The sequence below is a fragment of the Megascapheus bottae genome, chromosome 9, assembly GCF_031878675.1.
Source record: "Megascapheus bottae isolate mThoBot1 chromosome 9, mThoBot2.hap1, whole genome shotgun sequence".
Taxonomy (NCBI): domain Eukaryota; kingdom Metazoa; phylum Chordata; class Mammalia; order Rodentia; family Geomyidae; genus Megascapheus; species Megascapheus bottae.
The window spans coordinates 51,228,342-51,330,007 of NC_143517.1; the positions used below are offsets into that span (position 1 = coordinate 51,228,342).

General features: G+C 37.1%; 1 protein-coding gene and 2 long non-coding RNA genes across 4 annotated transcripts; 1 reads left to right on the top strand and 2 right to left on the bottom strand.

Moving 5' to 3' along the window:
- The first annotated feature begins 42,033 nt into the window (after nt 1–42,033).
- Nucleotides 42,034–64,509, top strand: Slc30a8 (solute carrier family 30 member 8). Its single transcript, XM_090338724.1, has 8 exons — nt 42,034–42,104; nt 47,357–47,550; nt 52,361–52,507; nt 55,473–55,626; nt 58,751–58,901; nt 61,221–61,326; nt 62,906–63,040; nt 64,364–64,509. Exons 1-8 carry the CDS (start codon nt 42,034–42,036, stop codon nt 64,507–64,509), a joined length of 1,104 nt encoding a protein of 367 aa, XP_090194850.1.
- A 9,612-nt stretch (nt 64,510–74,121) lies between these two features.
- LOC150059165 (uncharacterized) lies at nt 74,122–84,148 on the bottom strand. 2 transcript variants are annotated; one of them, XR_016536602.1, is made up of 3 exons: nt 84,050–84,148; nt 83,302–83,384; nt 74,122–74,249 (listed from the first exon to the last, which is right to left on the bottom strand). It is a non-coding gene; the product is annotated as an uncharacterized LOC150059165 (long non-coding RNA). The 2 variants fall into 2 exon arrangements; XR_016536603.1 differs by lacking the exon at nt 74,122–74,249 and adding an exon at nt 80,746–80,961.
- A 582-nt stretch (nt 84,149–84,730) lies between these two features.
- On the bottom strand, nt 84,731–93,213 carry LOC150059166 (uncharacterized). Its single transcript, XR_016536604.1, has 3 exons — nt 93,136–93,213; nt 86,657–86,914; nt 84,731–84,946 (listed from the first exon to the last, which is right to left on the bottom strand). It is a non-coding gene; the product is annotated as an uncharacterized LOC150059166 (long non-coding RNA).
- Between the last annotated feature and the right edge of the window lie 8,453 nt (nt 93,214–101,666).

Below are 101,666 nucleotides of genomic sequence, written 5' to 3' on the forward strand. Positions count from 1 at the left end.
ATGAGTGTGAGGAGATACAATTAAAGATTCTATTAAATAGAAATCATCTATAGCTAGCAAGCTGGTGTCATTATTTACTTCTGTTACATGTATAGACATTTCACATGGGATATTCCTCTTGAGAGTCAGTAATGAGAGATAAGCCCAATAGAAAGTGTATCCCAACATAGGCAAAATGAGTTACAATAGAATTTTCCCAAAAGAGAGTTCAGGGTTAGGTAAGAAAGAGAAAACAGCATGTGATTGGACATTCAATCTGTCCAAGGTCTAGGAAGACATGTTTTTGTCAAATAGGATATAAAAGAGAAAAGCTCTACACTAGGAGAAACAAGAACCGCTTAATAGAGAGTCAGACTTGAAGCTCAAAGATGAGTATAAATTATGAAGAAGATGATGGTCAGGTATAGTATTTAATAATGTGGATACCAATGAACATGAAAATATTCTTGGGACACACATTTTTTTCTGTCTTGGAAGAAATATTTCTTTCTTAGCCTTCATTCTGAGTGACTTAACATCTTTTGTTTCCTAAGTTATCTTCCCTTTTTCTGTTCAGGCAACTGAGCTCAGCCTGTACATTCTCATCCTATCTTCCAAGCTGGTCTCACTTCTTATTAAGTTTTGCATTCTCCCTTGTTATAGACATATTTCATGTGTCTTGCTGTATTTGGTCCTCTCTACCGAATTTCTGTAATTCATAAATCTTCTTGATTAAGGGACTTGTGACATTTTCTACCTCATTATATGCCATAACTTAGCAATTAATGTTTAATGATACTTTTCTACTGTCTCAGTGTCAACTGGACTCTCTTCATCAGGCAAGTTTCTGCTATTCCAGATTATTCATAGGGCAACTCTCTGTTATTTCAGTTACCCAGGTTAGTCCTACCTATCATTAGACATCCCTTTCAAATGACAAAGTCGCAACATTCCAACCATGCATAATTGAGACCCTACTACTTTCTGAGAGCTTCTGCTTTGTAAAATTTTCATCATAACCTCTTGACTCTTGTGAGTACAAAACAAAATAAAACAACAATAGTGACAACTGATGGTGGTGCTAAGTCCTGTCAATGTGCCTAAATATTAAGACACTGTTCATATTCATCAGACTGTATTAGATGTTGACTTTTTTAGAAAAGTTGATCTTGACAATTGTACCAAGTTAAACATATCTGCACATTCTTATTCTTGCTACTCCTTATCACATATTTCACCTTATTGGTCTCTTTCCCATGGAAGGAATTTTTTCCTTGGTTCCAGTGACATCACATTCTTACTTTTCTTACACAAAGATTTCATTTGTTTCTCTATATTTGTATTGGCATTGTGTTTTCTAGGCCCTTTGGTTTTGTAATTAGTCCAGGTCAGCTCTTGCAGTTTTATGGCATTAATATTTATGAAACTGCAATATCTATATATTTTTCAAAGATTTCACAGCTCCCAACTCATGTAAACTGACTAACCACTAGATATCTCTTTCTGGAGTTCCTAAGCATCCGGAAACTGGCCATATTCCAATGGAAAATTCCATTCCCTGTCATTCCAGACTTAATTTTTCTTTTGTGTGATGGTGGGGTTGAGTTTTATGGAAGTAGATGGTGCTGTTATTGACTAATTGCCTGCATCTGAAATCACGTAACTGTCACAATTCACATAATTGTATCTTTAATATCTTTCAAGCATTTCTGTTTCTTTTCATTCCTCTACAGGAGACCATTTTCTTTGATAGTCCAGATTTTGTAAGGCTTAGCTATTGCCTCTACGATAATAGACTAGTCTCTACAATCTAATTCAGCACTGAGGCCAGAGTGAGCTTACTAACATAAGAATCTGACCATCCACTTCCCTTCTTCCTGCTTTCTAGTGGTGCCACATTGTCTATTATGTACAGTGCAGTCACTGTGGTGTGCAATGTAGAATTGCTTCTGCTCTGATTCTTGTTCACTTCTTCAGGCATATCTCTAAACATCTCTCTTCTTACTCTTTTCAGTTGGGCCACACAATGTCTGTAGAATTTCTTGCACAAGTTGAGCTGCCCTTTTCACATTTTTCTTTTGCTTGGAATACTCTTGACAACTCTATAATTTTCACTAGGTTTTGCAATTCTGGGGATTGAATTTAGGGCATTATACAGTCAAGATACGTATTCAAACACGGAGCTATAGTCCTAGGACCTAATAAATTTTATGAGTAAATTTATCCCTCAGTTCACCTAAGAAGTCTGATCCTTATTCATTTACTTCACAAATATTTATTGAAGACCCATTCAGTGCTAGAAGTTTGCCTTGATCAGTCTGGGCTGCTAAGATAAACTACCATACAGTGGTGGCTTATAAAAACAGAACGCTGTTTCTCATCGAAGATGAACAATCCTACGTCAAAGCACAGGCACATCTGGTGTCTGGTAGTATTTTGATGCTGGTTCATGTGGAGCCATCTCCTTGCTGAGGTGGGGGAGGGAGAGTCTCTTTATGTGAACATGGGCCCTGTTCAGGAGGCTCTGCTCTAATGATTGACTCATACTCCATAGTTCCAAATTCTAATGAATTTGGGGAGACAGGCTTGTTTTTTTAAACTTCATCCTTGGGTATCAGTTTCTAAGATGTCTCATCGCACCCATGCTTTGCTCTATCTGCTGGTTACACTGGATTGTATTTGTTCTTTGTATTTGTCAGTCGTGGGGCTTGAACTCTGGGCCTGGCCACTGTCCCTCAGCTCTTCAGCTCAAGGCTACTGTTCTACCACTAACCCATAGTGCCTCTTTCTCATATTTGTTCTTTATCTTAATTTCTCCTCTTTGAGAGAAAAATCAACAGCAACTGATGTCTTACTTGTTTTCTTATAACACGTAGCTCAGTGGTTGATACATAGAATAGGTGATCTGGAAATCTTTTTGGGTTTGATAGAAACAAACCATTTCTTCTGGAATTCTCTTGTTTCCCCTGAATCACAGAAACAAGCAGAATACATTCATGATCTGAAAATATGCCTTTTTTTCCCTTCCTGTGCAATTAGGTTGATAAGTCCTTCTCATTATAGCAGAAGCCCAAGCACCTGCCCCTGGCTCCCAAAAAGTACCTCAAAACCAACTCCCTCACACACAGCAATCTACTTCTAGAATCTGAAGCCAGCTCTTCCCGGTATTTCTTCTTTATGGTCTATGAGTTCAAAAGACTGAAAGCCAAAGCTCTCTTCACACATGTCATTTTATAATTTATCTTGAGAGAGACATGGGCAAAGCTAGCTTCAGGTGCAGAAGGTATAATTGTACAGCATGGTTTTCTGCACAGAATTTTATCAGACTTTTCTGAAGGCTTTTGTTCCAGTTTGCTAAATATCCATGTAGTGCCCAGGAAGAAATGATTTAATGTCACATTTTAGTTTCTGCCTCATCTCCTTAGCTGATTTGGCATTGTAATTGCAAACATATGGTAAAAGTCAATAGATATTTGTTGAATTGAATTACCTTGGTAGTAAAGGAAATGAACTCTGTGGAGTCATACAAAGCCATATTGGTCAGGGGCTTCGTTTATGCTTAATCAATTTAGTACTCTTGGAACCAGAAATGTGACGGATAAACATGAGCCACAGAAATCACCTGTTATACTGTTATCCTCATTCTCTGTCTCTCCTTTTTACCTTTAGTCATGCAGACAAATCTTCTAATGTAATAATGTTAAATTATTTCCATAGGCTATGTGAAAACAATTTACTTGACCTAGACTTTGCTGGTAGACAAAAGCAGACATGACTCACTCAGGGAAAAACAATGAAAGTCCAAGAATTGAGAAAGACAAAGGAATACCACCTTATTGTTTCTTACTCATTTACTTTCCTGTTGAGGGATTATGCTGACAGTGATGACATAAAAGAGTGTGAAAGGCAAGATAATTCAATATTATTATTCTAAGTTTCTTAAGAACACATTTCATCTTATATCCTCAGTGAGTTGAAGGGACAGACAGTTTGTAGAAATGTGACAAGACGTGAAATAAAAACAGTTGTGCTACTATGAGACAGTATTTCAGCTGTTTTTGGTAAGATCAAAATGCTTTCATTCTTATAAAAATAGGTAATTTCATGAACTCCAGGATATGGAAACAAGAGGTTTATCTTTGTGGTTGTTCTTAATGTACTACGTGAAGCTATTTCTTTCCTTTTCCCCTTAAGGTTTATCTCATGTTGCTACTGTATCTGACTTTGGTACCTGGTATACTGTATATACTTTTATTTGTTTAATTTGAAAAAAGGAAGGTAATGGATAAACAAGGTAAGAGGGGTCGGGGAGGGAAAGTGGGAAAAAAACATGAGAAAGGGTAATAATGTTCAAGAAGTAATATGCCTACCACCTTATGAATGCAACTCCACTGTACATCACCCCAACAATAAAATTAAATTAAAAACAAGACAAAATAACAATAGTCTTTTAAAAATATGTGATTTTTAATAATTCTCCTGTAAAGTAAGTATTTTTATATTTACTTGCAAAACTGTCATTTCATGGTTTGAACAATACAATTCATTCTAGTAATTTAAATATTTAATTTTTTTCGTCATTGGGCAAGATCTCTGGACCTTGGTGCTATTTCTAAGCTCTTCAGCTCAAGGCCAGCACTCCATTCTACTTGAGCCATAGCCCCAAGTTTTCTGGTTTTCTGGTGATTTTTGGTGAATCTTATGGACATTTGTGCCTGAGCTGCCTTTGAACCATGATCCTCAGATCTCAGCCTTCTGAGTAGCTAGGATTACAGGCATGAGCCACTGGCACCCAGCTTTAAATGTTTAATTTTTATACTCATTACCTTACTTATGTAACTGTAACCCCTCTGACATCGCTTTGACAAGCAAATCAAATCAAATAAATAGACAAATAAACATAGTAGTAGCAGGAGGAAAAAAAAACCCAAATGGAACAGCAATTTAAAAATATCATGAAAGACAATTCAAGAGTAATGAGACAGGAAAAAAAGTATCTCTGCATCTTCACTTCTTTCATAGACATTTTTTTTTCTCATGGATTTTAATAAGAGGACCCAAATGGTATTTTCTTTTAAAAATATTTTTTATTAACTTTACCTAGTCGTATAAAGGAGTTATTGTTTAACAGAACAGTTTGTGAATGCAGTGCATTGATGATACAATATCACCCTTCCAACATTTTCAGTAAGCCTTGAAAATGATGTATTTGGCCCTGAACTCAGACTGATGATGTGACATATTTACTCACTTGGCAAATATTGACTGAGTATCCATTAGTGCCCAGATCTAGGGAGATAGATTAGACAGAGAAGAAGAGATTCACCTAAAATGTTTTACCTCTAGCCAAAAGTAGAAAATAAAAGGAGAATAAAATAGAAAACAGAAAATAAAAGCAGAGAACAAAAAGCTGTAAATTGCCTCTAAGGTGCCTGCTGTAAACTGGGCAGATTCCTGGCCTTGGCTGCCCCTGGATGGACTAAGGAAAGGCTCCCAGGCCTGATGCTTGAATGACAGAATCTGTGCTGTGACTCTTTGCTCAGAAATAGAATTAGAGACAACTCACCTAGCCAACCAGCATCTTTCGCAGCCTAAGTGGTTTACTTGCTCTTTTTCTGATCTTAATGTTGTTTGCTTTTAGTACTTTCTCGGAGAGATATTATGTTAGATATCACCCATGTTTGATAAAGAAATTAAGTAGTGATATTTTTTTTCATGCCAGTCCTTCCAAATCTGTCTTTACCACAGGCTGACAGGAGTTCAGCCATGGATGCAGTTCTCTTAAAAACGGTGAAACTCTACTTCCTTGAGTTTGATCAATACCCTCCTCTCTTCCTTATCTCACCTTATTGAGCATATGGTAAGATATACAATGGCCAAGGTAGGTCTTTGAACAAAAGTAATTGACGACAACTATTTCACTGACTCTTCTTAGATTGCGGCTTTCCATTCTCTAAACCCACGTCTTCTGCAGCTTATTTGTAAAAAAGTCACAAAAAGCTGAGATGGGACATGAGACTTCAAATACAAGAAATGTGTTCCTATTCTAATTAAATCTCATCTGGACCACAGTTCTTATAAAGTGTTTTCATTTTATTCACTTCAATGGTCTCAGCCTCAAATGACTGTACTAGATGCAGAAATTCATATCAGATTGATTCTTATACTTTTGAGATTTGATCATAGCTATGGGAGTCTGTTTTTCTTTAAATTTATTTTTTATTCTCCTTAAATCATTGCACAAAGGAGTTCCAGTTCAACACATCAGTTTATGAGCACAATAAACCTCGCTGGGAGTTTGGCCTAGTGGTAGAGTGCTTGCTTGCCTAGCATGCACAAAGACCCGGGTTTGATTCCTTGCATACAACAAACATAGAAAAAAGTCAGAAGTGGTGCTGAGGTTCAAGTGGTAGAGCTCTAGCCTTGAGAAAACCCAAGGACAGTGCTCAGCCCCTGAGTTCAAGCTAAGGACTGGCAAAAAAAATTCCAGAAATTACGAGTACAATAAATCTTTATCTCCCCTTTGATCATTCTTCCTTCTAATCATCCTAGCCCAGTTCATCCCTTCAAGTTCCATAGTTCTGTTTCACATGTACATTAAGTATTATGACTATATTTGCCCACTATTCCTCTCTCCATTCATTCTCCCTTTACACCTTCAGCAAGATATGACTGGGAACATTGTGCATTTATCTTCCTCACCCTCTTCAGACAAGACATGTTGCAGCTTCCAGGTATTCATTTTGTTAAACGGTCTGTTAATTGTTTAGGGGGATAACATCATGGAAATCCATTCTTGTGCATACCATACTTTAGTCGGCAAGTGCATAAGGCTATGTGTTGTGATATATGTTTATATTTTAGACACACTTCCATGTATGAGAGAAAAACACATGCTTTATGTCTCTGCGGCAGACTTATTCACTCCAGGCAATTTTCCTGAGGTCCATCTATTTTCCTGATAATCCATTGTAGAGCATGTGGTCTGTTCCCATAGCTTGGGTATGGTGAACAGTATCACAGTGGACATAGATGTACAGGTGTCTTTAACGTAGCCTGACTTAAATATTTAGGATAAATGTCCCAAAATATTGTGACTAGAAATGCCATATAGGAGATGTAAACTCGAGCAACACTGAACTTTCATCTCACTCCAGTTACAATGCTCATCATAAAAAATAGGAATAACGACAACAAAAAAAGCTGGCAAAGATGCTGAGGAAAAGGAACTCTATTACAGTGTGGGAATGTAAATGAGTGCAACCACGACAGGAAGCAATAGGAAGATTCTTCATCAAAAACCAAAAACAGAACTATCCTTTGATCAGTGATAATAGTCTTAGGAACCCAGGTTTTTAAATTTGCTCAGATGTTTATCTTATTACAATAACTTTGATTGACTACAGGAGCTAAAATTTGAGCTGTTATGGTTGAGAAGTTTTGACCCTATCACTATCCCTGTGACTATCATTTGCATAATGTTCTTGTTGCTTTTTGATAAATTCATCACACAACTAATTGTATAATAAATGAAGCATTTGTTGATGTCACACTTCAAGAAAGATGGGAGCATGTTTCTAGAGATAACAAAACTCTAGAGAGGGGGAAGAAACTTACTGAGCCATCTAGTATATTATAAAATGTATTTCAAGGCTTCTCAGAAATCCATGGAGGTCTGGGAAAGGGCTGAACAAATGGACAAGTTGAATTCAGTTCCAAATTTAAACCGTGTCATTTTGTTTTCTCTCAAGAATTCAACAATATTTCATATAAATACATATTTTACTGCCAAAACATATTTGAAGAAAACAACTAGTGTTAGTATTTGTATTTAGAAGATAACACTGAATATGAGAGAAAACAAGTTGATTTCAAGTCCAGACACAACATAGAGTCACATCCCCAATTCAGGCCTCCAAGCTTGCAGTCTAACACACTTAGAGTTCTGTTCTCAAAGTATTCTGCCTCTGACTGTGATCCCATCTCAGGACAAGTAGCCTTGCCTGTGAATTCTTGTCCTGGGAACATCCCAGTTAAGGATTTCTCATTAGGCTCATTTAGGATTAGATACTGGCAAGGAGCACGATTCCGTAAAACACTACGTACATAGAAATTATTATCAGGCACTTCCAGCCCATAAAGGACAGGAAGTATGAGCAGAGTTAAAACTGAGATTCAGCTCAGAAAAAGCACAACACTAACTGGAGAGAGAATATCTGAAGCAGACTCTAAGTGGGTGAGAGAAATCCTGGAAATCTCACTACACGAATTGCCTCAGAATAGCGGGCAGAAAAGTGGGTTTGGTTTTTGCAGTGGTTATCTAGCAACTGAAAATAAACAGACTGTTGGGAGCACGAAGGAAAACATGGAATCACAGCATGTCGAGGAGATTGTTCTGTTCTTTGGTAATATTTTTCTGAGTAAAAGGCTATGCTACTTCGTTAGCTAAGCAGAAGAAGGACAGAGATGAACTGGAGGAAGTTTTAAGCAAGGAAACAGGACAAATAATTGGCTTCTGGGAGGAAAGAGGTGACATTGTATAAAGCTTTTGAGGGACTGTCATAGTAGCTTCCCTTACAATGCTGGAAACTAGAGCCATCAAGCTGGTACTGACATTACTAGGGTACACAAAGGTTTAGCAGAAGATGATTGTGTATTGTTAAGAATATCAGAAGCTACTTTCAGATGGGGAGAAACTTTTAGCAGAGAGAATCCGTTTATCAGCAAATTGAGTCATCCAGCTGGAAATAGGAGTGAATTCAATTTAAAGTTTTAGGTACATCTTTTCTCATAAGCTTTCTGCTATGGAATTAATTCCTTTAGCCAAATCATCCCTTTTTATTTTTTATTTTTATTTTTGCCAGTTCTGGAGCTTGAACTCAGGGCTTGGGTACTGTCCTTGGGCTTTTTCCTCAAGGCTAGTGATTTACCACTTGAGCCAAAACAGCACTTCCAGCTTTTCTATGTGTGTTACCAAGAACTTGAACCCTGGTCTTGGTGCATGCTAGGTAAGCTCTCTACCATTAGGCCAAACTCCCAGCCCCCAAATCATCCTTTTCTCTGGATCAATCTTTGTGCTTTCCAGAGAAGCTCTGTATCTTCCTTTTTTTGTTGTTCCTTTTTGTGGATCATGGGGCTTTGAGCAAAGCCCTCTTCCCATTTTCTAGAGGTTAATTGGAGATAAGAGTCTCAGGTCCTTTTGTGCCAGGCTGACTTTGAATCTTGATCCTCAGATCTCAGCCTCTCCAGTAGCTAGGATTACAGGCATGAGCCACCTTACCCAGTCTCTTGTTTCTTTTATCTAGACTAATCTTTGCCAGACTTCTCTTCTCTTCGAGATCTTCAAATGGCTGGCTTCCTAACATTACTCATATATCATTTTCTCAGCTACAATGTCATCTTCCTTTTTTAGTTATAAGTTTTTTCTTTTAACTGTTTTTATTGTTATTATAAACGTGATCTTCAGTGGAATTAGGTAAAGATCACATTTCTTTTTGGACAATGTCACACCTTCCCTGACTCCCAGGTTTTACCTCTTGGTGCCACTCCCAACCTGTATAGTTTATTTTAAACAGTGTCTACTGAGGATCATTGCTGTTTTGCTGTTCTCCCTAACTCTCCCGACGACAGACACATGAAAAGATAAGGCAAAAAGAAAAGAAAGCAAAAACAATGAAGGAAAAAAACCTCTTGCACACACACACACACACACACACACACACACATACACACACAACTATAAAAAAAGAAAAGAAAAAAACCCCTCTTGTCTCTATTTCTTGGAATTGATTTCAGTATTTTCAATGATCAACGGCACATAGGCATTTCACCTTTGAATTCCTCTCCTCAAAATACCCTCCTTCGGTCTCACTGTGTGTGAATGTCTCGAGTCCTGTATAATTTACCATGTTCAGGTGTATTTGAGATCTAATTCTGCACATGAAAGAAAGCAGGCAAGTCTCTCTGAACTTGGCTTACCTCACTTAACATGATTTGTTCTAGCTCTTTTCATTTCCCTGCAAATGACCTAATATTCTTTCTAATGGCTGTAAAATTCCATTGTGTACAGGTACCACATTTATTTTGGATCAGCTCATCTATTGTAGGGCATCTGGGCTGTTTCCACAACTTGACTACTGTGAATGGTGCAACAATGAGCATGAATGTGCAAGTGTCTTTATGGTATCCTGGCTTATGATGTTTTGGGTAGATATCCAGGAGTGGTATTGCTGGGTTGTAGGGAAGATCTAAGTTTATTTTTCTGAGGATCCTCCATACTGTCATCCAGGCTGGTGTACTAGTTTACTTTTTCACCAGCAGTGAAATAGGGTTTATTTCCCTCACATTCTTGCCAACATTTTCATTGAAACTCATGATGTTGGCCAATGTAACTGGGGTAAAGTAGAAGCTCTGAGTTGTTTTGATTTGCGTTTCCTTTTTCCTTTGTCCTAAAATGAGGTGTTGAATGGGTCAGTAACTTGATGAACACTATCCCAGGTATTGATTCAGACCCAAGCCTTCCAGCTTCAAGGCTGCTTTAAAATTTTTTTTATAATTGTGCTTTATTGATGGGATAATATATAGAGGGATTACAGTTACAATTGTCAGGTAATGGGTGCATTGCATCTCTAACCTTGATAATCCTTCTCGTACTTTGGTCCTCCTTTCCCTCCCCCCTCCCCTTCCCAATCACCTTATTTCCCCCCTTCCCTTCCGTATTTCAAATAAATAAATAAATAAATAAACAAATAAATGTATATACAGTATACCAGGTAACAAAGTCAGACACAGTAACCACATGAGATTAACCATAAGTGGAAAAAAAAGGAATAACTTGGCATAGTACATTAAGAACAACAATCATAAAGATCAACCTCTTGCTTCCATATCCTAGAGTTCATTTCATTTAGTCTCATTCTGTATGACCGTATGTACATAGCTTTTGAGCTATTGTGAGCCTCTGCTAGGAGAATCCAAGATGTGTACTAATTATTACAAATGAGGGAAACCATGGAACCTATGCTCCTTTGGGTCTGGCTTACTTCACTTAAGATGATTTTTTCCAAGTCTTTCCATTTTTTTTTTAACCAGTGGGGTAATGTCATTCTTTTTGATGGCAGCATAAGATTCCATTATGTATAAGTACCACATCTTCTTGGTCCATTCATCTACTGAGGGGCATCTGGGTTGGTTCAGTATCTTAGCTATGGTACATAGTGCTGCAATGAACATCATTATGCTAGTGGATTTAGTATGTCCTTATTTCTGGACATTTGCCAAGTAGTGGAATTGCTGGGTCATAGTACAGCTCTATGTTTAGTCTTTTTTTGTGATTTTTTTTCATTTCTTTATTGTTGGGGTGATATAGAGAGGGGTTACAGATACATTTGTCAGGTAGTGGTATATTTCCTATTAACATTGTTACCCCTTCCCATGGTTTTCTCCCACTTTCCCTCTCCCCACCCCTCCCACTCATCTTGTATTTCCCTTATCTTCCCTTTTACAAATAAATAAATGAATGTATATAAAATATACCAGGTACCACATTCAGATGCAGTATATGTTTAGTCTTTTGAGGAATTGCCATACTGCTTTCCATAGTGGTTGAACAAATTTACACTCCCACCAACAGTATAGTCGCAATCCCTCCAGGCCACGTCCCAGCCAGCATCTGTTGTTATTAGATTTCTTGGTAATGGCCATTCTAACTGTAATGAGGTGAAATCTCAAAGTCATTTTTATTTGCATTTCTTGTATGGCCAGAGATGTGGAGCATTTCTTCATGTGTCTATAGGACATTTTTATTTCCTCTTCAGTGAAGTCTCTAAGTCTTTAGCCCACCTTTTAATGGGATGGTTGTTTTTTTGAGGATTTGTTTTTGAGAGATTCAATTTTTTGAGCTGTAGGTATATTTTAGATATGAGCCTTGTCTGTTCTGTGGCTAGTGAAGATCTTCTCCCACTCTGTGGGCTTCCTATTTACCTTGCTAGCCATGTCCTTTGCCATACAGAAGCTCTGCAGTTGAATGCAGTCCCTATTTGTCCTCAGTGCTGCTTTTTTTTAGTAAGATACAGACATTTCAGTGAAAAAAAATACAATTCAATTGATATCATTAGAGAAAGGAAAGAGCTCCTATCTTTAAGTCTAGGAAACATTAACCAAAAAGAGATTATCAAGACATCATTTTAGTTGTCTTGCAGAAAAAAAATGTTATGACAAAAGAAGATGAAGGTTGGTAGAAAAGACACCAGTTTCTAAAATGTCAGATGGATGGACTTAACCAAAATAATTATCAATAAAGATCTCAGCTGGGTAATTATCATCTCCTCAGTGGAATGACCTATGTTAATCAACGAAAGCACCTATTATATAACTGTTAGAATACTGTCCCATCAAATGAGATAATATTTGTTATTTGTTTTGGAGTTACTTACTAAACTAGATGCTTTTTTTTTTTACTAGATTTCATTTAATCTTGACCACATTTCTGACTGAGGTAAGATGCCATTGTTATATGTCCATTTTGCAGATGGGAAACAGGTTTAGGGAGGTGGAATGACTTCCTAAAGGTGATATAAATTGGACAGTCTAAAGGCACCAGGAAAATATACTCTGCTGTTCTATAGTACATATAGACAGTCATTTTACAAGAATATAAAATAGTATGTATTTACAATTTGTCTACTCTATCTCAAGATAAAATATCCACCCTATAGATATTCATATATTTATCACATACAACATATAATATATAAATAATAAAAATACATATTCATTTATAGTGCATGAATACTATTGTCACTAGTTAATAATAAGAAATTGGATGACATCAGCTGTTGAGAGGTTTCACAGTGAAAAAGACATGCTTTTTTACCCATGTTCTTTAATGTATCCTTTCTTCCTTCATAAAATACTTGGATCATCATTTCTGAGATGGAGGAGGTCAAAGTCTTTTCTTCAGAAAAAGAAGCTACTTTTATATAGCAAGGTCACTGAAGGACACTGCAATGAGCAGATAAATAGATCCTATTCCTATCTCTAGCTTGTTCTACTGGAATAATTTTTTAGAATAAAGCACACAAGCTTTTCAGAAAATGAGCAAGCTCAAAATCCTTTGTGTAGACCAGAGTTGAATCTTAGGTAATGCATCAAGTTCTTCTTTCAGTTAAAAAAAAATCCCATCTCCTTCTCCATCTTCAAATCATTATGTCTATAAGACCACAGGTAAGCTGAGAACATTTATCTGCTGTAGTTCTGTTGTTCCCCCCACCCCACCTCCACCTCCAGTGCTTAAGATTGGGCCAAGCACTCATTCATGATAGGTAATTACTGTTCTATTGAGCTACATTTCTTTTTCTTTTCTTTTTCTGGGTCATGGGGCTTGAACTCTGGGGCTGGGCACTGTCCCTGAGCTCTTCAGCTCAAAGCTACCATCCTACCCTTGAGCCATAGCACTACTTCCCATTTTTTAGTGATTAATTGGAGATAAGAGTCTCTCAGTCTTTAGTGCCTGGGCTGGCTCTGAACTGCTATCCTCAGATCTCATCCTCTTAAATAGCTAGGATTACAGGCATGAGCCACTGTGCCCGGCTTGAGCTACATTTCTATGTTGCAGGGTTTCTTTTTTATTATTTATTTATTTATGCCAATCCTCAGGCTTGAACTCAGGGCCTGGGCAGTGTCCTTGGGCTTTCTCAAAGCACCCTACCATTTGAACTACAGCACCACTTTTGGCTTTTACTGTGTATTTAGTATCTAGGATTCCAACTCAGGGCTTTCTGCAAGTTAGACAAGCACTTTACCACTAGGCCACACTTCCAGCCCCTATGTTGCCATTTTAACATAGAATTTTTTTCTGTTCATTCAGTTTTTGCCCCTAAGATCTTTCATATGTTTGGATAAGGCTTACACAAATTTCAGTGGGGTGACCTTTTTTACTTTATAGCTACTAAACGCATCTACAAAATGCTTTTTATGGCTGTACCTAGGTTAGGGTTTGATTGAATAGCTAGGCTCCATGGGTTGACATGGAAGGTAAGCATTAGAGGTACTTTTCTCTACCTCTTTTCAATTTCTGACTCGTCTCTCGTAAATTGCAGAGTCAACTGTATATTACAGTCCACTTGTAGCTTCATAACTGCACCAAGAAGTTTCCTTTTCATTTGCCATAACCATCATAATTTTTTGAAGTTTTTATTGTGGGCCAGGTCCCCCCACCCCTACCCCACTTGCATTTTAGGTGTTGTGATCAGCCATATCTCATTCAGTCCTCACTCCAGGTTGGTGACATGGCTGGTGATGGTATAACCATGATAATTTTTCAGGTTATTTTTGATTATAGCTCTTGATTAGAATGACATTTGAATTAGCATTATTCACCAGTTTTTTTCTCTCTCATTTATTTCATAAACATTTATAGAATGACATCAGTCACTAAGAATTAGAAAATAGTCTTCATAAGCCACTGTTTTCTTCAGTAACAGAATTGGTTTATAGTTTGTTCTATTTAATATACTATACCATGGCCACACTACACTCTGTAAGTATAGTGATGGTTACTGGGCAAGTGCATGTTTATTTTTTACTTAATTTATTTACTTTTATTTACACTTCAATACATAAGTGAGACTGATCTGTTGGACTAATGAGTTCTGAATTATTAGGTTGCTTTTGCTAAGCTATAGGAATAAAATGAATTCTGGATTACTACTTTAGTAAATGTTAGAGTCCAAAGGAGAGTTCCAAAGGCATATTTATGTAGATGAGAAATCAGAGGTCAACTGTGTCACTGAAGGGCAGAGCTTGTTAGCAGTTGCATTGATTTACTCTCAATTGAGCATTTATTCCTTTAGCCTGTGTGACATCCCCATGTAATTAGACTATTTGATTTTTCCACTTGAAATCCCCAGTCCACTTGGACTACAATTAGCAAATGTTTCATAAATTGAACCATGCATAGTTTCAGCATGATTCCATCTTGCTTGCTGGCACCACGGAAGACTCACTGTTTTCTTTTTAAGAAGTCAGTTGGCTTATGACATACCTATTTCTCGCCAATGATGTTAATGGAATTGTTTTAACCAATCATGTGTGACCCACACATTCTTTAGTGGAGAAGTAAAATCAGTTTATCTGTTTAGCATTTTGTCATAAGTGTTTTGTCTGGAGGAAAGTGTCACTTGGCCCTCAAGATGAAATTTTTGCCATAACAACTTCCTTAATAAATCTCCAGGTGACAGAAGCTGTGTGAACAGAACATCATTAGAGTTTCTTACAGGGCCATTGATCTCCTTCCTTGTCTTATAAACCTTTCCTTGCTCATTTCTACACTCTAAACAGATTTATATTGAAAGTCAACTTTTGCCAGGACACCCGTCCTTGTTGAAATTAGCTTGAGACTACTCTGCACTTTAACAAACACAAGATGCCATTTTGATTTGACATTTAATTTACTATCAGTGTATAAAATACAGACCATGAAATACTGAGAGAAGTTTCTCCTTTGCTCTTTTTAGAGAAAGTAAATTATAAAAGTGAGAGCAATACAGTCGTGGTAGGACTGGAATCTCTGTGTTGCAAAGAGCTTTGAATTTGTGGAGCAGATGGAAAGTGTCTGAGATGCAACCTATCAAATAATATAACTTTAAACATGCTTTGCCAAGAACAGATTTTCTGTCACACTGATCAATTATTGAAGATGAAATTCTTATATGAGCTAGAAATAAAGATTGTTATTTAAGGGAAGGCGATGATACTATCTCTTGGTGCAGAACTTTATTATTTGGGGCCAGCTGTCTAATCCACTATCTCTGATGGACTCAACCATCCAAGTTCCATCATTTCTACGAGGGATGAGTCATCCATCCATCACCATCCGGGAATCAAATTTAGATTGGATATTTGGGCCGTAAGGATAACTCTTCCAAATCTTAGCTGAAAGGCAGCAATAACTAACATTGAAAAAAATGTATGGGATAAAGATAAGCCATTATAAAATCAATTACAGAGCAAGTATAGTAATTTGAGTTTGGGACAATTACTTTTGCTTTGCCCTTAGGAAAAGCCCCATGAGTTATAATACATACAGAAAAATCAACAGACCCAAATAAGTCTCATCACACTTACCACTCAGTTATAAGCCAACTTGCTCTTAAATAAGTTTTAGGGAAATTTTTCTATTTATCAGTTTCACTTTATGCTTGTATAGTGTTTTATTTTGATGAGTAAATAAGGTTTACCCCTTAACTGTGCATATGGCACCAATGGGTAATTAAAACATTTAAAAAATCATCGGTTGTATGAATAAAATACCAGCCATCTCCTGAAAATATTTCATATTTAAAATTTTTATTAGAGTTAATGGGAGTTTCTCCTGCACAGGATTGCCAGATGATAAATTTATAGAAACCAATATGTATTTAAATGAGTAAATTAAAATCAAAGGTCCCTGGATGAAGGAATAAGCATAATGCTGTTTATAGTGATATGTAACAGCACTCATGGCAGGTCTAATGTCTGCAATCAGGCTTTTTCCAGCATAATGGAGGGGAAGCACTTTTTAGAAATGGCTCCAAAGAGTGAATTTTCAGTGCTGCTTTCATAGGGAATGAGCAAAGCCCAAAAGAGATACTTGTGATGCCTAGCCGGAACTGATGAGTAGAAAATGACTCATTCCCTCCCTAAACAAGTTTCAAGAACTCATCCTTATCCCCCCTGCACAAACTAGGAAGCAAGTAATCCAGCCTTCCTCATTCACACAGCTTCTGAGTAACAGACAGAAGCTATCATAAGTTGCTTAGATCCCTGGGTGTTTGATGGATAAACCTTTGACCTTTCTTCCTGATGTTTACTCTACAGGAATATAAATCATTTTCTTGGAATCGAGCCACATAGGATCTATATAATTTGCTAAGAAAACATGATTGGGCAACTCCTGTGTAAATCTTTAGTGTAGGGGCTGTTGGCTAACTACCAAATTCATAAATCTGCATTTCTGGTTTCAGTATGATTTTTATTTGGAAAATTTCTTTCATTTTTATGCAATGGCAGGTTTTGGTCCATGAGGTTGCAGCCCATGGTTCTAATCTTTGTCTGCCTGGAAACACCCAGAAAGGGTGTTTTTACTGATGCTTCCAATAAGAGTTCTAAGGTTGAGTTTGATCCACATTGTGTGGCCACATCTGAACCAAACATGGTATTCATAGGGATTTGATGCAGTGATTATCCGATCTTGTGTCCAGGTCTGTATCTTGAGCCTTAAAAGCAGTCAGTAAAGCCAAGCCAATGAAAACTTCATTAGTATTAGGAAGGAATAATTCTCCAGAAAAGTGTGATATCAGGAAAAAAGGAAATAGGTGAATAGACAATGCGTTATTTTTAGTGGTAATTCACAACAATTTGCAGGTTAGAAATGGAAAAGTTGAGGCTCAGAGAGCGATTAAGTTGCTTAAATAATAGAGAAATAACTATGAACTATGAAACAAAGATTCTTTAACTCTCTAGCTCCTAAGAAAAATCTTCTCTGACATCAACCATACTTCTCAACACGGAGATCAAGAGGAAGTGTCCCAGTATCTTTTAAATCCATCCAGAAAACACAAGGACATGACCAGATTTCATAAACTCCCAAGAGCTCTGAATGGGTTTGGGTTGGAAAGTTGTTTTTTTACTTATGTCTGATCACCTAGCATGCACGAAGCCCTGGGTTCGATTCCTCAGTGCCACATACACAGAAAATGCTGGAAGAATGCTGTGACTCAAGTGGTAGAGCCCTAGTCTTGGGAAAGCCCAAGTACCCAGGCCCTGAGTTCAAGCCCCAGGACTAGCAAAAAAGCAATATTAATTGTAGACAAGTACTTGAAAATGTAGACAAACAACATAAATGTCATGATCATTGATTTCATTTCCCTAACAAACTCTGTACCTGGTTTTTCTATAGCTGTCATGTTACCTTTTAAACATTACCTGACGCTGAGCTCTAGCTGTTCTAAGCCAAAAATGGATGTATTAAAAAATGTTCATGATGGTAAAATATATTTAGCACATCTTGGCTCAAGGTATTTAACAACACCTGTAGCTATTTTTATTATTGTTCTCATCAGTTATTAAGACATAAACCAGACATGAAGAAAAAGGCACTGGCCTTTTGAACTAAGAAGAAACATAATTATCAGAATTCAGACAAAAATGTAAGATCAGACCTGAGAAGTAGCTGTCTTTTAATGCCTGTTTAGCATCTATTTCTTCTTTTACCCCTAGCAAATTTTACCCCAAGTTTCCTTTTGGGGACTACCCTTTCTGAATTGAATTGAACTGAATTCTTGGTGCTATGCTTTTAGTAGGGCTCTGCCTTCCAACCCAACAGGGTAAGCAAGCAGACCTGGCAACTGAGATCCTTTTAATTCTACAGATATTGTGAGTGGTTTATATCTGAGTGGTTTAGCTTTGAGCAAGTGGAATAAGCTAATCTAGTTAGAACTAAGTTGGGAGTTTTCTTTTAGCAAGGTACTAGTAAATGAGGCATTATCTTTTCATTGGCTGCCTAACTACCACAGGGCAAGTATGTGGAGCTGGAGGCCATTTTTTCCCAGTCCAAAGCAAGAAACAACCTGATGGTGAAGTGGACCTGAGGAACAGACCCAGTTCCATGGTTTGAGATTGCTGTGAAGAAAACCAACTCTGTTCCAGATTGAATTATTCTTTTCTCCTCTTTATAACTCAAGAATCTGATTCTCAGTCTCCAACAACAACTTTTAACATAAGGAAATGTCAACTGATGCTTCTAGTGTAATTCAGGTGAATTAGGGAGCTGCAAACAGCAGTCAAACAGCAGCTTATGGGCTATAGTCCCTCATCTACTCCTGTACGATTTCTTCTTTCCAAACCCAACTTCCTGAAATGTATAATTGGCACTAGGCGTTTGCAAATCCTCCTGATGGATTAATTTTTAATGCTGAGTAATTTTATGTTTTTCTGAGACAGATTCAAAATGCTGGATTAAGGGTTCTTTATACTGTGAATCTTGTGTGATAGGATTCTTGGAAAATTGATTAATGTGGATTGTATTGTTCCATTTCATCAACTGTTCAGCAAGTTCAGCTATATTCATCCTTGCATGCTCTCGTGTGTGTGTGTGTGAGTGTGTATGTGTGTGTGTGTGTTGCTGGGGGGTGGGGTTTACACCTGCTAGGCAGGTGTTCTAAAACTGAGCTGCTTCCATAGCCTGCTAAAGAGACTGTTATTAGATGACTCAACTCAAGTATTAAATAAAGTTGTGCAGATAGGGGAAGTAGTGTGCATGAAAAGGCACTTGAATCTTAGCCCAGTATCAAGGTCGGGTCTGGGAAGTAGGAAACATGGACTTTAATAATACAAGAATCTGGGGACAGTGTAGCTTTATTTCCCAGGAAAAAAGTGCTAAAAATCGGTTTACTTTATTAACCCTTGGCAGACAGTATTGAGTTTATGCCTCCAAAATAGAAAAGGTATTGGGACAAAAAGTTATAGTTTCATGAACAGGACCATGAACACTTCATGGGTGTAAATCGTGTAGGGAACCAACACAGAGTGAATTCTGGGGTTTGCCACAAGGACTCTCCTTACTGCACAATGTCTCTGTTTCTTTGAGACAGTCTTCCACTGTGTAGCTCAGGCTGACTTCCAACTCACGATCTTCCTTCCTCTGTCTCCCAAGCACTGGGATTACAGATGTGAACGACCACACCCACGACAGTCCTTTGTTTTTCTCATTGAGGATGCTCATGTACAGTTCTGCATAGTCAGTGCTTTCTTTGTTTCATTGATCATGGAGGAATTCATTAATTCCCTGCTTATTTCCTGAGTGTTACATTGTTTTGCTCAGGGTTACCAATACAAAAGTGGGTCAAGCATGGCTGGTCTTTCATTAAGTCAACACATACTTTTTTTGAGCACCTATTACATGCTGAACAGTGGGGATGGAAAGGTGGATTAGTCATGGTCCCTGCCCTCTGCAGACTCGTTACTCAAATTGTGTTCAGAGGTCCAGAGGCATCAGCATCAACCAGCATTTGTTAGACAAACACAGACCTGCAGCTCCATCCCAGACAAGGCAGGAGCAGCATTTGCATATTAACAACATCCCCAGGCAATTTGTATGCACATGGAAGTTTGAGCACGCCAGCTTCAAGAAGACTCATAGCACACTGTAGTTTTGTGGAAAGGAATGAACTAGTGGTTTTGAAGCTTGGCCGCTTCTGTTTGGATGCTTGGATGGAATTGAAAAAAGTCACTTATCTATGTCATGACTCAATCTTATTTTCAAAATAGAGATAACAATATCTGCTCTTCCTCTTTCATGGACTATTTTGACGATCAGATGAGAAAAGAGTTGTAAAATTGTGAGTGCCATCCAAAAGCATCACATTGCGATGGTAATATTTCAGATTTGGAGCATCTCCCTCATATCAGGTCTGGCTGTATTACTCAGGGAATGGGATTTGATTCTGACTTAAATACTTGCCTGCATTTTGCTTCTTCGTTAAGAAATATTTATCTCTACCATTCAGAGATATGCAGAACTGGCTTGCGAAGGTGCCAGTGCTCCTTAACTGTAAGTTTATAGAAATGATTGTGGCAGAAACTCTGTATATATTCAACTCAATGTAGTAAAACATATCTTACCCCAGGCGGGAAAAGTATTGAATATGGTAAGCTCGGTTCCTGCTCTGGTGCAGTGCTTAGGATGGTGGATGGAATACACAAAACTGTAATTCATGGTACAGAAATGGGGCACTGCATCACAATAGATGAAGGTGTGGATAGATGTGTTACACTGAAAATTTGTAAACCAAGGACGTGATGGATTTCATTAGACTACTTTTCTTAAAGTCACTGCTTCTTTAGCAAATTCACAATGTAGTTGTGTCATGAGGTTCCCGCTATTAATGGAGAAAACTGTCCTGAAACCACCAGGAACTGATGTCCTAGGCTGCAGGTAGGAGCACACCCTCAGAACAACCCTGAACACTGAGGATTTATACATTCCACTTGGGAGCACCAGCTCTTATTCAATCCGTGATCTACGAAGTTTGCTCTTTGACGAATCGACATAAATTTTAATGTATTTCTACAGTCAGATTAATCATTGGATGGAACGAAATGAAGATTCTTATGAGAAAAATAATGTTCATATTCATCTCATAGGCACTAGAGTGTATCTATCGTACGTCGCCCTTTCTTTCCCTTCACCCCCTCCCAAGTTGTAAAGTTCATTTCCAGCATTGTCTTGTGATTATTGCTTTTACACTGGTTCAGCCCCCTTCCTTTCTGGTGCTCTAAATTATTCAAATAACTCAGAGTTTTTAAACACGACAGGACCATACCTTGTGGTGAAGCAACACTTTGTGATGAGAGGAAGCAGAACAATCCATCTGCGGGATGGGAAGCAGTGGGGGTAATCAACCCCTGGAATAAAGCCTCTCATCCCAGGAGAAACTGATCACCCTCAGCTTTAAATCCCTTACCATCCTATTATACAGTATTTTGTTTTTAAGTGAAAACTAATTGGCTTTTTAGTGAGCCAGAGGCTCCTGGTTTCCTACTTTGCATTCAGCAGAATCTTAGCTATGTGAGAGCTAGACACAGGAGGCCAGAGGAGCAGGTGGGAGATGACAGAAGTTACCCTGCTGGGGTGTGCTTCTTCAGCCATTGAGGCTTTCATAGCTGCATGGAAATGGCCCCACCAACTCCTGGGATGGCAGTTATCGAGGCAAGGATGACTTGGCTATGAGAACAAGGAGGTCAGAATTATACTTGAGGCTCTTCAAGATAATCACCTTCTTTATTTTTCCACATGGAGAATCAGCAAGAGACACTGTTCTACTTAGCATGCTAGGAGACAAAATTATAACTAGCTAAAGGATAGCTTTGCCAACTACAGTCTCAGCCTTTCTTTTTTTTTTACATGAAAATTAGAATGAGAATTATTTTCTCACAGTATACCTCGTAAGAGAGGTAACCTGGTTATCTTCTATGTCGTTCTTCTTGCCATCATTAAAATTCTCTTCTCAGATAACCATTCCAATAAAATCGGAGGTTAGTTTACACTGATGTATTTCTAACAGAGAGTGACTTACGATTTTAATTCCTCCAAGTACATGAACTTTAATAGGGGCAATGCTTTCACTGTTAAAAAATATTTGAACTTGGGTGACTCCCAGACAAGTCAGGGTTATAGGAGGCCAGCGGTCAATGTCCTTTCCTAGAACTCTGAAGCTACCCCCCGCCCATCGTCTCCATTTATATTGTGCTGCACACAAGCTTGTTTCAAACACGGTTTCCTCTCCAAGGTGTGGCATGTAGACTCTTACAAATGCATGCTGTGACGCTAGAAATGCTTGAGAACCAAAATGTAACAACAAGTCTTTAGTAACTACCAGAGGTTTTTACCTTTGAAGAAGGGATTCTCTGGAAGTGTTCCTCATTCATGTGAAGTAGAATGCCTTTTTCTTTTATCACTTTTATTTTATTTATGATTTTTTTGACTAGCACGATGATGGTAACATCATAATGGGTGCCTGCATTGCTTTCAGTGTGCCAGCCTGTGTGCTGAGGATTTTCATGGTATTCACTTAATCTTTGCAATAGGACTGGTCAGTAGTACCTCTTTTGCCATCTCTGCTCATTTCATAGGCAACACAAAGGAGACATTGATGCAAAACACACACTTGTAATATGTGGATGTTAGAGCCTCTAGATGTGTGACATTGCCTTAATAAAAGCTTCAAGTATTGTTTCAGGTCTCATGGGATGTGATTTATTAACCACTAAACTCATTTTGAAGAGTGTGCCAAGGGCATTTACTGTTGGGGAGGAAGATGTTGTATCAAGAAAATGCATTGTTTTTTTTTTTTTTAAAGAAAATTTATTCTTGTTAGAGTCTGTTGTGAAGCTATGGAAGGTTTTCAAATTTTAATTATTAAACAGTGAAATAGAATTTGAAATGAATTCCCTTGGATTTAATTTATATTAAAAGTCATTTGTTGTTTTATGTACAGATGTCAGGAAAAACTTGAAGGAAGCCCTCATGGTCCTGGCTTCAGAGATACAGGCCTGTCTTCACCTCAGCAGGGACTCAGTAGTATATCAAGGATTAGCGTTATGAAATCCTTGGGGAAGCATGAAAAGATCAGAGGTAAAAGGCCTTTCAGAATAAGTTATATAATTTCTCTGGTAACATTACAAGTTAATGGAACAGCAAGGTGATCTATCTTTCCTTTTTCTTTCATGGTATTTGCAAAGATAACCAAGAATTCATTTGCTAGAAGTCAACAACACTTATTTAATTGCTCTTATCATAACTTCTTTGTGGTACAAGAGCTTTGAAATGGGGGCTTTCTGTTGGCTATGCAGGTATTCTATCACTTATATCACATGCCCTGCCCTTTTTGATTTATTTATTTTTCAAGGTTTTACACATTCTTCCCTTGGCCTTCCTCAGATGGTGACCCCCTTCCCTGTGACAACTGCATAGCTGGGAGTACAGGGACTGGAGACGTGAAACACTATGCCAGCCTTTACCCTAACTGCTCACAGATATTACATGACTGTAAATTTAATTTGAATATTTTTAGGTGATTTTTTTCCAGTTCAGATGCTTTACCTTTATTCTCTCACTCTTTAAAAAAAAAGAACAGCAGAAAAACCAAAAAAACAAAACAAAACAAAAAAACCCAAAATAGCCATAGCAAAAAGCTAGAAAACAGCAGTTGCTCATAGATAAAATAAATGGTATTGTCCATCTGTCATCATTGATCTTTTAAAACTGTATGTTGTCGTTCTAATTTCTCCTTCACTTTTGACATACAGCTCAAAACAACTTCTCACAGACAAGTTATATGGTTATTTCAAATACTGTCTACAAACTCTATGAAAAGACTAGATTAAATTGAAAGTACAGAAGGCTTAAACTCTTAAAAAATAATGGCTGCTTTTGTGGTTCATCATGAGCTCTACCACTTAGTCCACTTTTAAGCGAACTAATCAAAATTAGAATCTCCTAAAATCAATAGCTCACTTTTCAACCATAGAGTATTCTTAATACTCTGTGATAAGTATACGTCATACTTATAGAATTTGAAAGTCTAGAGCAGATTAACACTGGTTTGCTGAAATGTTTTACAGCAAGATGCTTTTATTTTTAATTATTTTTTTAACCTAGGATCTTACTTTATAGCCCAGGTTGGCCTGTAATTTCACTTTGTAATTTAAGCTAACTTTAAACTATAATCTTCCCATCTCTACTTCCCATTTGCTGGAATTACAGATGTACACTGCCAAACCTGAATTTACTTTTAGGTTTTGCAAAATATGTTTAAAATATCAGCCATTCTTTCTATAAATATTTCTTAATATTTAATTTCTTTTCTTAGCATACTTCCTTTTCTGAAATTATAATCATTTTCTCTAGATTATACAATCTAGCTCGTTCATCTGGTGTTTTCATTACCTGAGGGACAGTTTGTAACATCTCTGGATCACTGTCAGCTATTTTTAAAATGATGCTGAATTCATAGGAAAACTAATAGTGTAAAGGATCCAGTAATAATGGAATTCACTTAAGGTCAGGGTTTGGAATAAGGACAATGATTCTGACCCTCGGAGACCACTATGATGTCCACAGGATTAAGATTTGGTGGTAGTCAATCACAGCAGCCCCTTTCCATTTGGCTCCAAAGGCCAAGAATAAAGAAAATCTAAGTTGAGTAAAAATTTAATTTCAAATTTTTTTTAATACTGATACCGGAGCAATTCAGTGCCTGGAAATTTAGGTAGAAGTTTAGTTAGTTAGTTAGAGGCTAAGAGAATCTTGACTGCGATGCTGATAAAGGTTGAGGTCAGCATCTGGGGCTGGTCTCTACTCACCATCTGAACACAGCTATTTTCACCAAGTGAGTCACCCACTTGATGGTGGGGAGATTTGAAAGCAGCTCTGGGCCAGAATTCCATGGAAAGTTAGCTCATATATCCTGTTTCCATCTTTGTAATTTAGGCTGAGTTTCTAAAGAGGAAAGGAAAGGAAATGCATGGCCAATTCCAGGGTTTGGCTGCTGTGATATCCCTCTCCTTTGCTTCATCAACTTCAGTCAAGAGGATACTCATGGGAATGAGAATATATATCCATATATATGTATATATATAATATTTTACCATTTTTCTTTGACCATCTATTCAGCTATTGTTCCTTTGTTTCGCAACAACCATTTCCCTGTTGTATCACATTCTGTATAGCATGGAATGTCTCACTGTCAAAAATTCCTCAGGAGCTCTAGAGATTTGGGAGGTGGTAGAAACTCTGCAACTGAGGGGAGACAGTGCTATACTTCGTCCAAAAGTACAGTACTTTTAATAAATGGATTCTGTAATTTATCAGCATATAAAATTGACATAAAAAACTATTTGTAGTTCTACATAGTGACAGTGAGTTATCTGAGAAGGAATTAAGAAAACAATCCTATTTGTGACAGCATTAAAATACTTAGGAAAAGACATAATGATGGAGAGGTAGTATCATTCATTTAAAACCATAAATCACTGAAGAAAGAAAGACAAAAAATAAATAAATGGAAAGGCATTTTATGGGTAAGCAATTCAGTATTGTTCAGCTGTTCAATGATTCAAAACCATCTTCAGATTCAATGTATTCCCTTATTAAAATTCCAATGCCATTCTTTATAGAAATAGAATGTCAAATAATCCTAAAACTTGTCTGGATATACAGAGAACATCAAATAACTTAAACAATATCAAGAAGGCCGAACAAAAATTGGAGACATCAGGCTTTTTGTGTTTTAAGACCTATTTTGCCATTATTGCAATAAAAACAGTGTAGAACTTGCATAAAAACAGATGCATAGACCAATGAAACACATTATAGATACCATAAATAAAGCCATGCATAAATAGTCAACAAAGTTTTGAAAGAATGCTAAGAGTGCAAGATGGGAAAAGGATAGACTCTTCAGCAAGTGGTGATGAGAAAGCTTGGTTACCCATTCAGTACAGTGAAGTAGCACTTTTACCTTGCATCTTGCCTCAACTCCAACTCAAAATGGGTGAAAAATTAAGCGTAAGACCTAAAGGTGTATCACAACTAGAACATATAAGAGAAATCTTTATAGTATGGGTATCAACAATGATTTCTCAAAATACAATATTAAAATACAATGAACACATAAATAGATAAATGAAACTAGATCAAATCAAAAAGTTTTTGCACTGTACAGAAAAAAACTCAATACAACTTATAGGATAGGAGAAAATATTTGAACATCACATGTTTGACAAGGGTTTATTATCCAGCACATGTTGGGAACTCCTACAACTCAAGAAAACTTGGTTGAAAAAAGGCAATGGATTTAAATGGGCTGTTCTTCAAAAAAGACATTTAAACAGTTGGACGATAGAGACTGGCAATATCGTTGATCAGGGCAATGCAAACCAAACCACAAGGTTATCCTACAACAACACTCCCCAAATAACAGTTATTGGAATTGTTGCGGGAATCGAAACCTTTGTGGGAAACAAATACTGTATGATCTAGCAGTCCCATTACTAGGTATTTATAAAAACAAATCGGAATGAAGAGCTCAGAGATAATTCGCATTATTATGTTCTCTACAGCATATTCACAACAGCAAAGATGTGAGAACAACCCAAATTTCTATCAATGCATAAATGGATAGGGAATAATATAGCATATGCATGAAAAGAAAATGCTCTCTACTATTAAAAGAAGGAAATCCTATGTAGTCTGGGCTATCATAACAAGCACCACAAATGGGGTAGCTATGTACAATAGAAATTTATGTCTTGATTTGTTCAGTCAAGTGTGTTAATAGGTCCCATACTACACTTGAGTTCTCAGTAATCTGGAGACTCATTGTAGACTAAGGCTCTATTCTGACAAACAAGAAGTAGGAATAGAGCCTTGTGTCCTTTATGTTCTTGTTGATAACACTACTCTTCCCTTGGAGATATTTCTTTCATGAGTTTAGTCTCTATTCTACTCTATGAATCTCCATTGCTGTTTAGAAATCCCTGAGTAAATTGTTCCTCTCTGTGATGATGGAGCTTCCCAGGGTTTTTGACATGGAACTGAGCATTCTTGCACACTAACAGGATACACTCCAGAGGAGAGAGACCTGCTGGATTAAATCAGCAGTTCAGCGTAGTGCTGAGCAGATTGCTCAGTGTGGAGTAAGCATAAAGCAAATATGTCGAATAAATTAATGGGAAGTGTCTCCATTTTCTGTCTCACCTCAGCAGTTAGACCTTGAAACAGCCTTCATCCCCCTTGCCATTCATTCCTTGTTACTCAGAAATTAACCATCCTTTTGTGGGCCTAAGTTTAAATTCATGAAAACAGAATGTGTCGACATTTAGACTTTCTCATTTATTCAGATGACACAAAGACTAAAGGTCGATTCCCTTACTAGATGAGCTCATGTTTGAAAAATGTGACCCTGTTGATTTTATGCAATGCATAAACAGACATTAGAATGAGACTAATGGATGATATTTGCATAAACAGGTTATCAATATTAAAATAACATGATGGAACCTTTAAAGGTAGCATTAATTAGGAACCTGAACTAATTTCATTTTCAGCCATTAATAACCTGGGAACATGACCATTCTTGTTGAGATACTTAGATCAAAGTTTATCAGCTACCTTTTGTGTGCAGAATAATATGGTAATTTCATAATGCACAGCAAAATTTTGTTTTGAAAGTTATACTTAATTTAAAGGAATCATATATTTTGTCATTTGAATAGCTATTTGTTATATAACTCACATGCTACAAAGTTCACTTGTTTTAAATATAAAATTTAATTACTTTTAGTAAGTTCACAGAATTGTGGTTTAGTGGGTTCACTAAATTATGTTTTTAGAACACAATGATGCCATTCTTAATGTGACTCACAAGATAGCTGCTTACTTTAATTTTTCAGTTTGTTAATGAGTCATAAGAAGGACACTGAGGATAATAGGAAATATATTTATATGTATTGTCTAGACACGTAATAATGATACATATATATATAAGTCTTTTACAATGAGAATACTACATTAGCTAGAAAAGGCAAAATTATGCCACAAAAAATAAGCCACAATTCTGAGATGCTTATTGCAAAGTAGATTCGTTCACCTCCTGCTCAAGTCAGCTGAGAGGCTTTGATGATACACTGATGCCATCTAGGCGCCAAGATAAAGCAGGCTCAACTTCTATACACGGATCAAGGTTGTCACAGCAGGATGAAATCAGTGCTGCAGGATCTCAAATTGGAATTTAAATACTTTGACCAGAAAGTAATTTATTTGGCACTGAATCTCAACCCACTAGGCAGAATTAGAAACATGGCCACATCTAGCTTCCAATTTCAAGAGGGTAGAAAAAGACATCAGAAATCAGTGAATAGTAGTAAAGATTATTGCATATATGACATCTCTTCAGTAAAAATGAATAAAACCTGAAATTTAGGGACCAGAATTCTAGCATGAGAATTCCTTTTCAGTAAGAGAATTCTTTTCATTGAGCATAAACAGGAAAACAGAAGATTATCAGTGAATATCCTGGGTGTCTAAGTTCAAGAATTTGGTAGGATTGTACAAGGAAGAAGAAGAAAGATATTTTAATAATCTGGATGAAGAGTTAGAAGTTGGCCAAGATGGCAGGGCTGAAACAAGACATGGAAAGCCTGAAACACAGTGATAGAATGAAGTCCCTTTTCAGAATGGTGATGTCTGGTTCCATTCCACATGGCTGCAGTTGAACTATCCTTGTTCTGATCTCCCAGAAAGTTGACTGCATTCATCAGTGCACCACATACCCAGACTTCTTCTGTGGAGAAATGAAAATGCACGTCTGTCCTGCTTTAAAACATCGCTGAATGAAGGCAGCTGGCACTGAAGCACTCTATTGCCTTGAAGAGCAACAGCCCTTGTGAAGTGGGAGACGGCCCTGGGATTTCCACTGACTACAGAAGTCAGGGGTAAAGATGCATAAACAAGATGTAGCCACTATTTTAACCATTTTGTTCTTTTAAAAAAAGTATTCTTTTTTATTGTAAAGGTGATTACATAAGCCAAGAAATGAGTACAGTTTTTGTTGAGCTTTGTTACCTCCCCCACTTCCTTTTCCCCTGCTATCCCTCCCCCTGACTGCCCTTACCCCCTCTTCTCCTCCTACCCCCATGGTGTAAAGTCCACTTCCAACATAGTGTCTTGTGGCGCGGTTGCACAGGTTCACTGTTTACCTCTGTTTCACAGTTTCTGTGATGCCTCTTCCCATCCTCAGATCAGATAAACATATATACAATACAAAGGGAACAAAATAAAAAAACAGCGATGGCAGAGGGTAAACCAAAGGAAAAATGAAAAATGAAAGAGAAAAGAAAAAATTGCACACAGTACACTAAGTAAAAAAAAGCTTGGGTTTCACTATTTTGTAGTTCATTTTCATTAACATCGTTTTATAAGGTCATATGAACATAGCTATTGAGCTGTTGTGATCCTCTTCTAGGACTATCGTAGACATATACTAATGATTACATATGAGGGAAACCAGGCACTCTATGTTTCATTGGGACTGGCTTACAGAAAACAACTACTCCATTACTAAATGGTCTAAAGATTTAAAGAAAAACTTCTCTAAAGAGGAAACAAGAATGGTCAATAGACACATGAAGAAATATTCAACACCTCTGGCCATAAAAGAAATGCAAATCAAAACAACATTGAGATTTCACCTCACCCTAGTTACAATGGCAATGATCAAAAAAGTAATAATAACAGATGCTGGTTTGGCTGTGGCCCAAAGAGACTGTTACTACACTGTTGGTGGGAGTGTAAACTTGTTCAAGTGTTCTGGAAAGCAGAATGGAGGTTCCTCAAAAGATTAAACACAGAGCTCCCCCAAGATCCAGCAATTCCACTCCTGAGCATTTACCCAAATGCCCACAGATAAGCTCACAGTAAAGCTACCTGCACAATTATGTTCACTGCAGCATATTTTTGCCATAGCTAAGATATGGAGCCAATCCAGATGGTCCTCAATAGATGAATGGATCAAGAAGATGTGATACACACACACACACACACACACACACACACACACGCACACACACACACACAGAGTAATTTTTTGCCATCAGAAAGAATGACATCACACCAATTGTAAGGAAATGGAAAGATTTAGAAAACAACCATATTAAGTGAAGTAAGTTTATTATTTTATACTGTCTATTCTTCCTTCTGTATCTCACAGGAAGAAATGCCAGTTCAGATTTGTGTAGTTCTAATACAACATGCCAAGCCACCCAGAATGTGTGCCACCACCATTCATTCCTATTTCATGTGAGTCTCAGACATCATAGGCATTTTAATTTCTTTTCAGCTCAAAAATTACTAACAAATATTGCTTGGAATAGTGGGGGCTACTTGAAGAACTTGTGCTATTGGCAGGATGGAACTGTGGTGAATAATGTTACTTTATTAGCACCTGCTCTCTAATCTTGGAAAATCAATGTGACTAGGGTATGTGGAAATAAAAAGCTTCCTACTTCAGGGTGGTTTCTATGTTAGGTGGTTGTGCTCTTTACTAATCTCGGCTGTAGTTATAAGGAAGATAAAACAGAAAAATAAATATTTGTGCAACGACTGAGAAAAGCCAATTGGTTTTGTACCAATGAGAAATAATGTAGAACTTCCTATGTTTTATAATAAATCAACTCTTTCCATATGTATTTTAAAATTAATGTTTACTGTGCAAATGTACTCAGGAGAAGTTTAAGTAGCACAGAAATAAAGTATATCATGTTAGCTTTAGTAAGTGAAATAAGACAGTAAAATCTGAATTCTAAGAATAAAAAGTAATGAAAATAGGATATGTGTGTAATAATTTACTTGGTAAATGACAGGATTATCTTTTTGTACTTCTGAAATGCATCAGCTCCTATGATCTTTTCTTATCTGTCTTTTCCCACTTCAAAGAAGCATAGAAATAAAAGGTTTCAGTTAGCAGGGCAATTCAAGTTTAATATTCCTGACAAGTCCAAATATTATTATTATTTTTTAAAGACAGGAAAGTCTAATATAACACAGATTTTTCTTCATGTTATTAACAATTACATCTGAAACGTATTTTGTAATTTTTTTAATCCTGTATTAGATTAAACATAATTGCCTCTATAGTAAGAGGTCTTAATTTGATTGTTCTTTATTTGTTGAGCAGTTGATCAGCTTAGTAAATGAAATGCACTTCCTATAAATGATTTTATTTTGTAGTAGTCCTAAAGAAATTGTGATTAGAGAAAAATCTAATCTTATTCATTTTATAGACAAGAACACAGACTTAGATTTTGAAAACCCAGATGGTGATATCCAAGTCTTTCTGACAGTGGAAGTTTTTCTTTGAATCCCCACATAATAGATGGCTTTTTTTTTTACCTAGTCTGTTCCAACAGTCATCATCCATCCATTTATCCATCCATTCATTTATTGATTTCTAAAAGAAAATTAGTTCACTTGGGATATTCTGGATAGATGAAGAATTTGGGGGTACAACAGTATAAAAATAAGCTAATTCTCCTACCTACCAAGAGCTTGCATTCTTGCAGGCTCAGATGACAAGGGAAACAAACATGTAAACAAACACTACTAAAGAGGATAAGAGACAGTGATAAGAGCTGAAAGAAATAAAGTGCATTGTGAAGTAGGAAAGTTGGGAGGCAATTGAGGTCATTCTACTTCCTTCTTAAAAAGGAGCTGGGAATCTGGGAGGAGGTGATGTCTGAAAGGATGCAAGATCAGCATTCATGTGTAATGCTAGGGAGAAGAGAAGGCCTTATTGCAGGGCTGTTTAGCAGGGCCATTTGTAGACAACTGCAATTTACTGTTTTACAAACAAGGGAACCAGCTCAATGAAATTGTGTATAATGACTACCACAACATGCATATGTTGCAGCATAAGTATGCTATAGTATATATGTTGTAGGATTAGCTTTATTTATTTATTTATTTATTTATTTATTTATATTTAGGAAGGGAGATCCCACGAGGCTTATGGATATAGGTTAGTGTTACAGCATTCAGAGATCTGGGTTTGATTCTCAACATTGAAAAAGAAAAATGAAAGGAACTTAGGCTCAATGGTTTCCCTCATTTGTCATAATCAGTAGAAACCTTGGGCTCTCCTAGCAGAGATTTGCAATAGAGCAAAACCTTGATACATAAGACCATATAGTATGATGCTAAATGAAAGGACCTCCAGGATATTGAAACAAAAGCCATATAATGAACGATTGTTGTCCTTAATGTACTATGTTATCTCTCATCTCTTTTGCTGTCCCTTGGTTATCTCATATTGTTACAGTATCTCACTTTGTTATCTGATATATTAGATATATTTGTATTTGGTTATTTGAAATTGTATAGGGAAGGGGGAAAAACAAGATGGGGGGATGGGGAGGGAGGGTAATGGGGACCAAGACATGTGAAAGGGTATCAATGTATGTGAATTAATGCACCTTCTATCTGACAAATATCATGTATCCCTTTTATTAATTACAATAAAAATATTTTAAAAAAAGAAAAAGAAAAAAGACAACAAAGAGACTCCACTGGACAGGATGCTCAGGTTTTTGTTTGCTTGCTTGTTTACCAGTCCTGAGGCTTGAACTCGGTCTAAGCAATGTCCTTGGGCTTTCTCAAGGCTAGAGCTATACCAGTTGAGCCACAGTATTACTTCCAGCTTTTTCTGTATATGTGGTACTGAGGAATTTAACCCCAGTCTTTGGGCATGCTGGGCAAGCACTCTACTGCTAGGCCACACTCCCTGTCCATCTTCAGGTTTTTATTGAGTAAACGGAGGCCATTGTTATATCTGCAGGTGGTCATCCCAGCTAAGTACTCTTAACATCTAATTATTGTATGCACCACATTTATTCTTGACACCTAGAAGAAAGTAATCTCCAGTAGAAGTTCTTTGGGGAAAATGATAGGCAAATCACACTTCCAATTAGTCTTTTTCACATTAGCTAATGTCTTACTTAAATTACTTTTTTTTGGTTGCCTTCCCATTTCCTCTCATCTGCTGAATAATAAGTTGCTGAGTGTTTGTAAACATGGAGCTGAAGAGTAATAACTGGAGCACTTCAAGTAAACGAGGTCTGCAACGCAGAGCAGCAGGAGAATTTTGCCCTCAGGGTGTTGGAAGACATATTATGTCTTGTGTGCTATCATTACTCCCACAATTAGATTAAGACAGGAAAGATTCACCTTCTTGCGACATTTCTCTGCATGATAGAAAAATATTTGCATGCAGGCAACCATGTGAATGTTGCCATGACTGTAACTTTAGGTTTTAGAAAGTGAGATTGGATTGTTATTTATTTGTGTCATGATGCTTCAGTAGCAGGGATTCCAGTTCAACATGTCCATCTTTGAGTAAGTACAAAATCACCCCTTTTATTTTTCTTTCACACCTCTCTCCACCCCACCCACTCACCCCATTTTCCTAGTTCCATTTTCACATATGCACATTGAATATTATGACATCACTTTCTTGCCATTTCTCTCCTCATTGGCTTATCTCTCTCACCTTCACCAACTCCTTTACACCTGACGCTTCAAGTTTCTACTTCCTGCTATTAAATTTGTTAGAATCTGTTAGTTGTTCAAAGGAGTTACACCATTGGATATACTTCTGCATGTAGTATGCTTTTGTGTGTATGTAGTTATGCATATATGTGTATATATTAGATATCTATACTTATAAATTAGATCTACACCACATAGTGGAGAAACCATGCATTTTTGTCTCACTTTGACTGACTTATTGAAATTGAGATTTTTTTAAGTCAAGGAAACCTCCAATTACAATGTGTGATAATTGTTTAATCATTGACAAAGTTAGGTCTAATAACTCAAAGGGATGAAAATAGGAGTTTCTAAAGGCAACTGAGCTGGTGTTAGTAAATATTTTTCATCACTCTTTATTGAGGTTTTGTGAATGGCTACCATAAACTTTAAGGATATAATGTTCACTGTACTCTGGCAAGTTTTCTACTGTGTGGTGGTTATTGGATAATCACCCATTACTAAATGTACTGCTTTGCAAGGGTAATTTTCTTAGGGAACTCCTCAGAGAGCACATGCCATCACTGTCTAACTTGCTGCAGCTTAGTGTGAGTGTGGAGCTGTACATAGAGGAATTTCCCAAGACTTGGGAGGGAAGAGAGGTCTAGGGATGGAGTGGTTATTTGGGGTTAGCAGTGAGCTCATTTCTTTCTTCTTTTTCTTTGCCCAGTAAAATGAAACTCTGGTGAATTTGAGACTGTTCAATCTGCCGGTACTGGGAACATGATGGGAAATGACTCACAGGGGTACTAGAGCATCAGCCACAACATTGAATTGTCCTGGTCCAGAAGGCAAAGAACAGATCTGGAATGTCCCACATAACAGTTCCCGGAAAGCAAACAGCTTCATTATTGATGAAGCTGTAGCTGTAACCAGCTAAAAGTTTCACAAAAATCTGACACATCTTGTTTTTAAATATGTGTACCTTTCCATAAATATGCAAAGAAATCTACGAAGGTACTAGAGTATCTTTTAAAAATTGATTATTCCCTGGCTCTTAGCCTATCATCTTAAGTAAGAGGAATATTTAGGTTCTTTGTCTGCCTTTTCCATTTTTTTTCCAGTCCTGGGGCTTGAACTAAGGGCTTGAGCACTATCGTTGGGCTTTCTCAAGGCTAGAGCTCTACCAATTGAGCCACAGCACCACTTGTGGCTTTTTCTATGTATGTGGTACCAAGGAATGGAATCCAGGTCTTCATGCATGCTAGGCAAGCACTCTACCACTAGGCCAAACTCCCAGCCTCTGCCTTTTCCATTTTTAATATACTTTTCTGAGTCTGTTGTTTTTTGAAAAAAACAAAAGTTAAATTTTTTCTTTATCTGACAAGTTTACTTGTCAGTAAATTACTCATCCTTCTCTAATGTGAATAATTAATACAACTACATACAACTAAAACTGTTTTGTTCAGTTTGAATAGGCAGAAGATTGTTTTTACTGACAAGACTCTTCATAGGTGTCTATTGGCATTCATTTACTTTTTTCTAGATAGGAATCTGGAGCAGACATAAATGTACTTATATTCATTTATACACTGAAAATCAGAACTAGAAACTAACCCTTGGGTTTGCCAACTATTTTCAAAGCAAAAACACGTTCACTTCTTGAAAGTATGATTGGATTGGACTTAAGTATCAAATATATGAGTCCCAGGAATTATTCTAAGAGATTAATAAACCACTGGGTAGGAATTAGGTAATTATACTAATTCAAAAACAAGTTTGAATTGGTAGCTAATGATCCCACGACTTAGAGTAAACTGATCTAAAGCTTTTAAGCTGACCAGTCAGCTGAACAAAGTATGCATTTGGAAGATAGTGACTCCATTGTGCTCAGACATTAGGAGTGCGAGTGTACTCTGATGTTTATTCAAAGGACTGATCTGGATAGAAAGAAGTGAATATTATAAACTAAGTTGAAATGAATGATTCTTTCCCTGCTGGCAGCAACGTTCATAGCAATGGTGATTCTAAGAAGAGAGATTAGTATCCATTGGGGTACCCATAGAACTGATTTTGGTTTCTATTTCTTGCAATAGAAAAAGTCCAAGTGGCTTGTAACCACTTATGCTTTCTTGAAAAACTGGTTGTGACTAAATCTCATTCTAATAAACAGTGTCACCAAATATTCCTATGGTTTTTAAATTGATTTTCAGTGCAGAAATTGTAAAATAGCAAGAGCTGACAGTCAGTGGCTCATGCCTGTAATTGTTGCTTCTCAGGTGGTTGAGACCTGAGGATTACTGTTCAGAGTCAGCCTGGGTAGGAAAGTCTGTAAGACACTTATCTCCAATTAAACACCAAACATCCAGAAGTAGAACTGTGGCTAAAGTTGTAGAAAGCTAGCCTTGAGCAAAAAGCTTAGGGACAGTACCCAAGTCCTGTGTTAAAAACCCAGAAACAGGTACCACACACGAAAACAATGTCATTTTGCCATAAATAAGGTTTTGTAATACTTTAATATGAAATTCTGATCCTCTAAATGATGAACTATCATGTTTTTGATAAAGATTCTGAATAGTCTTATTTTAGATTATTCAGGGCTAAAAGGAGTATTTGAGACTTGTACAAAGAATCTGCTGCTATATGGAACATTTTTAATCAGACTTTGTATATGTTTGTTATAATTAAATAAACATTTTATCCTTTTCCAGAGTTATCTGTCTACAAATAAATGGAAGCTTTTGTCTTTTGCTCTACTACCCAATAGCTGGTGATTGAATAGAGAGTTTACTGTTATAGAAGGTGAGAAGATGCATTACTTGGCTGTGATGGTAACAGATTCAAAGATATCATCTTCTGATGGTGGTGGCACAGTTTGCTGCAACTGGATTAGCAGCATTTTTTAAAAATATGGAATCACTGGCAGCAAACTCACTAATACCCAAAGAAGAGACGAATTAGCTGTAATGCTTTGTGGTTGTGCACCCAAGCAGAAAAGACAGCTTCTGTTCCTTGTTGTATTTTGGATCCTAGGTGAAAAGAAATGGCTCAGTCTTTCTGGGAAAAGCTCCAAAGAGGCTTTTGTGTTGTCCTCAGGACTGTCTCTTGAGAGACAGGCTTGTCAGCCAGGAGTCAAATGAATCCAGGCTTCAAGATTCAGGAGACAAGATGAGCTGTGAGTTGTTCTCTTGGCACTCAGAGGAGGCTCTCAGTGAAAAATCCCTTGCCTTATGACAAATTATGAGCTTTGAAAGTCTTTCACTGAAGGAAAGCAGGGTAATCATACAAGTTAAATAGTGCATACCAGATGTAGGCAAGAGGGTTCTATTACTATTTATTTTTTAAAATTCAGAAACTGAGAATTTCAGTTTTCAGTGACTCTTATGTGTGCTTACTGAACAAGAAGCTGAATATTAGAAGGTACATATTTGTGTAACCTTTTTGTCTAATGCCTTAAAACTATGGCTGATGTCTGAGGTCTTTACAGTCTCTCTTGTTTGTCTATATAAGATTATGAAGCCAGAAGACAATGGACCATTGATTTGAAGTTTGTAAGACATAATCAGCCATATTTTTACTATAGGGTGATTTTAAGGGTTTATTAATTCAAATTTTTACGGAGCTCGGAAAAGAAAGTGTGATGGATGAGCCTAATTGATAAAATATGCACTTTATAAATATACCAACCAACTAGGCTCCTTTTGAAACACAGCTACTTCATTCTTGTATTATTTACTTGCATCTATGAGAATTAATAAAATATTTCCTCTATTCTTTTAATATCCAAATTTTATCAACTCTCCTTTCTTGATAAATACAAACCACTTTTGCTTGAATATTTTTATAGTTCAGTCTCTAAAAATAAAAATAGTAAAAGGAAAAAGTAATATGATTTAATTTATAAAGAAGAAATGAAATCAGATGGCTTTCAATCTATTTTCAGTCGTGCATGAAATATAGGAAATGGTTTCTGTTTTACATTAAGATGAAAATATCATAATGCAGTCTAAAAATACAACCCAACTAAAATTTCAATGTCTTTCTTGTCATGTTTTGGGATAGAACTTTTGAAAAACTTACACTGTAATAATAAACCATAGAAACTACTTTGCTAAGGCAATGCTGCATAACTTGGAAATAGTGACATTGTTATTGTCAGTGTAGGAATACCCAAGTCCAGACACTTTAGTAAGTGATTATAATGCTGACTTTGAGTTTATTCTCCAGTTGTGGAAGGACCATTCGAAAGAATGGCATTCTATTATTCAGGCACTAGGAGGAGGCAGGCAGGCAGGTATAAATGTCCAATTTGAGAAAGTTGAGCCCAGAATGCTTGAGGAAGCTTCCTAAAATCATATAATTGATGGTGGATTCAATATGCTGGGTCTTCTCCCCCACCCCAACAACCTGCAATCCACTAGTGGAGTCATCTATTCATGAATACTTCTTGGTGTTCTGCTAAGACTGAGGCCAATGGTTTTAGGGATAGCCAAGGTATTTTACTTAGACATAGCCAGTCTACATAACACTGAGCGGCTGTATAACACTGGTTATATACAAGAGATTATTACAAGGGATTTCTAAAAAAATGTATTATCTCTTTTCCCATCATGAAACTCTATATGATGGATTTTACTAATATTATTTTATGGAAAAATGTATGGTATGCAGAGGTCACACAAGTTTTTCAAGGTCACATATCTAAGGAAGTGGTCAAACCATAAAGTCTAAGTGGCAAGATCACATATTCAATCACTTTGCTACTTACTGTCCTTTGCCACAATAATGGAGAAAAGACACCACAATATCGTTTTTGTATCTTATTTTAAAGGACAGTTATATATAAATAATCACACCAAGAAGTATTGTACTTAAATCTGGGATACACAAATTGTGAAAAGTTGGTACCCTTGTGTGTGGGGATGATCATGCTAGTTTTGCATGAATACACACAGCTTTTCTGCAAGTGAAGTACTGAACAATGTATAACACGCTTGTGTGAACTTTGTTTTTTGCTACATATGTAAAATGCTATTAAAAATCATTGCTGATCTGGGCTGACAGTGAGGAGCCAGCTCACTTCTTCAGTTATGTCAGTGATGTTCTTGGAACTGACTGAATTTTTTTCCCCAGAGGTAACAGTTATAAATCGCATTTTGCCCTTTCAGTTGCAATAAGTTTGCAATGGAGAGTGGGTGAGGAGGACAACCTGTAATTCAGGATGGTTGGGAAAGCGGTTGCCTAGGAAACGGAGATGAGCCACAGAATGCCCAGCAAAATCAACTGTCAGTAGGAGGGGAACTTTTTCTTGAACCTAGTATCTTTCCAAATATATGATCCATACCTTGTGTGGAGTTTGATTAGGCAGGGCTCTTGGCCTTCCATGAGCTGCACATGCACAAATGGGCCAACTGGTGCTGAGAAAAGATGGGTAGCCTTTTAAAACTTCATGCTAAGTATTTGCACAGAGGGGGAGGCAGGAGGCGGGAGAGAATCACAGTACAGTTACAATGAATTTATAAGAGGAAAAAGTAGTAAACATGATTGTTTTTTTATAGCACAACATAAAGGCAAATTTAAAAAAAAATTATAAAAATCCATGAATTCTGGGCCTGGGCGTTGTCCTTGAGTTCTTCAGCTCTTGGCTACCGCCCTACCCTTGAGCCACAGTGCCACTTCCAGTTTTCTAGAGGTTAAGCGGAGGTTAAGCATCTCACAGACTTTTGGGCCAGGCTGGCTTTGAGCCTTGATCCTCAGATCTCAGCCTCTTGAGTAGCTAGGATTACAGGTGTGAGCTACCACGCCTGGTTGTTACTCGATTCTTTTGCACATTTTTATTGTAATATTTTCAAAAGTATCAAAATATTCTTAGCTTAATTTGAGATTTCGCATAATTGGTATTGTAATAAAAATTATTAACTATCCTTAAAATATTGAAATGCAAATATATGAAAATATTTAAAGTATCAATCTTTGTTCACTTATACCATGAATACTAGCATTTTGATATGCAACAGAACATTTTATATTCACTCCTCTATGATTTTAAAATATAGAAATTGATGTGGAAATATACGTACTTGCTTACATCATGAAAAGAATTATAAAAAGCCCTATTTGAGTGTTATAGTACCCAAATTTTGCAGCTCAACTTTTGTGATTCACATGTGATTTTGACTTTTTATAATCCACTACTCTTGTGATAGATTTATCAGAAGCTTTGGTTGGTGGCAGTTATTTTCAAAAGTAGCACTTAGAAATGCATGCATCTTTGATAAAAAATGCTAAGTTTTCAATGTTTTAAAAATGTGCACACTTAATTTTAAATATACATAGCCATGTATATATTTTATAGGCATGATCATTTATAATTAGATCAAACCATGTGAAATTACCTGTCCATGTAGAATGAAAATACCTATTTTATGTAGTTCAACTTATAAAAGAAAGGAAGGAAATATAGAATACAATTTTTAGTGCTGTCTTTTCTTTCCCCTTTTCCCTGTTTTCTCATCTTTACATCACTTTATCCTATAATAACCTAACTCACTCTCTCCTTGCTCCAGAGTGAATCCATATTGCAACATATTATGTAAATCCACAGTAGAATCACAGGTATATCTACACTTCTTTTCCTATGCCAAAGCTTGTACAAGGGAAACTCAGACTCCTGGGCTGTTTGTCTCGTTGACATCTCTAGCCAAATATTTTTTTTTATTCTGAATTTGAATATTGGCTTATCTTTTCTTTCCTTTATGCATGATTTTGAGTAATTTCCGTGTTTTTTAGACACTTGTCTTGCACAAGTGGGATTTGCAATTATTTTCTTGTTTTCTACCTTTCTACCACCAAATAGACTACTATTTCATAAAGTTAATTTTGGAAAAGTAAGTAAGAATAGAAGAAATGGGCTGGGTGCTAGTGGCTCATGCCTGCAATCCTAACTACTCAGGAGGCTGAGATCTGAGGATTACTGTTCAAAGCCAGCCAGGGAACAAAAGTCAGTAAGACTCTTATCTCTAATTAACCACCAGAAAACCAGAAGTGGTGCCATGGCTCAAGTGATAGAGCACTAAACTTGAACTGAAGAACTCAGGGTCAGTGCCCAAGCCCAGAGTTCAAGACTCATGATAAAAATACAGGAAATGGAAATATTTTTGGTTTTATTAGACTTACATTAGACTAAAAAAGTCCATGCTTTTCCAAGGCCTCCCCAGTACTATTTCTCTGATTCCTCCCTGAGCAGCAACAGCAAGCCAGGGGGAGAGCCCTATGAAGAGACTTTTGGATTATGTAATAGACAAGTGCTTGAAGTCTTATTTCATTCTCTTGTCTCAGCCAAACTGCCTATTCCCAGTGTTACTGACCCCATTTTCCCTGCAAGGGATGCCATCTACTTTATTAGGCCATGATCAGAGATCACATGTCAACAAGATGGAGAGGCAATGAGAATCTGTATTCTGGAGTCACCTCTCTTCTCAGCTTTGCCCCTCACTCATTCCTCTATTAAATCTTTGTAGATCATTGGTTCACATTCAACACCTGCTATATGATCAACATTCTTCCATGCCCTCTTTTTTGTGGAAAAAGAGTGCTTCAGAAATAATATGTCAGTTCCTGGGAGTCTGTGAATTGCAGGTCTCCGAGGAGCAACTTGGAAGACTTTATTCCTGAGAACATGATAGGTGAGCCTGACAGAGTTTCCTGGGGTTAGTCTTTAATCCTCAGCAGTGTGTTCTCAATGAAGGGGAACACATTTCACTCCAAAGTCTTGGATGAGACGGGGGAGGGGGTCTGTTGTCACCCAGAAGGACAGTCTGTCCTTCCCACAGTCTGTCAAAGTGTTTCAAAGCTGTGGGAAACAGGTTCCATTTTCAGTAACTAACGACCCCTTTGCTCTCTTTCAGTATAAAAATCCCAAACAGTCCTAGGGGAGGAGAAGCAAATCCTGACAGCTGTTTAGAGATCATCGCACCACTAACCCTGAAAAGAGGCGGGGGGGGGGGGTTGAGTGGAAGAGAGAGAGGGAGAGAACCAGATTACAAAGAGCAGAAGGACAGCTATTTGCAGCTCATTCAGGTGTGTGTATTGTAAAGCTCAAACTGCTTTAGTAGCAGTATCAGCTTTAGTAGTATCAGCATTTAGTAGAAAAACCTTTGAACTCCTTTACCCTTTAGAAAGTGCAATCAAATCATACACACACACACACCACACTGTAGTATCCCACCTGCAAGTGTATAGGAGAGCAGAGTCTAGGTGATATTCCAAGAGGCTGTAATTTCAGTAGACCTACTAAAGACAATGATGGAGATTTATTAATTTAAGTTCTAGAAGCTTATGTAGATTCCCTTTAGCAAGTGTGTGAATCATTTCCATGCTACTTTTGTTTCCCAAACTGAACTGTGAGTTCAACAACAGCTTTCATCCCAGACATCATGGAGTTTCTTGAAAGAACTTACCTTGTGAATGACAAAGCTGTCAAGATGTATACCTTCACACTGGACAGGTAACTGACACTTGTGTCTGCTTCTTCATTTTATTATGCTTTTGGTAGACATTTTAGAACAGATCAACTGATTTGTACAATTTGCATCCTGAAAAATGCAATTCTCTACATAGTTTGTTTTATTTCTTAAATGTTATAAATGCATAAAGGAAGCATTTTATTAAGATAGTTTTCTTTTGTAGTTTTTCTTTCTTTCCTTCCCTTCAATGGTTTTTCTTAAAGAAAATTGACATATCCAATCCAGTATGTTTATATTTCGCCTTCTTCAATTAGTCTCACTTTTAAGATAGAAACTAAAGTTTATAAAATTATACTTTAAAATATATGCCACTAATGTAATTTCTTTTCTATTCAAAACAAGCTCTTGAGCAAGAGAGTAGATGTGGGCATCTGCATCAAAAATGTCCTTTATCCATTCAATAAGACATGCCTCCCCAGAGGAGCATTCTCCTACTTCAAACTTCATGTCCCGATAGCATCATGACTGTAGATATCAATTCTATGCGATTGTAAATAGGTCCAACAGACTTCAAACCGCAGAAAATTTCAAATGTTTTGCTAAAAAGAAATGACAAAAATTAAGGAAGACAAATATGTTTAGCTTGACTTGAGCACAGCGCACACCTAAACGCGCTGAAACACCAAATGAAATTCACAGGAATAATTTTCATGCTTTTATATATCAGTTAAAATTAATTTAATTAATGAAAAGTAAAGCATCTTCCTCTTTCCTCTCCCCATTTTTATACTATAATCTCTATTAGTGTTGACTCAGTCACTGCTTATATCTTTCTTAGATTAAAATCTTTGTCTTAAAACATAGTGCCATTAGCACATGTGAGAGAATAGGAATACTTCAAGCATGCAAAATATATTTAATAAATGAATGAATGAATAAATGAATGGAATCTTGGAAATACTTGATGGCACCTCAGTTTTTAATCCCTTTGTTTCTGCCAGTTTCTGGTCCTTGAACTCAGAGCCTGGGCACTGTCCTTGAGCTTTCTCAAGGCTAGCGCTCTACCATTTGAGCCACAGTCCTGTTTCAGGCTTTTTCTGTATATATGATACCAAGGAATTGAACTCAGGGCTTTGTGCATGCTAGGCAAGCACTCTATTGCTAGGCATACTCCTAGCATGTTAACCCCTCTTTTCACAGGATTAGTGATTTTAGTTTCTTGGGGAAAGTTATATGAAAGCAAAAGCAGTATTTTCATGTTAAATATAGTCAACATGAAACAAATGGTAAAAATAAAAATATCAGAACTCTTATGAAAATCGAGAAATAAGATCACTTAACCAACCAAAGTAAAATGAAAAAAATGTTTCTGTAAGATTTCAAAAATAAATTCACTTTATAAGTTCTATTTTGCAGTTCTAAGGTTCTCAAAACTTTTCTCTGTTTTTTAAAAGAATTATTTGCTCTATCTCTTCCTTTTATTCTTTTATTATGTTACTCAGTTTCTTATTCCTATTCTTATAAGCTTTCACCAGACTTGAAGGTCTAGGAATCTACTGAGATTTATTCATCAATTACAAATTCATATTTGTTTTGTGATGTATCATAGCATTCACTTTTTATAACCCACTTGTTCAAATAGTACTTCTTAGAATTCACATCATTTTTCAGGTCAAGAGCCTCTTAGGCATCTAGAGACACTTAGATCACTTTGCTGTAATGAAAAGATGAGGAATGTATTTTAACTTTGGTTTACAACTACTTTCAGAGGCATAGAGTCTTTTGTGAGCCTGGAGAAGGTGGTGGGTGTTTGTCCATATCATAATATACAAACATACACACATGTAAGACTATATCGAATTGCTTTCTTTTTTTTTTTTTTTTTTGCCAGTCCTGGGCTTGAGCTCAGGGCCTGAGCACTGTCCTTGGACTTTCTCAAGGCTAGAGCTCTACCACTTGAGCCTCAGCACCACTTCTGGTTTTTTTCTATGTATGTGGTACCGAGGAATCGAACCCGGGTCTTCATGCATGCTAGGCAAGCACTTTAATCACTAGGCCAAACTCCCGGCCCGAATTGCTTTCTTTTTATGTATTTTATGATTGGAATTCAGTGCCTTGTTCTTCTAGGCAAGTACTCAGCTGCTTGAGCTACATCCCAGCCTTTTGTTTGCTTAGTTTTTGGATAGGGTCTCACTTTTTCCCTAGGCCAGCCTTAGACTTCTATCTGCAGCACAATTGAGAATAAAGGCACAAGCCACCATGCTCAGATTCTAAGCATGTATCTAATTTCAGTGACACTGTCTGAAGCCCTCTTTTGGACTTCAGCCTTAGTGTTTGCTTCAAGGAGCAAATTCAGCTCAGTGTCCCCATATCAGTTAAACTTAGAAAAGAAAAAGAAAACCAGTATCAAAAAGCAAGAATGACCTATCTTTCCATACTTCTCTTGGTGGTATACTCCTGGTAGGATTCCTGCCTTGGAGCAGCCTTTAAGTTCTTCTAGGTTAAATTCTCTTTTTTGGTTCGTTGCTATTTGTTTCTCTCCCATCACAAGATTTATGAGAAACATAAAATGATGCTTATTTCATAGGATGAGACCATGTCACTGCATGTAAACGTGCCTGCCTTGCTTATACTTGCCTCTCAGCTCAAAGGGAGCAAATCTGCACCATACTGCATGGCGCCTCAGAGTTGATTGCCACCAGTAACCACAGCATTCTATGCTTGTTGAGCAGCATACTAAACAAGAGTGGGCATTACAGTACAAAGGCAAAAGGTAGCTTGCTAGAGAGAGAAAAATTCTGTCGCTTTTTTCCAAATGACTCTTATGCTTACAAAGATTATATAGACCTGCTCAAAATCCAAAGTGCTATTAACCTTGATAGAAACCTTCCAAAACTAATTTGATAAAATGCAATCAAATTCACAGGAAGATAAGTGCCTTTGGATCAAGTAATTCCTTTCCTAAGATTAGTTATTAAGAAGATAATAAAATATTGAGCAAAGATGAACCATAAGAATATGAATCATAGCCATACTTATATGAGCAAATAATTAGAAAAGAGAAAATTGTTGAATAATAGAAATCAGTTATTTATGCTATGGCATATTTAGACTAAATACACTTTTCTATGTGTATGGAAAATAATTATATTTGAGATGTAAGAAATTACAGGGATTAAGTAATTCCTCTTTCTAGGAGTCAGGTTCTAAAGTGTATGTTCCTTAGAATCTTGATGTAGCACTATAGTCTTCTTCAGATCAATGTCGTCTGTCCTCTCACAGAGCTGTGACCATGTCTCCTTGCTTTCTGTTCTCGGGAGACTGCACGGTTGGTTTTAGCCACTTGTGTGAATGCAATGGCCTAAGCTGATAGGCCCATTCATATTCTTCTGACTATACTAGTTGATTCTCATTTGTCTATATTGGAATGCACTTCTAGGATCTTGTACAGCATTTGTAAGAGAAGATATATTTCTTTACATGAGAAAAGAAGAAAACAGCTTGATTCCATCCTGTGACCTTTCTACTACAATGAAGAAAACCAACCTGAACTTAAAGCACAGAGAACTACATCCACAGCCCTCTCAAAATAGTGCCTGAACCTTCTATAATTCTAGATGCCTTCAGCTGTAAAACCAAGAATTCTCACTTGATCATTTGTTTTCTGAACTTTCAAACAAAAACATTCTTAGTGTATACCCAATTATGCCAAAATGTGTATTTGTATATCACAAGCTATGCAATAAGATAGATAGCAACAATGATTTTCTCTTCGAAGTATGACTCTTCTCTGCTTTGTGCTTTTATGTAATTCTAGTTTTTCTATAATGAATACATATGACTTTATTCAGAAAATGAAACTATAATTTGTCATCATTATACTCATCAGCTAAGCCAATACCTTGACTTTTAATTCCAGAAGATAAGCCAAATGAAGTAACTCCTTAAGAAGAAGCTCGTTTTGCAAAACCTAGATATATAAGGCCATATAGGATGATGCTAAATGAAAGGACCTCCAGGATATTGAAACAAAAGCCATATAATGAGTGATTGTTGTTCTTAATGTGCTATGTTATCTCTCATCTCTTTTTCTGTCCTTTGGTTATCTCATATTGTTACAGCATTTTACCTTGTTATCTTATATATTGTACATATGTTTATCTGGTTATTTGAAATAGAGTAGGGAAGGGGGGAAAACAAGATGAGGGGTGGGGGGAGGGAAATGGGGACCAAAGCATAAGAAAGGGTATCAATGTTTGTGAATTGATGCACCTTCTATCTGGTGAATATAATGTAACCTTTCTATTAATTACAATAAAAATTTTATGAAAAAAGAAGCTCATTTATTGTGTTCTTAACCTTCAGAAGCCAGAAATGCAAAATGCTTAATTCTAAGAATCTCATTAATGCATTCAAACAAATTAACCAAGTTTTAGAAAGCTGATTAGTTCACAATCTGTGGACGCTGACAACTGCAACACTAAAAATGGGCTTCGAATGTACTGAAACTGAGTGAGGAAGGCTGTATGTGAATGAGTGGGAAAACTGTTTGCAATCCTGCCTTCTCCTTTCCTGGGGAGTTGTTGTCACTCAGCTTTAATTCTCTGGACCTTAGATACAGCTAAGAAACGTTTAGTTAGACTAATTGTTATCTATAATATTTCTTTCTGTGAAATTCTAGGAGTCCATAAATGGTCCTAAGCCATGCTTTATATTTTATAGACTGTTAGTCCCTGTCTGCTCTGAAACTATAGGGTTTCAGACCTCATTATGACACTGAATTGTACAGATTGCCTGCATTGGGATAAGAAAGGTCCCTGACACTTCACAAGGACTCAGCATGAAAATGTGTGGTGATCTTATAACGATTTCCATCTGAACTTGAATCATTGTCTGGCGCATGCAAAAAATTTTTTACAACAACCCCTGATTATTTAATTACTTTTTAATGGCATGGTGTCTTAATACTTTCCAAGTGAAATACCCGGAAAGGTCTTGCATCAGTCGGCTGTATTTTTCCTGTCCTTTTGATGTCTCTTGCACCTCTTTGTCTCACAATCATTAGTCAGTGATCGACTGGATACAAATGGAAGTTCAACTTATGGTAATTGTGGGTTTAAGATTTTTTTCCTTGTTCCTTACACTTGATACTTCTTGTAGCAGAGTTGTGAATGATGATTTCCTAACCAGTTATGAAGTGTCATATCATTGGTCTGGGAATAGATAGTACTGTCAGGGAGATGTTTGCGTGAGATGTTTGTTCATTCCTTGCTCCCATCAAACTTATCCATAGTGTGGAACTTCAACACAAATCCGTGAATAAAGATCCGTGTTCTGGAGAAAAGCCAGAAGAACTAGAACCAGAAGGCAGCTGTCAATGTCATTCAGCGGCCACAGAAAATAGAGCACAGGAGCAAGTGCATGCCAAGTGGAAACTTTCTGCAGCTTCAGCAGTGTGTTTTGTTTTCATGATTGCAGAAGTGGTGGGTAAGTCGAGTACTATTAAAAATTGCTTGGGATGTTTGTGTGTTGCGCAATAAAGAAAGAAACTAGATAAGGCAAAGTTTACTTCTGCAGAAGCGTGCACCATTAGCCAAATTCTGGCAAGCAAGGGCACAGAGAAGGCTGCTCTCTTTTTATTCCTGACCCATCAAGCCTTGCCCATTGTGCTCACAGTGGCGGAGCTCAGGTTCACAATCTTCAGAAGGGTGTGGTTTAATTAACAGGATGTGTCTTAATTAAAGTGTTCAGGAAGAGGATGCAAATAAAATGTAATCAACAAGGGTCAAGCCACGTGGCCAAGGCAACTATTCAGAAAAAAATATTCCCAGAAGATTAATAGAAAGGAAGCAAACAACTTTGATAGAAAAGGTGTTTTTCTCACAGTATTGTCCAGGAAGGGTTCTCTGACTGAGTAAACACACAAATAAACCATTAGAGTCATTTAGAGTAGTAGTAAAACTTAAGTTCTTCTTTAAATGTTAATATGCTCTGTATGTATAAAGTAACAATCTACACAGTGCACATAAATAGAAGAAAGAACAAATTCCATTACTAACCTACATTTCAGTGGCAATCTCCAATAGCATTATGGGATATTTTGTACAATACATTTTCTATGTATAGCTCACAGGTTTTTTTTAAAATGGTTCAAAAAAGTGTTTATTTCTGAAAACATTTTTATACCTGAATAATATCTTATAATAGGCTCCACTGAAATTTACATTTAATAAAGATATGTCTTTATTATTGTAATGAATAGAAGGGGTACAGTTATATTTGCCAGATAGTGGGTGCATTACTTCTTACACATTGATACTCCTTCTCATGTTTTGTACCTATTTCCCTCCCCCCACCTTACCATATCATTAGTGCTACAAATTCAGGGGGATTTTCCTGCTTGTAGACAATGCTACAGGGACAAACCTTGAGCACAACACTTTCTGATCCATTTCTAAACATGGAAACAATGCTTGATAGACATTAATATTTTCCTTATTTCCTCATATTGCCAAACTGCTATCCAAAAAAGCCTTGAGATGGTTTGCATGTCTGCAGATCTACAAGAAGACTATTCAAATAGTTATCTAAACACATTTTAATCTTCTCAAACTTTGTTAATATATAGTGAATGGTTAATTATAATACTCATTTCTTTAACTATTAGTTTTAGAACATTTTTGTATGCTTGTTATTGATATGCATTTCACTCTATTATGAATATACAACTTCCTTTAAGTGTTTATTGCTCAATGGATTTCAGAGGCTTTTCTAAGTCTCTATATTTTTATCAGTGGAAACTATATTTAGTAAAGTATCAAATTGCTTCTAGTAGTTCTCTGATTAACTTTTAATTTTTATTTTGGCTTTGAGATGTTTTAAGCTTTATATAGGTAAATGCATAAACCTTTTCATTTTGATAAGATTTATGTCATTATTGTTTTTCTTATTTCAGCAGTTAGAAATATTCTCTTTTGTTAAAAAGATAAATGCTGCCAGGCATGGAGGCTCACACCCATAATCCTAGCTATTCAGGAGGCTGAGATCTGAGGATTGCAGTTCAAATCCAGCCCGAGCTGGACTCTTATCTCCAATTAACCACCAGAAAACCAGAAGTGGTGCTGTGGCTCAAGGTGTAGGGTGGTAGCCTTAAGCTGAAGTGCTCAGGAACAGCGCCTGGGTCCAGGGGTAGAGTGGTAGTCGAGCTGAAGAGCTCAGAGACAGTGCCAAGGCTCAGAGTTCGAGCCCCACGACAGACCCCCCCCCCAGAAACAAACATAAATGTTTTTGTTAGTTGTTTAAACTTTTTATTTAACTTTTACATCAGTGTGAAATGACATATATTACATGCTCTAAGAACTGAAAACTTTTTTCTCTAGCAATCAAGTTTTCAGCATCATTTATGCACAACTATTTTTATTGGTATCTGACATATTTTGACCATTTATTCACTTCTTTTATTTTTTTATTAGCCTCAATTTCATTTTTACATCTCCATTTATTCATGCAATACACCTCCATACTGATTTCCATAGTGGTTGCACTAGTTTATAGTCCTGTCAAGAGTATGCGAGGGTTCCTTTTCTCCCATATCTTTGTCAGCAATGTTGATGATGGCCATTTTGAATGACAGGAGAAGAAATCTCAATGGGCTTTTGATTTCCATTTCCTTTATGGCTATAGATATTGAGGATTTCTTCATTTATTTACAGGTCATTTGTCATTTATTGGAAAAATGTCTGTTCAGTTTATCTGCCCACGAATTAATTGGGTTGTTGTTTCTTTGAAAGTTTGTGTTTGAGCTCCCTATAGATTCTGGCTGTAAATACCTTGTCACTTGTAGCTGACAAAACATTTTTTTTTACCATTCTGTAGGTTATCTTTTTACCCTAGTGATGATTTTATTTGCTGTGCAGATGTTTTTTAGTTTAATTCAACCCCTATTGTCGATCTTTGCTTCTATTTGCTGAGTTATTTGAATCATGTACAAGAAGCTATGATAGATGCCAAAAATTCTATTGTTTTATATATTCTTCCCTGAAGTAGCTTTAAACTATCAGGGCTTGGTCCACTTTGAATTGATAAGAGATTGAAGTTTTAGTCTTCTGCATGTGAATCTCCAGTTTTCCATGCTGTCACCTTTACCCCATAAGCCCTAAGCAGATGAATTCTATCTGTGTCATTCCTGTCTTCTTGTTGATCACTGCTCTACACATCTGACAAATAACACATAAATATGCTTGCTACTGCCTTAATTAATACAGTTGCCATGATTTCTTTCATCTTTACAGTTACATTGAGCCACCAGCTTCTCCTCCTTCCAAGTCATCATTTACAAAGATTTCTTTCAAATACAAACTCTTATGACACAACCTTGATTCCAAATCTCCAGTAGAAACCGTAATCCATGGTAAATTAGGGCTCAACATAGACTACTTCCCACAAGTGTCCTTATCCCCATCAACTCTCATTTGCAATTTTTCCTCTTACACTCTATACTTTCTGATCTTCTAGAATGGTGACATGTTCTTCCTTTTCTTTGTTCCTGTTCTTGGGGAAAATCCCCTTTTTTCTTGCTAAGGCACACTACTGTTTTCTTTGAAGAGTTTCCTAGGACTCCCCATTATTCTCTGTTCCTTAGACCATCAGTGGGGTCTCACAGCAAATGAGTATTAGGAAATCACTGAAGAGAGGGCTCCATGCTCCCTCTCCTGGAACCATGTACAGTAAGGGCTCAATAAAAACTGACTGAATGATTGAATTAACTTTCAATAATACCCCATGCTTTTAGAAGCAAATGTAAGTGCAACCACACACCACCACTTGCAAACAATTTGCTCTACAGTATTCAGTGGTAGGCACAGATTTCTGGATGGTTCGTGTGATGAATTCTGATGGTTAAGAAATGATTCTGGGGTCCCAGTTCTCCATAGTCATGTGCTTCTTCTAAAGCAAGCTGTATTTCTTTCTCAGTTTCCTCCTGATTTCAGCTGAGCCTGTTGAAGTGTTCCCATAAGACTTCCTTTCCTTGACTTAGCCACATTTCCACGGTAGCACAGAATCATCATTCACTGCTGAGATTGCAGCATGTAGCTTATCTGCATCTAGTCATTCTCCAGGAAAGAAATAATGCATTATTAACACAGCTTTATTATCATGACGGAGTTTGGCAGATAGAACAACATTAGTGGATAATTGGAAGGACAGCTGATTTGTTAGCAAAATGTTGCCTTTTGCCTAATGAATCATTCTGATTTTTGCACTGACAGCTCAGTAACAAGCTTGAAGACTACTTTGCTTCAGACCATTAAACTCTGACAAACCAGTTATTAACTACAGCTAGAGCCAAAGTCTGTGGGGATTATTGCAATTATGAGCCATCTATGTAATTTTTTTAATCATTAGGCGAGACAAGGTGAGTCAGATGATGGAAGAGCTGATGACTGACAGTATTGGTTGCTTTGTACCACACAAGGCAATAAACACTTGCAGAAAGGCCTAATCAGTCTGCAGAAGCTCTTTGCTGGGAAGATGTAGTGAGAGCAATAAAGGTTATTGCTCTCAAGCAACAAGCCCGCTCAAGAAGAAAAGGACAAGGTTTTTCTTTTTAATTTCTATTTTAGAGCCTCAAGGTCTTTTCAATGGAGATTTAGAAAAATGAGGAAACACCTTAAATGGAGAGCGAAGAAAGACTGGACTCATGTGCCTTGGGTTCTATTCTCATCCTTCATTGGATTGTTATTACATTCTACAAGTCCTTTTGAAAAATATTTTGTCCATTTCCTTTTCTCTCTCTACTGTTTATACAAGGATCTCAAACTGAGGTTGATAATAGAAATTAGTAGAGCCAAGGAAACAGGAGAGTCTATGCGAAAGTTATAAATCAATCAATAATACAGATTGCAGCATCTAGTTTACAAATTAGCACGTCCACTTGGAATATGCTAGTCTTTGAATCTGGTCTATCTCCCTCATCTTCTGTGCCCCTTTTCTGAATCTTGATGCCTCAGTCTAAGTGGAATGTCTTCCATATGTGTTTCATACTTTCCAATCTTTCTTCACTCAGGAGTTGTTGCATCTTAGAACTTGCTTTTTCAAAACTTCAAATCCCAGTCACTTTCTGGATCTGTTTCTTTGTCACATTGGGAATCCCAAGTGGCTTAAATCAACTTGAAAAATGCTCTCTCTTCTGAAGTTGTTGAGCCTGAATATTTTCGTCAACTCTGGATAGTTTGCATATGAATTTAGCTACATTCTGGACCCTTTAACTCAGTGTATAATATTTTGTATCCTGTAGGTGGACATATTGCCGGGAGTCTGGCTGTCATCACTGATGCTGCCCATCTCTTAATTGACCTGAACAGTTTCTTGCTCAGTATCTTTTCCTTGTGGTTGTCATCGAAGCCCCCTTCCAAGCAGCTGACATTTGGGTGGCACCGAGCAGGTATAAAATCTATTTAACAATACTGACAGGATAGTGCCTCAGAGTCCGATGGAGCATAAAACATGAAAGGTGAAGAACAAAGGTTTGTTAGAAAATCCTTCTAAGGGAATGAATCCAATGCACATTATAAAACACACATGTATAAAGAATGTCTGTTCTTGATACTTATGCATTGGGCAGCCAGACTAATGGTTCTCTCTCCTTTTCCACGGAACAAAAGGACGATGTGCATCAGCAGTGTCATTTCTTGGATCTCAGTATGGGGGAACAGCCATGCTATTATTTATTAAATTCCTCTATTAAAGTTCTTGCCATATTGAGAAATAAAGCCTATACTGCCCAAGAGAGTTACAGAGACTAAACATATGGATTTTCCTGAGCATGTATAGCAGTCATCTATTTCTATGGTTCAAGTGTTGCTTTGCAAATTCATGTGGAAATTTATTACTGTTATGATGATGGGACCTTTGGGGGAGGTGATAGGGTTACAAGGTCTGTGTTCCCAGTAATGGATTAATGGTATAGAACAGATGAGTTCAGCTCAATTTCCTCCATACTTTGTGTATGCTTACTTGTCCTTCTGCCATGTTATCATGTGTCATGTACATGGCCCTTGCCAGCTACTGACACCTTGGTTTTGGTTGCTTCCCAGACTCTAAAACTGTGAGAAATAAGTTTCCGTTCTGTATAAGCTATCTAGTCTAGTGTATTCTGTTATGCCAGCAGAAAATGTTCTAAAACAGACATTCTGTGAATGGATAGTCGAGATGACTATATGTTCAATCAATATCAACCACAAGAAAGAGAGGGAAGGAGGAAAAACCTCCTTACTTGGAGATATTTCTTTCATCACAGTTAACTGTTTGCTCTTGTGTAGGTGGTAGCCCAAGGCCATAATAAGGGTTTAGTCTTTGGGATTGTGTTTTAAATTTGGCTACTGTTTACACACATACCCTTTCCAACATAGATATCCATAGCAACTCCATTTCTTTGCCTCTGTTATTCCTTATGTCAGGTGGTAGAGCTTCTGCCTGAATTTTCTGTGCCTCTGGGGAACAGTAGTTATGGTTCTGTTTTCCTACTGATGGAGAAATCAATGTAAAGGGGGTCCATGCCTCTTTCTTATCCCTGGTGGTTTGTTGTAATTTTTCATTGTACCTTGTTTGTAAATCCCTGCTTTAATATTTACATGGCATCCCCATGGGGCATGGTGGAAGTCTAGATTTCCCCTAAGAATTGGTATTCCTGCCTTTCAGGGTTATGGACTCTCCTTATTCTGATATGACCTTATCTTAACTAACTATATCTGCAAGAATACTAGTTTCTTTTCTATTCTATTTTATTTGAGTTTAAACTCATGGCCTTATACTTGATAGGCATGCACTGTACCGCACGAGTCTGCCTGTTTATGAGTTCTATTTTCATGTAACACCAGAATTGGAGGCATTATGATTAACATTTCAAGTATGAATTTTGAAAGGACACAATTCAACCAATAATAAGTCAACTTGTCATACATAGTTTATGGATAAAGAAACTCAAGCTCAGAGAGGTTATATTACTTGTATAAAATAATATAACTAGTGATGTGCAGATCATATAGGTCTGACACTTGAACCATATCCTAAATATTTGCCCCAGTGTGTAAAAAGATCTATAGCTGGAATGTCAGATGATTTTTTACTTTATTTTTATTTTGGCAGTCCCGGGGCTTGAACTGGGCCTGGACACTGTCCTTGAGCTTTCTCAAAGCTAGTGCTCTATCACTTGAGACACAGAACCACTTCTGGCTTTTTCTGTGTATGTGGTTAATTGAAGAATCGAAACCAGGGATTCGTGCATGCTAGGCAAGCACTGTACCACTAGGACAAACTCCTGGTGCCCAAATCAGATGATTTTAGTGTCACATAAATATTAATTACATATCAGGACCTGTAAGAGAAAATAAACAAACACTATCAAATTGGTAATTTTATAGGTTACTGTTTAGGAAGAATCCAGACCTATGCAGTAAATTTGTATGAAGAAAATGTGAAGTAGCTAAGAAAGGCAGTTCTTGAACATGGTAAATATTATAAAGAGTGTGTAAGTGACTGTAGTAGAGAAGCAATAGTCAGCAGTAGGAGTGCTGCTTGAAGGAGTCTGATGTCTGGGGTTAATTTAAAGGGGTTAAGGACAGCAATGTGGCCCATGGTTGCCCAGGGACTCCCAGAATGCTTGTAGACCTATGTGGATTTTTAGAATCTATCTGCAAGATGGGGGAGAGGTCAAGGGAGGCTTGAAGGAACAGTAACTGAGCAAAGGTACTTTCCTCAATGGACTGAGGTGGTACTACTTTATCTTGAAATATGAATGCAAATGTCTCAATACTGATGTTTCTTTGCCTTCATCTTGCTCCCAGAAGGCAGTTCGAGTGTAGATAAGCCTCAGAACGTCCTCTGTGTTGGCAGTATGTTGGACTGGCAACTACAACTTATTTTCATCAAGTATCGTCAGAAGCCTTCCCTCTTTATTATTTTATTCCACTAAAGGTGCTGTTACTGGCAAGTTGTAAATGTTTTATGGGGAAATTAAGAGTTTCTAAACACATTTTCCTTCTTGTGTCTCATTATTTCATCTCCTAATAAGTTTCGATCATTTTAGCACCTGTTTAAATTAAAATCCCCCAGGAAAACAGTGAGGGCAGACAGCAATTAATCTGTTCTACAAATTTGCTGGAAATTGCTTAGAAATAAGGAACATAATAAACTCAGACACTGGTTTTGTGGTGCATGAGGTACTAAACTGCCTCAACTTGGTTCTCAAATTCATCCACTCTTTTCCTTTGTGAAATGTTGATTGGATTACTTTAAAAACGTTTTCCAAGGGCAAAAGAAAAATGTGTTTTGGGTCTTGTGAGGAGTAGGTGATGTGTGATGTGTGGGAGTTTTTGAGATTGGCTCTGTTTATGCATTTGAATTTCTAGAGATCCTCAGTGCCCTGTTGTCAGTCCTTTTCATCTGGGTGGTGACTGGTGTGCTGTTGTATATGGCCTGTGAGCGCCTGATGAACCCCGATTACCAGATCCGGGCAGCCATCATGATCATCGTTTCAAGTTGTGCGGTGGTGGCCAATGTTGTGTAAGTTATCTCCACACTAAGTGCCAGACTGGCTTACCTTCCTCTTTATCTGGATAAGGATATTCAAAACAAGTCCTCTACTTACGAACCTGCTAGACACCTAACACGTTGTTCAAATATCTGAAACTAATGAGTCAGAAGATGCATGTTTTCCTTGTATTGGAAGCTACAGTTAGTTTATAAACTTATAATAAATACATTGGGAGTGGGGGGAAGGAAAGTGGAAGAAAAACATGTGAAGGGGTATCAATGTTTAAGAAGTAATGTACCCACTACCTGAGGAATGTAACTATAACCCCTCTATACATCACCCCGACAATAAAAAAGAGAATATTTCTTTGCTATACACTCTAGAAAGAATGACAATCTGTAAGCCCACTTGACTCATCTCACCTCTAAGAATAGGAGATAGATAGCCAGCTAGATATATAGATAAATTTGTGTTGTCTTTTGCCATTATGGCTTTGCAGTGATGTATTATATAGTATCAAAAAATCATGTAAAAGTCAAGCATTTCTCATGTGAAAATCTGCAATCTAAAATATTCTGATGCCAGAAACTTTTTGAATCTGGGCTTATGCCTATAATTTTTACTTAGGAGTCTGAGATCTGAGGATCACAGTTTAAAGCCAGTCAGGTCAGAAAGGACTATGAGACTCTTCAACTAACCACTGAAAAGCAGGAAGTAGAGGTGTGGCTCGGGTGGTATAGTGTCAGCCTTCATTAAAGTAAGCCAAATAAAAGTGTAAGACGTCGAATTCAAGCCTCAGAACATCTATATCTATATCTATATCTTAACTGGTGAAGCCTATGAAAGTATTTTAAAAAGAAAACCCTCTTGATATCAAGTGTCAAGTAAAGCAATATTCACTCCCTACTACCTATTTACCATCTTCCCATCTTTCAGTGAAGCCTGTTTTATGTTAGGAGTTGGTTTATTTTTTACATGAAAATGAAGACAGCAGTGATATAACATGGATTTTAACAAACAGTGGGATGGAATCTCTCCAATTAGAGGACATGCCAGCAAGGGTAGCTTGAAATTTCTCCCTTAGGTCACTCTAAGCGTCTTGCCTTGTACACCTTGATTCCTCATCTTTCAGTTTGCTTAAAATCCCTAAGCTACACAAATAAAGAATGATGTTTGATCCTCTATCATTAACTTGATCCTATCTCGTACCAATTAATATGAAACTGAGCTTTACATTGGCACTGGAAGAAAGAATACGGGCAGATCAATGCAAATCTATCATTTCTAGAATATAAATGCTCCACAGCCCATGTCCTGCTGACCGGGGCTCAATAACATCATCTTTGCATGAGGAGAACAATATGTCTTCAGAGCAGCAGGAAGAGCTAGAGTATTAATAATTTCCTGCGAGGCCTATGTCACAGAGATGGTGTCGATGCTACACAAAGATGAACAATTAACCTAGCCAACTACCACATTAATCTGGGATCTTCATGACGTGGCTTCCCTTTCCAAATTCTTAATACCCAATTTTTCTTTTTTTTTCTTTGTTCTACTGCACCTGCTGCTGAACATTGATCGTAACATTGCCAGCCGTTTGCACATTTACAAAGACAACTGGGACAGAAAAGCTGCCTTCCTTGCTCAAGGAGGTAGTTATTTACAGAAAAAAAGCCATTCTAGTCATAGAATGCTTCCTCAAAGAAGCATTGGGTTTCCAGTGTTATCAGACCCTGCATGATCTGAATTATAGAGACATCAGAGCTACAATCTGCTCCTTGGGGACCCAATATCAGGACAGATAGCTCCAGCAGAAGTTGTGACAAAAGTTGCAGACAGACCCTAAGGCTATTTATTGCAGACTAGGGTTTTGTTGTTGTCTTTTTGCCTGAAACATTCTCTTCCCTCAGCCTATTTAACTCTAGCATAACCTTTGATTTCAGCTGAGTCAATCTATTTCTCTAAGTCAAACACCTTTATATGGTACCATGGTTCCAGCTCTTAGGAAATACAGCATAATTAAGAATGTGTGTGTGTGTGTGTGTGTGTGTGTGTGTGTGTGTGTGTGTGTGTGTGTGATCCCTATCTTTATCACAAAACGATATGGGGTTGCACATCTATTTACACTTTATGGTCCAAACTTTTCCCAAATGTCTGCCATATGAATTCCCAGGTAAAGTTTCCCTTCTTTTTAAATAAATGGTGTTAAAGAACTAATGGCAATGTGATAAGGATACATGACAAATAGGAAGAAAAGCTATTAACTGGAAGTCAGTATAGACTATTAAAGGACTTGGCTTACACATAATGAAGAATAAATTCCTACCCAACACTAACAATCTGAGAACTGTCTTCTGGAATGACTGAATCTTGGTAACAACAATCATTTTTCTTTCTGGTGAAGGACTCAGAATTAATAGGTATTTGGGTGCACAAAGAATGGAATATCTAGTATCCCAAACAATATTTCTGGGCTTTAAAATCTTTGTTTGAAAATTTTACGAGATGTAAAATTTACAGAGCTTATTATTCTATCATCTTGCCTCGAAGAACGCTAAACTTTGCAATGTAATATATAAATGTGTGTAGGTATATGTATTGGTAATAAATGAATGTATTTCTGTCTCTGGATATAACCACATACTAAGGACTTGCACCACTGGATATTAGGAAATGATCGAAATATTCATGGAAATGAATAAAATTAAATAAATTTAAAGGGGTAATAAAACAATTTTGTTAAAATTTATTACTTCCTATTTTAGCACTTTCTTCTGTTTTATGCATGTGAAACTAATATATTTAATTAAGCTTCACGAAATTCCACATTAAGCCTAGATTAGTGCCTGACATTTAGCAAGTGAGTGAGTTTTTCCCCCTTTTCACTGATTAATGCATGATTTTCATCAAAGAAACAATGCCTTCCCATTTCCCTGTGAAACAGGGTAGAGTTAGGTGTATGAAAAGCTGAGGAGACTTTTTTTGTGTGTGTGAAAATGAAAAAATTCTCTGATGCATTCATGTTCAGGAATCGAACATAATTACCTAGCTACTGCCATTTTGGAAAATACCATTGCCAACTCCGTCAGTGTACTGCACAGGTTTTTAAGGCTTGAATCTTCTGTGTACTCAGAATACTGTGCTCTCTTACAGTCTCACTGTGGTTCTGCACCAGAAATTCCTTAGCTGTCTTCATGAGGAAGGGCAAGCAGAAGGCTGTGTGAAAGTAGCTTTTGTGGATGCCTTCGGAGGTGTAGTCCAGAGCATCAGTGTGCTTCTCAGTGCCCTTCTTATCTACTTTAAGGTGAGTGTGTTTGAATTTATTTACCATCACCATAAACATATGGATTAGGTCATAGAGATGCTCATCTTCCAAAATTGTTAGTATCACCAACCTATGTTTACCTTGACAATCAAACCACATTACAAGAGTAAACAAATACTCAAAGCCGATAGCCTTCGTCGTCCCCCAGTTCCTAAGAGCAGTTGTCGTTAGCTATTAGGTTGCTGGTCTTTTAAGACAGTAATTCATTTTGTCACAATGTTAATGAAAATGGGCAGTAATGAAATTATGAACACCTTAAAGTCCTTTGGTTGTCAACACAGAAGAGGTCTCTGACATTTATAAGCAAAATGCATACTTTAACATTTTTATTATTAAATAGTTGTACAAAGAGGTAATGATTCTATAAGTCAGGCTACAAGTGCTTCTTGATCAATTTACTCATTCCATTAATCTCCCGGATTCCTCCCTCCCATGACTGTAGGTGAAATGTAAACTTCCTGGCAGAAATTTATTGAATGTATTCATGTATTGAAAGCAAGATAAGAATAAGGGAAACTAGTGTTATCAAGTCCAGAAAACTATGTAACTTTCATTTGAGCACCATACTAAAATAAATGTATCTCAACAATTTTTTCCTGTTCTTGTCACTGCTTGAGATCGATATTTCTGGGTTTGGATTTCATACTTGTTGCTTGGTTGGGGAAGTGTCAAACACCTGACTCATTCATTGTCCTGCCAGCATTGCTTGTAATACAGGAGACACTTGTTTTCCCTAACTCAGTGTTCAGTACCTGAAATTTGACTCCAGTCCCGAACTATACTTCCCAACTAACTAAGATTACAAATTTGAGTTACTGTAGCTGACTAGTTCTTTCCTTTTGCACCATAACTATTCAACTTTCATAGGCTTTACTTCTGGGCTTCTGATCTTGAACAATAAATATTACAATATATCTCTACCTAGGAACATCAAGAACAGAGGCAAGTGGGTGTGGTAGGTCGGACAAAGAAGGAAAATAACTTTTGCTCTTCCTTCTTTGGGATACTAGGGTTGGAACTCTTTTACTTTGCAATTGTTAGTCAGATTCTCTAGGCCCTGAATCCATCTCCAGGCCTTTTGTTTTAGTTGTTTTTCTGTTAAGTCCTTGTGTGTATTTCAAGGCTGATTTGAACTGTATTTCCCACCTAACTGGCTGACTGGACAATCCACTGCCCAAATTTAGTAATTGAAAAGTGTTCTTACAAACTCTGTGTCTGGGCTGAACTTCAACTACAGTCTTGATTACAAGACTGTAGCTAAGATTACAAACTTGAGTGACTGTAGCGGACTAGTTCTTTCCTTTTGCATCATGACTGTTCAACTTTCATAGGCTTTACTTTTTTATTTTTACGAAAATGTGAAAAGATGTAAGCGAAAGTGACAATGACATATTTGAAGTCAGGTAGACAAAAGACTCTTTGAAAGTTTCAAGTCTAAGGCACAAAAACACAGCTAAAATTTATAAAGGTTATTGGAATTTGAGGGAATCCTTACATGATGATAGAGTTTGATGCTGGGTTTCTTAGAGACAACAGAGCATGGACTTTTCCTTAGCATTGAACTTCATCAGAGGCAGAGCAGCAAATGTCTCTCCTTGATATCCATGGCATCAGTGAAAAGAAAGAAGAATCCTGCCTCGGCTTATACCATTAGGACAACCTCAAAGATTCCCGTCTCAAGTATGTATCATACTGTAGAGAAGAAAAAAAATCTAACCCCAATCAGTCAAGACCAAGGGCGTAGATGTTTGATATCTGCAGCATCTGTGTAAGTGATACCCTTTCTTTTCCTCATCATAGCTAGGAAAGGAAAGACATTGGATAATGTGGGCCACTGTTGTATATTTTCATTACAGACATTGTCCTTTTATTTGAGAAATGTTGAGTCGGGTCTTTTGAGAGAATATTAAAGTGAATATATTTCACTTTTATGTTTTTTTAATTTTTAATTTTTATTTTCTTTATAGCTCATGTAGGCCTCTTATCTATGTAGCTCAGAGGTCTCTTGCCTCTGCCTACTACTGGATTACAGATGTGTGTCACCATTGCTGGTGTCACTTTAGTCCTTAGAAAAGGAGTGTGTCCAATTATCTCCAATCAGGTATTTATAATTTAAATATAGAAGAAAGGATTGGATTTTTGAGAAGAGCTTACTTTATTCTGACTGGATTCTAAGAGTAAAATGGATAAATAGATGACCAAGAAGGGAGACAAACAGGGAAGAGTACTTATGTCATTAATCAGGCTTTCTTGATAGGAAGTGTGATATCTCTTAACCTAAGTTGCTCTAATTTCCAGCCAGACTACAAGATTGCTGACCCAATCTGCACGTTTATGTTTTCCATCATGGTTGTAGCCAGGACCATCATGATTTTAAAAGACCTCTGCATCCTGCTTATGGAAGGTATGAGTGATTTCACCAATAGTCTTTGGATCAACGATTTTCTTTCCTTTAGCCACAAAGTGTTGTGACTCTAAGGTGTGCTCTCTGCTAATTTCTTTAATAGATGAAATTAAAACTGGTGAGGGATTTTTGTGAAAATAATATTTTATTTACATGGAATCAATTAAAAAAGAATTGGCTTTTGTTTACAACTTTAGCAACTGTTCAATGAAATCTCATGGTATAAAAGAACACCAAATGCTAATTATAAATATAACACTGGAAGGAAATATTGCAAAAGACATAAACCTTTTCCTAGGTATACTTGAAAAAGAGCGAAGAAAGACAAGAAAAATCTACCTTTCACATTTCATTATAACTGAATATCTATGTCCAATCACATTTCAAAGTACAAGAACAACAGGGTGACCTTTTTATTTATTTATCCAAGCAAGTGCTTACTGGGTCTGACACTGCTCAAAAAAGTATGCTCAAAGGAGAGTTACAAAGACAAACAGAGGAGGGGCTAGCTCTGGTCTCAAGAGGCTATGTTAGTTGGGAGAGAAAGAGATTAGCCAGTGGTTACAGAGAAACGACCCTTTGTAAGTGCTACAAAGAAAGTGTGGAGTTTTAATATGACTTGGGAATAGCTGGCTAAGGAAGTGATGTTGCTGGCTCACTCAGCCTAGAGTGGGATTTCATGCTTATTAACCCTGTTTTCCACAGCCAATCTAGCCCTGTGATTCTGGTGGTTTGTTTGGCTCCTTGTGTCTTCCAGTGGCCAGTGGGTGTGGATTAGATAATAGAGACCATCCTCACTGTCAAGGATAATCTTTGTTGGCCAAGCATGGTGATGAGGGCCTGTATAATTCCAGCTAGATTGGAGGCAGAGTTTGAACATTTTGACCTACATCTATAGCACAATTTAAATTTTCCTTCCTCCCTTCCTCCCTCCCTCCCCTTCCTGCTCCTCCTTCCTTCCCTCTCTCCATCCCTCCATTCACCCCTTCCTCCCTTCTTTCCTCCTGAATACTAGACAATTAAATCCAGAGCTGGGCATAAGTATTAGTTAAATGTGTTCTGTTTCCTTTTATTTGTTTGTAGGTTGTGGGGCTTTAACTCAGGACTTACGTTTTCTGAGTTGCTTTCAAATAATTCCACAATGTACACATAATTTTTATCACCCTTATTTTATTATAAATATGCTTAGAATCAGAAAAGTTATACAATTTGGACAGTTTCCCAAAAGTTGCCTTGAGAATGCTAACCTAGAATTTCTTATCACCTAACTCCAGTCTATTCCATTTTGTTTTCTAGCATGTGTGAGAAGATTACTAAGAAAAGCCTAATTATTTTAATAATAAGCTATTACTATATGATTACTATTGTTGGCTATTGCATAGTAAATTCTGCAAATTGTCTGTCTGCAGACCTTTGATGAATGGTAAACCCTGTAAAATATCCTGGTTTGTAAATATTTGAAGCCCAAAAGACAGAGACAAGTTGGCATCTGGGTTAGGACTTTACAACCTGTTTCAGGCCATCTCAGTGAACTGTATATAGCTGAGTGACAACAGCCTCCCACGCTTAATTTTTCCAGGTGTACCAAAGGGCCTGAGTTACAATGGCATGAAAGAGATTCTCTTAGCAGTGGACGGTGTGGTGTCCGTGCACAGTCTCCATATCTGGTCTTTAACAACAAACCAAGTGATCCTCTCCGCTCATGTTGCTGCAGGTCAGTGAATTTTATAAACACTCTAGACAAGATCCAGTCCTTGTCCTGAAAAGTCCGTAATTTCTTTTTTCTTTGTAGAGCTGCCCTTACTGTCTGTTGCCTGTCAAAACAATCCTGAAGTATCTTGCACTGCACGGGGCCTGTGAAATCCAACCCACTTATCAATGTTGTCATAGCAACAGTGTTCCAGACAGCATCCTCTCTCAGGGCTGATAGTGGATAGTAGAGAAGAGACAGTACAAAGGGCTAAATGTGTCCCCAGGTACAGGGCTTAGACTCTCAAAGGTCAACTTCACCTGTCTGGCTTGGTGGTCTCTTGACCAAAAATAAGCATTCTAAAATAAATCTCAACTATTTCCTATGTCTAAGATGCACACTCAGTACAGGAAGAGGGAATACACAGGCCTTATCTTTGCAGCTCTAACAAGCTACCAGATGTGGTGGTAAAAAAAAAAAGTATGGCAGTGAGTGCTTAGAAATTCTGCGCTGGTGTGAAAAATTTCTTAGGCTGTTGGTTTATACCAATACACTTTGGCAAGTAGAAAATAATTTTGTTCCTGTTATGTCTTAGGGCTGGGAGAAGTGGAGAGTGGGAGATCGTTCACTGCTTAAGAGACAGCTCATGTCAAGCAAGGATGCTATTAGAATGCTAAAAAAATGACTCAAGAACTTACTGAGAAGCAGGAGACAGAAGAGCTGGTAACAGTCATTTGAGAGCTGTATTTTCTCAGACATCCTCATCTTCAGGGGCTCAGATCTGGCTTCAGGGGATTTACAGCATCTTCTACAAGAATATTTCACCACAAATGGAAGAATACAGTGAACAATTAGGTTACAATGGTTGGGGATGTTTCAGCCCCCAGATACCATTTGAGACAGGAGAAAGGGTGGCAGCAAGGGTTTCTGCTTTAAGGAAAATCTGTAGGGAACTCTAAACGCTCCTTGAGACTGTCAATTCTCCTTAATATAAATTCTAATTAAGTCCAAGGGCTGCAACCAGAGATCTCTGGAGTTGGTGAGCAGGGGTATATGAAATAATAGTTTTGCTTTGATACTTTCTACAGCTCATATCATCTTCTATTCTCAGCTCCAAGATGTACAAAGCACCAGAACATGACTGTACCCACAGTGAAGAGTCTTCACTACCTTAGAGCACCCCCTCTCTTGTCTGTGCGAGTGTAGCTGTCAGAGCCAGTACGGTGTCTTCTGAGTGTTCTGCCTGTGTTCTCTACAGGCCTAGAACTGAGCATTCGGAGCTGACGTCAGCCATCCTTCCCCTTGAGTGCAATCAGTGCTAATCTCCCCGTGGTCCTTTGTCAACAGAGCCTAGCCAGAACAGCCAGACGGTGCAGAAGAGGATTGCTCAAGCCCTCCGGAGTAGTTGTGCCATGCACATGCTTACCATTCAGGTGGAATCTCCAGCTGACCAGGACCCAAATTGCCTTTTCTGTGAGGAACCCCAAGACTAGCTCAGTCACAGTGTCGTGCAACCAGCTGCACTTATGAAATAGGCTAAGGAAGAAATTGGAGAGTCACGATGCAGAACAATGCTTATTTGCTTCTTTGTTATCTAGTTCCATCCAGCATGAAGAAAGATGCAATTAGAACCATCATTTGACTGGATTCTATACTCACCTGTAGCTGTGTGAAACGATGGGAATGTGTGTATAGATTACTTCTAAATGGAACTGTAACAATATCTATTTGTGAACACAGGCAATAACAGATTCTCCCCCCTCTAACTCCCATTCTGAGAATGAGAATTACCAAATTGCATTTTATTTCTCTGCATAAAAATCCTGGAAAAAAGAGAGATTATGAAATCTTTGCTTTTATGAATTTTCATAAAGTATAAGTTAATAATGTAAGAAAATGTGGAAACAGAGAGAGGGATAGTATTTAGCTTGTGTCACATGGAAAATAGTTTGGTCAAAGAAATGAGATAAGAATGCATAGGTTCTGGTTAATATTTATGGAGCACAATTCTTTGATTATTGTATGATGGTACTTAGACGTGTCACTTTATTTCACATTAACAAATTGGAAGTCTGGAATGAATGCCATTATGGTATAGATAGGCCATAATTCTCAAAGAAGTGAAGTGACTTAACCAACGTTATTTAGTCATTCATTCAGAGAGGTGTGTGTAGATGTTTGCAATGGATGAATGCCTTAAGTTTGTTTTCTGCTGTAACTGAATTCTACAGAATAATTTAAAAGAAAGAAGGTTTATTTACTTCGTAGTTGTGAATGCTGGGAAGTTTGAAATTAGGCAAGTGTATCTGGTGGTTTTGTCTCTGAAGGAATGTCTGTAGAAGGCAGTATCTAGCATCATATGGTCAGAGGTACTGAGCATCTTAATTCAGTCCTTCTTCCTCTTCCTTTCATTGAATTGGGATCCTACTTTTATGATCTCATTTAACCTCAATTACCTCCCAAAGTTCTCATCCACAAATACCATGGTAAGATTAAGTTTTTGACTTGTTAGTACTTCCCAAGGTTAAGCAACACCATGAATTTTCATGGGACTGTTCAAACCCTGACAATGAACTAAACTGACATGACATTTGCCCTCATGAAGATCTACTTCTTAGATGGGAAGCATGACCTAGTGGAAGAGTACTTGCCTAGCATACAGGAAGCCCTGAGTTCAATTCCTTGGTAGCACATATACAGAAAAAACCCTGAAGTGGTGCTGTGGTTCAAGTGGTAGAGCTCTAGCCTTGAGGAAAGTGCAAGGACAGTGCTCAGGCCCTGAGTTCAAGCCCCAGGACTGGAAAAATAAGATCTACTTTTTTAGTCAGAGGAAACAGATATTGTGTGGATAAATACGCCGAGATGTACAGCAAAGGGTAACAAATGGTATGAAGGAAAGAGGCTGATTTAGATGGAGGTAGGTCAGTGGAGATTTTTTGAGGAAACAGTCTTTAAATTGAGATAGAAACAAAATATGTGTTAGCCAAGGGAATTGTAGGGACAATAAAGTTCTAGAAGAAACAAGAACATGAGAGCAACCATGAAAAATTGATGCATTGATGAAGGTCCTTGTAGCCAAAGGGTGAAGTGGAAAGATGAACCAAAGGCCATGACAAATACAAAGCAAGGGCTAGAAGCAAGGTCAGATTGGAAAGCTAGATCTATTTTATCCTAAGGCCCACCTATGCTGGCTAAGAAAAGAAAAATATACTCATTACCTTACTTATGTAACTGTCATCCCTCTGTAGATCACCTTTACAATAAAATACAATACAAATTTAAAAATAGAAGAAACCTGAACTAATTGAAAAAAACTTGCGGGCTGACCTGCTAGTAGGACGTACTCCGGAGATCTTGGGTTGTGTTTTTGGGACTGAGTAGCAGAAGTGAATTAGAAAAACTATGGTGGGGTGTGAACTTAGAGAGATTTAGAACATGTTTTTGGTTGAACTCGATTTCCTTTTGGATCCTGAATCTTGAGCTGATTCTACTTCCCTGAGCTTCAGATTCAGCATTTGAAAATGAGTCTAAGGTATCTAGAGATAACTCTGAAGAAAAGCCAGAAACTAGAAGAATCTTAAACAGTAGAGGATATGAAGCAAAAATTGCAGGCACATTTCTTTTTTTTTTTTTTTTTGCCAGTCCTGGGCTTGAGCTCAGGGTCTGAGCACTGTCCTTGGACTTTCTCAAGGCTAGAGCTCTACCACTTGAGCCTCAGCACCACTTCTGGCTTTTTTCTATGTATGTGGTACCAAGGAATCGAACCCGGGTCTTCGTGCATGCTAGGCAAGCACTTTACCAGTAGGCCAAACTCCTGGCCCTGCAGGCATATTTCTAGATAGGGACAGTAGCATCTAAATTGTGAGGGTGTGCTGGGACAGGAAATGATGAGGATTGCTGAGTAGGCCTGGCCCCACAGGCCTCATATTGTCAATGTGATAGCCCTGCTACACTTTGAATTCTATGTGGAGGTTCTGTGAGCAAATGAACAGGGTATTCTAGACCATGAGAAAGCAATGCATGGGTACACTTATGCTCATCTAATATATTTTTATTTTGAAAAGTGAAACACATGTCACAAAGAAAACTCTCAGCTCGGTGATTCTTAAAACCATGAAATACTTGTGACAATTATAAATACTGTAGAAAGCAGTATATGATTTTTTCTGTACCATTGGCTTCTAGCAGGATGCTGGAAAACTAGCAGGCTTTAATAATTGTTGAGGCAAGGACTGCGGCCAGAGGTAGGTCCTGCCATCGTTTTTCATTTTCACTTGTAGTTTCTGAAACTGAGGGCCAAGAAAATGTTGACTTTGACACAGGAGCTCACATGCATGTCCTCTCTGTAAATCATTCAGTCGCCCTGAAGTGCTGCTTAGCATTCTGCTGATGGCTGGCCCTGCTCAGTGGAAACAAATAGATTTGTCCCCCACCTCAGTAAGCATGGCTAGGCAACTAGGATTTGAGCTGCTCAGCTTCCTAATGTATTTTCCTACATCTGGCTCTCAGAAGGAGACAGGTGATACCAAATCTTTTCTCCTCTCTCCAGGGCTAGTAAATGGTTCTGCATTTTCATATATTATGCAGAATAGTGTCTTGAAGACCAGATGACCTGGCAAACACACAGGTTCTAGTAGAATTGTTTGCTTTTTGCTTCCTTTAAAAATCATCTTTAGATTTGATTGTATGTCAAAAATTTACTGAAGGTTGCGTGAGTGAGAGAGATGGAGATTAGTATGTCAACCTGAAGAATTGCCCTAAAACTGCTAGCTCATTCTGCTTTTTCTCTGAGGTTTTAGTTCTTGGCCAGCTAGGCTGCAAAGTCTGCATGGTGAAGTCCAAGGCAGTTTACAATGAGGATTTCAAGAATCTTCAGATGAAAAACCAGAAACTTCTGGGGGACTTTGCATGTCATTCATCAGGTTTGAATTTTAGCCTCCGCTCTGCCCTTTTCTTGGCCTGATCAGAACTCTGGGCAATGGAAGTCAGTGGAGGAGTGTAGTAGAATTCTTTACGTTGAGGCATTGCATCCTCCCAGCTAACAAAACATTAAGGACCTTTCATGTCTATCAAAGTAATATGGCTCATTCTTCTGAGTAGTGAAATTAGGTCAAGTTCACTGCCACCTCATCCTTAATATACCTCCCCATCATCCAACACCCAGTTAACATTCATCTAGGGCTCTATGGTAATGTTAGGGCCCATAAAAGAAATTTATGTGTTCCATATGTTTGGTTACAGATGGGAAATGGGAATTCAGAAGGACACGAAAGAGACAATGTTTACACACTGAAAAATCAATTCTGAAGTTAGATTGCCCGAGTTTGAATCCTTGTTCTGCTTATTATTTCTATGACCTGAAGCTGATGATTTGAGGTCATGCACTGGCCTTCTACTTCCTAAGCAATAACACCTTGCTATTCAGGTGAATGAGTGCTTAATAACACATTAGGGCAGTTAGAGAGATTAGGCCTGTGTATAGCATGGAGTTAGCGCACAATGCATTCTATCTTACATTTATATAAAAATTGTATGCCTGTATGCATGAAACAAGCACAGAATCTTAAATCATTTTGACTTTTAGGAGGTTTTAGTCAGCCCCAAAATTATTCATGAGAATTAATCAGCCATTTCTCTGAGATAGAGTGATTTTAAGTCATGGTGAGACAAAAGTGTTTACTAAGAGATGGAGAGTGATTGAAATAGTATAGTACAGGCCCATTCTGATAGTCTCCGGAAACCTATACTTTTGTCCATAATAATGAGGGACTCCAAGTATATATATTAACAAAAATTGACCAGTTTGGTGATGGTAAAGATAACATCATTATCTCTTGGCACCTCTCTCTCTCTCTCTCTCTCTCTCTCTCTCTCTCTCTCTCTCTCTCTCTCTCTCTCTCTCTCTCTCTCTCTCTCTCCCTCTCTCTCTCTCTCTGTCTCTCCTCTCTGCCTCAAGCCATTCTAACACATTCCATTTTTTTCTTACTGGTTTCCAAGCTCTTAAGGACAAAATTGTACCATTTAGTATCTGTTAACCATTGCAGGCCAAGCAGACCTTTAGCACTTTGGTGCTAAAAAAAAAAAAAGTTCCTAGATGTAGCCATTTTATAGAACCCTGGAGAATGTTCTTTCCAGCTCCATGTTTATTCTGTGAAATATGATCCAGAAATCTCTGCACAAGACAAGCCTCATTTTCCACAATTAGCTCTTCAGTTTCCCCAGGAAATGATTTTAACAGCTCATCTCCCTACATTCCTTGTTGTAGATCACAGGGCAATCTGTTTAAAAGACTAATTACAGAAGCCATTAAAGGCACCCAGCAAATGTTGCCTTTGAATACCTTCTTCCCAAGTTTTACAAGTCTTGCTTGGCTTGACAGTGATGAGGGCACTTAACAGGCCAGGAGGATGTTAAAAAAAAAGATGACCATATGTGGTTTAATTTCCTAACTTTTAGATTTCACACTTCATGCTTGTCATTCTGTTACTGGACACCTGTTTAACTTCTATTTTAAAATGTTAATGTATGTTGTTTAGAATAAAATCATAAAAAAAGAGGGCTCAGGTTAAGTCATTTTTTTGTTAATTCATCACATTTATAAGAGAAATTGTATTTAAAAGAACCCAGAGCAGCTAGGCTTGTCATGAGAATATATTCCTTCACTTTCAACCATTTTGTTGAAGGGAAAAAGCTATTTGGGCAGCAGTTTTGCTTAGAAGACAAGGAGGTGAGCTAAGAATCGAGGCCCTTTGAAATCCTCTGGTCATGAGCATGTGGGAGGAGGAGGTGGTCTAGACAGTGGTAGCCCTTGGCAGTTGTAAACACCAAATTAGTGTTTCTTCTACTATAAAGACCAGGAAGTGATGAGTGATGTCAAGCTATATTGTTCCCATTTCGGGGGTGTCAGTCAAGCCCTGGAGACAAAGTACCAACATAAGTGCCCCTTAGTTCCTTTCTTCAAAGGGGTAATCAATTGCTAAATACATAATTGTCCTATTTACAGCCATTAAAACTAGGTGCTACTTGTACACAGTCCAATGGTATCATCAGATGCTGTTTAAACTGGGTGTATAGTGTTTAGCAGTGCTTTGGGATCCTGTAGAAGAAGCTGTACTAGCTGTACCAAACAGACCAGGGCAAGTCAACCTGCACAATGGAATTAGGATCGGATGTGCATTTGGGAACTCATTTGAAGTTCAGCTACCACTTCTTCAAATGGACTGAGTAAAGATATAATAAACCCAGGCCTTGTTCCTTTTTCATCCTCATCTCTACTTTTCCAGGAAGTAAAAGGGCTTTCATTTAGCATAAACAAACTTCCTGCCTAATTCTATACCCCAAAATTTCCTCTTACATGGTGAAAATATACAATTAGAAGATTATGAATACTTCCTATGCATAATTAATGACCCCAAGAAAAGGAAGCCTCTTGTTTTCTACTTTTTTCTTCTACCTATTCAGAGATTTCAGTGGGGGAAAGAGTAGTTTGGATTATCCTGTTTTGGATTATTGCTCAAATACACTGAAAAGAGTCTGAAAGTAAACATTGTGATTCATTAGAGGTGATGAGCATTTGACCACTATTTTGTTACTCTTACTGTTACTATTTTGGTGACTTTTCTGTGTCCTAGATTTGCCACTTACTCATCAATCATGGAGGTCTTTTTAATGGAGTATAAAGGTTTATACAACAGAGACACTGAAACAATACAGGAGTTGGAAGAAAATCTCTGACCCTATATTGTAAGATTTTTTTCATTCATTCACATATTTGGCTCATTTTACCATTTGTTCAACTACATATGAAACACAGGATTAGTGTATAAGGATATTATGGCTCATAGTCCAGAAGACTTGTCCTCCCAGCCCATGTATTTCCAACAAAGACTTGAAAAATTAATGAATGGTTAAAATCTAGAGGTCCTATAAGAAGTCTCATATTCATGTGCTAGACATTATCTTGCAGAAATAAACACACCTGCATTGTCCCTCTCCCCCCCAAAAATGTAAATTTCATGAAGGCAGTGCTGAGGTACATTCCATCAGAATCAGCCTAGGGCATTTCCCCCCCTTTTCTCCTGAAATTTAGTCAGATATATCAACTAACTTTTCTTCTCCATTTACCAAGATGTCATGTCTGAAGCAAATCTTGCATGATAGGATGAGTGTTCAGGTTAGGCCTGGATGTTGGTGTTGAGATAGAACTCAGAAATAGAGCTTGGGAAGAGGAATAGGACAGGATTAGGAGTTTGGTATGAGATAAGTTAGTTGTTAAGGAAACACAATTTTAAATACACATTTCTTTATGGAAATATGACTAAAGTTAAAAATATAGCAGTGCTTTCTTCAGGTGATTCTAGACAACCATCAGGAGTATGTAACAAGAAAGACTTGGCTACCTTGAAAATGGTAAATTGCTTTCCTTTCATATACAGCTATGGAATAACCAGCAAAATGACACGAGATGGAGAATAGGGTGGGAGTGGAAAGAAGGACAAGAGGCTGGGAATAATATGACAAAACAATTTTACAAATCGCACAATTTCCAGATTGAGCATAGTGAAACAATAATGTATATCCATTTCCTTCTATACCTGGAACTGTCCAATAGAAATTGAGGTACATGAAATAATAATGGCAATACACTTTATCTCATCTCAGACTTTCTTTTTGTTTATATAGTGAGCATTTATTTTGTGCAAAGCCCTGTGGTAAATCTGAGGATTCAGGAGTGATGATAGCATTTAACTTTTCTGTTAGACAACAGACAAAAATCACTCCAGTGGCACATTTTTGGACAGTCACCAAGAAGAAAATGCAGCCAAATGTTCTGGTAAGGATTGGGGATGGGACAAAGGGAAGCAGCTACCTGTACAGCATGGTCATGGAGATTCTTTTGGAAAAGCAACGTTTAGATTGAATCTGACTTTTAGGACAAATCCAGCCAAAGGAACTATCCATGAAAGATAGAAAAAGCAAGACAGAATGTGTAAATGCCCAAGGTAGGAAGTGCTTGGCATCTATGACAAAAAGAAAGGTAGTTGTTCATGCCTAAGTATGCTGAGCAAGGCCTGAGAAACTTCATTAAACTGGGCTGGAATGTGTTAAAATCCTATAGGCCAAGGTAAGCCCTATGGGAATTTAATTGTAAATGCAAAGTTCCCCACTGCATAGAAGGAAAACCACAGCAGGTTCTTCGCATGCTGCAAGTCTTTCACTATTTGCTTTGTTCTGCAATATATATGATTAAATAAATTCATTAGATACTTAACCAAGTAGCCCCAAACCCCTTGTAGAGAAACTATTCTTTGTTGATCCTTTAATATTTGTTGTGGGGGGAAAGCAAAGCCCTATACCAAGACAGAACATAACTCATGTTCAGTGCCAGGAGAACCATCAGGCTGAAGATGTGAGGATAAATGCCTGGTCAATCCTGTCTCTATGCTGCTGAAAAGTACCACTAACTTATACCTACCTCAAGGTTTTTGCTTTATTTTCCTTTTGCAGGCATGACTTTTTTCTTTGGGTTTGCCCAATACTCACAATCAACTTCCTCACTCCCCCCAGACAACAAGAGCTTGTTCCTTTTCTTCAGAGGTCTGCACTGAGCTTCCTGGCAGCCTGCTTCAGGCTGAGACACCAGCATTAGTCTTCAGTGTCTCTTTCCTTCACGCACCCACCAAGGAAAAGCCATGGTGTCCAGATCATCTTTTAATCCCTAAGACCCCAATTTTCTCTTTCTTTGTGCTGTAAAAAGCTTGGAGTCCTTCCAGAGAAGGAATTTTAACATTTATTAAACAAGTCCTTAGGTACAAAGCTTATTACCAGATTTTGTATCTTTAAAAAAAGTGTAAGCCTGAAAAATATTCATAATGTAAGATTAAATACCAGATTCTTTTATGGGGTATTTGACTAGTAACCATAGTTATACCATTCCTGGGAATATATCCCAAGAATTGAGGGTATTGTACAATAGAGGCACCAGCATGCTGGTGTTTACTGCAGCATTCTTCACAATGGCTGGGTCATGAAATCAGCTTAGGTGACTGTTGTGGATGAATGAAATGTGCCATAGATACACAATGGAGTGCCTTATGTTATTAGCGGGAAAATACATAGAACTGAAAGGCATCATGTTGAACAAAATAAGCCAGACTTAGGAAGGCAAATGTCACATTTTTTGTCATATGTGGAATCTTTAAACAATGAAAACCTAAATCAGGAGGAAGACAGAAGGGATGGAATGCAGAAGGGACCTGTATGGAGAAATAACTGTGGATAATGGGTGGGGGGAGAGGACATGAACAAAGTACCTTAGAATATACGTATGAAAATAGCAGAGTGAAATTCACCAATTTTTTTCTATTAATGTACATGAACAAAACTAGAATTTTTTTTCAGTAAGCTATTGTTGGGCTGCCATTTTACTTCTAGTCTTATCACCATTCCCCAGTATGCTTGACTGAAACCCACTGAGATGCTCTTCTTTTCACAAGTAGGTTGCACTTGTTCATGGCTTATGCTCTGGGCCTTGGTTCAGTGTTCTCTCCTGATATAGCACCTCTGCTCTTCCCTTCCTGTGGGGCCTTGCTAAAGGTTACTCTTTCTGTGGTGTCAATTTTCAGAAAAGTCCTTTTTTTACTCTTTGCTCCTTATTTGATATTTTATATATATTTACAGCATTCTACAAGATATTTATTTACTTTTTTTTAAACTTTAAGCATGATTTTGAGTGTTCTAGAGCAATAATTTTGATCTTTTTTTTTTTTTGCTAGTCCTGGGGCTTGAACTCAGGGCCTGAGCACTGAGCACTGTCCTTGGGCTTTCTCAAGGTTAGTGCTCTACCACTTGAGCCACAACATCACTTACAGTTTTTTTCTGTTTATGTGGAACCCAGGGCTCGAACCCAGGGCTTTGTGCATGGTAGGCAAGCAATCTATCACTAAGCCATGCTCCTGGCCCCAGTAATTTTGATCTTATTTTGCATTTCTTGATTCCCTAGAACCTATCATGGTAATAGAATTTAGGTAATCTCTAGTTTGCTGAATAAAAAATTATAACTGTGACAACTTTTTAAATACAGAAGCAAATCTGGTAATCCTTGATTGAACCCTTAAGACAATGGAGTGTCAAGTAGCTGGAGGGAGATGATAGGAAGTGTAAGTGATAGATGTTAGCAAGGCCAGTTCTGTCACTGCATCTCCTTTTTCATGACTGGCACTGAGAGGTATTTCTGTGAAGATAAAATGGGAATCAGAGTCATAGTCTTTCTTACTTTCTTACTGTCATGGAAACCAAATGGAATGGGTAAACAAAGCTTTTTATAAACTAAACCTCAGATAATCAGCAGTTGTTATTATTATCCTTATTAACTGTGATGATTCATGCAAGGCATGAATATATAGTGAAATATTTAGACATCTATTTATCTCATTCCATGGAACTAGAGATGACCTTCCATTTCTCCAAATTCCAACATATTTAAAAATACAAATGCTGAGGCTGGAGATGGGACTCAAGTGCTGGAATGTCTGGATAGTAATCATAAGGTCCTGAATGCTTCCAAAATAATAATAACCATAATAAACTAAAAATAAAGGAAATAAAGAAAAACATAAAATAAAATAAAAATTTAAATGGATACATTTATGTATATCGACTATTTGCTTGGCTGAATAGTCTGCCTATTTAGACTACTTAATGTTTATTGCTTGTCTGAATTTTAGAGAATTGGTTATTGAAATCTTCTTATAATAGTATTGTTATGATATATGGATATAAACTCCAGTGTGTGGGGGGGAACAAAGCAAATAAAAATCCATGGAAGCTGAATATCGATTCTGATGATTGCAATTGTTTGCTCAGTTCAGCAATCCAGGAAAGTAATTTTCCAGTGCCTGTATCTGAGAAGTCAAGATATCTACACAGAAGACAAAGAACAAGGTCTGAATGGGAGTCTTCTTCACCCAGCATTGTAGGTAAAATAGGTCATGTGTCTCGCATAGGTTTTTAATAACATCTTGCTTGGCTCACTATGGAAACATGGACACCGTTAGATGTCTCCAAACGTTATTTACTGAGCTAAAGCAAGCAGTGAAGTAAAGGAAGCAATTGAGTGCATTGTGTGACTTTGAGTGGAGCCCTAATCAGGAATTAGCCTGTGGGAGGAGATAGCTTCTATACTAATGATATGCCCATAATTTAGGACTTCCTTGGACAGTTTTTAGTGAGGAGAAGTCAAAGTTGCTGTGACTTGTTAAAGCACAGTTGCCAGGAAAAGGTCTTCCCACCTTTCTAACAAGAGAGGTACTATGGCGTCTATTCCAGAAACCATATTACTTGGTTGTCTAAACCATAAATCTTCAAATGTGTTTTAAGTTCCTAAAGTGAGGTTTTAGGAAGTATGTTTATTCAGATTAGAGCTTTGCTGCATTTAAACAGAAAAGTCTATACTTTCTAGTTCATCAACCAGCTGACCAGCTGAATGAGATGTAGGCAGAAAAAATGACAGCAGCCTGATTGATGTATGAGCTCTGGGTATCACGTGTCTCTAGGAGAAATTAGTTTGGAGAATTTTAATATTAAGTTGATTAAAAGCCAAATAGCTTGGTTTAGTTAGAGGCCCCACAGGTTTCCTGGGAGCCCCAACTGCACTGGTCCAGATGGTGTTTCTGGATGTGCTTTCTCAGCCACAATCCAGCTATCTCCAGGCTCCCTGCACAACTCAGTGGGCGAGGATATATGCACCGCCTTCTGTGTTCTCACAATTGGTGTGTGTCATCTCAGTGCTCAGGGGATATTAAACAATTAAAATGGCAGTAACAGCTTGAGCTTGGCATATCCCATTCAAAGTCCTGGATGAGGACAGAAGATACTGAACAAGCTGCTAGAATAGAGTCCTAACCTATGTTCAATATAGATAACAGTCATAATAGCATTAGATTATATATATACATATGTATGTAATATTAGTAATAGTGATAACAATGATGGGCAAATTGTCAGACCCAGGGCTGAGAACATTAAATATTCTTTCTTATTTACATTTCAGTACAACTTCAGGATATTTGTATGATGACTTCCATATTACAGATGAGAGAGGGCAATCTTTCTCCCAACTTAGTAACAAAGCTAACATTCAACCCTGGATTTTTATTGTTCTAGAACAGAGGGTTTGAAAATTTATTTTATATTTCCTCTCTGGTCCATTTCTTTCTTTGACTGCTTAAATAATATGGAAACTAATGGGCAGAGCATGAGAAAGCTTTCAGCTTCTTCATTTGGAACAAAATTCCTCAGTCGTAATAGAAAGTGAGGTAATGAATGAATTGGAGGCCAGTATGAACAGATTAAAAATAAAGAAGATAAATTAATTTGAGGATTTTCCCCCAAATTGTTTCAAACCCATGATTCCAAGAAATAGTGACTTTTGCTTTATTTAAGAAAACCAACCTGGTGCCAGTTGCTCATACTTGCAATTATCACAACTAAGTTCTGAGGATTATGGTTCAAAGCTAACCCTAGCAGGAAAGTTAATGAGACTTTTATCTCCAATTAGCCACCAGAAAACCAGAAGTGCTGCTGTGGCTCAAAGTGGTAGAGTGCTAGCCTTAAGCTAAAAAAGGCTAGGGACAGCATCCAGGCTCTGAGTTCAACCTCCATGACTGACAAATAAAAGGCCAAATAAACTAATAATAATAGTGATATTGATGGCCTCATGTCTTCAGAGAAAATTTTCCTATTAAATAATATTCACAATATTATCAATGTTTCACTAGTTATAGAATTGTGACTGTAACTTTCATATGCTATATTCTGGGGAAAATGTCCTAAAAATAGTTTCTGGGCCTTAAATGCATCTCAACCAGAAACTATAATTTTGCTTACCTGATTAGCTATTATTGAAATATAAACTGAGAAAGTTAACATCTTCTCTTTTAGATGATGAAGCAAAGTAAGTTGAATGGAATAATTAAGCCCTTTATATGGCATTTTTAGTCATACTATAAGATAAAATACCTTGATTCTAGTATACACATACAGCTTTGAGCTTTAGTTTGAACTGAGCAGAGGGTATGTGAGAAGAATGAAGGATAAAGAGTCACAGTGGAGCACGGATCATACAATCCAGACTCAAGACTTTAAATTCAATCAACATGGGAATCATCTCACATAACACAAATCCACCAGCCTTTCATATTTAAAGGTGATTGGAAAACAAAAAGATAATAGCATTCCTGAGTCAAATAAAGGAAATCTGAAGGAAAACCTCATAGCTAAAAATTATGGTGAATAGCAAATATCTTAATGCTTTCTTCTTATAATCAGGAATGGGATAAGAACAACTATTTTCACCTCTTATAACCAACATCATATAATTATTCTAGGCCAAGAAACTAGGCAATGAGAATTTTAAAAAAATCCTGTTAAATCTGGTGAATATATTGCAACGATTCTATTAACTACAATAAAAATATATTGAAAAAATGAAAAAAAATCTCATTAATAAAAATGAGAAATGAAAAATGGAGATATTACAGCAAATAAGAAAGAAAACCAGAAGAGCAGGAGAGAATTCTTCAAAAACCTATATTAAATAACTAAGAAAATATACAAGAAGTGAATGTCTATCTAAATGTCTATGATCTCCTAAAACTGAACCAAAATGATATAAACTACATCAACAGATCTTAAACAATAAAATTAAAGCTACAATAAGTAGTATCCCCTAAAGACCCTTCAGGCCAGGACCTGAAGAATTCACTGCTGAATTCTACCAGACTATACTAATACTATCCAGACTAATACTTTTCCATCACAGAGAGAGAAGGAACATTACCAAACTCAATTCAAAATGAGACAGGCAAATTTTAGACCAATCTTTATAAAAACATAGACATACAAATTCTCAATAAAATACTTGCAAACAGAATTCAACAACACATTAAAAAGATCATACACCAGTGCTAGTGGCTCATGCCTGCAATCCTAGATCACAGTTCAAAGCCAGCCCAGCATGAAATCTCATTGAGAATCTTATCTCAAATTAACCACTAGAAAACTGGAAGTAGCAGTGGCTCAAGTGGTAGAGCACTCATCTTGAGCTGAGGAATTCAGGGAAAGTGCCCAGGCCCAGAGTTCAAGCCCCATGACTGACAAAAAAAAAATCACATGTCATGATCAAATTGATTTCATTATAAAGATGAAAGTATAGCTCAACATATAACAAATAAATAACTATACAACATATAAGTTAATATAGAGGAAACAATATCATTTATTTTAAAAGCTCTGGTGGTAGTAGTAATAAATGTATTTCAACATACTAAAAACATGACAAATCCATAGACAACATCATGCTAATTGAGAAAAATTGAAATCATTTCTTGTAAAGTCAGAAATGAGAACAAGTGTCCATTGTTCCCATTTTTTTTGGTTCATTATAGGTCTGAGATTTCTAGGCAATGAAGGCATCCAAGCAAAGGAGGAAGAAGTCAAATTATCCATATTTGTGTATAGCGTAGTTTAGTACTTCAAAGGTATTAATGATTCTACCAAAACAACTTCAAGATCTGATGAACATTTTTAGCACTGTATCACGATGCAAGATGATTTTACAAAACTCAGTAACTTTATTATACAATAGCAATAACCAACATGGAGATAAAAATCAGAAAACGTTATAGTCACAGTAGCCTCAAGAAAATGCCTAGTAATAAATAACCAAGGATATGAGAGATGTGAACAATAGGTGATGCTGGCTATAAGTATAAAAAGAAAATAACAACCGTTGATTAGTATATAAAGAAACTGGAAACATCATATATTGCTTGTGAGAATAGACATTTTGGGAAGCAATTTGGTCAGCCCTCACAATGCTCAACATAGAGTAATACAAATAACTTTGCAATTCTACTCCTGTGTGGCTGTGTGTGTATCTTATACCAAACAAAGATGAAATACTTTTACATTGAAAGCTGGACACAAATGCTCATATCAGTGGTATGTTAACAGAAAATCAGAAACAAGCTGTGTTTGACAGACATCTGTTATTGTGACAAATGACTGAAAGAAACATTTGAAAAGGGAAAACCAAGTCTTTAACGTGTGAACTTATGGGGAACAATTCATGTTCAAATCATAACATAGCTCAAATATTCAACATAAAAAATACAGTCTTGTATATCTGAATACCAGTCATCAATAAAAATAATTTAAGTGCCAATTCATGCTGCAACATACATGAATATTTTTCCCATATATTTTTTATTGTGATTAATAGAAGGGTTACATTATATTCACCAGATAGAAGGTGCATTCACATATATTGATACCCATTCTCATGTCTTGGTCCCCATTTCCCTTCCCCTAGCCCCTCCCCTCATCTTGTTTTCCCCCTTTCCCTATCCAATTTCAAATAACCAAATACGCATATATCCAATACATCAGATAACCAGGTGAAATACTGTAACAATGTGAGATAACCAAGGGACAGGAAAAGAGATGAGAAATAACATAGTACATTAAGGACAACAATCACTCATTATATGGCTTTTGTTTCTATATCCTTTCATTTAGTGTCATAGTATATGGCCTTATAACATACATGAATCTTGAAAACATAATGAGTAACATGAGCTTGTCACAAAGACCACACAGTATGATTCCATTTAAATCAGCAAATCTATGGCGATATTATGTATGCATTAGTATTTTTTAGGATTGTGGAAGGGCAGTTTGGGGAGTGAGAAGAGACTGCTCGTGAATATTAGGTTTCATTTCACTCTAAAATTAAACTGTAGTCATGTCATAAAATTCGGTGAAAGAAAACACTCAAACACCAAATTGTATAATTTATAAAAGCCAATTGTGCATCATAAAACTAACATTAAAAAACTATAAAAAAAGCAGGATCTTCTTCAGTAATCATTATAGTTTGGAAATTGAATATCCCCTAAAGACATGTATTAAAGACTTTGTTCTTTAATGGAGAGGTGGTAGGGCTAGTGGGAGGTCTTTAGGTTATTGATATTGTGACTTTGAAGGGAGTTGTGGAACTCTGGCATCTCCTCTGGCTTTTGCTACCCAGTCATGATTTTAGGGGCTCCTGCTATGAGGTAGTTCCTTACTACAAACCCAGAACAGGCCAAATGACTGTGGGCTGGAACCCTCAGAGCTGTGAGCCACAACAGACCTTTACTCTTTATAAGATTATCATTCCAGATACTTTGTTTTAGTGACAGACAGAAAGTTGAAATGTCACTTACACTAGCCAAATGCTCAATAGCCATATGTAACACTTTAAAAAAAGAATTTTAATATTGAATATACATACATTGCATGAAAAATAGACACTGCAGAATAATGTGTATAATAGGCTGCATTCTGTGTAAACTTCCAAGATCCCCAGAAGTAAATGAGAGACAGGAAGTTATGTAAGAAAATACAGAATTATCTGTTTAGAGAATGTTGAAGGGAAATCAGCAAATTAAAGACAGAAGGGGAATTAAAACACATTCTCCATACACACATATTTGTATATACATTTATATTTGTATATAGGTATATAAACCGCATATATATATAAGTACCTTTGTGTATTTGTGTTTGTGTATGTGTGTGATTTTTTTGAGCAGTGTAAGAATTTATACTTGCATTGTGAATGCATTCTTTATTTTAAAATACTCTTAGAAAGACAATTACTTTCAAGATTTTAATAAGATGCTTGGTTTAACATGCAAGTATAGGAGGAATTATACATATATAATCATCGATTTTCTATGGACAAAAACTTTCTATGTTCAAACATATACACAATGTAACGAACTAATAAGCTTTTCAATTCTATTTCCCTTGTTTCTCTCGCTGGGAAATTGGATGGAATAGTGTTTCATATCCAATTTCAAAAAGGAGACATTTGCATGAAGGTGATTATCACTGGTTGCCTGCAAAGGAAGTAGTAAGCGTTCTAAAGGAAGCAAAAGCGCAGTATGTGTCCAGTCTTCATCAAAGATTGGCTGCAGTTGCTAAGTGATTCCAAGCCACCCAGGGGGCAAGAGATGATTTTGACCTTGTGCATTTTACATTAAAATTATTAGATTGTGCCATCAGAAGCAGAATACACACTGCCTGGGTAAGTGAGAGGAGAAAACTTTCACGAAGTAAAGATTTTATTAATCCTAGGCTTGCCGTATTGGAGGAGCTGTGGGGAAGGGATATGACAGCTTAATGGAAGGTGCTGAAATATGGACTACCTCCTGCTTTAGCAGAGCCGCTTAAGTGCAAAATGTCTAATAAGTGCAGAAGGTACTTCTGCTCACATTTGTCAAAAGGCCTCCTCTGGCTATACTCACCCAAGGAGGATAGATGTCCAGTGGTTTCTTCTCAGATTCCTACTCTACACTCATTCACTGACATCCCAGTGAAGAAAAATGGCTAGATCTTGCCTACTAATCCACCCTCCTCTGAGACACAAAGCTGCTTGTTGGAGGACATGTCAGATGGATTCTGAGGCCAGATTGCCTTGGGTTCATACCTGATTCATATCCCAGGTCAGCTTTTGGCTGTTTGCCTAACATACATTATAAAAATTTTGTAATGGTGAAAGTCCTCATCTTGACAACAAGGATGATTAATATATTATCTACCTGGTAGTGTTGTACAGCTAATGAATGTAGAGATTTAGAAGAATTCCTAGCTTTTTGTGACAATGTCCTATTGCATGTTACGTTTCCTCATGGGACTTCTCCATGTTCCGTGGAATGATGTCTGAATGTCCTTTCTTGTGATCCATCTCTCCAGACTCGTTTGGATCTCTTCCTTCTGCTAATCTTATTCTAGTAACTTTAGTGTTCATCAGATGTCTCAACATTATCCTTCAGAAGCTCTGCAAATACTATTGTTCTACCTAGATGATTCACACCTTCTTTCTTACAGAACAAGGGACACATTCCATTCAAGTCTCAATATAAACCCAGAGTGAAACTTAGTTTTGGTCTGTAGGGTTGAATTCACATAGCATCCTGCACTCCTTTGTAAGTCCACTCATGTTATGATTAGGCATATATTTCTTCATTTAGAGATATCTTCCCCCTATCTATGCTGATGGTACATGGGCAGGAATACCATTAATAGATGCTGAGAATTATTGGCTGAATAAATGACTACATAAATGACTGAACGCATGCCTCCTCCCTTGCTGTTGCTCACAAAAGAGTTGTACAATAATAAATGTACTTTTAAGCTTATCAATATGCAGCTAATATTATAAATCTCATTAGTCAATATTAGGGTAGTTTTTCATAGACCTACATAGTTACTTATCAGCCTCTTTCCATTAGATCCCATAATCCTGCAAGCAAGAAGCCAATGGTTGAAACATATTGACTTTAACATAAAGTCAGTGGAGAGTAGTTAAAATAATCAAAAGACAAATATGTCCTATTCTACACAGCCACCTGGCCTTGCGAACAATAAATATTGACTAGTATAAGTGCATTCATAATAGTATGAACTCACCTCAAAGTTGACATTTCAGGGATGTTATTGCTTTACAGTTATTTGTATGCTGATAATACCCAGGGTTATGAGTGCAGCACCTGGCCTGTCTGTGTATATTACAAAGAAGCAATTCTGCCTCCTGCTGGATGCCACTTGTCACTTTGGTTTGTTCCTTTGCCACATTGTTGTCAAAGTGTTTCTGGACAGAAACAAGGAATTCCAAGTCACAACGAACTGCAACATGTCTTTGTTACTGCATGTCTCAGAGACATCATACTTCAGTTTTCCAGCATGGCTTCTCCACTTGAAGTGGTTCAAGTGGCTACTACTCGTCTTTTTACAAGCTGAGGCTTGAGCATCTGTAGGTAAGGCTACCTATAATTCTGGCCTATAGTTTCAGCATAGCTAACACACAGCACACAACTTAGTACAATGTAGTGTCTCTGGGAACACCACAGAGAAAGCTGAGAACAGAAACTTTGGGTTGGAGTGGTTCAGTGGTCAATCTTGTCTACTATATATGAACTGGGTGGTTTTAGGAACTATGACGCCGTTTCTTTGCTTTTTAAAAAGAGTAGCTCATAGGAAGTAAAAAAATTGGAGATAAAGGTTGAATGTACAGTGATCAATGTGCTGAATAAAACTATACTACCAATGCAATCACTGCTGCTGCAGCTGCTGTGTTATTATTGTTTTTGTAGGTTAGCCCTGAGCTGATTGAATTTCACCAATCCATATGACCTGTGGCAGATATCCAGAGACCATTGTCTTACATCTAAAGGTACCTGAAAATATCCAAGTAGACTGTCTTGTACTCTTTTGGGAAGCCTTCAGGCAATTCTTCAAAACCTTCATGCTGATGCAGTTGCTGAGGTTTAAATGATCCAGAAGGAAAGAAGGGCAGATGAAAAACAAGGACAGATAAAAGACTTGCAAATTGAAAGTTCTACTTGAGAATCACACGGAAGCCCTTGCTATCTATTTTTGCAAATTAGTTTGCTTTTTTAGATTTCCAAACAGCCAAGCTTGCTAACTAGCAAGTCAGTATGAAGTGAGATTGTTTCTTGTCCTTATGTATACTCCATATTCATTATAACTATTCCATAATGTATATAAACTCACACACAATTTATCCTGATATACTAGTGCCTAGGCTCCTTTGGCAAGTTTTATTTTCAGAATTACTATCTGTGATCACTGAATAGCTCTGCACCAGGGCTATTTGTGATGGTAGAGGACAAAAAAAATGAGGGGACATTTGTGCAAGTAGTGATTATCCCTGCTTACCAGACCCCGCTGCCTAATAGAGGGGCTCCCTCATGGAAGTGGGGGAAGCATAAGAAGCAATTTCATCTCTACAAATGGGTCTCTAGGGAATTTCAAGGTAGCAAGGCGCATGTGTGGCCTTCACCCTGGATGGCTGTTTCTTACTTGGACAAGGCAGTGATGATTAAGTGATTCTCCCAAACCTTGAGTGTTTACTCACACCAGGGTACCTGTGCCGTATCTACCCATGGAGGCTCCCTTACTCACCTTCTTCAGACGTGGGGTCCACTGCTGTGATGATTTGAATTCAATCTTTGTGGTATCTTTATTCTCAGCAGATTTTCAGCTTGAACTTTATATTCCACAATATCTGTCATCTTCAGTAATTTACAGGGATAAATGTACAAATACTCATAAGTACATGTACATGAATATGCATTTGTATACATATAGGTGAAAATATGATTGATATGTATATACATTCCTGGGTGCTTCTATAACACTGAATATAAATACAGGTAGTTGTTGTAAAGTTAAATGTTATGACTCAAAATGATATTTCTTATCTCTCTTTAACTAGATCAGACGTGAAAATCCAGATACCCTCTTCTGCCACTATGCCTAACCATTTTTTTTGTTTTTGTTTTTTCTGTCCTGGGGCCTGAACTCAGGGTCTGAGCACTGTCCTTTTTCAAGGCTAGCACTCTACCACTTGAGCCACAGCACCACTTCTGGCTTTTTCTGTGTATGTGGTACCAAGAATTGAACCCAGGGTTTTGTACATGCTAGGCAGGCAGGCACTCTACCATATTCCCAACCCTAAATGTTCAATTCTTCAAATATATACCATACTATATTACATGTCATATATTACATATCTCACAACTGGATGATAATGTTAATGCCTCACATCCCAACTAAGGACATTGGTTTACACTTAACTCATTTCTCAGGCATCCTAGTTGGAGACTGTCTGTGCTGGGAGCAGAGGAGAAATGCAGTTGTTCCACTTCCATCTACAGGAACATGATGTACCTTAGGCAGTAAGCTGTATTCTCCATTCTCATCTTCCTTCGAGCTCACTGGACAATTTATGGCTGCTAAGCTATCTGTGACTTCTGGGATCCTGCATCCTCAATCTCAATAGCCTTCAGTGACTTGAGCCTTAGAATTATTTATTATAATGTATAGAGGGGTTACAGTTATATTCACCAAATGTATTACTTCTCACACATGATACCCCTTCTCATTTCCCTCCCCTCATCCCCTCCCAATCATCTTCTTTTCCCCCCTTCCCTTTCCTATTTGAAATAAACAAAGAAATGTATATACAATATACCAGATGACAAAGTCAGATACTGTAACAATATGAGATTAACCAAAGGGTAATCAAAGAGAAGAGAAATACATTAAGAACAACAATCACACAAGAGAATGCTCTTGTTTCCACATCCTGGAGATCCTTTCATTTAGCCTCATCCCATGTGGCCTTATGTAATTGTAATCCTCTGCTGGAAGAGTCCTCCGTTGTGTACTAGGAAATCATTGAGCCTATGTTCCTTTGGGACTTTTGAGCCTTAAAATTTTCCAGGACATTGAATATAGCTTCTGCTGTCATTGCTCTTTTGACATCAGGAAAAATCAACACTTTCTGTCCAGGTGGTGTTGGTTTAATCACTGGCACCTAATGTAGCAAGATAGACCAGTGCTGATGCAATGTACACTTTGGGCAGTTTTTTGAGGTTTTTACTTTGGATAGGAAAATAATACATTTCAGGAAAAAAATTGTAGCTATATGTAGAGCTAACCTATGTTTTTGTTTCTAGACTAACAAATAATATGTGAATATTGCTATTTTTATAATGTTGTTATCTATTTATTACAAACCCCAAATGTATCATTCATTTCAGCTGGTTGTTTCATATATGTTCTGAATCCTTAAACCCCTGGGTCTCTTCTGTATTCTAGAAAGCCCTACATGGTCCGCTTTCTTTGGATCTCTGTATCAGTTGGGAATTGTGGTTATGAGTTTATTAAAAGAAAGTTCAGTGATGGATCAGAAAAGGAAGAAACTCAACTTTTATAGTAGGTTTCCAAAAGTAAAAATTTCCAGCTGCTGAAGAAGAAATCATCGAAGAGTCTAGAAGCCATCTTTCTTCTACTCTCAGTCCCAATAGGGGCCACAGATAGCTGCCTCAACTCCCTGTATGGAGCCATTGTTTTAGGCAGGAAAAAGCACCCGTAGCTCCAGAGCAATTGCTCATTGATTATAATGCATGCAGTACTCTAACTTAGGGAAAAGAGGCTCTCCCCAGAGAATTATGCCTCCTTTCATTGGCCAGAGCTGTATCATATGGCCACTCCTATCCAAGTTAATCTGCTATTGCTCTAGACAAAACCAAGATGTTTCTAGAAATGAACGCAGTAGAATGAGAGTCAGTAATTAGTGACCACCGGGACAAATGTAGGTCACCCACAATCTGCCCATTCCTCATGTTTCAGCCACATGGCTTCCTCTAGTGTAGAAATGTCTTTTCTCCTCATGGCATCTTTGCGCTCATTGCTTTTTTCCCCATAAAATGTGTCCTCTTCTCCTTTCTGGAATTGGTTTCTCCATAGGTAAACTTGTACTATATAAAGTGACACCATTGCCACATCTCATCAGTGATCATTTGGCACATTCTCCTATTTATCTCAAATTCTGTTCTTAATCACTTGTCCCCGGCACCAAACAAGTAAATACCAAGAACTAGAGTCCACTTATGAATATTCAGTTTTGTGATATTCTCAGTGCCCCTGTGGAATAGGTAACTGCCCGCCTACAATCACAGTCAAATTGGATAGATGAAAGCTAGAATTAGGAGCTACATTTACCTGGAATCCCTCCAAAATTACTGCTCTTCACAGAAGGAAGCTCATTTTGTAGATCTCAGAAGTCTATCTCTATGTGATAGTACAGAGGCCATGTTCTACACCAAGCTAATTGAATTGTTTGCCACTTGCACAGAATCCGGGGTTACTGACATTAACAAGGCAATAAAAAGCCAGTGTTTTCACTTGATTCTCCAAGAAGTGCTTGTATTTTCTCCTGAGTGGCTTCAACTTCAAAAATGGGAAATGAACTTCACTCTGCTGACAAAGTAATTGAAAGCAACTAGTTCTTAGTATTTTTATTAACAAAACTTTTTTTTCTGCCCAGAGGTAAAAGAGTTCTGTTCAGTGATGCCCTTTGTGTATTAAGGAGAGCTATTTCCACATTGTTTGTAAACTTCAGTCAGAATCTGTTACGAGTCATATTTAGTTCAACATTTGTCAAACTATTGACCCAAAGGTTTGGTACCTAAAAGTGACACCAACTATGGTCAGGTCTGGAAATCTCGAGACTAATCTAGAGAACAGTAACTGTGGTTACTAGTGACATATCTATATCTATATCTATCTATCTATCTATCTATCTATCTATCATCTATCTATCTATCTATCTATCTATCTATCTATCTATCTATCTATCTACCTATCTATATTTTTTAAAGAGCCATCACTGACCAACATGAATGCCTAGTGTGAGATGGATATATTCATTAATTTAATTATGGTACTTTTTAGACAACATCTATTGGCACGAAAATATCCAATTGTCTCTCTTAAATATACACGTGTTTTTCACTAGTCAAAAATATCTCAATAAAACTGGAAAAATAAAGAAGTGTGGGCCAGGAGTTTGGCCTAGTGGTAGAGTGCTTGCCTACCATGCACAAAGATCCGAGTTCAATTCCTTGGTACCACATACACTGAAAAAGCAGGAAATGGTGCTGTGGCTCAAGTGGTAGAGCTCTAGCCTTGAGAAAGCACAAGGACAGCACTCAGGCCTTGAGTTCAAGCTCCAGGAATGGCAAAAATAAATAAAGAAAGAAGTGAATATGATCTCCTTAACTATCTCTCCTCCCCTCAGCAATTCAAAATACCTTCCTGTTGCATCCTCAATCGTTTGAGAGCTCTGAGTGTCCTCTATTGCTATTTTGGACATTTTTCTGCATCTCTGGAACGTTTATTGTTATTATGAATATTGTTGAGTGCTTGTCTTTTAGCCATACTTCTTCTCAGCTTTCCAAAATTAGATTATGGATGTTTCATAGTGCTTGGAAAAGTTTGAGATGTTTTGTGTTTATTTTAAAATAAGAAGTCAAGATCCTATTTTATTTTTAAAGTTTTGCTCCTCAACAATTTATAGAATTATACATCTTCTTTCCCACTGACTAAAATGGATTATGTATTGAATTCTCATTTTTATTTGTTTCTATTTTTTCAATTCCATTGGAATAATATTCCTTTGAAGTATACTTTATATACTTTTATTATATGTGAGACTAATTTCCTCTGATTCTGTATTTATTCAAGAACTATTTTCTGAGAATTTTACTATGTGAAAAGAAAAACCTACTCAAAACATTTTAAGGCTTCTGAGTGAAATCTCAAATGTCTCTGCCAGGAAAAAGCAAGTATCTCCTCTTTTACTTTTTTGACACAAAATGTTCTTCTTTATTTTCCTCAATTTCTGGCAGAAATGGAAGACTAGAAATAGCTATCCCAGGGTCAATAATGTGCAACTGCCTTTGGCAGAAATCCTTTAATGATCAAAAAATATATTGGAGGCCAAAGTACTCAGTGAAGGAAGATCTCCTAGTGTACCAGGAAAAGTTACCAAGAATTTCTGGCTTCCACTGAACTCAAAACCTTGATAATTGGAAACTGTTCTACTTATGATTGGATTAGCAGGCCTCAGTCTGGGAGTCAAGGAGCATGCCTATAGGCCAACTTGAGAATTAGATTGGAGCTGAGTGGATTCTACATTTTCCACTCCCTTAGACCACTGCAATATTGACTACTGACTTGCAAAGAATGAACTAGTTTAATTCATTTATTACACTAGTAATGAAGAGCATGATATGGTTCCACTAGGCACATGGAGTCTGAGCAGTGGAACAGTCATTTTCATATATAGTACATATATACATATACTATCTCTCTATATATATACTACATGTACTGTATATATAGTACATATATGTTTATATATATATATATATATATAGGCTCGTTTGATTCCTTCCAGCAATCTGGGAAAGTGATGTCCCTGTGCATATTGGCCTGGAAAGAACACTTATCTAAGAAAGAGATAAGATTAAATATAATTAATAGTAGTTCACATTCACTGGGGACCTGCTGTGTACCAGTCACATGGCATCAACTATCTATAATACCTGCAGAAATAATATAAAATCGAGAAGTTCTTATATGGGGGACATTCTGAACACCAGGTAACACTTGGAAATATCTGTGGATACTCTTGCTTGTCATAGCTGGCAGGGGAGAGTAAGGGATGGTGGAAATGAAAGAGTGGGGAGGCCTATGCTACTGATATCTAAGGGAAAGAGCTTTAGCATCCTGCAACACATCTGACAAGGTGCTAGAATAGCCCCTCACCATGGAAAATTATCTCCATCCCAATACTAATAGTATTAAACAGGGAAATCTTGTTCCACATCTGCGATGGATAATCTTAGATGTCAACCTGATTGAATTGAGAAATGCCTGGAAAAGTAGTAAAGCATGTCTCTGGGGACGTCTGTGGTGATACTTTGGGGGACATTTAGGCCATGAAGCCTCTAACATAATGAGTGGATTAATCCCTTGCTGGATATATAGTATTTGACTATGTTGTGGTATTATAGGGAAATAGAGGAAGGTAGGAAGTGAGACCCAGTAGGAGAAACAGGTCAGTGGGGATGTGTCCTTGGGGACTGTATCTTGTCTTGGCCTCTTGATTCCCTTTCTCTGTTTCCTGTCCAAAATGTGATCTTTACTCACCACACTGTTTCTACCATGAGGGACTGAACTCTCTGAAACCATGAACAAATATCACTATTATTGTGCTTTAAGTAGTTTTGTACTTTCGATATAGCTTTGAGATGTGATAGACTCCATGATACAGATAATATAATAAAATAACTAAGGTAGAGAGAATTATATCAAGAAGGTCCAAGTTGCATAGATTTAACTGGCTGGGAAATATTTGCTTTTCCATGACAGTGCACTAATTCTAATTTGTTATGAACATCAAGTAAAATACTCAACTTTGTATTCTTTCTGGGTTTTAATCTCTAGATACAAAGGTAGTACTGACTATATTACTTTTCCTGAATGTATATTTGTCACAATCAAAGAGTCATGTGCTTTTCAACAATAGTTTATTTTCAGAAGTAATGTTAGCATGATTACAATGCATACAGACTCTGGGATCAGAAACCTAGACTTCACAATTAAGTTCTGCTAGTTACTTAACATTTACAACCCTGCCAACTTCTTCAACCCTTGTATGGATCAATATTCTCTTCTGCAAAAGAGCAGATGAATAGGGAGGATTAAGACAAAGGGGGAACTAATTCAGCAGTGATACTCACTAGACACTATGTTGGAAATGAGCTATCTAACTTGAGGAGAGGGAGTCAGGAGGGAAAACGCTTTGGAGAAAATGAGGGTGGGGAGTGACACTGTTTAAAAAGAAATGTACTCATTACCTAATGTATGTAACTATAACCCCTCTGTACATCACTTTTACAATAATTTTTTTAAAAAATGAATGCAATGAATTTAGAAGAGTTTCTCATACACGCTAAAACAATGTTAGTTATTACTTATTATCAACATTATTATAAATAGCTAATTATTAATCTATTTCTGTCTTCTTAGAGCAATTCAGAGAAGAAAGTCAAACTCACAAGACCACAGCACAAACACTTTCTACAATACCTCCTCTTGTTAACGGGAACAAACTTTATCAAATCAAATCATCCTGAGCAATTCAAATGATCCAAGACTAACTCAGAAAAAAGAAACTCTATATCCCTTCCCTCACAGCGCAAGAAGAGAGAATAACATCAGAGCTGAACTGCCTGATGGAGAGGAGAACACACATCGGGACCAGCTTCATGGTGAGCTCATCAAGAGGCACAAAATGTTTTATTTGGGCGGGGAAAGAATCCCCATGGTATTAATTATTGTAAAAGAACCCAGTAGGATGCAATTGTAAATGTACATGTGTATTGACCTTCTGGCAAGTTCCTGTAGATTTTCATTAGCAAAAGCCTCCTCTTAGAAGCTAGATGAAAACAGCTCTAAACCAATCCCCTTTTAAAAATATAAGACTAATTAAATAAGGAAATTTAATTTCAGATTGTTTTTAATTTAAGGAGAGCACCCACAAGACTTTTAGATCTTGGTTCCCAGCTAAAGCAATGGCCTTGCATTGAACTAGAAATAGTCACTACACTTTAGAAACAATTTTACTGCTTCTAGTATTCTCTATTTCAGTGGAGAATAAGAAAATCATTAAGACTATATGGCCTACAGGAAAACAGTCTCATCCATAATAAAATCAAGGTAAATTGATTCCTTCATTGAAAGTGGTTCTCAATTTTATGAGGCAGTCATGGCCAGAGAAAACAATCGTAAAATTGTATATGACTAATACACAATTAATGAATAAAACTAAATAAAAATTGAACTGCATACATGTAATAGGAAATAAATAGAATTGAAAATGGTGACTTAAAATCATAATATGTTCAGTGGAAGAAAGAAATGAAATATTGAGGAGAGACCCAAGGGAAGGTTTAGGAACTCAAGATATAGCAGGAGATAGAAAAGAAGGGTGTTCTCAATAATGTTCTAAATTTATTGAGTAAGCTTTCACAATTTGGCTTTTCAAAGCTGGTAGGTAAACAGTGATCTTTCATTTTCTCAATTATTTCCTCTTTAATGTATCCCCAAGGAATTACTGTTGTCCTCAAGATGAGTAGAGTTCTAGACTTTACATCCGTGTTCCAAGCAGCTAAGATGGACACGCACAGAAGCACTTCAGCCATGCACTCCTCTGCACCCTCATTCCTACAGGACTCTTAGGTTTCTACTTCATTTTGTGAGTTGTCTTACATGCTTGTAAGAGCAGTAAAGTATAGCCTTTCAATTAGCAATGGGTCTGAAATTGCAGACCCATTGTTAATTTGAAAGAGGGGATTAGAAGTTCAGTTGAAACCAATAGTGTTTGCTAAAAGGTTATTCTACTTTTCAAGAGGATTATTTCTATTTTTTATTATATTTAAGTAGTTGTGTAAAGGAGGTGCCATTTAACAAAGCAGTTTAGGATTATAATGTATCTTGATCAACGTCACCCCTTCAACATTCTCACCTCTCTTTGAGTTATCCATTCTTAATTTTCTTAATTTTGTGCAATGAAGGCTGGTCTGCATTCTCCTTCCCTTTCCCCTTCATTCATGTTTCATTTATATACTCTTCTTTCCTCTTGCAAGCACCACTTTCCTGGTGTTATTTTGTTGGGCTTTAATCTAGTTTTCATACTCACACACCCACATTTACACACACACACACACACACACACACACGTAATTTGAGCACACTACTATTTATACTGTTGCACTCTCTGCAGGGTCTATTATACTTCAGTTAAAGAAGGGTTACTTTAGAATGGAGACTTATGATAGATTTTTCAGCAGAGAGAACATTTGAGGCACTGTCTGAGGGATAAGACAAGAGAGATTTGAACAGCTCTAGAAAAAGTCTGGGCATGGTGGCAAGCACAAAGGCTATAGAGTAGACACAAGTAGCTTTCTAGAAAAGGGAGAAGAGATGCTGGAAGATGTGATTTGAGTGCTCAGGAGAGTGGTCTAGCCTGGGGGTGTTGGCATGGGCATATTGCACAGGGCTTTTTCTGTGCACTGATGAATTATGGAGGGTTTCTATGGAGAAAAGTGATATGATCACATTTGCAATTTGTAGGACTACCACCCAAGCCCTCCATGTAAAGAAGGAAGCAAAGCAGTATGGTTGCTCTTCTGGAAGCTTTGCTTGTTCCTTCTGATGCAGTCTTTCCCCTGTACTGTGGCAGCCTTGCTTCTTGGCTTCTCTAATAATTTGGTCTAGCAGTAAAAGTAGATATGAGTCTTATGCAAACTGGAAATCAAGGGACAATCAGAGTGAGTTTGACGTATTTGTAGACTTTTGGCTTATCTCCCTGCTAGGTTGGCACAGGATGATTAGAGTCTCTACTACACCCAGCTCGTCACTGGGTGATTCTGTCCACATCTACTATCAGCACAGGTAACCATCTCTCACCGTTCAAGTCTCAGGGTAATAACAGCTCCCCACTGGTCTATCTCTTCCAGCTCTGCTCTGATCTGAATATGAATAGCTTTCCCTCAAGATTCACGTGTCCACCCTGGGTCCTTAGAATAACACTAAGGGGAGGTGCTGTGTACTCAGTAGTTGGGGCCTACCTAGCGCAGTGTTCTTTGGTCATTGGTGGTGGACTGTTCAAAGAAATGGTGAGAATCCTGGTCCCAGCCTCTTTTTTTTTCCCCTAGCCACTGATAAAAGCTGTTTGTTACATCATAGGCTTCTACCATGACATATCAACCTCACCAGAAGCCCAAAACAATGGGGAAATCACATCCTGGAACCAGAACCTGTACAATCATAGATAAATAAACCTTTTCTTTACTGTGGCATTCTGTGATAGTAATACGAAGCTGATACAAGCTTTCCACGTTACCTCATCCGTGTAGAGCTCAACAACCAGACACAGACATTCTTGAATAATTCAGTTTGAACATGTATTTATTTATGACCTATATGAGGAAGCTAGAGGTTTGTTCAAAGTATCAAGTACTAAACAACATCTAATTTAATCTTCAAGACAAAGTAGTAGAGTAGGAATTGTAATCACTGCACTAAACATGAACATATTCATTTCTGAAATGTTAACTGACTTACTTGAAATACAAAAATACTCATTTCTGAAATATTATTTAACTTAGAGAATGATTGCATGGAACCCAGATAGCTTGATATCCTATTCTGAAGTATGTAATCTCCCTTTTAATTCTAACTGCATAATATGACATCTTTTGTTTTAGTTCAATGCCCGTGGTATGATTGTTATTTTTATTTATTTATTTTTGTCTCTTGGGCTCATTGTTTTTCTTCATGACACACGTGACATATGTGCATTTGAGAGACTTCGTTGTCAACATGTTTATGGACAGACTGTGAAAATGAAGGCCCAGAGAAGGCCACTACTCATCCACCACAGGTACAGAAGAGCAATAAAGAAAATGAAGTTCAATTCTTGCAAGTGACAAGCACAGATAATAGATACTATCAAAACCAGAAATTTCAAGAGTGAGTTGTAAATCCAAACAACACAATATGCAATCAAATAGATAGGGAATAGGAGCAATAAAGGCACTTTTCATCTCTACATTTATCCACTCTCAACAGAAGGCAGTGGCTCTGGAGAATTTGAGCTTCTAGAAGTGCCAAATCTCATTGCTGAACAAGGTTGGATACTGACATGTTATTTCACACAGAGGCATCAAGCTGCCACTGTAATCTCCATAGCAGAATCTACCAACCCCCTGAGAAGGCTCTGATGGAGGGCTGCACTCTTTCCACAATGGTAAGGAAGATAATAAGGTCCAGCAGTGGGAGCATGTACTGGAGAGGAGGTTGACAGACGTCTCTGACAATGAAAGGGTTGAATGCTCTTTCATTGTAATACTATGAGAAACTGGATAGCACTTTTATGCTGGGATAGTGATGATGCTATTTAAGATTTAGAGAGACCTATTTTTTTAAGGATTCAGAAGAGTGTAGAAAAAACTGAATGCACTGTGGATTTTGCTCATTTTGTGCTAATTGCCCTGGTTACAAAACAGTTTATGGAATCTAGAGAATATAACAGGCTTGTGCAGGCTTAACTTGCCTCTGAACTTACACTTCACTGATTCTAAAAATATGGTACTGCTACCAGTCAGCTAGCTTCATGTGTTAGCAGCTCTTAGAGTTCAGTTCACAGAACTCATCTGAATACTTCTTTGCCAAATTAGAGACTGAAATTGCATATTTAATTAGCTATATTTTAATAGTTACAAAAATAGTTATGTGATATTCTCAATCTTTATTCTGCTTCTAAAATATTTACTCTCTGGCTGTTTAAGAAAAGTTTGACAACTTCCACTTGGATGCCCACACAAAAACCTGAAACTTAGTATCTGGTTCAGATTCTGAAAGAAGAAACTCAACAGCCTGGTTGTTAGTTAGCCAGAGTCAAGTAAGTGTCAGACAATTGTAAAGATATGGGAAGAAGAGAGAGATTTTGATAATCCTCTAAGAAATCTCTATGGTCTGAGAAAACAGAAACAAGAGTATTTTGCAATAATTTGGTCAAGCTACTATGCACAGGATCCTGCTTTTATTTTTCTCATTTCCATGCTTGAGGTTTCATAAAAATCTATAACATGTCTAGTTTTATATGTGGGGTTCTAACTCCTCAGTTTCTAAGGATAAAGACTTGCAGTGATACAGAGTTAAGTAATCACACAGAAGCAAAGATTACATACTCCCTCTCATCTGTGGAAGCTAGAATTAGTTTATAAATGCATAAGTAAATATGTTGGGTAGTGTGCAAGTACACAATGTATTAATTGACATAGAGTAGATTCAGGGAAGAACTCAGTGTAATTCTTTAGAAAAGCAAAATCAAATTTCAACAAAATAGGAATTAGAAAATGGGTACTTGGGCATAGTACATTAAGAACAATGGTCACTCATAATTAAGCTCTTGTTTCCATGTCCTGGAAGTCCATTAATTTGGCCTCATCCTATATGGCCTATGTATCCAGGGTTTGTAATCCTTTGCTAGGAGAGTCCTAAGTTTCTATTAATTATTTAGGATCTTGGTTTGACTTGAATTAGTAATTCATTGTTGACTAATGATTTTGAGTACCAATTCACCTGCCTAATGTTTATCGTCTTTTGTGAAGTTCAAATCTTATGGCCATTTTTATCATTTTATTAAGGTACATTGTTAGGAATTCTGAATCTAACTCTTTTCATATATTGCAATTATCTTCTCTTAGTGGATTGTATTTTAATTTTAGGAATATTTTTCATGAAAATCAATGAACCCTAATTGATTAAATGTTGTTTTATGAGGCTTTAAATCTTACATTATTCATGCAGGTTAGAATTTCAACCAAAATTTTCAACATAAAAATTGGCTTTTCAAAGAAAACTTGGCTTTTCCTGTCATAAATAAATGAAAACTCTTGAAAAAAAGTTTCCAAATTATGAGTAACACAAAGTACTCAAGGCCACAAGAACAAAAAAAAAATGGCAGCTGAAGATGAGCATCTGGTTAAAAAAATAATGACCAGGAACCCGTCAGTGTTAATTGTGTCAAGTTAAAATACAATATAATGCAGAATTGGTGCCACATCAATTTAAAGTATTCATATTTCAAATGGTAAAAGAATATAAAATAAAACGGGGTATAATAACAATTTCACAGTTACACACAACACATTACCTGAAAAGTACAAAATATGGAAAAGTACATAAAACTTTAAGAACAGGATCTAAGAACAGAACAGATCTGCTTAACATCATACAAACACTGTCAAATAGGGTTAGTGGGCAGAAACTTTAGCTAAGAAAAAACAATAATGTATCATAAATGATAAGAGATTGAATACAGGAAAACAATAGTTTGAAACAATGGAAGAATGTCTAACAGGAATTCTAAGTAGAATCAGTAAAAAAGAGTAAGAGAGTGCAAATGTCTAAGAAGATAGCTTCTAAGTTTTCAAAATTAATGAAAGAAAGGAAACTAAAAAAATCAAAAATAAAATAAAACCGCCCAAGGTTAAGTAGAATTTTTAAATAACAATAAAAATGAACAATATTTGATAGACAAAAGTAAGAATGCCAAATGAAAGAAAAGTCAAGAGATCTTTGATGTCAAGAAAAAGAACTGATGATCAGTTAACTTTAGACCATGTAAAACAGCTGATGTTACATTTATAGCTGCAAAATGCATTTGCAACATTTTTGTGCCACTTACTAGGTCCCATTCAGATAATTTCTTATTTAAAGTTAAAAATTATGACATAGCTAAGCTAAGATCTAAATCACTTTTGGCTTCATTCAGCAATAAAAAAAATAAGTAACTCCCAGGAGCTGGGAGTTTAGCCTAGTGGTAGAGTGATTGGTTAGCATGTATGAAGACCCAGGTTTGATTCCTCATACCACATACATAGGAAAAAACTAGAAGTGGTGCTGTGGCTCAAATGGTAGAGTTCTAGCCTTGAGAAAGCCCAAGGACAGTGCTCAGGCCCTGAGCTCAAGGCTCAGGACTGGCAAAAAAAAAAAAAAAAGTAACCCGGTTACACAAGACCAAGGAATAAATACTTATTAGCTAATAAATAACAATTTCTTGAACTTGAGAGAATCACCTGCATATAGAAGGATTTTTTCATAATTTGATCAGATATGACAGTGTTAAAAATTTAATGGTAATCTCAGAAAAAGGTCAAATACATATCTCAGTAAATAAAAGAGAACATTGAAATAAACTTGCTTAAAACATTAATAGGTATAAATGAGACTATATGAGCAAAACCAATTGAAATTCAAATATGTCAGAAAATAGTTAAAGTAAATTTATTTATAATAGCCCCAGATGAGGGAAAGGGTGAACAAATTGTCATATTCTTACAAAAAATACTCCTCAGAAATAAAGTGGAATGGGCTCTTGATATGTTCGACAACATAGTTAAACTTAAAAAAATTATGTGAAAGGAAAAAGTCAGACATAAAGAACATACACAAAGTCTGGATGCTGGTGTTTCATCCCTGTAATTCTAGCTGCTCAGGAGGCTGGGACTGGGCAGGAAAGCCCATGAGATTCTTACCTCAACTAATCACCAGAAAACCAGAAGGGAACTTGTGGCTTGAAGTGGTTGGGTGCTTCCCTTGAGCAAAAAGCCTCAGGGATATTACCCAGGCCCTGAGTTCAAGCCCAACGACTGTTTAAAAAAACACTAGATGATTCCAGTTATATAAAATTCTATTAAATGTGACCAATGTCTAATGGTAGACATTAGAGCTGTGGTTTCTTGAAGCGGATAGTGGATGGGAGGAAATGGGAAGTGTAAAGTTTCTGGTGTAAAGATGTGCTGTCATTATTGGGTAGTGGTAGAGGGTCAATATATTTCAACTCTGAACACATTAAATGGTTTAAATGCATACTGTTTTTATACTGCAATGTAACTATTTCCCCCCAAACATCAGTTTCTACCACTGTCTTACATGTTATACCTAAGAAACTACTTTCAGATACAATAGCATAGATTAGGGGTCGGTAATTAACAGTCCATGGACCAACTACTAGGTTTTTGTAAGTAAAAATTTGTTGTAACAGACATGCCCATTCACCTGCATATCGACTGTAGTTGCTTTCATGCTGCCACGGAAGAACTAGTAATTGCTAGAGAGCCCACATAAGCCACATCCATACATACTTGCCACCTGACCTTTGAGAGAAAACTGAGACATGGTGAGGTTAAAATTATAAGCAGAAAATGACATGTAATCAATCTTTCATGAAGAGGAGCTTGAAGCCTCCAGGCATATGGAGGCAATGAGGACAATGAAAATTCTAATTTACCTTGATTAGCATATTCTGCACACATAGGTAGAAATATTTTGCTGTATCCATAAAATGTAAAGGTATTATGTGTTAATTAAAAATTAAAAAACAGAAAAACTAGAAAATATTAAATATATAGATGATAGATGAAAAACTACAGTGTTAATATTATTCATTCAGAGTGAAACTTAGGGACTACAGGAGTATGTTATATGTTAAAACTTAAGCAATAAAACATATTGATTCTACATAGTCACATGCAAAACAACACTTCAAAATATTTGATAAAACTGAAAGGAAATACAGACCAGAACTGTAGCTGAATATTTCAACACACTTCTCTCAGTAATTGATAAGAACTGGTAGACAGAAACAATTTTCTTAAAATATATGACAAATGATTCCATAAAGTTTTATTACATATATGCACACCCATGTGTGTGCATATATATAATACCAAAAGTAATATATTATATGTAATATATGCTATATTCCTTGCAAACAAAATATATGTATTTAAACATATATTTAGCACAGATTTATTTTTTAATTTCTTATTCCATGATGTCATTATAAATTCTTCTCATTTTAAATATGTAATATCAGATTGAGTTTTCTGATTATGTAAATAAAACAATTTTGTGGCAATAGTTAGGGCCTCAGGAAATAATAAATATGAAAATACACAATAATGCAAAAAATTTGCTTGGGATATCGGGCATATGTTGGTGTATTTCAATTATATTTTCTTTGAAGCATGTATTATGGTTTAGTGAAGTTTCATCTTTCCGCATTGTGGTGGACTATATAAACACAAAGCCCTCCTAGTACAACATCCAAAAACTTGGAAACCACAAATTTTAAGCTATGCAAGTCGGACTCATAAGAAAACACAGATTTCCAGGAACTGCCAAGAAGCTGAAAGATTTGACAACTGCACTTGGGCCTTAGGGAAGATCTACAAGTTTTCAGCAGATAAGATTCAATATCCATACAGGGTCAAGAAGCACCTAAAGATAGGCGAACCTTCACGCAACATGACTTAGTACTGAAAATCAAATTCTGCAACCTGCCTGAAAGGGTGGAGTGCAAATATTGATCCATGATACTGAAAAGATGAAGGAACTGATATGCTTCTTAGCTGAACTTTGGTCAGGGAAGGTTATGTTAATGTAGGAAAATACATGGATTTCAGCTGTGAGTCTGCACCATCTGTATTTTCAAGGAAATACCCAGTTCAATTGAGTAGATTCTAGGTAACTGTGGGAAAATGATTCCAAGAGATCACCTCTCAGGAAAATCCATTCATGCTCAGAAGGCAGATTCAATACTGTACTGAGAAAATCTGATTCATTTTCCTATAATGATGCCAAATTTTAGCTAAAAGACATGTTTCCTTTCAACAAATGTGAAAGTTTCACTTCATCATTTCACTTAAGAACATTCACTTTGGCTTGTTTGGGCGAGGGTCATCAAGTGTTCTCTGGAAAGCGTATTTTTAGAAAATCAAGAGCAAGAAACACCTAGATATTGCACAATGATTTAAGCACAACTGACGACAATAGGGGGCTAATTGAGAGCTCTGTAATAAGAGTGAAGTAATTTCAAGTTCTTTTTGAAATTTCTCTTGATTTAAAAATTATAATTATTATTCTTGGTTACAGTTGGGCAAACTCAAGTACAATCAATATGCCAATAAAATGGGATTACTATATTAACAAGACAATAGTTCTAAGTGAGTGATACTGGAATTTGAGCAAAAACAAATGCCAAATCTATTTTTTGAGACATATTCTAAATCCAGCTCTTCCATGTTTCCACAAACCTGCTCAAAATGCAAGCAGTGAGCAGATATATGGCAGACAAATCTCTCCAGAATTCGGAAAATGCTTGCATAGCCTATCTTAACGGGGGAAATTTATTACCACATTTCACAGTTAATTTAATTTCAGCATTATTTCTTTGAACTATGATCTTCTGCTTCATAAAAGTCATTGCTATTTGTCACAAAATAACAGTGTTTTAAATTTACAAAGAAGAATGTGTGGGCTTTATGATCCTGTATTTCTAGCCTCAGGATTCACTCAATAAAACACATGTAGTTCTCTGCTTCCAGTATTCTTAGAAAGTAGTCATTCTCCCTTCTGCCCATTCTAGAGGAATAAGACAATAATACTGACATCATTTACCTTGGAAAAGACATTCTACAAATATGAAAGTCAGTACTAATTTATTTTAAAACTGGCAATAGAATTTAATTTTGCTTTCTTCATTAGTACTAGGCTTTGATGATTTTCTTTGCATCTAGTGTCTATTTGTTGGTATATTTGTTGGTATTTGTCTAAAATTGCCTATGTAAGGGGCTACATATTTTTCTCACTCCATTAATTCTTTTATTTTTCCATATATTTTTATAGAAGGGTTACAGATAGAAGGTGCATTGTTTCACAAACATTGACACCCTTTCTCATGTCTTGGTCCCCATTTCCCTCCTCCCACCCCCGCCCCTCATCTTGTTTTCCCCCCTTCCCTATCTGGTTTCAAATAACCAAATACGCATATATCCAATATATCAGATAACAAGGTGAAATACTGTAACCATATGAGATAACCAAGCAACAGCAAAATAGATGAGCAATAACATAGTACATTAAGGACAACAATCACTCATTAGGGCTAGATATTTTTTTAAAGAAAGTGTCTGATAATTAGATAAATTTGACAAGTAAATATTGTTATACAACTTGAAGCTTGTTCTTAAGCAAAAATTGAAGTTTCGTAGCTTATCTAAGAGCCAGTTTGTTTTGCAAGCTCTGTTTGTTAGGCATTGTTAGGTTGTGCTCATTTATCTTCTGCATGGATCATGAAATGAGTGGTGAGACTTGGTAATGACCTTGCTTATTTTATATTAAGCATTTGATATCACTTGCATGTTAAGTAGACTTTGAATTGTTTGGTAGCTGATTTCTTTTTTCCAGTGAGGCTCTGATTGTGATTTGTACTTGGTCTATTGTTCCAAATTCATGCACTATTTGCTACAGACATAAAAGGATTGGCAGAAAAGTAGAGAAATATAAGATGGATTTTGATCAAGGCGTGTTTCTGGAATCGGTGTTCGATATATAAGAAAAGGAATCAGACTAAATCCACCAGGGTTCCTCTAGCAACTCAGAATTGAGGTTTAGAATAGCTGATTACATGAGGAAAGAAAGAAAGCAGAAGGAAAACAAAGGAATGAAAGAAGGAAGGAAGGGAGGAGGGAGGGAAGGAAAGAAGGTTGGCTTCTACTTTTGTCCAGTTGTAGATCAAATAGATGTC

Bases quoted from the DNA above. Each gene is read 5' to 3' on its own strand.
- Slc30a8 (XM_090338724.1), top strand. From the start codon at position 42,034: ATGGAGTTTCTTGAAAGAACTTACCTTGTGAATGACAAAGCTGTCAAG. The intron at 52,508-55,472 runs GTATAAAATCTA...TTGAATTTCTAG, and splicing joins ATTTGGGTGGCACCGAGCAG to AGATCCTCAGTGCCCTGTTG. The intron at 63,041-64,363 runs GTCAGTGAATTT...CTTTGTCAACAG, and splicing joins CTCCGCTCATGTTGCTGCAG to AGCCTAGCCAGAACAGCCAG.